Genomic DNA, 133,855 nt, shown 5'->3' with positions numbered 1-133,855 from the left:
ATTTAAAGTGTATTCTTGCATATAGTGTATGAAAATGGTCTTTTTGTTTTCATGCATCTGTCTATGGTTTCCAACACTATGGAAGAGACTGTCTTTCCCCCATTGTATATTCTTGCCTTCTTCATCATAGATTAATTGACCATATAGACATGGGTTTATTTCTGTGCCCTTTATTCTGTTCCATTGATCTATATATCTGTTTTTATGCCAGTACTGTGCTGTTTTTATTACTATAGCCTTGTATTATAGTATAGTTTGATATTGGGTACTGTGAAACCTCTAATTTTATTTTTCTTAAGATTGCTTTGGCTATTTGCAATTTTTTTTTTTGGTTTCATATACATTTTAGGATTATTCTAGTTCTGTGAAAAATGCCATTAGTATTTTAGTAGGGATTGCACTGAATCTGTAGATTGCTTTGGGTAGTATGGCTTCACTTATGAGGTGTTTTTTTTAAGTGAGAGGAGGAGAGATAGAGAGACAGACTCTCACATGTGCCCTGACCGGGATCCACCTGGCAACTCCATCTGGGGATGATGCTCGAATCAACCAAGCTTTTTTTTTTTTTTTTTTTTTTTTCCTGAAGCTGGAAACGGGGACAGTCAGACAGACTCCCGCATGCGCCCAGGGGTGACGCTCTGCCCACCAGGGGGCGATGCTCTGCCCCTCCGGGGGGTCGCTCTGCCGAGACCAGAGCACTCTAGTGCCTGGGGCAGAGGCCAAGGAGCCATCCCAGCACCCGGGCCATCTTTGCTCCAATGGAGCCTTGGCTGCGGGAGGAGAGGAGAGAGACAGAGAGGAAGGAGGGGGGGTGGAGAAGCAAATGGGCGCTTCTCCTATGTGCCCTGGCCGGGAATCGAACCCGGGTCCCCCGTACACCAGGCGGACGCTCTACCGCTGAGCCAACCGGCCAGGGCCAACCAAGCTTTTTTTAGCGCCTGAGGCTGATGTGCTTGGACCAACCAAATTATCCCTAGTGCCTCAGGCCACACTCAAACCAATCAGGCCATTGGCTGTGGGACTGGAAGAGGAACGGGGAGAAGCAGGTGGTTGCTTCTCTTGTGTGCCCTGACCTGGAATGTAACCTGGGATGTCCCTACATCAGGCCAACATTCTATCCACTGAGCCAACTGGCCAGGGCGAGATTTTTTTTTTATATATAATTGACTTTTAGTTTTATAGCATTGTGATCAAGAAGATGCTTGATATGATTTGGGGCCTTACAGTTAATCTGTCTTAGAAAATGTTCCCTGTGTGCTTGTGTATATTCTGTTGCTTTTGGGTAAAATGTTCTAAAAATATTAATTAAACCTATCTGGTCTAACGTGTCACTTAAGGTCACTGTTTCCTTGTTCATTTTCTGTCTGAGTGATCTATCCAATGATGTCAGTGGGATGTTAAAGTTCTCTACTATAATTGTATTACTGTTGATCTTTCCCTTTATGTCTGTCAGTATTTGCTTTATATATTTAGGTACTCCTACACTGGGTATGTAAATGTCTTTTTTTTTTTTAGAAATTAAACTTAATGGGATGACCTTGGTCCATAGGAACGCCTAGGTTTCAGGTGTACCTCTCCATAGCCTGTGAACTAACTATTCATTCCATTGTGTGCCCATCAGCAGAAGTCAAACCTCTTTCTATCATCGTATATTTAGCCCCTTGACCATCCCTGGTAGCCCCGCCCTCTGGTAACCACTTCACGTTTGTCTGTGTCCATGATTCTCAGTCTTATATCTCACCTATGTGTAGATTCACGTAGTTCTCAGCTTTTCCTGATTTACTTAATTTTGCTTAGCATAATGGAGGCGCATAAATGTTTACAAGAGTTATATCCTCTTGTTGGATTGATCACTTTATCATTATAAAATGCCCTGTTTTGTCTCTTGTTAGAGCCTTTGTTTTAACGTCTGTTTGGTCTGATAAGAGTATTGCTACCCCACCTGTTTTTCTGCTTTCATTTGCATGAATTATCTTTTTCCATCCCTTTCCGTCCGTGGGTGTGTCTTTAGGTCTGTCTCTTTTAGGCAGCATGTGTACAAGCTTTGTTTTTTATCTATTCAGCCACATTATGTTTTGTTTTGTGTTTTGTTTTTTATGTAGAACAATAAGCACATTACATGAGCTAAGATAGGAGGGAGGAGGATTTATTCACCTTTCTGGACCTTGATGTCCCTCAGCTAGAACTCCAGCTCCTTGCCCTCTTAGCACATAACCATCAGCATGGCCACACTGACCTGGTCTTGAAGCAGTGCAAGAAGCTTGCCCTGCTGGGACTGCCAGGGCCTTGATGTGGCTCTTCAGAGCTTTAGTTATAGGACTTCTGGTTGACTGGTCTTCAGATGGTTCTCAGGGATGCTGGTTCTATAATTTAGTTATAATTTTGATGTCGTCATGGGAGGAGGTAAGCACAGCATTTAGTCTGCCTTCTTGACCAGAAGTCATGGAAATGACTCTTTATTTAAAAAAAAAAATTCCCAGCTATCTAGAAATATATAGGCCAAATAAGTTTTAAGTCACTGAGACTGTCCCATTAGCACATTCTAGGGGAACTGATAAGACCATATCTTTCTGTGGTTTCCTCTCTCCTATGGAGAAGTCTTGTGAATAAACACACAGAAGGAACAGGTGTACTTTCTATGCCCTGTCTCCAAAATGCACTTGCTAGAGACAGCAAGACATGGTCTTTTGACCTCAAGAAGCTGACAGCAGGGAAGTTGACTTCCAATATAATGTGGTGATAGGGGACATTCACAAGCGAACAGGAGTGTCTGCCTGGGGAATTCAGGGCGACTATCCAGAGGGAAAGGACATACTTGAGCTGAGACTTGGAGGCATTTTCAGAAGAAAGGGCATCGTAGGCAGAAGGAATAGTGTTCACAAAGACACAAAGGAGTATGAGATTGTCAGGGACTTACATGCAGTTTAGAACTACCACAAATTGAGAGGCAAAGTGAACCAAGGTATCATGAGCTTTGAAGGCCATACTGGAGTCCTTAAAAGTCTGTCTGTACACAGGGGAGAGGCAGGAAGGACATAAAGTGTGGCTGAGGTAGGAAGGAAGGATCGTTCACAAGTCATCTCTGATGTTAAGGTTTCTCTGTCCCCGGGAATATATCATGTAAGCAGCCTTGGTCTGGTGGGAAATCTTAGACACCCCAAATTGCTGGTGTGAGTTCATAACTTCTGTGGAGCCTACTTTCTCAGGAGAACCACTCAGAGGGAATAGGACAATTCACAGTCCATTTTTATTTTCTGAGAAACAAGGTATGAGGTGGAAGGGAGCTTGAAGAGCGAGTAGGAGATGACATTGCAGTGGGTAGATTTCTTAATAAAAAAGGATTGTTATAATTTTTACTCCTGTTTCTATCTTTAAAATCTTTTAAACTTTAAACTGCCCAATTAAGTTAAGTGCCTCACAGAAACACTAGATAAGTTCAGTATCAACACATTTTCACGAAGTGCTGGTTACAGTGTCTCCTAATGCCCAAATGATCCTGGGGCAAGATGCAAGATATTTCCATTTTAATCAGGGACTTGAAACCCTTTAAGATTCGTCTCTTACAGTGCAGAAGGCCTTTATGAAGAAGTCGGCTAAGGCAGAATATAAGATCCTAAGGAGTTCTGGGGGCAGCAGCAGTATACAAAGCAACTAGGCTCATTTTGCAGAACTGGAGGAGGTGGTTTCTTGTGGGTCAGAACGATGAAACGGGGCTCAGCTCCTGTTGGCCCCACTGTGCTTCCCTGGGCTTGGAGCGCTTGCAGTACTTGTAGGACAGCAACGCCACACTGCAGGCTCCAAGGAGCGCCAGAGAGAAGAGTGCATACAACGCTCTCCGGGCGTCTGCCGGCCTGAGTGCCAGTCCCAGGAACTGAACTTCCTCTTCTCTCCTGGGGCTCGCGGTGGGTGCAGCATCTAGGAGAGGACAGTGGAGGGTGCTTTACACGCTAGTGCAGATGGAGTCATTGGGTTTATGTTACCCCGTCCTAAGCCAAGCTAGACCCTTGGAATAGAGTTCTCTACAGGTGCCCAGAGGAGCACCTTGCTTAGTGCACCTCCCCTTCACTGAGTCAGGAGCCTCTGCATGAAGTTATATAAATAGTTTTATTTTTTTAAAAAATCTCTATGTGATTAGAGTATAATCTAAATTGGATATTGTCTCATATTTTTATAGTAATTTATATTTTTTCAGCCATTCAACAAGTATTGGGCATATTGCATTTATGCCAGGCACTGTTGTTCAGTCATTGTGTTTGATCTTTGCCCAGAACAGTTACCGAGTTTCCTGCCTGAGGTCGCACAGCAGCTTAGTGGGAGTGCTGGGACAAGACAGACCTGCCGTTCCCAGACAGGCGCCTACTTTCTAGGTGTAACATTGACCCTAAGTTAGTTGTTTTGTTCAGTCCTAAGAACATTCAAAGAAATTAAATACTGGTTAAATGAAGGAAAAGAATGGAGAGGCCAAGAGAAGGGCATCAAACTCGGAGAAAATAGACTGGAAAAGGCTTCTCTCTCAGCCCTCACCCTCTGGCTTGTCTCTCCCAGACCTACAGCTCACCTTCTGGCTGGAGACAAGGGTGTGGTCCTGCCGCTGGGTCAGGGAAGCCATTGCACCGGGTTATAGAGGCGTAGAGCTTGGCTGACGCTCTGGGGATCCTTGGCAGAGAAGGGTCAGTGTAGTTCACAAAATGTAGACCAAACCTCTCCGTGAAGCCTGTGGCCCACTCAAAGTTGTCCATCACACTCCAAACAGTGTATCCTCGAAGGTCTACCTCATCTTGCACAGCTGTCCAAACACAGAGGCCCTGGCGTGAGCGTCCTCATCTTTCCACCAGGCCTGCGGAGGCCCTGCCTGCCCAGAGCTCTCCCAGTTCCCACTTGCAGGTCAAGGTGAGCTTTTTCCCCAGCTCTCTGAGAAATTGTCCACCCACTGCCTGCACTATTTGTTACCAAGCTCTCTGTGGATGATGTTGCAGACCCATCAGCACTTTTCTAGAAGGGCTCAGCCCTGGATGGGAATCAGGAACATGGGCAGACCAGTGCTCCTCTTTATAGAAATAAGTGGCCCTTGGAAAATATTTTAGCTGGAACAGACTTTTCTAATCATTTGTTTTTGCTGCTGCTGCATTGCTGTTCTCTTTTACCAGTATTACGGTTTCCTCGTCCTAGCCCCAGCCCAAGTTCTGCTAAGCTGAAGATCTCAAAGTTTTGCTTGGGGAACAAAAGACCCTACAGACCCTGCTTCCCCACCCAATAAAGCCAGTCCTCCTGGCCCTGCACAGCTGTACAGGGAGGTGAGGCATCGTGAGGATCAAGGAGAACACATGATTCAGGCCAGGAACACTGGTCTACCTGTATCAGGCACCTCAGTTTGCCTGCTGAGCTAAAATGTAGGAAGCAGAAAACTCAAAGTGCAGCTGAACCCCACAGGATTAAGAAACCTCATCTTCTCATTGTGGGGTTCACGGACCAACGCCAACCTAAATGCAGACGTCAGCAGGTGTTTCCACACTGAAAGGCGCATGGAGGATGGGGGGGCCTGTCATACCTTTGAGTGCCTCGTTGATGTAACTACGGAGGTAGTAGATCCTTGCAGTGTCATTGAGGTTTGCTTCTCCCCGATGCGACACCCCATTCTCTGTTACATAAATTGGAGGGTTGTTGTACTCCTCTTTTAACCAGTTCAGGATCCTCCTGAAACCAAAAGGTGTCATCTTCAGCCAGAAGGAGCCCGAGTCTGGCCAAGACCGGTCTGTGATGGAGGCAACTCCCCTGCCAGTTCAAACACAAGGTTAGGCCCTGTTTTGTAAGTCCCTAGAGGCTTACAAAAGACACAAAAGAAAAAATGGGATTCATACTAGGAAAAACCTTAAACTTTATCTAGACTTGGAGCCATAAGTAAACCCAGAATAGTCAAACTGCCTCGATTCTCATGCGCTCCAGCGGCGCCACCACTCAGCGCTGGTGCAGCTTTGGACGAGCCGCTCTAGCTCTCTGTTCTAGTTCTCCACATGCAGTGGAGTGGTCTTACTCGTGGCCTTCACCCCCACCGCTCTCTGTGGACACCTCCCACGCTGGGTGGAAAGGGCTCTGCGTTTCTCTAGCCTGTCTCCAGTGGGATGCAGTGCTGCGTGTTCAGAAAGTGGGCCTTGCTGCGGCTGGGCAGTGCCACAGGCAGCAACCCATGTGTGACGACAGGGAGCAGCAGGCTGGGACCTGCTTCAAGAGCCCAAGATCCTGCCTCTGCAGTGACAGAGGAGAGGGCAAGAGGTTGTGCAAAGGGGCACCTGCAGGGGGCGTGGTGGGGGGTGGGCAGGAAGGCACAGCAGCTCAAACGACTTGAGAGTCAGACATTTCAAGTCAAGACCAGTTATTTAGATACTTCTTATATCCACATTCTTTTTTTTATAAAAACCTATTTAGTTTTATCAATAACTGGATTTCTCTTGCTTAGTTGACCAAATGTGGGTATTTCATAAGCTTGAGCACAGGCCCCCAGGGTGGCAGTCCCAGGGCCCCGAGGCAGCAGGATTAAGTGGGTGCTCGGCTGGAGGCCAACAGGGGTCTAGGTCCCCTTCTCCAGGCCTGACTCTGCTGGTTTCGTGGTGCAGTTTGGGTGTAGGCATTTGTTTTCAAAGAAAGAACCTTGAGCCTGACCAGGCAGTGGCGCAGTGGATAGAGCGTCGGACTGGGATGCCGAGGACCCAGGTTCAAGACCCCGAGGTCTCCAGCTTGAGCGCGGGCTCATCTGGTGTGAGCAAGGCTCACCAGCTTGGACCCAAGGTCGCTGGCTCGAGCAAGGGGTCACTCAGTCTGCTGTAGCCCCACGGTCAAGGCACATATGAGAAAGCAATCAGTGAACAACTAAGGTGTCACAATGCGCAACGAAAAATTAATGATTGATGCTTCTCATCTCTCCGTTCCTGTCTGTCTGTCCCTGTCTATCCCTCTCTCTGACTCTCTCTCTGTCTCTGTAAAAAAAAGAAAAAAAAAAGAAAGAACCTTGACAAGATTCACACTACTCAGGTGAAGATGCTTGTTAGAAAAGGAATGAAATAGTGTATGTATGTAGAACATTATTTTTTGGTAATAATGTGTATAAATATATAAACTAGGTATAATATGAATATATATACACATATACTTCTGAAATTACACACACAAGAATTTCCTATTCTTTCTAATTTCCCACTGTGAACACATTAGCATAAATCAAAAATAATGGTTTGACCTTTACCCAGAAAAGGAAAAAAAAAATTCTTATTGTTATTTTAACTGAAATACACCTGATAAGTAAAACAAATTTGACAAGGAAAGGGAAGGAAAAAAAAACTTTTTTAAATGTTACTTAAAAACTCCAAGCATGTGTATCTCACTGGGAACCGTCTTGGAAATCCTAGCCTGTATTACTATCAGACCGATGGGGCGTGATTAAGTATCTTAGGAAATAGTGTTCATCTTACAAACGCCAGGATGGACAGCATCAGGGAGTTCTCTGAGGCCGTGGAGGCCTCTACGTCAGAGGTGGTCAAAGGGGCAACTTACCGTTTTTTTTCAAAGATTGTTTTAGGCGACCCTGTTGACAGTCTTACCTGTCTGCATCAAAGGAGGAGATCCAAGAATCATAGTCGAGATTGTAGGCCAGGACAGTGGTGTAGTGATTGAACCCGAAGAAGTCGTAGGTGCCATTGATCCTCCTCTTCTCACTCTCCGTGAACTCCGGGAGCCTGGGTGGAAGAAGCCATTAAGGGCGTGGGGCTTCAGGACCCGTCATGCTTTGGGAGGAGAGTGTCCTGGGGCGGGCGGGGGAGTGCTGCGCACTACCCGGGACTAGGCTGCTGACTAGGGCGCAGCTGGCCGGGAGCAGGGAGAAGCCCTTCCAGCTGCTGCTGAAAGTGCCCGAGGCTCCTGCCGGACTGTAACCCTCACTTCCCCCTGTGGTTGCAAGACGCTCTCTGTTCCTGTTGGCAAAATCGTACTACAAGTAACTCTTTTAAAAAAAGAGGACACACACACACACACACACACACATTATTTTTCATTTCCTTCAAAAATTAACATGCAAGTTCTGATATTTACCATCTCTGATAGATTTTGAAATCAAGAACAGGTGTGTGGGCCTGACCTGCGGTGGCGCAGTGGATAAAGCGTCGACCTGGAAATGCTGAGGTCGCCAGTTCGAAACCCTGGGCTTGCCTGGTCAAGGCACATATGAAAGTTGATGCTTCCAGCTCCTCCCCCCTGTCTCTCTCTTCTCTCTCTCTCTCTCTCTGTCTCTCTCTCTCCCTCTCTCTCTCCTCTCTAAAATGAATTTTAAAAAAAATTAAAAAAAAACAAACAAAACAAAACAGGTGTGTGGCACATCCCTTAAGACTAATCCTTAAGATTATAATATCTTTTATAGTCTGTACTTCCACTGTCTGCCCTTTACAAGTTCTTCTGCTTTTGCTGTGGTTTGTTTAGACTTGCCAAAGCCTATCCTTAGTAGTAGGGAGAAAAGTTTTTACAAATTAGATTTTTTTTTACAAGGACAGAGAGAGAGTCAGAGAGAGGGATAGATAGGGACAGACAGACAGGAACGGAGAGAGATGAGAAGCATCAATCATCAGTTTTTCGTTGCAAGACCTTAGTTGTTCATTGATTGCTCTCTCATATGTGCTTTGACTGGGGGACTACAGCAGACCGAGTAACCCCTTGCTCGAGCCAGCAACCTTGGGTCCAAGCTGGTGAGCTTTGCTCAAATCAGATGAGCCCACGCTCAAGGTGGCGACCTTGGGGTCTTGAACCTGGGTCCTCGGCATCCCAGTCCAATGCTCTATCCACTGCACCACCACCTGGTCAGGCTACAAATTAGATTTTATTGAACTGTTAAGATTTGAACTTTTCTGCTCACATGATTTCACAAGACCTCTAAAAAATAAACACTTGAGCCTGCCCTGTAGGGGTACAGTGGCTAGAGCGTCAGCCTGGAATGCTGAGGTCTCCAGTTCAAAACCCTGAGCTTGCCTGGTCAAGACACATACAAGAAGCAATCAATGAACAACTAAAGTGAAGCTACTATGAGTTGATACTTCTCGCTCCACCCCCCTCTCTGCAAAATCGATAAAATCTTTAAAAGAAAATAAATAACAAATAAACATTACGGGAGCCCTTTCCATGTCTCTAAGTGAGACTTCCTCACATAATTTGATTGCCATGCGCTTGCCCCGCACTTACAGGTTCCTCTCGGCGAGGAGACGGTGCTGCTAGTTTAGGGTTGCCCAGCGATTGCCCTGCTCAGTCACCTGACATCTTCATCGTGACGTTCCTGCCACCCCTAGCCCCAGGGTTGGAAACCTTACTTCTCTGAGGTTTCTGAAACTGTTGGGAGTATTAATACTAAAGCCCAGTCCTGTCCCACCCCTCACTCCTCAGCTGAGGAGCCAGCAGTGGCTCCTGGGGCGCATGGCATCAGAGCTGAGCCTCAGGCCCTTCACCTCACTCCCTCAACTGTCACCAGGCCAGTTCCCCGCCATCAGCTGCGCGTGCCCCATTCATCCTACTGCTAGTCCCCCCCATCAGCTGCACGTGCCCCATTCATCCTGCTGCTAGTCCCCCCCAATCAGCTGCACATGCCCCATTCATCCTGCTGCTAGTCCCCCCCATCATCTGCACGTGCCCCATTCATCCTGCTGCTAGTCCCCCCCATCAGCTGCACATGCTCCATTCATCCTGCTGCCAGTCCCCCCCATCAGCTGTGCGTGCCCCATTCATCCTGCTGCTAGTCCCCCCCATCAGCTGCACGTGCCCCATTCATCCTGCTGCCAGTCCCCCCCATCAGCTGCACGTGCCCCATTCATCCTGCTGCTAGTCCCCCCCATCAGCTGCACGTGCCCCATTCATCCTGCTGCCAGTCCCCCCCATCAGCTGCACGTGCCCCATTCATCCTGCTGCTAGTCCCCCCCATCAGCTGCACGTGCCCCATTCATCCTGCTGCTAGGCCTGTGCTCACACCCTTCCCCTTGGAATGTAGTACCCTCTGTTCTCCCAAATGCTATTCATTGTCAAGGCCCAGCTCAGCTGACGTCTTGCCACCTCATGAATTCCATGGGTCTATCCAGCCTGTCCTGATTTCATCTTCTGAGCTTTCTTTGAATGAAGAAATTGGGGAATAGAATTCCCAGGTGATGAGGGTCACTGTCTTCCCAGCTGGCTGTCGGCAGCTGGAGGAGCCAGACTTCAAGCTGGAGTCTGCCGGGCCAGGCAGGGCCGGACCTGACCGGGGCTCTCAGTTATGTTGATGGACTGGAGTGCTCAGTTGCGTGTGGGACACCAGAGTGGGCTGATCCGACTTTAGGCACAGCCTGCTCAGCAGGATTGCCCCAACCAGGCCCGGACGTGTGTTGTAAGGGTGGAGACTGGATTATTAACCTTCCAGCTGGGCTCTATGGGGTTGTGTGAGGGAAAGAGCCAAAGGCCTTTTGAGCTCTTATGGTACATGAGCTATCGGAGCATCTGGACATGTTTCCAGAAGGCCAGGTCATTGCGTCCTCACCACATACCACACCTCTAATCCTAGCTGGGTGACTCAAACCCAGCGTGGGCCTGGAATCTGACACCCTGCTTTCATATCCCAGCTCCATCATTTAATAGCTGGGTGATCGAGCTCTATCTAATACATGTGCTTCATCTTTAAATAGGAATAGAAGTACCAACAGAAGATGGATCATGTTAGCTGTTGTTGATGTTGCTATTACTTCCCTGACAGGAGGAAGGGTGGGTCAGGAAGTAGGACTGCTTTGTGCAGCCATTGCCACCCTCTGGCCCAATGACAGCACACACTGGCCATCACCGGTCCTATCCACATTCACTCAGCAGGTGATGGAATAGGACAGGATGAGCTGGGGAATCTGTCTTTGGAGTGAGGCAGCAGGTTGGTAAGAAGTAGGTGCCCTTGAAGTAGATTTCCAGGCTGTTCTGAAGAACGATAGCAACTGCCTTTGTCAAGCACACAGTGCCAGGTCCTGGGCTAAGAGCGTCACGTGCGTGATCATGCTTAATCTTCCCAGCAAGCAAGGAAGCATAGAGACAGAGAACCTTGCCTGCCTCAGACGTGCCTCTCTGACCCCTAAAGCCCGCTCTCACCACTCTTCTACCAGGAGGCTCAGTTGGGCCACACAGACCAGACTTCCTCCTGACCCTCCCCTGGCTGAGCATGTGGGCACTAGGACCTACCGAGACTTGCTGAGGCCTGCGGCCAAGCTCCTGTCACGAATCCGAGTCTTCATCACTTCGTTGTAATCTCCATTCTTGAAAATAGGATGCGCAAACCAGCCTCCCATAAACTGCAGGTGGAATTGGAGGACAGTCAGCCTCAGCATTAACATGCAGGCACACCTGGAGACGGCCCTGCTCAGAAGTCACTGACCCCAGACCACTCTGCTCCCCACCCCTCGCAGTCTTCCCAAATCCCTTTTTTTTTGGGTATTTTGTAGTTGCCTTTTTTTTTTTTTTTGCATTTTTCCGAAGCTGGAAACGGGGAGGCAGTCAGATTCTCGCATGTGCCCGACCGGGATCCACCCGGCACACCCACCAGGGGGCGACGCTCTGCCCATCTGGGGCGTCGCTCTGTTGCATCCAGAGCCATTCTAGCACCTGGGGCAGAGGCCACAGAGCCATCCTCAGCACTTGGGCCAACTTTGTTCCAATGGAGCCTTGGCTGCGGGAGGGGAAGAGAGAGACAGAGAGGAAGGAGAGGGGGAGGGGTGGAGAAGCAGATGGGCGCTTCTCCTGTGTGCCCTGGCCGGGAATTGAACCCTGGACTCCTGCACACCAGGCCGATGCTCTACCATTGAGCCAACCGGCCAGGGCCGCCATTTTATTTTTTAAAATATCTATTTTTAAATTAGTTGATGTACAATATTATATTAGTTTCAGATGTACAACCCTGTGATTACACATTATATAACTTACAAAGTGAGCACCCTGATAAATCTCATACACATCTGACACCATACATAGTTATTAAAATATTACTATCTCCCTCTGCTGACTTTACATCCCCATGACTATTCTCTAATTACTGATGTGTACTTCTCAATCCCTTCACCTTTTCGACCCATCCTCCAACACCCTCCATCACCCTCCATCTGGCATCCATCAAAGTCTTCTCGGAATCTATGAGTCGGTTTCTGTTCTGCTTATTTGTTCCAAATCCCATTCTTAAACTCATCTCCACCACTGTTCACATGTTGCAGCTTGAGTTCCCGGGAGGTCTTTCCACCTCCTCTGCTGTGCTTAGCTGCGCTCTGAGGGCAGCTTGAGGGGATGTGCACTGAATGAGCACTGGCTCAGGACTCGGTCAGCGCTGCTCTTAAAAGGGCCCGGTAGGGCCCTGGCCAGTTGGCTCAGTAGATAGAATGTAGGCCCAGTGTGTGGCCATCCCAGGTTTGATCCCCAGTCAGGGCACGCATAAGAAGCGACCGTCCTCTTCTCTTCCTCGCCCTGTCCCCCTTCTCTTTCTCTTCCCCTCTTGCAGCCAGCGGCTGGATTGGTCCAAGCGTTGCCCAGGGCCCTGAGGATAAGCTCAGCTGATTTTTTTTTTTTTTTTTTGCATTTTTCTGAAGCTGGAAACAGGGAGAGACAGTCAGACAGACTCCCGCATGCGCCCGACCGGGATCCACCTGGCACGCCCACCAGGGGCGACGCTCTGTCCACCAGGGGGCGATGCTCTGCCCATCCTGGGCGTCGCCATGTTGCGACCCTCCTGGGTGTCGCCATGTTGCGACCAGAGCCACTCTAGCGCCTGGGGCAGAGGCCACAGAGCCATCCCCAGCGCCCGGGCCATCTTTGCTCCAATGGAGCCTCCGCTGCGGGAGGGGAAGAGAGAGACAGAGAGGAAGGCGCGGCGGAGGGGTGGAGAAGCAAATGGGCGCTTCTCCTATGTGCCCTGGCCGGGAATCGAACCCGGGTCCTCCGCACGCTAGGCCGACGCTCTACCGCTGAGCCAACCGGCCAGGGCAAGCTCAGCTGATTTGAGCATCAGCAGCAGATGGAGTTACTGGGTGAATCCTGGTCAGGTGCATGTGGGAGTCTGTCAATCTCCCCTCTTCTCACTTAAAAAAAAAAGGAAAGAAAGAAAAGAAAAGAAAAAGAAAGGTCCTGCAGAAGAGGAAGCCCAGAGCCAGGCACTCCTAGTCATCATGCCTAAGGGTCACCCGGAACTTTCTGGGGAGGGCTGAGCTGCAAGGCTGTCCTGACATCCAGGCAAGGATGGTTTTTCATGGGCACTGGAGTCACAGTCCTAAAAGTCAGAATTTCCTATCTGTTTTCCTGAATGCGGCCTAAGCCACCCTACACTTAACGCAGCTAAATGCTGTGATGCTGGGGTCCTGAGAGGCATCTTCTGTGTCTCCACATCCTCCCCTCATCTGCTAGCTGATGCCCACACTAGGGGGCGGGGATAGCTCCTGTCTCAGTCAGAGATGAGGCGTGGGCACGCTCGGAAGTGACACAGTGTATCCTCCCACGGAGGCTGATTTACCAGGTGATGCAGGTGCCACAGTGCGGGCTGCAGGCTCACAGTCCACCAGCAAGGGTCCCCCTCTAATGGGACTACAGCCTCCCATCTCCCGAGATTTGGGGTTTTGAGTTCAGAAAACAAATTATTGCTCTAATTCAATATATTCTGTGAGTCTGAAATGAGGGAAGCAGTGATTTTTGTTCTAACACTTTTTCCCCAGCTGGCTAGGAAACAGGAAAATTAGGCTTTTATTTTCATTTATTAATTTGACTGCTTTTGTCAAGTTTTCTTATGAAGAGTTTGGCAAACCAAAGCCCTTGGAGTCCCCTCTGACTGCTGCAGTCTACAGGCTCCTCCACTGAGCCAAAAACAGGACCAATTTGGGGAGGCTCTTGCTTTATTTCTTGATGCTGAAACATGGGAGAAGGTGCCTTCTAACCCCTTTGGAGACATTAGCAGGCGCCAGGGAAAACTGTGCCATGAACAGACCGTTCTTTTCTCTCTTCTCAGGACCCAGATTAAAATAGTGGTGGGTCATGTTTTGACACCTGCTTTGGTATTCTGTTTCTTAGGAACAATATTCCATGTCCAAAGGATGCATGTTCTTATATTAAACTCATGGAATTGGAAAGTTAGGGGCAATAATGAGTTTCACAGAGTCTAAAGTTCTCAATTTAAAGAATCCTTAGGCTGGACGGCGGCAAGATGGCGATGGAGTAGGTGGATGTTCCAACTTCCACCTCCCAGAACCAAAGTGGATTACAACCTAATTTTAAGAACAGTCATCTAGAAAAACCAACTTTGGGCTCAACCAAGAGGAATCTATAACCAAAGATCACCGAAGAAGCTACACCGAGACTGGTAGGAAAAGTGGAAATGCTAAGAGGGCTGCCCAACCCCCAGGAGAGAGCAGCAGCTTGGAGGGACTTGTGTGGTAGGAGGGAAGTTTCCTGGAGAGGGGAGGGTCCTGGCCCCAGGACTGAAGCCCCAGCCTGCAGCCCCAGAGCCTATAAGAGGCGTATGGAGCCCTGGCCGGTTGGCTCAGTGGTAGAGCGTCGGCCTGGCGTGTGGAAGTCCCAGGTTCGATTCCCGGCCAGGGCACAAAGGAGAAGCGCCCATATGCTTCTCCACCCCTCCCCCTCTCCTTCCTCTCTGTCTCTCTCTTCCCCTCCTGCAGCCGAGGCTCCATTGGAGCAAAGATGGCCCGGGCACTGGGGATGGCTCCTTGGCCTCTGCCCCAGGTGCTAGAGTGGCTCTGGTCACAACAGAGTGATGCCCTGGATGGGCAGAGCATCGCCCCCTGGTGGGCGTGCCGGGTGGATCCCGGTCAGGCACATGCGGAAGTCTGTCTGACTGTCTCCCTGTTTCCAGCTTCGGAAAAATACAAAAAAAAAAAAAAAGAGGCGTATGGACAGTATTTAGCTGCAAAACAAGCCAGGATATTGTTTGCGAGAGACAGATTTCTCAGACCCAGGATTCTTCTTAAAGGGACCACGCAGTAAACCTCTTTCACAACCACTCACCCGGGGCTCCGGGGGACGAGAGAGCTGAGAGGACTGAAGTAGCAGGAAGAGAGTGTAATCTAGGAGGTACAGGGAGAAACACTTTGAGGGACAGCCACCCTAACCCCTGCGCTGAGTCACTCCCCAAATCTAAAGTGAATATTTTTCCTGGAAACAGCAATACCAGCAAAGGGAAGCAGGTCACCAGCCAAATGGAAGCTCTCCTGCTGCAGTCAGAACAGAGTCGCTTAGAAGCAGGGAGCCATCAGGGATATAGTATTGAGTGCTGAGGATTGAGCTACAATGCCACCCCCACACTGCTGAGTGCTCGCTGGAGGGCGGGCTGCGGCAGGATGCAAGAGTGTGGTCCTGTCTGCAGGGGCGAAAGCCAGGAGCCAGCCACGGCCCACCCGCATGAATGCAGTCCCTCCTGCTGGGGTGAGGTGGAGGTGGGCGCCAACCAAGGCCTGCAGCTTGGATGCATGAATGCAGTCCCGCCTGTGGGGGCAGGGTGGAGGCTGGGCCAGTCAGGGCTTGCAGACCGGGCATGTGGATGCAGTCCCACCCGTGGAGGCAAGGTGGAAGCCACAGCAACTGCAGCAGCGGGCCAGTGCCAGCAATGCTGGTGCCTGAACATGCAAGGCAGCAGCAGCGGTGGTGGCGGGCCTTCAGACAGGGCACCTCGGGAACACAAAGGCCACATCCTTGGTTGGATAGAATGACATCTGAGGCTAAGGGGCAAGTGACATCCAATACTTTACCTAACCCCTGATTTATAGTACTGAGCCCAACAAGTAGCCACCAATAAGAGACGGTGGAAAGCAGATCTCAGGGGAACCTGAACATTTAAATAAACATCCTCCAGGCCAAAAGTAGATAAAACCCAGCCTAAGTTGATATTAACAATGGCACCTGGGCTCAGCAGCGGCAGCCACAGAATCTGGATTGACTGTTGCTCCAAAAAGATAGATAAGGGCCAGTCATAGGCAGTGACCTCCACTGGTCTGCACCAGGCTCCAGCCAATAAGGTCCAGGGAGAGACATCCAGAGGTCAGATACAGAGAGCATCAGTTCAGGACCTAACAACCCTTGTTAGAGTAACATCTTAAGGAAGGGCTCCTCACACCTGACCCAGTTAAGATATAGAAAATGGAAAAGCAGCTCTACTAGTTTAGGAGACCACAACTCGAACAAGCCTGCAAACCACAAACAGAAACAATGGAAGACAGAGGGACATAGGCCATATGAATCACCAAGAAAAATCTCCAGAAAAAGATCTGGATGAAATGGAAGTAATCAAATTACTGGATGCAGAGTTTTAAATAATGATTGTTAGGGTGCTTAAGGATCTCAAAGCTACAATGGATGGACTTAATGAGCACCTAAATAAAGAAACTGTAAGCATCAAAAAGGACACTGAGCCTGACCTGTGGTGGCACAGTGGATAAAGTGTCGACCTGGAAATGCTGAGTTCACCAGTTTGAAACCCTGGGCTTGCCTGGTCAAGGCACATATGGGAGTTGATGCTTCCAGCTTCTCTCTCTGTCTCTCTCCCCCACTCTCCCTTTCTCTCTCCTCTCTAAAATGAATAAATAAAAATTAAAAAAAATTTTTTTATAAAAGAACACTGAAATCATAAAAAAGAACCAGACAGAAATGACAAACACAATATCAGAAATGAAGACTACACTAGAAGGAATTAAAAGCAGGCTGGATGAAGTAGAGGATGAAATCAGTGACTTAGGGGACAAGATAAGTGAAAGCCCAGAAGCAGAACAGTAAAAAGAAAAGAGGATCAAAAAGTCTGAAGAAACTCTAAGAGAGCTCTGTGACAACATGGAGAGAAACAATATCTGCATAATAGGAGTTCCTGAAGAAGAATAGAAAGAACAATAAATAGAGAACCTGATTGAAGAAATTATAGCTAAACATTTCCCTAAATTGAGCAGGAAAGAGTCATACAGGTTCCAGAAGCAGAGAGAACCCCATTAAAAACGGACCCAAAGAGACCTACACCAAGACACATCATAATCAAAATACCAAAGCTAAGAGATAAAGAAAGAATACTAAAAGTGGCAAGAGAAAAACAGTCAATCACCTACAAAGGAGCCCCCATAAGGATGACATCCAACTTCTCAATAGAAACACATGAGGCCAGAAGGGAATGACAAGAAATATTCAAAGTAATGCAGAACAAGAACCTACAACTGCCTGACCAGGCGGTGGCGCAGAGGATGGAGCATCAGACTGGGATGCGGAGGACCCAGGTTCGAGACCCAGAGGTTGCCAGCTTGAGCACGAGCTCATCTGGTTTGAGCAAAAGCTCACCGGCTTGGCCCCAAGGTTGCTGGCTTGAGCAAGGAGTTACTCAGTCTGCTGAAGGCCTATGGTCAGGGCACATATGAGAAAATAATCAATGAACAACTAGGGTGTTGCAACAAAAAACTAATGATTGATGCTTCTCATCTCTCTCTCTCTGTTCCTGTCTGTCCCTATCTATCTCTCTCTCTGTCTCTGGGGGAAAAAAAAAGAACTCCAACCAAGACTTCTTTATCCAGGAAGACTATTGTTCAGAATTGAAGGAGAAATAAAAAGCTTCCCAGACAAAAAAAAAAACACAACAACTCAAGGAATTCATCCCAACCAAACCAATGCTGCAAGAAATGTTAAGGGGCTTGGTATAGATAGAACAAAGTGGGGAAAAAATCTAGTAAAAGAGGAATGTAGATTTAAAGAAAACAATGGTAATAAACAACTACATATCAATAATAACCTTAAATGTAAATGGATTAAATGCTCCAATCAAAAGACATAGGGTAGCTGAATGGATAAGAAAACAGAACCCATACATATGCTGTCTACAGGAGACCCACCTCAAAACAAAAGATACACATAGACTGAAAGTAAAAGGATGGAAAAAAGTATTTCAAGCAAACGGAAATTAAAAAGAAGCTGGGGTAGCAATACTCATATCTGACAAAATAGACTTTAAAACAAAGACTATAGTAATGGATAAAGAAGGTCACTACATAATGATAAAGGGAGCAATCCAATAGGAAGAGATAACCATTAAAAATATATATGCACCTAATATGGGAGCACCTGAATATATAAAGCAGACTTTGATGGACATAAAGGGCGAGATCAATAGCAATATTATAATAGTAGGGGATTTCAATACCCCACTAACATCATTGGATAGATCCTCAAGAAAGAAAATTAACAAAGAAACAGCAGAATAAGGGACACACTAGATCAGGGGTCTCAAACTCAACTCAGCATGTGGGCCACAGAGCAAGATCACAGCTATTCGGCGGGCCGCACTAGGTCTACAAAAGGCAACTGTTATGCAACACTTTTCTCACTGTAGTTGAAAACAAAAAAAAAATCAGTACAACAAGCACAATCGTACATGCAGTTTACTCAGTGTCACAAAACGACCAGAAACTGTAGTTCGCATCACAACTGCTGTTAACTAAGCTAATATCTAGCTAGGATGCTAGAGAAATGAAAAATACAAGTAGGCCCCTAGGCTTACTTAATTTTATCCAAAATATTTTGAACTTCGTGGATTAGTCTGCGGGCCGCACAAAATTGTTCGGTGGGCCGCATGCGGCCCGTGGCCCGCGAGTTTGAGACCCCTGCACTAGATCAACTGGATTTAACAGATGTCTTCAGAACTTTTCACCCAAAAGCAGAAGAATATACATTATTTTCAAGCGCTCATGGTACATTCTCTAGGATAGACCATATGTTAGGGTATGAAATGAGCCTTAACAAATTTAAGAAGATTGAAATCATATCAAGCATCTTCTCTGACCACAATGGCATGAAACTAGAAATCAACTACAATAGAAAAACTGAAAAACACTCAAACACTTGGAAACTAAACAGCATATTATTAAATAATGAATGGGTCAACAATGAGATCAAGGAAGAAATAAAAAATTTCCTTGAAACAAATGAAAATAAGCATACAGCAACTCAAAATTTATGGGACACAGCAAAAGCAGTCCTGAGAGGGAAGTTCATAGCATTACAGACATACCTTAAGAAGCTAGGAAAAGCTCAAATAAACAAAGTAGCCCTGCAACTAAAAGAACTAGAAGAAAACAAGTAAAGCCCAGAAAAAGTAGAAGGAAGGAAATAATAAAGATCAGAGCAGAAATAAATTACATAGAGGCTAAAAGAACAATACAGAGGATCAATGAAACCAAGAGCTGGTTCTTTGAAAAGATAAACAAGATAGAAGAACCTTTAACCAGACTCACCAAGAAAAAAAGAGAGAGAACTCGAATAAATAAAATTAGAAATGAGAGTGGAGAAGTAACAACTGACACCGCAGAAATACAAAAGATTGTAAGAAAATACTATGAAGAACTGTATGCCAAAAAATTGGACAACCTAGGTGAAATGGACAAATTTCTTGAAAAATATAATCTTTCAAAAATCAATCTGGAAGAATTAGAAAACCTAAATAGACTGATTACAACAAATGAGATTGAAAAGTTATCAAAATACTCCCAACAAACAAAAGCCCGGGGCCAGATGGCTTCACAGGCAAATTCTACCAAACTGTCAAAGAACTAACTCCTATCTTCTCAAGCTATTTCAAAAAATTCAGGAGGAGGGAAGACTTCCAAGCTCCTTTTATGAGGCGAGCATAATTCTGATTCCAAAACCAAGCAAAGACAATACAAGGAAAGAAATGTATAGGCCAATATCCATGATGAATTTAGATGCTAAAATTCTCAACAAAATATTAGCAAACCAGATCCAGCAGTACATGAAAAAAATCATACACCATGATCAAGTGGGATTTATTCTGGGGAGGCAAGGCTGGTACAATATTTGCAAATCAATCAATGTGATTCATCACATAAACAAAAGGAAGGAGAAAAACCACATAATAATATTAATAGATATAGAAAAAGCTATTGATAAAATCCAGCATCTATTTATGATCAAAATTCTCAGCAAAGTGGAAATACAGGGAACATACCTCAACATAATAAATGTCTGCCATCCATGACAGACTTACAGCCAACATCATATTCAATGGACAAAAGTTAAAAGCAATCCGCTTAAGATCAGGAACAAGGCAAGGGTGCCCCCTTCCACCACTGTTATTCAACATAGTTCTGGAAGTTCTAGCCATAGCAATCAGACAAGAAGAAGAAATAAAAGGCATCCAAATTGAAAAAGAAGTAAAACTTTCATTATTTGTTGATGATATGATATTGTACATAGAAAATCCTAAAGTCGCAGTAGAAAACTACTGGACCTGATAAATGAATTCGGCAAGGTGGCAAGATATAAAATTAATACTCAGAAATCAGAGGCATTTTTATACACCAACAATGATCTGTCTGAAAGAGAAATTAAGAAAACAATCCCCTCATTATTGCAACAAAAAATAAATAAGTAAAGTACCTAGGAGTAAATTTAACCAAGGAGGTTAAAGACTTGACTCAGAAAATTATAAAACATTGATAAAAGAAATCAAGGAAGAAAAAACAAGTGGAAGCATATACCGTGTTCATGGTTAGGAAGAATAAACATCATTAAAATGTCTATAGTAACCAAAGCAATTTATAAATTCAATGCAATTCTTATTAAAATACCAATGACATACTTCAAAGATATAGAATACATATTCCAAAAATTTATATGGAACCAAAAAAGAACATGAATAGCCTCAGCAATCTTGAAAAGGAAGAATAAAGTGGGTGATATCACACTTCCTGATATCAAGTTATACTACAAGGCCATTGTACTCAAAACAGCTTGGTACTGGCATAAGAACACGCATATGGATCAATGGAACAGAACAGAGAATCCAGAAATAAACCCGCACCTTTATGGACAATTGATATTTGACAAAGGAAGTAATAGCATACAATGAAGTAAAGACAGTCTCTTTAACAAATGATGTTGGGAAAATTGGACAGCTACCTGCAAAAAAATGAAACTAGACCACCAACTTACACCATTCACAAAAATAAACTTAAAATGGATAAAAGACTTAAATGTTTAAGTCGTAAAACCGTAAGCATCCTAAAGAAAAAGATAGGCAATAAGCTCTCCGACATCACTTGCAGCAATATATTTGCTGACTTATCTCCATGGGCAAGTGATATAAAGGACAGGATGAACAAATGGGACTATATCAAACTAAAAAGCTTTTGCACAGCTAAAGACAATATGAACAAAATAAAAAGACAAACCACACAATGGGAGAACATATTCGACAATACGTCTGAGAAGGGGTTAATAACCAAAATTTATAAAGAACTTGTAAAACTCAACACCAGGAAGATAAACAATCCAATCAAAAAATGGGCAAAAGAAAGAAATAGACATTTCTCCAAAGAGGACATACAGATGGCCAACAGGCAGATGAAAAAATGCTCTACATCACTAATCACTAGAGAAATGCAAATTAAAATCACAATGAGATATCACCTCACACCAGTCAGAATGGCGCTCATTAACAAAACAACACACATGCCTGACCGGGCGGTGGCGCAGTGGATAGAGTCTCAGACTGGGATGCGGAAGACCCAGGTTCGAGACCCCAAGGTCACCAGCTTGAGTGTGGGCTCATCTGGTTTGAGCAAAAAAGTTCACCAGCTTGGACCCAAGGTCGCTAGCTCAAGCAAGGGGTTACTTGGTCTGCCGAAGGCCTACGGTCAAGGCACATATGAGAAAGCAATCAATGAACAACTAAAGTGTCACACGAAAAACTGATGATTGATGCTTCTCATCTCTCTCCGTTCCTGTCTGTCTGTCCCTATCTGTCCCTCTCTGTGACTCTCACTCTGTCTCTGTAAAAAACAAACAAACAAACAAAACAACACACAATAGGTGCTGGCGAGGATGTGGAGAAAAGGGAACCCTCCTGCACTGCTGGTGGGAATGCAGACTGGTGCAGCCACTGTGGAAAACAGTATGGAGATTCCTCAAAAAATTAAAAATGAAACTGCCTTTGACCCAGCCATCCCACTTTTAGGAATATATCCCAAGAACACCACATTAATGAAACAAAAGAAGAAATGCACCCCCATGTTTATGGCAGCATTGTTTACAATAGCCAAGGTTTGGAAACAGCCCAATGGTCTGTCAGTGAATGAGTGGATTAAAAAGCTATGTTACATACATACAGTGTGTCCATGAAGTCATGGTGCACTTTTGACCGGTCACAGGAAAGCAACAAAAGATGATAGAAATGTGAAATCTGCACCAAATAAAAGAAAAACTCTCCCAGTTTCATACCTATTCAGTGCAGTTTGATGTGGGCTCACACACAGATTTATTTAGGGCTCCTTAGGTAGCTATCCCGTATAGCCTCTACAGACTCATCACTGACTGATGGCCTACCAGAACGGGGTTTCTCCACCAAACTGCCGGTTTCCTTCAACTGCTTATCCCACCAAGTAATGTTATTCCTATGTGGTGGCACTTCGTTATAAACGTGCCGATATTCATGTTGCACTTTGGTCACGGATTCAAATTTAGTGAGCCACAGAACACACTGAACTTTCCTCTGTACCGTCCACATCTCAACTGGCATGGCCGTGGGCTGCTCCGCTATATACACAGTGTTACGTCATCATCTGTGCATGTGCACATGTTGCCACATCATCCTACAGAAACTGGGAGTGTTTTCCTTTTACTTGGTGCAGATTTCACATTTCTATTGTCTTTTGTTGTTTTCCTGTGACCAGTCAAAAGTGCACCATGACTTTACGGACACACTGTATATACAATGGAATACTATGTGGCCATAAAAAAGAAGAAAATCTTACCTTTTGCAACAACATGGATGGACCTGGAAACTATTATGTTAAGTGAAATAAGCCAGGCAGAGAAAGAAAAATATATGACCTCACTCATTTGAGGAATCCAATGAACAATATGAACTGAGGATGGAATAGAGGCAGAGGCGGGATCAAAGGGACCAGAGGGAAAGTGGTCAGAGAGAAAGTAGAAGAATAGATGGGCTCAGAGAAAGGAAAAAGATTAATAAAATTATATATACATAACACAGCATTATAGAGAGCAGAGAAGCTAATCCTGGAGGGAAGGGGGGAGGGCATTTTTGGGAAGGGGGAAAGGAGCATGTTGTATGGAACACGGGGATACATTCGGAGGGACACTAGAATCTATGTAAACACAAAAAATTAAAATTAAGAAAAGAAAAAAAGAATCCTTAGGCTGAGGAAATAAAATTAGATGGTGACATCGGTTAAGTGTGACATTGCAGCCCAGCTGTATTAACTACTGTAGTCAAACCAGACACTGCAGAGGTAGAATTTCTATTTGTTAGCTTCAAGCCAATGTTACACCAGCAAGGACTACATGCACAAATAATTTATTAATATGTAAAAGATAACCCCAAGCCTATGAAGTAAGTCATCTCCACTTCACAGACGAGAAAGTGAAGGTCCAAAAAGGTTAGGTAATTTCTATCAAGTTCACAATGTCAGATAATAACAAAACAAGGCCTAAATCATAAATTGTGGTTTGGTTTTCTAACTCTATTTCCATTAGATCATGACAAGAGGGGAAAACAGGGAAGAGTAAAACCAACGCCCAAGGGCAAACAGACCTGAACGTATCTCCTGGCTGCTTCCACGTCCTCCTGGCTGGAGGGGTCTCTGGGCTCAGCCCAGTCACTGCTGATGGTAATGGAGATTATGCCCCCTTGCCTGCTGCGGTACTTGTCATTGTACAGGTGCCAGGCCTCCGCATGAGCCTTTATGAGGTTGTGGCCAACGATGTAGGGGGCAGTGCCAGGCCTAAAGGAGATTCCTGGAAACATACACATGGCTGTCAGCGAAGAATGAATGCGGTCAAGAGTGTCACTCTGTGCTTGATGTGTTTGGGAGGAAGAATGCAGATTTCAGGTTCGGAAGAATGGAATTTTAATCCCAGCTCCACTTCTTACTAGTGGACAATGTAATTCGGGGTGAGCATTTCATTCTTTCAGTTTCTTCCTCGGCAAAACGAGCAAATGAGAGCCTTAGGAGAAGGAAGTGAAATAGTGTATGTGGGGCACCCAGAGCACTGTGTCTGCAAGGACGAGACACTTGAAAGGTTGGTTCCTGTACCCCTCCCCCAATGGGGCTCCTATGTCTCTGCAACGTACCCAGAGGAGCAGCGCGACTGGACATCCTGGCACCCTGGGGACATGCTGGGAAAGAAAAGGCTGGAGAATACGCCAATGGGAGCCGAGAGAGGATGTCTTTGAGAGGCAGTGTTGTGAGGCCACCCCCCCTGCAACGCTTTCCCGCTCTCACACGATGTGAAATCACCAGCGTAACAAACTGACTCTGGGGTCCGAACTAGGGAAAAGGAGAGCCGATGGTTGGTTCTAAAGGGACAGGGACAGGTTCACAATCCCTTATTCACAGCTTTTAGGGCCAGATGTGTTTTGTAACAAAAAGTTTTTGTGTCTTAGAAAGGTAATAAATATAGAACATATTTACATATCGCCCAGCAGGGCTCAGAACAGCTCTCTGTCATGAGGACGCTCACGTGTCTGTAGAACGGAAGTCGGGTAACTGCCACACGCAGCCTCAGCTTGCGTCAAGGCTGCTCAGGTCGGCCAAATCAATCAGCCAAAACTTTCGGATTTTGGAGTTGCAGAAAGCAGACTGTGGCCCTATACAGACTAATGAATAGGCCTTTCCTACATTAATTAGTCCACGTCCCTGGCTCAGGCAGCTTCCCATCTGAGGCATGTCAGAGTCTCAGTGCAGAGACGGAGCCCCTTGGAGGCACGGACACATGACATTCATGTTTAGCAAAGGTGCTGCTAGAAGGGAAACAGGGCTGCCTGTCAGGAGGCTCGAGCAGGAGGTGGGATTCTGAGTCCCCTCCCCAGGGCTCTCTCAGGATCCCCCTCCAGTGCTGCCCAATTTCACGTCTTACAGGTGCTAAGAATGCCACACTCCAACAAGCTGGCAGGTTGAGCCTGGGACCTTTACCTGGAGCTGCTGTCCCGTAGCCATAGCCCTGGTTAGCGATGACAAAGGGTTCATTCAGCGTAATCCAAAACTTCACCTTGTCGCCAAGCCTCTGGAAGAGCACATCGGCATACTCTTTAAAGCGCTGCACGATGGTCTCATTCTCCCAGCCACCAATGTCCTGGAGGGCCTGGGGCAGGTCCCAGTGGTAAATGGTCACCTGTGAGGAAGTAGGATCAGCAGTTCCATCCACCTGCTCTGCACAGGAAGCCAGGGGCTCTCTGCGCACCTGCAGAAGTGTGTGCTGCTCAAGCTGAGAATGAATGACCAGGTAAAAAGGCTCAAAGGTTCTTTGGTGGTGGTGGGAGGGCTGAGGTGCTGAAGTGTGAGACATTACACACCTGGACAGAGAAGCCTGGTTGAGTCCCTGCTCGGCATCAACCTTTCTGGGCTCAGGCACTAAGACCTCACTTCACCAAACCAAGCAAAGTTTAAAGTGTGAGGCCCCCTAACCACTCTGCAGTGTCAGCTATGGCTGTCCTCGGGCCAGAACCTGCCTGGACTGACTGCCCAGACTCAGACCCAGAGGGCCCAGAAAGATGGATCCACTTTCTTGTAAAGGGACACCCCCAAGGATATTGTCTACGTGTCTGGAGCTTCTCCCTGTGGAGCTGGTAATTCTCTGTGGGGAAGGGCCCTCTGGCCGTTTCTGTGGTGGCCTTTCCCCCTCTCAGCCGTCTCTTGATGCCCCTGATACGCCCATCTTGGCCAAGCTGTGGTCTCTACTGTCCTCAGCTTGCGTGGGCCACCAAGCCTCGCCAACCCAGGCCTGAGTCTTCCCACGGCCTGAGGTGACCACCCCTGCGCCCCCAGCCGTCCAAGTCTCTCTGGGTTTGAGACCTGCGCCTCCCCGATGCTCTCTGGCTGTGGGCTTTCCCTCTAGCAGTGTCTCGGTGCCCTCGGGGTAAAAGCTGGTGGGCTCTGAGTTGTGTGCTCTCTGATCTTGTTTCGAGTTGTTATATGTGGTGAATCGCATTGTCCACCCAGACCATGGGGTCCTGCAGGACAGCTACTCGAGTGGCCACCTTCTCCCCCATCACACCAGGGCTCACCATAACAAACGCTCTGTGACTGCTTTGTCCCTGCAGCGTTATCAGTGTGAGGAGAAGTCCAGAGATAAAGGTGGGGTGGGGACAGGGGGCTGCAACGTGGGGACTGGCCTGGCCGTGCTGCCTGATCTCCAGCCACGACAGCAGAGGAAGCGTCTAGCGCCCCAGCACAGCGCCCGCAGCGCTGTGTCAAAGATGGCCCGTGAAGGAAGGGTGTTCTCGGGCTCTCAAGTCAAGTTTAAAATTTCGGTGATAGTAAAATAAGCCCACAAATGAGTTCTGTATTATTCATAGTAACTCATGTCTTAAGAATACACATACTTTTGCCTGACCTGTGTGGCTCAGTGGATAAAGGGTTGACCTGGAATGCTTACGTTGCTGGTTCAAAACCCCATGCTTGCCTGGCCAAGGCACATATGAGAGTTGATGCTTCCTGCTCCTCTCTCTGCCTTTCTCTTTATCATCTTTTTTAAAATCAATAAAAAGCCTGACCAGGAGGTGGCATAGTGAATAGAGCACCGGACTGGGACACAGAGGACCCAGGTTCAAAATCCCGAGGCACCCGGCTGGAGCGCGGGCTCACCAGCTTGAGCTCAGGGTCACTGGCTTGAGCGTGGGATCATAGACATGACCCCATGGTCTCTGACTTGAGCGTAAGGTTGCTGGCTTGAGCAAGGGGTCACTGGCTCAACTGGAGCCCCCGCTTCCCCGTCAAGACACATATGAGAAAGCAATCAATGAACAATTAAGATGCTGCAATGAATTATTGATGTTTCTCATCTCTTTCCCTTCCTGTCTGTCCCTATCTGTCCTTCTCTCTATCTCTCTCTGTCTCTGTCACACACACACACAAATCAAAATCAAAATCAAAATCAATAAATAGGCCCTGGCCGGTTGACTCAGTGGTAGAGCGTCGGCCTGGCATGCAGAAGTCCCGGGTTCGATTCCCGGCCAGGGCACACAGGAGAGGCGCCCATCTGCTTCTCCACCCCTCCCCCTCTCCTTCCTTTCTGTCTCTCTCTTCCCCTCCCGCAGCGAGGCTCCATTGGAGCAAAGATGGCCCGGGGGCTGGAGATGGCTCCTTGGCCTCTGCCCCAGGCGCTAAAGTGGCTCTGGTCACAACAGAGCGACGCCCCGGAGGGGCAGAGCATCGCCCCCTGGTGGGCAGAGCATCGCCCCCTGGCGGGTGTGCCAGGTGGATCCCAGTCGGGCGCATGCGGGAGTCTGTCTGACTGTCTCTCCCCGTTTCCAGCTTCAGAAAAATACAAAAACAAAAACAAAACAAAATCAATAAATAAAATCTTTAAAAGAATAAGGAATATACACACTTTTGCCCCAACAGTTCTTCCGGGACCATATCCTACAGATAAAATAGCCGTGAGGATGGGTGAATGTCTATGGTCCCACATCGCAGTATTGGTGATAATGGCATGAATGGAAACGTCACAGGGAAGAGTGCCATTGACAGGGAAGTAATTAGAGAAGTAAGGTACAAACAGTTCCACATAACAAAAAATAAAAATGAGGAAACTATGTATAGATATGAAAATATCTGTAAGAAATATTGTTAAATTAAAGCAAGTATCTTACCATTACGAAAAAAGAGGGGAAGAGGAATAGACGTTCACACAAACACCTACCAGCTTCCACACACAGGCGGACATGAGAACCTAGTGCACTTGGCTGTCTGTAAAAAAGGGAACTGGATGACTGGGGGTCAGGGATGGAAGGACAATCTACACCACAGACTCTTATATTTTTAAATTCTTCCCTCCGTCGATTTGTTAACAATTGAAAAATTAAACTTGAGAGCAGCTTTTGTTTACATGATCAATGTGTCCCCTGGCCCAGCTGGCTCCCCCATGTGGACCTCACCTGGGGCTTGATGTTGGCGGCCAGCAGCCTGTCAATGAGCTGCACGTAGTAGTTCAGGCCCGCTTCATTGATGTACTTGGTGGTTCCATCTGGGAGGACACGTGACCAAGAGATGGAAAAGCGGTAGTGGGACACCCCCAGGTTCTGCAGGGCGACCACGTCCTCAGCAATCTTGTGATAACTGTCACAGGCCACATCTCCATTGTCGTTGTTCTCAATCTTCAGTGGGGTGTGAGAAAACGTGTCCCAAATACTGAGTCCTTTGCCATCTGCTCTCCAAGCACCTTCGATCTCAAGATGACAAGATATGGTCTAACTAAGTCATGCGGTCAGACCCTCACGAGTTCCCTTCTGTCAGCAGGGAAGTCCTGAGTCAGGAGGTGAGGCAGCATCACTTCCCCTGGGAGCCTTCAGTGCCTCCCTCTGATTCCCCAATTCCCACGGAATGCTGACTGCCTTCCCACAAGACCGGGAGGGCTGGGCACTGTGTCTTTCAAATCTGTGTCCCAGTAGTTAACGTAGCAGTGTCTGTTGTATGGTGGGTCCCCACTAAAAGTTTAAATGAACAATTCCACATGCCCCAACCCCAACCATGGCCAAACGGATCCCGGTGATGACATGTGTGGAGGTAGAATTTCTGATCAGGATGTGTCACTGTCTGTGCTTCCTACTGTCCTCCCACCTACCTTAAAGGGAAACTGATAGTAAGCCACTGAGCAAGCAACTACCGAGAGGCTTAGGTAGTCCGCCAGGTACAATTTCTGTAATTTACTTTAAAACACTTCAGCATACATGGTGCAATATTGTGTAACTGGAGGTAGGGTGGCATTTTGACCAAGAATGCACTCCTCACCTGATATGCAGCGGAAGCTGCACTCCAGAGGAAGCCCCCAGGAAACTGACCATAGAGAAAGTCATCTTCCCGGGCCAGTGGCATGCCGTTGTTGATGATGACCTCTGTGTAGTGCCTGGCAGAGGCCCGTGCGGTGCGAGGCCTGTTCACATGACTGAAGTCGACATGGTACAGTCCAAACTTGACTGTGTAGCCGTTCAGCCACTCAAAGCTATCCATCAGCGACCGTGCAGTGTACCCTCGAAGGTCCACACCGTCGAGCCTGCAGGCTGGGAACATTCCAAAGGGAAGAGAAGAGCTTTACTCCAGGGGGCAGGGACCCCAAAAAGCCTAGCCAAGTGCTGGCTCCTCAACTCAAGACATTAATTAGTCCATCAACTTGTACACACCAGGAAGGAACGCCCGATAGACAGAGGAGCTGTTTGTGCCAGCATGATGCCCCCAAACAAGTATTAATGACTGATCTTTGTCAAATAAAATGCTTTTGTTGAGGTAAAGGGATGTGTTTCAAATTCAAGAGCCTCAGCCCACTTTAGAAGTTAAACACAAATGTAATTGGAGAATAGTTTCTTGTTCTGGGGCTGCATGGAAGCCATTAGAATATAAGCTCCATGTCAGCAGAAAGCTACCTGTTTTGTTCACTGTGGTTTCCTCATCATTTAGAATAAAACTTGTCACATATTAGTTGCTCAGCAATAAATGAATAGACCCATGAAAATATTCTTCTAGGGACTATGTGTGTGTGTGTACATTTGAAGAGTTGACTATAGCTTTTTTCAGATTCTCAAGGGGATCTGTAACCCCAGATAGGGAAAGAATTATGAAGTTAGCACATAAGAGAGAGACTTGGTGGTTTGTAATCCACTCTGTCGAATTATTTTAGGCATATAACATATGGATGTTGGAAGGTCTTGGAAAGGGGGTATGAGCCCTCATATACCTTTCAAAGCTTCATTGATGTAGGTTTTATGGTAAAATATCCTACTGGTATCTTCCACCTTGGGATTTGCCAGCCCCACTCCATTTTCGGTGATGTAAATGGGGATGTCACCATACTCTTCCTTGACCCAGTTGAGCAGTCTTCGCATCCCCCAGGGTGCCGCTCTGTTCAGTGCTGAGGAAGGCCACGAAGGGTCCTCCTCCTCAATCATCTCCTGGTCATCTTTGTAGGAGGGTGGGTTTAACCTGGGTGTTGTTTGCTGCACAATTCTGGAGGAGTAGGTGTTGAGGCAGAACACGTCGGCCGTAGCCCTGATGTACCTCTTCTCTTCCTCAGTGAAACTTGGCAGGCGGGACGTGGCTAAGTGTTGTAGCTCACTCCTGTTCCCCACTTTCCACTTCATGGCATCGGGGTAGTCTCCATTTCGGAAGATGGGGTGGGCGAACCAGCCCAGGGAGAACTGTAGCACTCGGTCAGCCGCCTCCACGTCCTTAGGGATCTCTGGTGATTTGGGCTCTGCCCAGTGTGCACTGAGGCTCAAAGAGATAACTCCCTTCTGCTCTTGCCTGTACTTCTTATCATATGTGTGATAGACTCTGGCATGAGCTTTGATGAGTACATGGCCAATCCTGTAAGGTCCCCAGCCTGGATCCTTCACATTTGGGGGAAAATCCCCTGAGCCATAACCCAACCACACGTGGTATGTAGGCTCATTAAATGTCATCCAGAACTTGACTCTGTCACCAAAGGTCTGGAAACAAAAGTCTGCATAGCTGTTAAACAACTCAATCAAGGAAGAATTCTCCCAGCCTCCAATATCTTGGAGGGCCTGGGGCAGGTCCCAGTGGAACAGTGTCACCATGGGAAAGATGTTGTTTTCTACCAGGCCATTGATCAGTCTGTTGTAATAATCAACACCATGTCTGTTGATAGAACTGTTTCTTCCAGTTGGGAAAATCCGAGACCAGGAGATAGAGAAGCGATAGGCCTTTACTTTCAAAGCTCGGAGCATGTTCAGATCAGCGTTCAGTTGATTATAACTGTCACAGGCTATGTCTCCAGTGGCATTGCCTTTCACATTGCTGCCTGGTGTGTGGGTAAAGTTGTCCCAGATGCTGGGGCCTTTGCCGTCAGCATCCCAAGCTCCTTCAATCTGATAGGCTGAGGAGGACACGCCCCACAGAAAGTCATCCCTGAATGTGCCATGGTAGAACAAATCTCTTTCAAACTTGGGTTGGTTGGAGAACTTTTCCCAAACTACTTTAGCTTTGGAGGGTACCTCAGATGGAAAAGTGAAGGTTCTGATTTTAGGGGGGAAGTTTGCCGGACTGGGTGGGGGCAGTCTTTTTACTCTTTTGGTGAAGAAACCATTCTTTTCAATGATGCTGGTGAAAAAATAGGCAGATTTCCTAGGAATCCTTGGCTTGCTGCTGTCGCTGAAGTTGACGTGGTGCAGCCCAAACCTCTGGCTGTAACCAGAGGGCCCTTCGAAGCCATCGATGAGGGAACGAGCAATATAGGATCGAACATCCACTGAGTCCTCCTTGATAGCTGTGGGGAAAAACAAAAATAGTATTATTTTAAAGTCTGTTAGTTTGCTTTTTAAAGGTTTTCCTTTTGACGTGACAGTTTTGGAGGTGATTATAGTTACTCCAAAAACATTAACCCTTTTTCAACCTCAGAATGACTATGGAAAGTCCATAAGACCTCCACAAAATGTCAGACCACATCTATGGGCATAATTCAATCCAAAGAAACATCCTTGTCTGAAAATAAATAATGGAGAGAATGAGCTTATCTGCTACCATCAAGATTCCTTGCTTTTATATAGAATACATAAAACATGTAATCTTTAAAAATGTGCTTTTGTTTTTCCCAATTTATGTTTAGCAATATTTTTAATAGAAAATTTATTTCTAAACTTATTTTATTTAAACAAATGTTTATCTATTGACTTTAGATAAGGAGAGAGGAATAGATGAGAGAGAAACATTGATTTATTGTTTCACTTATTTGTGCATTCATTAGTTGATTTTTAAAAAATTTTTATAAAAGTTTATTTGAGCCAAACTAAGAACATGCTGGAGAACAAGATCTCAGGTGCTCTCCACTGGCTGAATCTTGTAAGTGGCCCAACCAGGGATTGAACTGGTAACCTTGGCCTGTCAGGACAATGCTCTAACCAACTGAGCAGAATAAGGGAAGAATAAGAGAGAGTGTCTGACCTTCCCGCAGTGGGATGTGAGCCTCCATTCCTCACTGCAGTGCCCAGGGCACGCATTACTTACCAACTCTTTCTCTGTGAATCTAGACAGCCCTTGAAATCTCATCAGAGCCCTCTAGGCAGACAACTAGCCACTGTCACCTGATTAGAACTGACATATGAGAGGAAACCACTTTGCCAATTCCTTCTTTCTTAGAATAAAAAAAGAAAAAGGACATAGATGTTAGGTATGTTAGGTAAGAAAGAGACTGTAGATATGGATTAATTGGATCAAAGTAAATAATATGGCATATATATATATATATATATATATATATATATATATGTAGCCAGTTAAAGGAGATGTGATCAATGTGGCTGGAGCAGTGAAGGAAGATTTAATGGGTTACAGTCCCATCTTAGGTGTCCCCCTGCTATCCTGCAATGCCATTATCGCCCTTTGCAATTTTCTGTCTGTGTCCCAACACAGACTGTGAGTACCCTACGGGAAAAGACAATCCTGTTCAATATCTTATCCTACTGTCTTACACAATGTTTGGCACATGATGGGTGGTTAATAACTATCTGTGAAATAAATGTATTGAAAGATGATTAGGCTTGATGAATAAACAGGACTCAGATGGGCAGAATTTAGAAGGGAGGCACTCTAGCGAATATGAATACAGGGGCAGACTTGAGGCCTTTGAGGGAGAGAGGAGGCTGATATGAAGGACTCATGCTCTTACTACCAATACTACTTTTTGGCTTCATTTACTTGGGAGACTGTCTTCGCCCTATAAAACAGAACTGTGAAGACTTGAGGAAGTACCACACACCTCCCAATCACCAGCATACCCACTGTCCTTACCCTTGAGCACCTCATTGATATATTGATTGAAGTAGTCTACTCTCAAGGAATCATCAAGGAGGTTTTCACTCTCCCCTATGGGCATGCCATTCCCAGCCAGGTAGATTGGCACTTTTCCTCTTGTGTATTCTAAGGATACAAACTGCAATAGCCTTCTTATACCCCAGGGCACCACACGAATCCAAGGGGATGAGGTCTGGGGCCAAGCAGGATCCACGTGCTCTTGGAAGCCTCCAATGGTGTCATAGCTGGGGATGCAGGTATCCTGCTGGGCCTTGCTGATGAGGCGGGAAGTGTAATGGGACAAGCCCAGAAAATCAGCAGAGCCTTTCAGGAGCTGCTTCTCTGCTGCAGTGAATTCAGGGAGCTGGGCCACAGGACTGGGGCACTGTTCGTTTATTTGTTGAATCCGGGACCTCAGGGCAGCAGGGTAGTCTCCATCCACAAAGACAGGGTGTGCAAACCAGCCCAGCATGAAGTGCAAGAAGCGCTCAGAGGCTCTCAGGTCCTCAGGCCGCTCTGGGGATAGGGGTTCTGCCCAGTCTGAGTTCAGTACGATGCCCAGTTGCCCCTGCTGCTGTGAGCGATGGTGGCTGTTGTAGAGGTGCCAAGCTCTGGCATGAGCCTTGAGGACCAAGTGAGCCACCTTGTGAAAAAAAGGAGATACAGTGCTTAGTAACAACAACGGTAATGTCAACAACAGCACCAAGAAGCCAGTAGCGAGTCAACAACAACAATGTCAACAAATTAACACTAAAGTCAATAATCAGTATGTTGATTCCTGACCCAATAGTGGATGTTAAGGACCCAGATTCAAAACCCTAAGGTTGCCAGCTTGAGCGCAGGCTCACTAGCTTGAGAGCATAGTCACCAGCTTGAGCATGGGATCATTGGCATATCCCCTAATTGCTGTCTTGAGCTCAAGGTCGCTGGCTTGAGCAAGGGCTCAGTGGTTTGGCTGTAGCCCCCCTACCTCCATTAAAGCACATGTGAGAAGCCATCAACGTACAACTAAAGTGACGCAACTACAAGTTGATGTTTCTCATTTCTCTCCCTTCCTGTCTGCTGTTTCTCTCTCACTCACTAAAGATAATAATAATAATAATAATAATAATTATCAACACATTAATAACATCAGCAACACTGAAAATGTCAACAATAATATCAACACTAATGTCAATACTGTCATTAAATCATCAACACGTTAACACCAATGTCAAAAACATCAACAAGTCAACAACATCAATAAGAAGTTAAGACTGATGCTAACAATGTCAACAAGTCAACAGTATGGACAGTGCTGACATCAACATCAACCAAGTACCCCAATATCAACAGTGTCAATAAGTCAACACCACTATTGAGAAGTTAATAGCAACAGCATCGAGAACTATATTAACAATAACAATTGTTAATGAATTCTCTCATGTAATCCTCACAACAACCTTATGTGGCAAGTACAGTTATTATTACCACTATACAGACGAGGCAAACAAGATCCAAGAGGCTAAAATGCAGTCAGTCTGACTCCAGGCCTGTATGGTCACCCACGTTATTCTGTCTTCATTCTCAATAAGCATTTATTGAATAATTAGTGAACAACTAATTATTCTAGATTACCTATTCTCTTTTCTACTTAATAAAATATTAAGAAGAAACATCACAACCAGGAATCTCTTTGTAGACTTAACTGAGAATCTTACAAAAATAAACAGCATCCTTGGTGGAAAGCTCATAGATACAGAGAACAAGCACCATGAGAACACAGGCAAAAACAGGGGCCGTGGGCTATAGCACACTTTGAATTTAAATCTTGACTCTGTCACTAACTAAACTAAATCTTCCCTTTTACCTTCAGCTTCCTAGTTGGCAGGAAGAGGTAATTCTGGGTCTGCAGAGGAGGATTAAATAGGACAGTACATATAAAGACCAAGCAGAAACTTGGGAGTGCAGAAGACAGCTTGCTACTGCTCAGCTCCCTGCCCCTGTTTTTATTTTTACTTTTTTATCATCTGAAGATGATGAGGCTTACTTCTAAAGAATTCCATATCAAAATATGTCCTAGGAAAATCCTGACTGCTTCTCATGTCCCAAATGTCAGACCTTGACTGAGTCCCAAGCTCCAACAGTAAACTGTGATCCTTTCCAAAAGGTGGGAACGCTTCCCTTCTAAACTAGTCAATGTCAGGCATGGTGCTCAGTGGAATGTCAGACAACCATCAGAAACAGTCACCGTGACTGTGTAGTAACATGGAAAGTGCTAACAACATGTCAAGTAAAAAACGGGCACTAGGGTGACTACAGTGCATCAGTGTAGGTGCGGTGATTTAAAAAAAAATTTTTTTTTATTCATTCATTTTAGAGAGGAGAGGGAGAGAGAGAGAGCGAGAGAGAGAGAGAGCGAGAGAGAGAGAGGAGAGACAGAGAGAGAGAAGGGGGGAGGAGCTGGAAGCATCAACTCCCATATGTGCCTTGACCAGGCAAGCCCAGGGTTTCGAACCAGCGACCTCAGCATTTCCATGTCGACACTTTATCCACTGCGCCACCACAGGTCAGGCAGTGCGATGATTTTTAACAAATGTGCCATGTTGATAATGGCAGAGGCTATGCATGTGTGGGGGTAGCAGGTATGTGAGAACTCTTTGTACTTTTCATTCAATTTTACTACTATGAACCTAAAAATACTCTAAAAATAAAGTCTATTTTATTTATTTATGACAGAGACAGAGAGAGAGGGACAGATAGGGACAGACAGGGAGAGAGATGAGAAGCATCAATTCTTCATTGTGGCACCTTAATTGTTCATTGATTGCTTTCTCATATGTGTCCTGACTGGGGGCTTACAGCAGAATGAGTGATTCCTTACCCAAGCCAGCCACCTTGAGCTTAAGCCAGCAACCATGGGGTCATGTGTATGATCCCACGCTCAAGCCAGTGACCCTGCGCTCCAGCTGGTGAGCCTATGCTCAAGATGGTTTCAAACCCGGGTTTTCTGTGTCCTAGTTTGATGCTCTATCCACTGTGCCACTGCCTGGTCAGGCATATTTTTAAAAACAGGTACTAAACTAAGTGTACATTGTGATGAATGCAAAGAAGCCAAGACCATCAGACTTATGAAAGAAACCTTTTCTTCGAAATTTGTCTCTAACTGTATTAAGAAGTTAACAAATAGCCTGACGAGGTGGTGGCGCAGTGGATAGAGCGTTGGACTGGGATGCGGAAGACCCAGGTTCGAGACCCCGATGTCGCCAGCTTGAGTGCGGGCTCATCTGGTTTGAGCAAAAAGTTCACCAGCTTGAGCCCAAGGTCGCTGGCTCCAGCAAGGGGTTACTCGGTCTGCTGAAGGCCCGCGGTCAAGGCACATATGAGAAAGCAATCAATGAACAACTAAGGTGTTGCAACGTGCAACAAAAAACTAATGATTGATGCTTCTCATCTCTCCGTTCCTGTCTGTCTATCCCACTCTCTGAATCTCTCTCTCTGTCTCTGTAAAAGAAAAAAAAAAAAGAAGTTAACAAATAATTGAAAGGGAAAAGTCAGGTGGACTTTCTCATTGAAGTCCCTGTAGAAAAATCTCAATCATAAGGATAAGAAACCTAAGGAGCACCCAACAAAGCTATCATTTGGAATGGAAGGAGAGATAGAGAGCTTCCCAGACAAGAAAAGGTTAACAGAGTTCACCACCCCCAAACCAGTATTACAAGAAAAGTTGAGTGTTCTTTCCGAGCTCCTGGGGCCACAGTGGCCGGGAGTACGTCCGTCCGGTGCACTCCTCGCTCCTTTGGTTCTGTGTGGGTTCCTGCCTGATTCATAAAACCTTACCATGAGTTGCCATCAACCCAGCGGGGACCCCCAACCTGATACTCAGTTGCTGGTACCTGAGAAAAGCACTCCACCAGACATGAAAGCGCCCCGAAGAAGAAGCAGCATAACAGCTGCCCAGACTGACGTGGGGCAGTTTGAAGACTCTGACCAACCAGGCTCAGACGATACTGCAGAACACCGGGACTCCTGCCACCCCAGAAACCCTCTTTCTATCTATGGTTTCGGTTATTACCCTTGAGTCCCAGGCAGCAAAGCTTTGAACATTGTTTGCCAACTTTTTCAGCGGACCCTTTGAGTGGAAGCCCTGCTTGCATTATACCTCCCACCCTTATCCCCCACCGTAGAAATCTCCTCCTATCCCAGTCCTCTCTCAAGATCTAATCCCTTGTTGACTCCCATAAAACAAAAAAGGGGGAAATGTAGGAAATGCAGTTGAGAATAGGCTAGTGGCCAGACTCGTTTGGGCAAAAGCCCAGCACTGGGACAAAAGTCTAGGAGCATCTCTAATGTTTGTGCTGAAAACAGTGGGTGCTGAAAACAGCAAATCAGGATGCAACAAGCACAAATTAACCTGAGGAGTCAACATGTTCCTTGCTTTTCCCTTCACCCTCCCCCACCCCAGAACCTCCTGTTGTTTGTTTTTACTAATAAATATCTGAACAAGAAAAAAAAAAGTTAAAGAAGGGGAAGGAGAAAGAGAAGGAGGAGGAAGAGAAAAATAGGAATAATAAAATGGCCATAACTATATACCCACAAATAATTACTTTAAATGCAAATGAATCAAATGTTCCAACCAAAAGACAAAAGGTGGCTGAATGGATAAGAAAACAAGATCCAAGTGTCCATCAATAGATGATTAGATAAGAAGATATGGTTAATATATACAATAAAATATTACTCGGTCATAAAAAAGAATTAAATCTTACCATTTGCAACAACATGGATAGACCTAGAGAGTATTATGCTCAGTGAAATAAGTCAGACAAAGACAAATACCCTAAAATAACAAAACTCATAGATCCAGAGAACAAACTGGATGGTTGCCAGGTGGGATGGAAGTTGCGGGTCTGGGTGAGAAAGGGGAAGAGTAAGAAGTCCAAGGGGCAGTTAGAAAACAGTCATGGGGATGTAAAGTACAGCATAGAGAATAGAGTTAATAATATTGTAATCACTATGTATGGTGTCAGGGGAGAACTAGACAATGGGGGAAACACTTGTAAATTATATAATGTCTAACCACCAATCTGTATACCTGAAACTAATGTAATACTGAATGTCAACTGTAATTGAATTTTTAAATAAAAAATAGAAGCCTAAGGAGAAAAGGGTTGGATGAGGTTCACAACAAGGAGACAAACAGAAAGGTTCAAACCTTCCATTTTCCGAAGTGTACTCACTTGCTGAATAAGAGCAGGGCAGAAACATTGACTTAAGTGCTATGATTTTTAGCATTTTATTGAGTCATTTATTCATAGTATTCCAGATCACCCTAATTATGGACATTTTGAATTGTTCTCCAATTTTCTTATGTGTATTATATCATTTTCCCCAAAAGGCTTTAACATCTTGAGGGCACGGGTTGTGTATTCGTCTTCGCACCTAGCATGGGGCACAGTCAACACCCCTTTCAGCACCAAGCCCAGAGAGTGGCAGGGGGAAGCCAGACCAACGTGCCTATCTTGAACAATGTTGCCAGCCAGGGAAAGCTGGTGGGTTTTCTGGGAAATTTTGAAGAAAGAGGAGAATGGTGGAAAGAAGCCTTATTAAGATATTTTATATTCTATCTCCATTAAATACATCTGATTGTTGAAATGATACCCTGATTGCTCTCTGGTAAGGTAACCCATTCCTTTCCTCACCTCCCCACCTCTCAACCAGTGTGCTGAGGGGCAGAGCTGGGACCTGAACCCAAACCAGTCAGTGCCCCCCACTCTGCTCGCCTAGACTGTGATTGGCTCACAGTAGACATGTGACCCACGCAGAGACACAGGGAGCCTCTTGGTGGGAATGACAGAACAGAGAGAGGCAAACTTTCTGTCCCACTGGGCTTAATATGAGCAGGGCTGCTGCCTTCTGGCGACCAGGCAGTCCAAGGATGAAGCTGACAAGGGGAGCGAGAGAAGCAGAAAAACTGTGTCCTGGTTAACATCATCTGTAGTTGGATCAAGCTCCGCTGTGATCACCTAAAACCAAGACTTTTCAATTTCCCGAACTCATAAATTCTCTTACCTACTTAATTAAATTTGGGTTGGGTTTTCTGTCACTTGCAACTAGGGGCCCTGGATGACACAGAAAACTTGCTTTGGAGTCAAGTAGACTTGGGCTCAAATTCTGGCCTCAAACTAACCCACTAGTGATGTCATCATGACTCAATTGTTTTTCCTGAGCCGCAATTTCATTCTGAGAATGTAATAGCTATTTTTAAAGTACCAGCACAGTGTTTGGACAAAATAAGGCGATTAACAATTTATGGCTCCTTCTTTTCCTCTGATTTCTTTTAAAAAAAACCAAAAAGTTAACACTTTCTGATGAGAAGATAAAATGGACTTTCTCCCGGCCAAATGTTCTATCTCTTTTAATGGGAGGGGCTGCAGAAATACCTTAAAAGAGGCTACTCCTGGGTCGGAGATGCCCGGTGCGTGTTGGCCAGTGCCATAGCCCGCGTAGCTCATCACCCATGGCTCGTGGAAGGTCACCCACAGCTTCACGCGGTCCCCGAAGGTGGAGAAGCAGAAGGCTGCGTAGTCCAGGAAGGCATGCACCACACTCTCATTCTGCCACCCACCGCCATCCTGCAGGGCCTGAGGCAGGTCCCAGTGGAACAGCGTGGCCATGGGCTCGATGTGCGAGTCCAGCAGGCTGTTGATCAGCTTGTTGTAGTAGGCGACGCCCTGGGGGTTGGGGCTGGGCCCGTGCCCAGTGGGGAAGATACGGGACCAGGAGATGGAGAACTTATAGACCCGAACCCGGAGGCCGCGGAGCAGGGAGACATCTGAGTCCACCTTGTGGTAACTGTCACTGGCCACCGCTGGTGTTGCTTGGCTGTTGGCAGCCTTCTGGAACCCGAGTCGGTCCCAGACACTGGCCCCTCTTCCGTCCTCAGCCCAGCCTCCTTCTACATTAAAGGCTCCTGTGGAGACGCCCCAGAGGAAGCCTTCAGGAAACACGTCTCGCAGGAAAACATCCCTTTCTGCCCGGGACTGGTTAGCAAACACTTCCCAGACGCTCCGGTAGGCAGAGCCAGGTGGCAAGGAACCTGCTGCCGTGGTGAAGCCCCGCGGGGCAGCCAGGGCTGGGCTGTCAGTCAGAGAGCGAGACCTGCACAGGAGTGAAGCGACATGAAAGAACGTAGTAAGTAATGACTCTGAGTTACAAATGCCCCTAGTCTGATGAACCGGGACAATGTGTTTAATCAGTAAGGGTTCCAGAAACACCAAGTGGAAAGCCATACCCAGTCATGGGCAGGACGTGACTGGTAGATGGGACAATTATTGTTATGACCCCTTCTCAGCTGGGTTATTGTTGCTCCTGCATGAGTACAAATACTGACCCAATGCCACTCTTCTCTGCATTAGCTCACCCCAGAATACTGTCTTCAGTTTTGACGACATACATTTTTCTTCTTATTTTATTGTTCATAAAACATAGCTGATAACAATGTTGACTTCAATTTACTGAGCCTTGATTCTGTGCTGGCCACTAGGATAAAAATATATGCAATTTATAAATAAATTTATGAGCTAGGTGCTATAACTATCTTTATCCTCCAGAGGCGGAAACAAACACATGAGTAACCTGGCATTGGGGCCAGCGGTGGGCACAGAGTACCTCGATAATTGAACCACCGGTGCAGCTCTGTTGCCGTGCACCCGTCACACACGAGCTCTGCTGCAGCCTGCTGCCTTCTTCACGCTGCCTGGATTATGAACACAATGTCAGTGGCTCAAGTATCCATGCTGCACCATGAGGTCGAAGCCTTGTTAGAGGTGACAAAGCAGCAAGGTAGGAGCCTGGATTCCTGGTGATTAGATCCACTGTAGACTGTCCATCTCCAGACTTTATATATGTAAATGAACTCAAATCTTGTGTTGTTGTTGTTGTTTTTAAATGAAAATTTCTGCCTGGCCTGTGGTGGTGTAGTGGATATAGAGTGTTAACCTGGAATGTTAAGGTTACCAGTTCAAAACCCTGGGCATGCCTGGTCAAGGCACATGACAAGCAAGCAGTGAGCAGCTAAAGTGAAGTAACTATGAGTTGACACTTCTCTCTCCCCCCTTTCTCTCTCTGTAAAATCAATAAATAAAATCTTTTAAAAAGTGAAAACTTCTGCCTGACTGGGTTGTGACGCAGTGGATATAACGTTGGACTGGGATGCAGAGGACCCAGGTTTGAAACCCTGATGTCGCTGGCTTAAGCAAGGGGTCACTTGGTCTGCTGTAGCCCCCCAGTCAAGGCACATATGAAAAGGCAATCAATGAACAACTAAGGTGCTACAACAAAGAACTGATGCTTCTCATCTCTCTCCCTTCCTGTCTGTCTCTCTCTGTCTCTGTCACTGAAAAAAAAAAAACTTTTCCTTGATCACATAGCTTGCATATTGCAGAGCACAGAATCTATACTTCCAAACACATATTACTAGGTATGTGTGTAGATGTATAAACATTTATGACCATATATTTGTTTTTTAGTTTTTTAAATTTACTTTTTAATTTATTGTGTTGACATAGTTTCTCTTTTTTTAGGTGAGAAAAGGGAAGATAGTGAGGCAGACTCCCACATGTGCCCCAACAGGGATCCACTCGGCTACCCAGTCTGAGGCTGATACTTCAATACCGAGCTATTTTCAGTGCCTGAGGCTGATGTGCTCAGACCAACTGAGCTTGTCCTCAGTGTCCAGGGCCACGCTCAAACCAATTGAGCCACTGGTTGTGGGAAGGGAAGAGAGAGGGAAGGGAGAGAGGACGGGGGAGTGAAGCAGATAATTGCTTCTCCTGTGTGCCCCGACTGGAAATCGAACCTGGGATGTCCATATGGCAGGCTGCTATCCACTGAGCCACCAGCCAGGGCCATGTTGACATGGTTTCAAGTGCATATATATTTATTATGTTTTTAGTTCAGAAATAAATATATCTGAACTAAAAACATAACATAAAAATACTCTATATGCAATGAAATATGATTCTTTCCTTCCCATTTTTTTAAAGCATTTGTTTTTTAATGTTTCAGATCCAACCTCTAAATTGATTTCTCAGTCTATGAGTCACGTCCCACAGCCTGGTGAGCATGCGCCATAACCCGCGGCAGTTTCACCAGCAGAGGGCAACCTTGAGGAAGGGTGGATGTAAGGGGTGTGTTTGGTCTGGAGAAGAGAACACGCTTGAGGAAAATGGGGTGGCATACAAGACCCTCTTCCTGTCCGAGGGCTGTCATGTGGGGAGGGGTGACACTTATACTGGGTGCTGCGGAAGGGCCTCCCTCCCATGGAAGGAAGCCGGCCTTCCCAACTGAGTGACTCCTGTGTTATGAAGCGTCACCTTGTCCGCATTTGCTAAGAAAGTGGCGAGGGGGAATGATGATCCACAGTTGTGACACTAAGGGACACAGGTGACACTCATTTAGTGCGCAGCCTTGACTGCTCTGACTCTGATTGCCCTGGCTTGGGTGAAAAGAAGTCTTGAAGTCATGGAAACTGCCCCTGGATAAGACAGGACGTGCCTGTGAACCTTGGAGCTGGGAGCCCTGGGTCTGTCCAGCTTGGGAAGCAGCACGCAAAGCCTCAGTCTCTGCCCAGGCCCTCGAGCTGTCCCTCCTCAGCCGACCTCCCTCTGCACGGCACCCCACATGCGAATCTTTCCTCCCTCTGGGGAGCAGTGCTGAGCTTCCTGCTGCACTCTGTGTTACAGTCATGTATGCGTCTCTCTGTCTCACTGCTGAGGGCTAAAATTTTCGAGTGAGAAAGCAGCTGGTCTGCCTGGAATCTCTCCCACCTGCCCCTGCACCAGCAGGCTCCCCACTGACCTGGGGAGGATGCCCCACTGGTGGTTTAACATTAGCCAGTGTTATCTTCACTTCAGGCAAAGCACCAAGAGATGAGGGGCTAGAGGACCTTGGAACTGGTGCCATGGCTCATCTGGTGGTTTTATAATCGTTAAGTGCCCAAGATACCCCTTTGATTATGACCTCTTTGAGTTTTACTTTCTGAAAAGACATAGCCCAGTGCTCCTCAGCTGCCTCCAAGTGTGCGCAGGGAGTGGTTCTCACCCATCTGCTCTGCACACTGTTCATACTGCCAGCTGCTCGGGGCTGTTGATCTGAACTGCAGGTGGGAAGCGAGCTGGAGACGCAGCACGGGACAGCCAGGAGTTGGGAGAGGAAAAGGACAAAGAGGTGACGGTGACTGAAGTTTATAACCATAGACAGAGTGTTGCTAGATCTGAGCTGAATGGCAAGGAGTGCTTAGCTAAAGGTCTGGGAGCCAAATGATTGCTTCGGGCCTTTGTCCTCCTTCAATGCACAGGGCCTGGGGCTCCCCCACATAAACACACCCCATGGAGCGCTGAGGGTTCTGGGGAACTCCCAGTGCTGGTTACCACACCGCCTTTTTATCGCTCACTCAAGAAGGTCATTAGGATACAAATGTGTGAGAGTCTTATTACTACAGGGATAACTTCAAATCTGCCTTTTTAAAAAATTTATGCTACTTACAAATTTTTGGTACTTTAGTCATTTGTTAAGAAATTATTTGCACCCACACCATAAGTTAAAATCTCTGTCCTGAGAACACCACTGGGTTAGGCTTCTGCCCCACGGCAAGAGCTGGCGTTCTTCTCTGCACTGTCCCCTGGGGAGATAGTCCACATTCTGCATGAGGACATGGATGCAGAGGCTTCACCTCACTTGCTCAGATCATGGAGCCTCAGTGGGATGGTCCGATCCACCTTTAACTTAGCCTGCTCTGCCACAAACTCAAGATTGTAAACAAGAAGGCAGGGGTTCAAATCCCAGCTCTGCTAGTTGTGTGCGCTTGTGTGAACTGCAAGGTGGCCGAGTGCCAGGTGGGCATGCCAGACCATGGTGGGTCCAGAGTAAGGGTCAATGAGAGGTGGGACTCTGCTTCCCCTTGAGCTCATCGCCCTTCTCTAGATTTTCCACATTAACTCACTGGCCCGAGAAGCAGATGACAACAGTCCCTTGAGACCACACATGTGAAAGGACAGCACCGTGTTCTGCAAATATCAGTTATTGGTAGTTTGACAAGAAATGTAGTATTACCTTTTTTTGGAATTTGATGAACAGTTCAAGAATATATTACTATCAGACCCAATGGTAAGCTCCTGGTCTTTATTGATGGCTGTAAGAGAAGAAACTTAGTTAACTCTCCTGACCCAACAAGGTGCATGACTGCAACCACTGGTGTTTCTCACTCACACAGCACTCCCAACCTCCAAGTGATGGTTCTGAGCCCCTTAGGAAAATCCCAGAAGCTAAGGATTTAAGGAGGTCAGAGCGGTTTCTGCCTACTTATGGCATTAGAACAGTGGTTCCCACCCCTCAGTGTGCGTCAGCGTCACTGCAGAGCTCATTGAGCACGGATTGCTGGGCCCGCTCCAAAGTTTCCGATCCATCGGTTCCTGGTCTGAGGCAGGCTTGAGAAAGGAAACGTCTAACAAGCCCCAGGTGGCGCCAATGCTGCTGGTCTGGAGACCACACAGGGAGGACAATTGATGCAGAAGTCAAATTTTGAATGGGGTGAATTAAAAACAAACAAACATATATATAGTAAGTTATACATTAAACATAAAATCAACCATTTTAATCATTTAGAAAGGGATGGAACTTAAGAACAGAATTTGTTATGCCATGAAGGGTGAGTTAGGGTAAGGGTTATTAGGTGGTGTCTGTGGACAAGTTTCATGAGGTCTGTGAAGCCTGCTCAGCCTTGGTTACAAGTTGTGGAAAGGGCGCTACTGACTTGTCCCATCTCTGACCTTACAGGCTGACTGGAATATCAAGGCACCAAGATCGTGCTTCTGGGCCCCTTCCTGCAAAGTGTCTAGTGGCCGTCAGTCCCTGATGCTTTCATAGATCTCACCTTTCCTTTGATCTGATTGGGCCAGGAGCAATTTCCTGAACCACGCCAACCAATCAGATTCACTTTCAAGAATCAGTGATATGGAGGACATGAAGTAAGCTGTGGGTCCTACACCTGACGATTTTGGTCAGGTACACACCAGAGCCAAGAGCAAGTTGAGCCTGACCTGTGGTGGCACAGTGGATAAAGCATTGACCTGGAATGCTGAGGTTGCTGGTTCAAAACCCTGGGCTTGCCTGGTCAAGGCACATATGGGAGTTGAAGCTTCCTGCTCCTCCCCCCCCTTCTCTCTCTCTCTCTCTCTCCCCCCTCTAAAAAAATGAATAAATAAATAAAAATAATTTAAAAAAAAAAGAGCAAGTTGAGGTAACGAGGAAATGAACAAGGATAAGCAGAAGGGGTGGGCTGGGGGGAGAAAGGGGTCCTGCCGAGGGGTGCAGAGATGAGAAAGCTTGGAGGGAGGGGCAATGGAAGGGGACAGAGCAGTTCTCAAGTTTGCACCTGACATCTGAGGCCTGGGGTCTTTATTTCTAATAAGACCAAGGTATCCTTGACATCCTTGTACAGAACCTGTCATCTTTCTTGGGTCAATGGTAGCTAAGGGACCAATAGGAAGTCAAGGGACACTAAACCCATCTGGGATGGGCTCTCAGACCAACTGTCCTTGGGTCCCTCCGCCTAGTAGAACTCCAGATTTTCAAGACCACTCCCCTAAAATCAGTGCATCAAATGTCACTCAAAACCTCTCCAAGTGATGGTCTACTCACCTTTAAAAAGTCTGAAGAGCAGCCCAGCTGGGTCTTTCCTGGTGAAAGGGCAGTCCTGTAGTTTTAGACGGAAGATGAAGACTTTCACTTTTGACTCAATAGTCTGAAAAAAGATAAATGCCAGCAAGTGAACCAAAACTGCTGAAAATAAGTCTTTTGCTAACAAGGACAGGTACTTCGAGATGAGAATCTGTCAATACTCAATCGTGATAGGGAAATAGCCTCTGGCCATCTTAGTTAATAAAGGGAGCTGACTGTAGACCCTGAGGGAGAAAGAGCTATACATTTCAATGACATAGGCCACCCTTCCCACTGACCCTCTCCAACAAGACAGGCTCATCTGTACCTTTACTTCGGGCCTGCAAGGCATCTCCTGGAATCAGGCACTGTGTTAGGACCAGGAACAAGGTGGAGCACTCCTGTCAGGGGGCTGTGTTACTACAAGAAGCTGAATCAGGGACCACCATCACAGTGTTTATGGATGTCTGGGTTTGCTTCAAAACAGTCAGGTTTGGAGGGGAAAGATAGGGTAGATAAGAGAAGAAACCAAATTGTCCAGGGAACGTTTTTACTATTTGGCCGGCAGGCTGTGAGCTGGGGGCTCGCAGCTTTATCCAGATACTGGTGGGGGCAGGTCTTCTGGGGAAGGTTTTGATGTAGAAAGGAAAACTGTAACCCGTATCCTTGGGCAGCAATGGAGCCAGGGCTCTGTGGACTGCCTCCCTAAGTACCTTATCTGCCTAGCCCGGGTGTTTCCAAATGTCAGCATGCCCCAGCCCACCGGCTGAGCAGCAAGCTCTGGTTGAAGTCCCTGAGGGAGACAAAGGGCAGAGGTAGCTCACGGGCCTCCGCAGGTGTGCCACCCACAGTGCTGTCTGAGGCCCAGAAATTGGCAGCAAGCCCACAAGTGCAGGCTCTGGGTTCAGGTGAGAAAGTGTTCACAAAACAACTAAAATCACTTGTGATTTTCAAAAATGCCACCCTAATTAGAATGTCCCCAGCACCTTGCACTTATTTTGTTGTAGAGAGGCAGTGTGGTGTCATAAGAAAGCCCTGCCGGGTCCCACTCTCCCCCAACTGCTCGCTACCTAGTGTCTAGCGTTGGTTAATTGTCTGGGTCTTGGATGCTTGGGTGAGGTAGAGATAATGTGAGGATAAAGTGCCCATACACTGCCTGGGGTAGAGTAGGCTCCAAAATCCTAGCAGATGTCTTATGAAGCAGATGTCTTGTCTCTATGTTTGATGAGATTGTCTTATTATTTGTGGATAACAAAAGCAACAGAATCCATATGGGCCCGCTGGAAACTTGGATGTGGGGATGGGACCGATGCTCGCTTGTCTGTTTCGAGCCTCCTACCTCAGGAAAAATGGTGGTTCCGCTCAGCGGTAGCACTGAGGGTTTGACATCACACCCTCAGTTTTTCCAGCTTGGCCTGGAAATGGGAATTCCTCTGTCAATGCAACCTCCTTGGTGGTGGAGGTGGTGGAATCAGAACTAGGAGGCACAGGCTGAAAGATGAGGTGAGTGGCTTTGTGCCCCAACAGGCAGAGGCCAGAATAAGGCCCGGGTAAATTCTGGGGGCAGCTGTGAAGAGGCCTGCAAGAGGCCGCTCTTCAGGGGTAAGTATAGGACCCGGGAGGTACAGAAAAGCCACTACTGGGTGTATGTCAGGAGATGGGGTGGAGGCATGGGAGGGAGGGATGGGTAGTTGGGACTCCAGGGAATTAAGCAAGCAAGTTGTACAACAGTAACCAAGCATAAGAGAGACTATTAATAGCTGGGTAGGAGACACCTGGCACCCTTTCTCAAAGGAGCCAAAATCGTTAGGCTGGAGACAAACGACACTGGATGCAGTGTCCCAGAAGGGCCCTGAGGTCACAGGGCAGTCCCACGAGCTGCCAGCTGCTTTAGTAGACCTCGGTGTGAAATGTCTTTTTAAAAATATTTGTGGTAAAATACACAGATAACATAAAGTTTACCACCTTAACTATTTTATTTTTTTACAGAGACAGAGAGAGTCGGAGAGAGGGATAGACAGGGACAGACAGACAGGAACGGAGAGATGAGAAGTTAGTTTTTCGTTGCGCATTGCGACACCTTAGTTGTTCATTGATTGCTTTCTCATATGTGCCTTGACCATGGGCCTTCAGCAGTCTGAGTAACCCCTTCCTCGAGCCAGCAATCTTAGATCCAAGTTGGTCAGCTTTTGCTCAAACCAGATGAGCCCACGTTCAAGCTGGCAACCTTGGGGTCTCGAACCTGGCTCCTCGGCATCCCAGACTGACACTCTGTCCACTGCGCCAACGCCTGGTCAGGCCCACCTTAACTATTTTTAAGTGTACAGTTCAGAGGAATTAAGCATATGCACATTGCTGTGCAGCCATGACCAAAATCCATAAAGTGTCCTTTTTAATCTAGAATTTTGATCCTCAGTAGATTTCTACACAAGCAAGCAGGGGATGCATGTGAATATTTACTGTAACAAGCCACCCTCCCCACCCTTTCCGGGGAACACTGGTTCTAGAGATCCCCCAACACTCTCTAGCAGCGCTTTCGATGGAAACCCCGGCACAGTCCTGCAGGTCTGCGATGCTGCTGGCCGCGCAGGGTAGACAGCAGCCCGCGCGTGGCGTGCCTGCCATGCTCCCAGGAAGCCTGTTCATCGCCAATACGGAAACGGCTCAACTCACCTGCAACTCACTCAGCTTCTGCAGCAAACCTGCCTCACTCTGGCCTTCATGGGACAAATCAAGAGAAAGGAAGTCGACTGCGTCCTAGAAATAAGGGAACAGGGTCACCAGAGCATAAGCGATTTCAAGATGAAGAACTGCTCAGAAGTGTTCTTTTTTGTTTCTTCCCCATTGCTGAACTGAATACTCCAAAGTAAGCTTTTCCAAGGGCAAAGCATGCGGCACAGAGGCTGGGGACATAGGTAGAATGAGTGTGTGTGCGGGGGCGGGAGGAGCAGCGTGTTGTTGGGGATCCACCATCTATGTACTCATAACTGCATACGTGTAAGTGAATGAGGGGATGAATGAAGCACTGTGTGCCAGGAAAGCAGAGGAGGGAGTCGAGGCCAGGGCTTCCTTGGGCAGCACCCTCCTCAAAGGGGCCCTCCCCCATTGCCAGCACGGAGGCAGTGGGGCCCTCTGCCACCCACAGCCTCTCTGTGATGTCTTCATGGTAGGCTGTAGCCACTGGTTACTTTCAGGCCACAGTTTAAAGTCCGCCCCACTGGCCCTAGCCTGGCCCATACTATTATCTGCAAACACAGCTCTCATGATGGTCCGGGTCATTTTTTTTTTAAAGATTTTATTTATTGATTTTACAGAGAGAGGATGGGGGAAGCAAGGAGCATCAACTCATAATTGCTTCACTTTGGTTGTTCATTGTTTGCTTGTTGTATGTACCTTGACCAGGCAAGCTCAGGGTTTTGAACTGTTGACCTCAGCAACCCCAGAGCTCCAGGTCGATGCCATATCCACTGCACCACCACAGGCCAGGCAATGGCCCCGGTCCCGTGAAGGACATAGCCCTCCCTTGTCTCTGGCCTGCATAGACCCTAAGAACTCCAGATTCACAGAATGTAAACACATCAACATAGCACTGCGACTCCCTCCTTGCCCTTCTCAGCAACCCACTGGAAGTCATGACTAGATCACGGCCTGTCACCTCCCTGTCACAGATCATCTGTTCCCTGGATAATGGCCTCTTGTGACAGCCATACGTGCTGCAGGCCTCAGATAACTGACTCACCACTGGAGCCCCATGGCTTTCCCAAGTTACCATAAGCATTTTCTAAACACTGCACACGAGCAATGTTTAGTGGGCGAGGACCACTCAGACCCCTGCTTCCGCCCTCCCAGCCCTTGCTTTTGTCAGGTCCATACAACATGTAGTCACTGAGTTTCTGCTCTCGAGAATCACCGTGCTGGGGACAGTGGGCGAGGACTCGCGTTTGAAGCTGAGTGAGACCTGCAAAAGTGGACAACTTAATAGAGAGTGTTAGCAAATGCGCTGATCACATAAAGAAAGGGCGAAAATTTACAAGTGCTACCAGCAAAGTCCACACCAGGTGTCCTCACAGACCTCGGTGGGGATTAGAGTCACCAGAAAACTTGGGACACCTATGAAGGCCCAGGACTGTCCTACATTCAGTCTTGGCCTCCACTCAGCTTATGGACCCTCCAGGTGATTCTGATCAGCACTGGAATTTGGGAACTGCTGGTCTGAACCAGGCCGAGGGTTCTCCAAGGGGAGAGACCACAGCAGGCTGAGCAGGGGTGTATTATCCAGCGAGGCCTCCTATGAGCAGCACACGCACGGGGGCCTGCCAAGTGGGCAGGGTTCTGTGGAAGAGACTTTGGAGGAAGGCTAGAAGGATAAGAAGGCCACGCAGGAGAGCAGGAAGAAAGCAGAGTGTGCGCTGGGGAAATGAGAGGTGAGGGCAGAGAGAACAGAGGACCTGTGCTTGGGTGGGCCCTGAGGAACTGACACCCATTCAGGGCAGCGTAACTTACAAACGGAAAACTGGGTAAAACTGTGCTTGATCTTTCCGAGCACTACGTGGCATGGGTTAGGGCAGAGAGACCAGTTCAAAGGCTATTGCTCCACAAGCACTTTCTGATCAGCACTTTGGTCTCCAGGGTTTATAACTGATAGCTGCTATTGCCCCTTGTAAATTAATTTAGATGGCATTCTGGCCATACAATCAGTCTCGGAGCAGGTTATTACAGCTTATCACGTCTGGATTTTAAGTTTCTGAGCTAATAAGTCTGAAGACCAGACTGTGACATAGGGCCAGACTGCCCATACCACAGATAACAGTACCTGTCACACCACAGCTCGGTGTCTGTGCAGCACCCCCGTCAACGCCACGAAACTGCAGAAATCAGCTGTTTTTACCAAGGCCTTGCCACACTGCCCAGCGGCTGACGCAACAAGGGCCAAAACTGTTTCATTCTTGGGTGTTTTAACTTCTCTTATGATTTTAAAATCATAGGTAAAAAGTTATATTTAGAGGAGGTAGAAACCAGGATGGGTACTCTCGGGAGGGAGCACATTATTTATAAAAACAAACAAACCCTTTAGGGTACCTGTTTTGCTATAAACTGAGCCCTCTTTTAATATGCTGTTTTGGACTCAATAAAAAACCAGAGCAGCCTGACCAGGTGGTGGCGTAGTGTATAGAACATTAGATTGGGATGTTCGAGACCCTGAGGTCGCCAGCTTGAACGTGGGCTCATCTGGTTTGAGCAAAAACTCACCAACTTGGACCCAAGGTCTCTGGCTCGAGCAAGGGGTTACTCAGTCTGCTGAAGGCCCACGGTCAAGGCACATATGAGAAAGCAATCAATGAACAACTAAGGTGTCGCAATGCGCAACGAAAAACTAATGATTGATGCTTCTTATCTCTCCGTTCCTGTCTGTCTGTCCCTGTCTATCCCTCTCTCCAACTCTCTCTCTGTCTCTGTTAAAAAACAAAACAAAACAACAACCAGAGCAAGCAGAGGCACTTGGCTTCTCCTTGTGTCAGCGAAGGCTGACACCTGACCAAGCAAGAGCCAAGGGTATAACACAGCGGTTCTCAACCTGTGGGTTGCGACCCGGCGGGGTCACCTAAAGCCATCAGAAAATACATAATGCATATCAAGTATTTACATTCCGAATCATAACTGTAGCAAAATTACAGTTATGAAGTAGCCACCAAAGTTATTTTTTGGTTTGGGGTCACCGCAACATGAGGAACTGTATTGCGGGGTCACGGCATTAGAAAGGTTGAGAACCACTGCTATAACAAATGAGATTGTGTCTTAATTATGCATCTAGAGAATGCATATCACTCAGAAGAGGCATTTATAAAAATGCCAAGCCAACAGACAAAACATCTCTTGTTTTTTTTAAAATTAAAATCGCAAATTTTCTCAGAAGTTCCAGATGCTGTTTCTTTGGGGTGTCCTCACCTTGGCAAGCGACGACGTGGATGGTTCGAGCAGGAGCGCGGGGAATGTTTCAGCTCGTAGGACCACGGAGAGCCTTCCTCCTGAAACAGGGCGGGGCGGGGCAGGTGAGCAGGCGGGAAGCCGGGCGGGAGCCGCCTGGGCACGCATTTCCCATTGAACTTCCTATTTCCTGCTCACTCACTGACTTAAAAGTAATTTCTAAAGAAATCACTCCCATGACTTACCCTAGCTGAAAACTTTTAGAAAACAAGGTGGCTTACAGACTGTTCCTTTAAGACAGGGGTCTCAAACTCAACTCAGCATGTGGGCCGCAGAGCAAGATCACAGCTGTTCGGCTGGCCGCACTAGGTCTACAAAAGGCAACTGTTACGCAACACTTTTCTCACTGCAGTTGAAAACAAAAAAAAATCAGTACAACAAGCACAATTGTACATGCAGTTTACTCAGTGTCACAAAACGACCAGAAACTGTAGTTCGCATCACAACTGCTGTTAACTAAGCTAATATCTAGCTAGGATGCTAGAGAAATGAAAAATACAAGTAGGCCCCTAGGCTTACTTAATTTTATCCAAAATATTTTGAACTTCATGGATTAGTCTGCGGGCCGCACAAAATTGTTCGGCGGGCCGCGAGTTTGAGACCCCTGCTTTAAGAGAATATTTACTGGCCCTGGCCGGTTGGCTCAGCAGTAGAGCGTCGGCCTAGCGTGCGGAGGACCCAGGTTCGATTCCCGGCCAGGGCACACAGGAGAAGCGCCCATTTGCTTCTCCACCCCTCCGCCACGCTTTCCTCTCTGTCTCTCTCTTCCCCTCCCGCAGCCAAGGCTCCATTGGAGCAGAGATGGCCCGGGCGCTGGAGATGGCTCTGTGGCCTCTGCCTCAGGCACTAGAGTGGCTCGGGTCGCAATATGGCGACGCCCAGGATGGGCAGAGCATCGCCCCCTGGTGGGCAGAGCATCGCCCCTGGTGGGCGTGCCGGGTGGATCCCGGTTGGGCGCATGCGGGAATCTGTCTGACTGTCTCTCCCTGTTTCCAGCTTCAGAAAAATGAAAAAAAAAAAAAAAAAAAAAGAGAATATTTACTGTAAATCAGGACTCAGAACACAGGACACGCATACAGTCTCTTAAAGGCATAAAAGCAGTGACGCGGCCCTGCTTCCTCCGCTTCTTACCAAAGGCAGGTGCTCTCAGGGAGCTGCTGGTCCCTGCCCTCGCTCCCATACCAACACTGGTTCAGCCCCTGCTGTGCGATGAGCGGAGAACAAGGGAACAAGCACATGCAGCCTATACTCACCTGGTTTGACACTTGATCACCTAACCGTCATGCTCAAATGTGGCCATCAGAACCATCTGCCTGCTTGTCAGCACACTGGGCAGGGCCCAGGAGCCAGTGCGCTTTAACAGGCGTCCTGGGTGCTCCAGAGGCAGGGCCCTCAGACCGCGGGAAACAGCTGTGGGCTGGGACCCCTCTGTTGTTCACACTGTTGTCTTCTGTACACAGAAGGCTTTAATCTCTCTCTGGACTGTGTGCTCCTTGGGAAGCAAAACTTCCACCTTTCTTTAGTTACTCCAAAAATAAAGCTCAGGACTGGGTGCATGGCAGGAGCTCAGACTTATAATTTGAAAACAGGAAACAAAAATTGAATAGAATTGAGACTTATACTCTAAGACTATATGCCCTGACTTCTCTCCTTCATCCCAATGCTATGCAGATCTCCAGCCAATGACCCTGCCACTATCAACCACTGCCAAATGCTTATTTTGATAAGCATAATCGATTTTGAAATCCTCTGAGCAGGGAATCTCACCCAGACACATTCAGTCCTCATTCCGATAAGATAGCGCTTTTTCCGGTTATTTGATGACTGTGCCAATGGCTCTACTTTACCCTCTACTGACTTCCATCAGTCTGTCATCCAGTCTATCAGTGGGTCAGCACATAGAAACTATGGTCTCCACTCTGTTGGACACTTTATTTTTATTCATTTATTTATTTATTTTGATGAGAAGCAACAACTCATAGTTGATTCACTTTAGTTGTTTATTGATTGCTTCTTATACATGCCTTGACTGGAAGGGCCAAGACAAGCCTGTGACCCCTTATGCAGGCCAGCAACCTTGGGCTCAAGCCAGGGACCTTGGGCTTCAAACCAGCGACTTTCCAGCTCAAGCCAGTGACCTTCACATGATCCCATGCTCAAGCTGGCAACTTCAGGGTTTCAAACCAGGGCCCTCAGCTTCGCAGGTTGATGCTTTATCCACTGCACCACCATTGATCAGGTGGAACACTTTAAAATGCCCAATTTAGTACCATCTCTAGACCAATGAAATGAAACCAGTGTCCAGTTAATCCCTAAGCACAATTAACCCACGCATCATTTCCATTTGACTTTGTGAACTGTTTTTAGAATTTAGGCTAAACAAATGTCTCTAAAGTTCCAGAAAATCTTTTTCTTTTTTGTGACAGAGACAGGGAGAGACAGAGAGAGAGAGAGAGACAGAGACAGAAAGACAGAAAGGGAGAGAGATGAGAAGCACCAATTCTTTGTTGTGGCACCTTAGTTGTTCATTGATTGCTTTCTCATATGTGCCTTGACCAGGGGGCTACAGCAGACCGAGTGATCCCTTGCTCAAGCCAGCAAACTTGGCCTTCAAGCTAGAGACCTTTGGGCTCAAGCCAGCAACCATGGGGTCATGTCTATGATCCCATACTCAAGCCAGCTACTCTGCGCTCAAGCTGGTGATCCTGTGCTCAAGCTGGAGACTTTGGGGTTTCAAACCTGGGTCCTCTGCATCCCAGTCTTATGCTCTATCCACTGCACCACCACCTGGTAAGACCAGAAATTCTTATATTATACAAAATGATCAACCTGTTCCCAGTGCAAGCACAAATTCAACTTTTTAAAATAATGTAATATGCAGATTACTCAAAACTAGATTCCCACGCTACACTTGCAGTTCATATTTTCTGTGGCACTGAAAGGGGGGTAGTTTCTCTGGTTTAATATAATTTATCTTGTAATTTTTTGCTAAATGTAATTAAAGACAGGTATTCATGTCTACAGTACTCAAAATCAGTATTTGCTGTGGGCTGAGAATGAACTGTGGTAAGCCTGGGTAGAAACCCACTGCAGAGCACAGAGAACTGTCCCTCAGAGGTGTGCTAGACCTCACTGAAGGGTCAGCTCAACTCTGCTTGCTCCCACAAAGGGAGGTCATTTCTCGCAAACCATTGCTGTCCTTTACACAAAATAGCCCTTTTCCATTGGCTCCTCTCCCTTTCGGACCAAATGCTTCAATAAAAGGAACCTCCTGGTCAATATTAAACTACCAATATCAATGCTTCAAGTCACTCCTACCAGGGTGGGGCAAGGTGACTAGCATTATCCCGACTGTGTCCCAGAATTGTGTAGCCCATGAACAAGGACCGTGTTTCCATTTATTTTTGCTTTCTTTAATTCAGCAATGTATTATAGTTTTTAGTGTACAAATCTTTTAGCTTCTTGGTTAAGTTTAGAAAAAAAAACTTTAAAAATGTATTTATAAGTCTGACCAGGCAGTGGCGCAGTGGATAGAGCGTCGGACTGGGGATGCAGAGAACCCAGGTTCGAGACCCCATGGTTGCTAGCTTGAGCGCGGGCTCATCTTGCTTGAGCAAAAAAAAAAAAAAAAGTTCACCAGCTTGGACCCAAGGTCTCTGGCTCGAGCAAGGGGTTACTCAGTCTGCTGAAAGCCCGCGGTCAAGGCACATATGAGAAAGCAATCAATGAACAACTAAGGTGTCACAACGAAAAACTGATGATTGATGCTTCTCATTTCTCTCCGTTCCTGTCTGTCCCTGTCTATCCCTCTCTCTGACTCTCTGTCCCTGAAAAAAAGAAACAAAAACAAACAAATAAAAAAATGTATTTATAAGAGGGAACATGCCTCCCCACATATTTAGTGTGGGCTGTGTATAGTGACTTCCTCTGAAGAGTACAGTATGGGGTGGAGGAAAAAGAGAATTTATCTGCCTGACCAGGTGGAGGTGCAGTGGATAGAGCAGCGACCTGGGACTCTGAGGACTCAGGTTCAAAATCCTGAGGTCACCAGCTTGAGTGTGGGCTCACCAGCTTGAGTGCACAGTCGCTGGCGTGAGTCTAAGATCATAGACATGACCTAGTGGTCATGTGTTTGAGCCCAAAATTACTGGCTTAAACAAGGGGTCACTGGCTCAGCTTGTGTCCTCCACCCCACCCCAGTCAAGGCATGTATAAAAAGCAATCAATAAACAATTAAAGTGAAGCAAATATGAGATGATGCTTCTCATCTTTCTCCCTACCTGTCTCTCATCTCCTTCCTTCTCTCAACAAACAAAAGAGTAAAAAGAAAAGACATGAACTGGAAAAATATCAAAAAAAGATATGAACTGGAAAAACATTATCACATATAATCAATGAGATTAGATTTAAGAATAAATAAAGAGGCCCTGACCGGTTTGCTTAGTGGATAGAGTGCCAGCTAGGCGTGCAGATGTCCCAGGTTTGATCCCTGGGCAGGGCACACATGAGAAGCGACCATCTGCTTCTCTTCCTCTCCTTCTCCCCCTGCTCTTTGAGCACTGGCCCTAGACAGGGGTTGCCAAGTGGATCCCAGTTGGGGTGCATGCAGGAGTTTGTCTCCCTATCTTCCCTCTTCTCACTTAAAAAAAAAAAAAGTAAAAAAATAAAATAAAATAGATGTTTCTTTATTTGAGATGATCCGAGTTCAGTCTTGCTTTCTTCTGAAGTTCATTTTACTCCGAGCTTCTTCAGCAGAGTTACAGCCAACAAACATTTATTTGCTCATCTACCCCAAGATATCCAGTTTCAAATCCGGCATCTCCTTGTCTGCGAAGGACCCTCTATTCGCAGTTCCCTAAGACAGCTGGCTCCTCACTGGTCCCCCCGCAGGGGTCTCACACACCCGTGGCCTGGAGTCCTCCTCCCTTGGGCAGAAGAAGGCTAGCTCCCTTCTTCCGTTCCAGTCTGCTCAAAAGGTGGCTGGAGGCCGGCCTTCCTCACAACCTTTACAACAGCTCCTTCCACACTCACACGCCTTTTATTTCCCACAGAGGAAATGGTCAAATACATGCAAATGAAGAATATGAGATAATATCAATATTTTTTAACTGTCAAATTACCAATAATGAAAATAATTACATCATTGAAAGCAGCCTGAGTAAGGTCAGAAGAACAATTTTATAACTGTTGATATAAACTATTACAAGTTTCCTGAAAAATAATTTAGCAACATGTTTTAAGGCAGTGGTCCCCAACCTTTTTTGGGCCACGGACCGGTTTAATGTCAGAAAATATTTTCACGGACCGGCCTTTAGGGTAGGACGGATAAATATATCACGTGACTGAGACAAGCGTCAAGAGTGAGTCTTAGATGGATGTAATAGAGGGAATCTGGTCATTTTTTAAAAATAAAACATCGTTCAGACTTAAATATAAATAAAACAGAAATAATGTAAGTTATTTATTCTTTTTCAGTGGACTGGTACCAAATGGCCCACGGACCGGTACCAGTCCGCAGCCTGGGGGTGGGGACCACTGTTTTAAGGTCTTAAAGAATCGCATATCTTGCCTGACCTGTGGTGGCGCAGTGGATAAAGCATAGACCTGGAACGCTGAGGTTGCCGGTTTGAGACCCTGGCTTTCCTGGTCAAGACACATGTGGGAGTTGATGCTTCCTGCTCCCCCCCCCTTCTTTCTCTCTCCTCCCTTTCTAAAATGAATAAATAAAAATCTAAAAAAAAACCTGACCAGGCGGTGGTGCAGTGGATAGAACATTGGACTGGGATGCGGAAGATCAAGTTCGAGACCCTGAGGTCGCCAGCTTGAGTGCGGACTCATCTGGTTTGAGCAAAGCTCACCAGCTTGGACCCAAGGTCGCTGGCTCGAGCAAGGGGTTATTCGGTTTGCTGAAGGCCCACGGTCAAGGCACATATGAGAAAGCAATCAATGAACACTAAGGTGTCGCAATGATTGATGCTTCTCATCTCTCTCCATTCCTGTCTGCCCTATCTGACTCTCTCTCTGTCTCTGTAAAAATAAAAAAATAAAAAAAAATAAAATAAATAAATAATTAAAAATCTAAAAAAAAAATTAAAGAACTGCACATTTTGCTCTGGCAGGGGAGCTCAGCTTGATAGAGCATCATCCAGATATGTCAAGGTTGTGGGTTCAACTCCCGGTCAGGGCACATATAAGAATCAACAAATGAATGCATAAAAAAGTGGAACAACAAATTGATTTTTCTCTCTCTTTCCTGTCTTCTTTCTCTAAAATTAATTTTTTTTATTTTTTCATTTTTCTGAAGCTGGAAACAGGGAGAGACAGTCAGACAGACTCCCGCATGCGCCCGACCGGGATCCACCCGGCACGCCCACCAGGGGCGACGCTCTGCCCACCAGGGGGCGATGCTCTGCCCATCCTGGGTGTCGCCATGTTGCGACCAGAGCCACTGTAGTGCCTGAGGCAGAGGCCACAGAGCCATCCCCAGTGCCCGGGCCATCTTTGCTCCAATGGAGCCTTGGCTGCGGGAGGGGAAGAGAGAGACAGAGAGGAAAGCACATTGGAGGGGTGGAGAAGCAAATGGGCGCTTCTCCTGTGTGCCCTGGCCGGGAATCGAACCCGGGTCCTCCGCACGCTAGGCCGACGCTCTACCGCTGAGCCAACCGGCCAGGGCCTCTAAAATTAATTTTTAAAAATTGAGAAGAAGCCTGACCTGTGGTGGCGCAATGGGATAAAGCATCGACCTGGAAGTGCTGAGGTCACCGGTTCGAAACCCTGGGCTTGCCTGGTCAAGGCACATATGAGAGTTGATGCTTCCAGCTCCTCCCCCCTGTCTCTCTCTCCTCTCTAAAATGAATAAATAAAAATGAAAAAAAAAAAAGATTTAAAAAAAAATTGAGAAGAAAAGAATGCACATCTCTGATTCAGTAATTTCAATTCTAAAAATCTATCAGAATTTGTCAGAAGGTAGCCAAGCAGTTATATAGGCACGTTACGTTTATAATTTGTAATAATAAAAATTAAATAGACTTCTATATTAAAATGAGGGCAGTTCTGGCCCTGGCCAGTTGGCTCAGTGGTAGAGCATCAGCCTGGCATGTGGATGTCCCGGGTTTGATTCCCAGTCAGGGCACACAGGAGAAGCAACCATCTGCTTCTGCACTCCTCCCCTCTTTCTCTCTCTCTTCACCTCCCACAGCCAGGGCTCCACTGATTCCAGCATATTGGCCCTGGGTACTGAGGATGGCTTTGGAGAGCCTCTTCTTCAGGTGCTAAAAAAAGCTCAGCAGTGAGCATGGCCCTAGATGGGCAGAGCATTGGCCATAGACAGGGTTGCCAGGTGGATCCTGGTCAGGGGTCATGAGAGAGTCTGTTTCTTTATCTCCCCTTATCTCACTTGGAAAAGGAAAAAAAAACTGAGGGCAGCCCTGGCTGATAGCTCAGATGGTTAGAGCGTTGTCCCAAAGTGCAGCGGTTACCAGTTCAATCCCTGGTCAGGGCACATACAGGAGCAGCTCGATGTTCTTGTCTCTGTTTCTCTCCCTTCTTCTCTCACTTAAACCAATAAATAAAAATTAAAAAAGAATTTTAAATGAGAGCAATATTTTAAACTTTATGATTCAGTCATATTTTGAGAATCTATAAGACCATTGAAAATCATGCCTTCTAAGAGGTTTTAATAAAATGATTATGCCTGACCTGTGGTGGCACAGTGGATAAAGCGTCGACCTGGAATGCTGAGGTCGCCGGTTCGAAACCCTGGGCTTGCCCAGTCAAGGCACATATGGGAGTTGAAGCTTCCTGCTCCTCCCCTCCCTCTCTACCCCCTTCTCTAAAATAAATAAATAAAATCTTTAAAAAAAAAATGATTATAGCCCTGGCCGGTTGGCTCAGCGGTAGAGCGTCAGCCTAGCGTGCGGAGGACCCGGGTTCGATTCCCGGCCAGGGCACACAGGAGAAGCGCCCATTTGCTTCTCCACCCCTCCGCCGCGCTTTCCTCTCTGTCTCTCTCTTCCCCTCCCGCAGCCAAGGCTCCATTGGAGCAGAGATGGCCCGGGCGCTGGGGATGGCTCTGTGGCCTCTGCCTCAGGCGCTAGAGTGGCTCTGGTCGCAACATGGCGACGCCCAGGATGGGCAGAGCATCGCCCCCTGGTGGGCAGAGCATCGCCCCTGGTGGGCGTGCCGGGTGGATCCCGGTCGGGCGCATGCGGGAGTCTGTCTGACTGTCTCTCCCTGTTTCCAACTTCAGAAAAAAAAAAAAAATGATTATATACTCATAAAGTAGAATATACAGTTATGCATATATTATATACTATATGTATATAATAAAAACAAGAAAGCATATTGTATGGCCAGTAGTCACGGCTGTCACAGCTGCCTGGCCCGTGCAGGTTTGCATTTGATTCGGATCGATCCTAATGAAACAACAGAGCCAAGAACTGGTGAGCCATTACCTTTATTCCTAGCTCGCACTCGGCAAGCGAGTAAACACAAACACACCGGGCTCCAAAGCCCACTCATCCAGCGCTCACAAAGCTACTGACACATCAGTTTCGTAGAATCAAAGGCCCCACTGCCTCACTCAGACCCCCTGCATGCTGCCATCTTGCTGCCTGCCCCTCTGCACCCGCCAGGTGGCCTTTCTTTCTGCAACAACGTGGTCTTCCCCCAAAATGGCCTCCCAGCTCCTCCTTTTAAAACTTTTCAGCAGGAAAGCCCTCCTCCAGCACACATTAGCATAATGAAGCCCTTCACAAGCAGGAAGGTAACTAGCTGTATCATCTGGGCGGCAGCCATTCACGTGGGCACCATTTTTAACAATAAAAGTGAGCAAAAACAGAAAATACAGATTTTACAAACTCATTTGCCCAACACATATATCATATAATCCAGAATTGGTCCTCAAAATTGGTGTACCTCGGATTCACCTAGAGAATTTATTAAAATCACAAATGCTTGGTCCTGCCCAGATCTGCTGAGTCAGAACTTCACATTAGGTTCGAAGCAAAAATACAGACAGTTGAAATTACGCTCTTCTCACCCCAATCTGCATATCATTACTTTATCTTTTATCGGTCTGTCTCCCCCCTGGAATGAAAGCTTCAACTACAATGTGAAGTTGCTTTGCATAAGAAAAGGGGAAGCAGAGGTAGGTGAGAGTCTGGAGCCTTGGAAGCATCAAGGAGGCAGGACTAGAGAGGGAAGGACAGAAAGATAACCCTCTGGGGGCAGCACAGACTCAGGGCTGAGCAGGGGCTGCTCCACGCTGCCTTTCAGAGGGTGTGCTGGGCACCTGCAGGACAAGCTGCCGCCCGTCTCCGTGGGAAATCCTCAATACAGTATGAATTTCTCACTATTGAATCCGAGCGAGAGGACTCTTGATTAGGGGAAGAAACGCTGAGTCCTGCTTTAAGGAGGATACGGGTCGGTGGATCATAAAGGCTGCTGGTGGGTCAGCCATCGGGTCATGCGTACTCACCTTGAGAAGTGAATTTTTTGTGGTAAATCTCATAGGCTTTTCTGTGGGCATCAGTGAGGGTCTGGAGACGTGAAGATCTTGATTTCTGGTGAGGAAGTTCAGCTATCACCTCCTCCAAGTCACTAAAAGTGAACCAGATTTCGACCAAGTCCCCAAAGGAGTGGAAGGCGAATGTGGCGTAGTCAGCAAAGAGGTCAGGAAAGGCTTTGCTGCTCTGGCTGGCGCTGGCTGGCAGGGTCTGGTGGTGCAGGATGACCAGGGGCTGCAGGCCCGCCATCCTGACGGCCTTCAGGAGTTGCCGGTAGCACTGGACTGCTGTCTCGTCTGGGTTCTTGGAGTTTCCTACTGGGAGAAGTTGTGCCCACGACAGGAATACTTTATAATGAGTGATCTTACTTGCACGAGTACTGCGAAAGTACTCTGGCAGGAAAGCGGGCAGTGGCAGGTGACAGACATAAATGTCTTTGTCCCCTGCCACAAAGTTAGACCCCTGGTTTCCCAGGGGACCGCTCAGGTTGTGCAGCAAGTCATTGGTTAGAGGACCAGCAGCTGAGATGAAATTTCTATCCGGTTTCCAGTCAAACCCCCAGCATGCAGAACTCAGGAAAACAATAAAGACTAGATTCCAAGTCAGCACCATTTTCAGGAGCCTGTTAGGAGGAGTTTGGAATCCTTACTTTATAACTGCAGCTGAAGCTGTAAAATACTCAGTGGTAATTAACACAATATTTAACTAGGTTATCTGTGATAATGAAATCAGTAACATGGTTCACCAATATAATATCAAAAAATATAAAGACCATAAAGAGATAGCAAAGCCCAAGTGTCTCTCACAGTTTAAGCAGAGGAACTTGGAAAATGTCTGAAGGAAAAAAGTTCTCTACTTTTTGTCTTACTTACAAATTATTTTAAAATTTGTTTACATAACAGAGCAAAAATGTCCCTAACCAAACTTTTTTTCTCCTTTAAAAATGTCAGTAACGATGAGGACATTTTGTAAAAGATTCAAACAATACAGAAACATATGAAATATCAGTAAGTGCCCCTTCCTCACTCCCCCCCTTCCTAGTGTTAGCAGCTCCAACAGCGCTTCCTCCCCCTCTGGGTTTCTCTCTGTGTAGCTTAATGGTAATTCAAGGCTTTGAGTACCTGGGTTTAAACTTTATCTGGAGAAAGACACTTCATTTCTCTGTGCCTGTTTGTTCATCTTAGAACAGAAGTAGATAGTGAGCATTCAATGAGGTCATTCTTTAGCATGTTTAGAACAATGCAACTCAATGATAGCTATTATTGTATAATGTAGTGCAAACATATGTAGGTGTATAGCATTTTCTAACATTTGTAATATAATTTAACACGTGGGTTTATGGTTGCTCCTCAGCTTTCTTATTTTCACTAAATAACTGTTGGAGTTCTGTCTATATTAGAATATATAGACGCACTTCTTCTTATCAGTGCACAGCATTCATTCTATGTGGTAAGGAGGTGCCATAATTTAACCTCGTATATCTTAATTTTATTTATTTTATTAAAAAATTTTATTTACTGATTTACTGATTTTTTTTTTTTTACAGAGACAGAGAGTGAGTCAGAGAGATGAAAAGCATCAATCATCAGTTTTTCGTTGCGATACCTTAGTTGTTCATTGATTGCTTTCTCATATGTGCCTTGACCGTGGGCCTTCAGCAGACCGAGTAACCCCTTGCTCGAGCCAGCGACCTTGGGTCCAAGCTGGTGAGCTTTGCTCAAATCAGATGAGCCCACGCTCAAGCTGGCGACCTCAGGGTCTCATACCTGGGTCCTCGGCATCTGAGTCTGATGCTCTATCTACTGTGCCACTTGCCTGGTCAGGCAAAAAAAAATTTTTTTTAAATACTTTATTGGTTCTACAGAGACAGGAGAGAAAGGGGAGCATGGAATGGGAAGTTTGCTTCATGTTAGTTGTTCAGTGCTTGCTTGTTGTATGTGCCTTGACCAGGGAAGCCCAGGGTTTCGAACCGGGAACCTTGGCATTCCAGGCCGAAGGTTTATCCACTGTGCCACCCCAGGCCAGGCAGGCAAAAATTTTTATTTACTGATTTCAACAAGAGGTATATAGCTCCTTATGTTAATTGGCCACTTGCTTTTCTTTTGAAATTTATGTTTATGTCCTTTGTACATTTTTATTAACATTACTGAAATAGAAACTTTTCTTTTTGAGAGAGAGAGAGAGAGGATGGGAGAGAGATGAGAAGCGTCAACTCATAGTTTGGCATGTTAGCTGTTCACTGATTGATTCTCATATGTGCCTTGACCAAGGGCTCCAGCTGAGCTAATGACCCCTTCCTCGAGCCAGTGACCTTGGGCTTCATGCCAGCGACAATGGGGTCATGTCTATGATCCCATGCTCAAGCTGGTGACCTCACACTCAAGCTGGGGAGCCTGTGCTTAAGCTAGTGACATTGGGGTTTTGAACCTGGGACCTTAGTGTCCTACATCAATGCTCTATCCACTGTGCTACCACCAGTCAGACAGAACCCCAGTCTTTAAGCAAAGTAATAGGTAAAAATAGCCAGTGTCCTACAGGAGCAATAAGTCATGGATGAAACAAACAAACAAACCCCAAGAATGCCTGACCTGAGGTGGTGCAGTGGAATGCTGAGATCGCCGGTTTGAAAACCCAAGCTTGGCCTGACCTGTGGTGGCACAGTGGATAAAGCGTCGACCTGGAAATGCTGAGGTCGCCGGTTCAAAACCCTGGGCTTGCCTGGTCAAGGCACATATGGGAGTTGATGCTTCCAGCTCCTCCCCCCCTTCTCTCTCTCCTCTCTCTCCCTCTCTGTCTCTCTCTCTCCCTCTCTCTGTCCTCTCTAAAAATGAATAAATAAAATTAAAAAATAAAAATAAATAAATTAAAAAAAAAAAAAGAAAACCCAAGCTTGCTCAGTCAAGGCACATACAAACAGCAACTATGAGTTGGTACTTCCCACTCCCCCCACTCCTTCTCTCTCTCCTCTCTAAAAGCAATAAATAAAGTCTTTTTTAAAAAGTCATGGGTGACCCAGTAATTCCTTTCCAAGTGAGAGGAGGGGAGATAGAGAGACAGACTCCCACATGTGCTCTGACCAGGCTCCACCAGGCAAGCCCCCTCTGGGGCCGATGCTGTGCCCATCTGTGGCCATGCTCACAACAAACCTATTTTTTTTTTTTTTTTTTTGACTTTTCTGAAGCTGGAAATAGGGAGAGACAGTCAGACAGACTCCCGCATGCGCCCGACCGGGATCCACCCGGCACGCCCACCAGGGGCGATGCTCTGCCCATCCTGGGCGTCGCCATGTTGCGACCAGAGCCACTCTAGCGCCTGAGGCAGAGGCCACAGAGCCATCCCCAGCGCCCGGGCCATCTTTGCTCCATTGGAGCCTTGGCTGCGGGAGGGGAAGAGAGAGACAGAGAGGAAAGCGCAGCGGAGGGGTGGAGAAGCAAATGGGCGCTTCTCCTGTGTGCCCTGGCCGGGAATCGAACCCGGGTCCTCCGCACGCTAGGCTGACGCTCTACCGCTGAGCCAACCGGCCAGGGCAACAAACCTATTTTTAGTGCCTGAGGTGGAGGCACAGAGCCATCCTCAGTACCTGGGGCCAATGCACTTGAACCAATCAAGCCATGGCTATAGACGGAGGAAAGAGAGAGAGAAGGGGAGAATAGTGGAGAAGCAGATGGTCACTTCTCCTATGTGCCCTGACTGGGAATCAAACCCAGGATATCCATAGACTGGGCCGACACTCTACCACTGAGCCAGTTGACCAGGGCCAACTCAGCAATTCCAAGATACCTTCCTGAATTGCTAAGCCAGAAAAATGGAGAAGTACTGTTTGGGAAATAATAAATCTTCCAAGGTATTACCTGATGTTGATAAGGAGGAAGGCGGGGCAGGCCCCTTCTTCCCTGAGAAGGAAGAAACAAAAAAGATACAAGGGAAAGGAGCCAGCAGGGGTAACCGAGTCAGCCAGTGATAAATTAACTACATCCGTAGTTCTCTAAATGGGTGTTTTAGTCACAATACAAAGCAAGAAGAGCAGGATCTGTATGTAACTATGACCAGTGGTCTGGAAACCCCTTCCCCTTGCAGACCCCACAGAAACTTTCCCTCCTCTCTCCTTGAGTCCTGGGAAACCTTAAACAAAGAAATCACATGCGCCTGACCTGTGGTGGCGCAGTGAATAAAGTGTCGACCTGGAAATGCTGAGGTCGCCGGTTCAAAACCCTGGGCTTGCCTGGTCCAGGCACATATGGGAGTTGATGCTTCCAGCTCCTCCCCCCTTCTCTCTCTCTGTCTCTCTCTGTCTCTCTCTCTCTCCTCTCTAAAAATGAATAAATAAAATTTTAAAAAATTAAAAAAAAAATTTAGAAATCACATGCTCATTGCTTAGCTACTGTAAAGGTATATACATAACCTGTAAGAAAATCAACTTCAGAGAGCACGTGTCTTTGGAGCTACTAGCCTCACTTGCTCCACTGACTTCTAATAAATTATTTTTTCCTTTAATAAAGTTATCTGCCCATCCTCCGTTGGGCCGCCTCCTGCTACAATACTACTCCTAAACATCCTCTTTTTATTGGTGATCTGCATCACAACATCAAAGTGGTGTTTCTTTCTCCAAAAACATCTTTGATCTCATCAATGGGTAAAGTAGTTACAGCAGCTTTTTAGGCCTAATGCCCCAGCTGCAGCTGCAGCTGCAGCTGAGGACGACAGTGAGCAGACACTGCTGCAGTTCTGGAAGGATCACATCTACGACAGCATCAGGAACCTTGCTTGGGCTTGGGGTGATGTCACCAAGAAGTGTATGAATGGCATCTGCAAGGAAACATGCAAGAGGTGTGTTCATGACTTCAAACGATTTGCCAAGGTGAGGAGGTTGCAAAAATCAAGGCTGTGGCTGAGATGCCAAAGAACTTTATTCTGGGTTCGGATGAAGATGACATGGAGGAGCTCTTGGAGGTGGCTCCTGTGGAATTGACTACTGAACAACTGTTAAAACTGGAACAGAAACACATAGCTGAAGAAGAGACAAGAGGAAAGTGTAAGAGAAGAAAAAGACCTCTCAAAAAATTCATAGTGAAAGGTTTAGCAGAAGATTTTTCAGATCTCAACAAGATCCTTAAAGAGTTTGAAACCATGGACTTCAGCACTTGAAAGTTTTCATTAATAGAGAGAAATGTTGATGGTACTTTATCTTCATATATTAAAGTCTGTGCCTGACCGGGCAGTGGTGCAGTGAATAGAGCATTGGATTAGGACGCAGAGGACCCAGGTTCAAAACCTTGAGATAGCCGGCTTGAGTGTGGGCTCACCAACTTGAGCACAGGGTCAGCGGCTTGAGCGTGGGATCATAGACATGATCCTATCATCACTGGCTTGAGCCCAAAGGTCCCTGGCTTGAGCAAGGGGTCACTTGCTCTGCTGTAGCCCTTCCCCACCTGTCAAGGCACATATGAGAAAGCAATTAATGAACAACTAAGGTGTCACAACAGATAATTGATGCTTTTCATCTCTCTCTTCCTGTCTGTCTCTCTCTTTGTAACTTAAAAAAAGAAAAAAGAAAAAGAAAATCTGTGATGGAAAAAAAAGAGAAATCAGGCAAACCACCATGGGCATATGTTCTGAAAAGAACAACACTTCCACAAGAAGAGCCTCAGGCAGGTCCTTCAATGCATATTCCAGAAGGCATTGTTATCATAGGAGATGACCCCTCTGTGGCTGTTGCTGTCCCTGGAGACCTTCTGGTGGGACAAGATATGGAGGTGGAAAGTAGTGATATTTATGATCTGACCCTGTGTAGGCCTAGGCTAATGTGTGTGTCTTAGTTTTTACAATAGCCAAGATCTGGAAACAGCCCAAGTGTCTGTCAGTGGACGAGTGGATTAAAAACTGTGGTACATATACACAATGGAATACTACACAGCCGTGAGGAAGAAGGAAACCTTACCTTTTGTGACAACATGGATGGACCTGGAAACTATTATGTTAAGTGAAATAAGCCAGGCAGAGAAAGAAAAATAGCATATGACCTCACTCATTTGAGGAATCCAGTGAACAGTGTGAACTGAGCAAAGGAACAGAGGCAGAGGGGGGATCAAAGGGACCAGAGGGAAAGTGGTCAGAGGGAAAGTAGAAGAATAGATGGGATCAGAGAAGAGAAAGAGATTAATGAAATTATCTTTATTATCTGCGGTTTAAGTGTCTGTTGGTCGCCGATAGCTTATTGGTTGCTTGCGTAACTGTACTAGCCAATGGGGTGAAGTTGCCACGGCTGAACGCAAATTGAGCGGGTCAGGGGGAAGGTGAACATTTGTTTGCATTGGCAATTATCTGCTTTTGAAACAATTTAAGGCTAAACGCAAATTGAGCATGTCCGGGGAAGGTGAACATTTGTTTCCATTGGCAATCATCTGTTTTACATAAAAACTATGTCTTAACGTAATTTCTTTTAAGAATACCTCCTAGGAAATACAGCACTGAAGAGGAGAGAAAAGGAGCTAAAGCTGCACAAAAACGGCTTTCTCGACAAAAAGAAACTACTGAGCAGAGAAAGACAAGGCTTGCTTCAGTCGCAGAGCAAATGCGTCTTTCTCGGCAAAATGAGACTGATGAGCATAGAGAAAAAAGGCTTGCCTCAGATGCAAGACAAAAAAGCCTGTCTCGACAAAATGAGTCCCTTGAACAAAGGCCGGAGAGAAATGCAAAAAAACGACAGAGTAATGCTGACCGAAACGCAAAAAGGATTAAAACAGTTTCAAATGGAGAAACTTTAATTTTTGAGCATTCCTCTGGTGACATGAATATTAAATGTGAACACTGTCGTCTTTAAACTTCAAGTTAGAAACTAATCGATTTGACTGTGGCAAGAAAGGATTTTCTCAATGTTGCAAGTACAGAAACATTGTAAAAAATGATGGAAAGATCTACACAAGAAATGTTGTGTACAAAGAGATCTTTGACATGTGAATTAACATTTATTTAAATCACCTTTATTTATTGAGCTAGTGGTGGCTCTTAAGAAATGTACTGCCAGTGGTTTCCTTCATTGCACTCTAAGCAATTAAGCAAGTAGAAGGGGGAAACCCCATGGGGCACTAAGCAAAGGGGCGTCCTCGCCGCCTGCCCTGGGTAATTCAGTTTTAATTAGCAGACACCTCTGCACAAATCATTTTAATTACAATTTATAATATCTAGAACAGCGGTCATTTCGTATGACCACCAGGCTTTCTAGTATATACATAACACAGCATTATAGAGAACAGGACAGCAAATCCTGGAGGGAAGGGGGAAAGGCATTGGGGGGAGGGGACATGGGGGGGCCAAAGGGGAATAAGGGGGTGGGGGAGATATATCAGGTGGGACACTTGCATCTATGTAAACACAAATTAAAATAATAAAAAAGCTAAAAAAAAAATAAAAGCAGCTTGCCATTGCTGGTTGGCTCAGTGATAAGAGTGTTGGCCTGGCGTGCAGGAGTCCCGGGTTCGATTCCCGGCCAGGGCACACAGGAGAAGCACCCATCTGCTTCTCCGTCCCTCCCCCTCTCCTTCCTCTCTGTCTCTCTCTTCCCCTCCCGCAGCCGAGGCTCCGTTGGAGCAAAGTTAGCCTGGGCGCTGGGGATGGCTCCATGGCCTCCACCTCAGGCCCTAGAATGGCTCGGTTGCAACAGAGCAACGCCTCAGATGGGCAGAACATCGCCCCCTGGTGGGTTTTCCAGGTGGGTCCTGGTCAGGTGCATGCGGGAGTCTCTCTGCCTCCCCACTTCTCACTTCACAAAAAATACAACAAAAATAAATAAATAAAATCAGCTTATAGAATAAGGATGTAAGAAAGTTTTGTATAGCTATACAATGTGTTTGTGTTTGAAGCTATTATTACAAAACAGCTGAAAAGTTTTATTTATTTTATTTATTGACAGAGACAGAGAGAGTCAGTGAGAGGGACAGATAGGGACAGACAGGAAGGGAGATGAGAAGCATCAGCTATTCATTGTGGTTCCTTAGTTGTTCAGTGATTGCTTTCTTATATATGCCTTGACCGTGGGACTACAGCGGAGCGAATGACCCCTTGCTCAAGCCAGTGTCCTTGGGCTCAAGCTGGTGACCCTGGGGTTTTGAATCTGGGTCCTCTGCATCCCAGTCCAATGCTCTACCACTGCACCACCACCTAGTCAGGTAACAGTTGAAAAGTTTTAAAAATTAAGTTTATAAAGTAAAAGTTACAATAAGCTATGATTAATTTACTATTGAATGAAATTATTTTAAAATAAATTTAGTGTAGCCTAAGGGTACAATGTTCATAAAGTCTACAGTAGTGTGCAGTACTGACCTTGGTCTTCACATTCACTCACCACTCACTGCCTCACCCAGAGCAAGTTCTAATCTTGCAGGCTTCATTTGTGGTAAATGTCCTGCACAGGTGTACATATTTTTTTAAATCTTTTATGGTGTTTTTATGTTTAAATATGCTCAGATACAAAATACTTGCTATGTTATTACAGTTGCCTACCGTATTCAGCACAGTAACATGCTCTGCAGGTTTGTAGCCTAGGAGCAATAGGCTAGACCACATAGTGTGTAGTAGGCTACATTATCTAGGTGTGTGTGTTATTCTATGATGTTTGCATGACAAAATTGTCTGATGATGCATTTCTCAAAATATATTCCTGTCAATAAATAATGTATGAATGTATGGCCCTATTTTGAAATAGTTTCCTTCTATAGCCACTTTGTTGAGTGTTTGTTTTTTTTTTTATCATAAATGGGTGTTGAATTTTGTCAAATATTTTTTTTCTGCATCTATTATGATGAATGACCATGATTTTTATCCTTTATTTTCTTTTCAATTACAGTTTACATTCAATATTATGTTGTATTAGTTTTAGGTATACAGCATCATGATTAAACAGTCATATACTTTACAAAGTGGTCCCCCCAATATTTCAAGTACCTACCTGGCCCATCCAGAGTTCTTACAATAGTATTGAATACTTCCTCTACCGTACTTTTACATCAACTTGACTATTTTGTGACTACCGATATTTACTGAATCCCTTTAGCTTTTTCCACCCAGCCCCAACCTCCAGCCTCTGGCAAACATCAGTCTGATCTCTGTATCTATGAGTCTGTTTCTATTTTGCTTGTTCATTAATTTTGTTCTTTAGATTCCACATGAGTAAAATCATACAATCTTTTGTCTTTCTGATTTTTTCACTTTGCATAATACCCTCCAGGTCCATACATGTTGTTACAAGTGGTAAAATTTTATTCCTTTTAATAGCTGTGTAATATTTCACTGTACTTATGTACCACAGCTTTTTTACCCACTTGTCTACTCATGGGCACTTAGGTTGCTTCCATATCTTGGCTACTGTAAATAATGTTGCAATGAAGATAGGATGCATATAGTCTTTCAAAATAGTGTTACGAGTCTCAGATATATACTCAGAAGTAGAATCTCTGGATCATAAGCCATCATTTATTGTTAATGTGGAGTATCACATTGGTTGATTTGCGGACATTGAACTAACCTTATATCCCTGGAATAAATCCCTTTTGATCATGGTGTATGATCCCTTTAACATATTGAATTGAGTTTGCTAATAATTGTTGAGCATTTTTGCATCTGTTATCAGAGATATTGGCCTACCATTTTCTTTTCTTGTGGTGACCTTCTTTAGTTTTGGCATCAGGGTAATTATGGCCTGGCAAACTGAGTTTGGAAAAGTTCCCACCTCTTCAATTTTTAAAGTTTGATAAAGATTGCTATTAAACCTTAAATGTTTGGTGTAATTCACCATTCAAGTCATCTGGTCCTGGACTTTTGTTTGTTGAGAGGTTTTTGATTATTGACTCAAACTCCTTAATCTGTTCAGATTTCCTATTGTTTTTTTTATTTTAAAAAATTTATTGAGGTTTAGATAGGATGGGAGAGACAGAATCATTGATCTGTTCCTGTATGTGCCCTGACCGGGAATTGAACTGGCAACCTCTGTGCATCAGGACAATGCTCTAACCAACTGAGCTATCCAGCCAGGGCCAGACTTTATGATTAAATCTTGTTTTTAAAATTTTATGCATTTCTTCTAGGTTGTCAAATTTGCTGGTGTATTTAATTGTTCATAGTAGTCTCTTATGATCTGCATTTCTGTGGTATTAGTTGTAATGTCTCCCTTTCTGATTTTGAGCCCTCTTTTTTCTTAAGTCTAGCTAAATGTTCCATCACTTCTTGTTTCTTTCCTCCCTCTTTCTAGGATCATTTTTATTTAAAGCCATGTACCCTGGGCTAGGTAGGTGACAGTCGCCTCACCAGTCTTGTAGTCCAGCACTGTAATTTATATTTACTAGCTCTGTAAGTCCCACATAACAAAAGGGTTGAAATGGATCTGAGGTTGATCAAAAGAAGGATTTAGAATTCTTCAATTAAACTAAAGTTTTAAACTTAAAAAATGTTTTCCTGGCCTGACCAGGTGGTGGCGCAGTGGATAGAGCGTCGGACTGGAATGCCGAGGACCCAGGTTCGAGACCCCGAGGTTGCCAGCTTGAGAGTGGGCTCATCTGGTTTGAGCAAAGCTCATCAGCTTGGACCCAAAGTCACTGACTCGAGCAAGGGGTTACTTAGTCTGCTGTAGCCCCACGGTCAAGGCACATGAGAAAGCAATCAATGAACTAAGATGTCGCAACGAAAAACTGATGATTGATGCTTCTCATCTCTCTCCATTCCTGTCTATCCCTATCTATCCCTCTCTCTGTAAAACAAACAAACAAACAAAAAAGTTTTCCTGGGTGAGTGGTTTTTGAGGTCCAATAGATAGGCTTTTCTCTTTTGTCCTGTTAGAATGAGAACATTTTTTTTTCTAATTTTATTTATTTTTTACAGAGACAGAGAGTGAGTCAGAGAGAGGGATAGACAGGGACAGACAGGAACAGAGAGAGATGAGAAGCATCAATCATTAGTTTTTCATTGCGCGTTGCAACACCTTAGTTGTTCATTGATTGCTTTCTCATATGTGCCTTGACTGCGGGCCTTCAGCAGACGGAATAACTCCTTGCTCGAGCCAGCGACCTTGGGTTCAAGCTGGTGAGCTTTTGCTCAAACCAGATGAGCCTGCGCTCAAGCTGGTGACCTTGGGGTCTCAAACCTGGGTCCTCTGCATCCCAGTCTGACGCTTTATCCATTGCGCCACTGCCTGGTCAGACAGAATGAGAACATTTTGATTGTGGTCCATGACCAGTGCCATAGACACAGGTTGATAGTTTTAAACTTACTACTTGGTTTGAACTTTACCTGTTTTTCTTGTCAAACCTGAGTACTTGTTAGTTTCTCATTTGATTCCAGAGTACTGTCCTCTACTCTCCACAGCTTTACTTTCAAGTGTGCTATGAAGGCAATTTTTAAAGGATATGACCAGTTAGGCCCTGGCCGGTTGGCTCAGCAGTAGAGCGTCGGCCTGGCGTGTGGGGGACCCGGGTTCGATTCCCGGCCAGGGCACATGGGAGAAGCGCCCATTTGCTTCTCCATCCCCCCCCCCCCCTTCCTCTCTGTCTCTCTCTTCCCCTCCCGCAGCCAAGGCTCCATTGGAGCAAGGATGGCCCGGGTGCTGGGGATGGCTCCTTGGCCTCTGCCCCAGGTGCTAGAGTGGTTCTGGTCGCGGCAGAGCGATGCCCCGGAGGGGCAGAGCATAGCCCCCTGATGGGCAGAGCGTCACCCCTGGTGGGCGTGCTGGGTGGATCCTGGTAGGGTGCATGCGGGAGTCTGTCTGACTGTCTCTCCCGGTTTCCAGCTTCAGAAAAGTAAAAAAAAAAAAAAAGATATGACCAGCTAAAACAACTCCAATTTTACTTGCAGGTAGCTGATGGCTCTAAGGGGACATTTCTAGATACCGGTTCAGAGGCCCTTTCCCCCTCTTGTCATCCAGAGCTCCGAGACTAGACCTGGCTAACATAGGAGACGAAGTAGGAAATGTTCATAAGAACTTTGTACAGAGCTTTGTACATTTGTGTAATAGGCCTTTTCACATTTTATGTGTAGTTTTTTACCTGTAACCTTTATTATACTGAAATTAAACATAACTTTAGTCAAATATCTTTAAAAAAAGAAAAACCCAGCTTAGTTTCATTGATCTTCTTTTTTAGGTTTTTTCCCCCCCATTTTTTGGAGACAGGAGAGAGAGAAAGGGGGAGGAGCAGGAAGCACCAATTCCCATATGTGCCTTGACCGAGCAAGCCCAGGGTTTTGAACCAGCGACCTCAGCATTTCAGGTCTATGCTTTATCCACTGTGCCATCACAGGTCAGGCGATCTTTTCTTTTTTAAAGATTTTTATTTATAGATATTATGAAGGGGGTGGGGAACAAGAAGTATCAACTCGTAGCTGCTTCACTTTAATTGTTCATTGATTGTCATATGTGCTTTGACTGGGCAAACCCAGAGTTCCGAACCAACAACCCTAGCATTCCAGGTCAACGCTTTATCCACTTCACCAACACAGGCTGCCATCGATCTTTTCTATTGTCTTCTAAACGTCTATTTATTTCCACTCTGATCTTTATTTCCTTTAACTAGTTTTGGAGCTTCGTCTGTTCTTTTTCTAGTTCCTGTGATGTCAGGTTAGGTCATTTGAGATCTTGTTTATACGTGCACACTCCCCTCTCAGAGCTGCTTCAGCAGCCTTCCAAATGTTTGGTATGCTTTTTTCCATTTTCATCTGTCTCATTTTATTTTTTTCTGACCCATTCAGTAGCATGCTTAATGTCCATGTATTGGTGAATTTTCCAGTTTTCTTCTTGTAATTAATTTCTAGTTTCATTATGATTACAAAATATGCTTGATATTTCAATCTTCTTGAATTTACTGACTTGTGGCCTCACATATGACCTATTCTGGAGAATATTCCATGTGTGCTTGAGAAAGAATGTGTCCTGTTTCTTTTGGATGAATTGCCCTGTACATATGTTAAGTCCATCTGGTCTAACGTCTTTTAAGGTCGATGTTTTCTTACCGATATTGTGTGGAAGACCTATGCATTGATCAAAGTGGGGGGTATTAAAGTCTCCTATTACTGCATCGCTTGCTCTCCCTTTAAGGTGCGCCATTTGCTTATATTTAGATGCCTCTGTGGCTATATTTGTATATTTTCCTTTTTCATGTGTCCTGGAGGTATTTCCATTTCAGACATAGATATGTTTGTATATCCCACAGCATGGCTGTCACAATTTATGTAGTAATTTCCTTATTGATGGGTATTTGTTGGGATTAGGTTGAAGATACATTAAATTTATGGATTTGCTAACACTTTCAACATCCAAGTAATGTCACGCAGGAACATATTATGTCTACTCACTTATGAAACACTTGTCTAATTTTCTTCCTCAAGATTATCTGTGTTTCATCATTCATTATCTACTTCACCTTCCTGACAAGTAACATGTAGAGGAAATGCAAGTACACTTATTCAGATGTACAAAAACTGACTGCTCTAGAGACTGCACTACCACTAATGGCAGAATTGGGAAGGGGAAGATGGATTCACCAAAAAAGAGCTCATGTTTTCTGAGCTTCAAATTTTCCTTTGGGCAAATATTTGGTCAAATTGAAGTTAAAATTCCTGTGCGGCTATTACTCTTCTTTCAGAGCCTCCTGACCCCGTTTTCCTTATCAGGTTGGGAGTCGGTCTAGGGAGGGCTCCTTCCTGCTATCTCCTAGCTGTGTCCTCGAATGTCTTTCCTAACACCTGTGATCGAATTTCCTGCCTAATGTTTGTCCATTCTTTATTCTAGCGTCTCTTAACAGCCTCAATCAAGTTTGAGATCCTGAACCCCAAGGTTTGTTTCCTCAACCCAACAGTCTTTTATACCCTCATTCATTAGGAACATACTTTTGTTGAAGCAGCTTGTAATCCTGCATTTAAGCAAACTGTGCAACTTTTCTATCCACATCCAGCGCCCCTCTTAGGACAGAACTTTAATTATGAAAGAACAATAAAAAGGTAAAATAAACTTCTAAAAAACAAACTATTAAAAAACCCCACAAAACTGGAATTAATCTTAGAAAATCATCTCCAAGGCCGTCTTGGCCTTACACTAATTCAAATAAGACTTCCTCCTCCCCGGAACCTAATCCCGAAGGTTTACCATAATGCCATCCTTACAGACCTTTGTTCCAGGTTAATCAAAGAGTAAAAGACTCAGCATAGGGACGTATAATACAGTCTAGTGCCAGGTGGGTACTAGAATTAGCAAGGGGACCACTTTGTAAATTATGTAATTGTTTAACAACTATGCTGCACACCTGAAACTGATGTAAAATAAAAAAAGTGACTCAGTCACAAATATATGAAAACAATAATCCAACACATACAAAACATGTTATTTTATTTTGATGCAAAAAAAGCAGTAGCTAGCAATTGAAAAGTTATTTCCCCAATAAAATACCACATACTATAAAGGTAATGGGCCTTTTTCCTACACATGAAAGTAAAGGTCTTAGTTATAGAAACCAGGCATTATTGAGTTCCAACTTCACTTAGATAAGAAGCACAGTAAACAAAGTGCTAACAAGCCCATGCTGGCACAGAAGTGTGTAACAGAAATGTGACACACAGGACCCTCAACTGGGTTCCTGTTATTCAAAAACAAATCCCTGAAGCACTGGCCCCAGAAACATTTTTCTCACTGGTACTGCTCCACTCAGACCCCAGGCTCTGGGGTCAGGAGGCAGAGGGCCACAGTTCTGGTTGGTTGCTTTCAATACCTCAATCTTCAAGCAAATAATTGGGGTTAACGACCACATAGGGATCTTCTTCATAGCTCTTACTTCCTTCTGTGGAGCCCTTCAATCCAGCCTGGGTGAGCTCAATCAGAACATGGTCCTGGGAAACACAAACACCCGACCTCAGGTCTCCGCAGTATCAGAACAATGCCAGACACACAGCTCCTAGCCTTGCCCCTTAGTGTTTGCTGCTAGCACTTGCTTTCACTTCCCTTCCAGAAACTCTCAGAAAAAGGACTATACCTTAAAGTCATTGGTAAGGTACTAAACCCTGTTCCTAGGAGGATAGAGACCACCCCCTTTTTTTTGGGGGGAGGGTATTTTTCTGAAGTTGGAAATGGGGAGGCAGTCAGACAGACTCCTGCATGCACCCGACCGGGATCCACCTGGCACGCCCACCAGGGGGCGATGCTCTGCCCATCTGGGGCGTTGCTCTGTTGCAACCAAAGCCATTCTAGTGTCTGAGGCAGAGGCCACAGAGCCATCCTCAGTGCCCGGGCCAACTTTGCTCCAATGAAGCCTTGGCTGCAGGAGGGGAAGAGAGAGACAGAGAGGAAGGAGAGGGGGAAGGGTGGAGAAGCAGATGGGTGTTTCTCCTGTGTGCCCTGGCTGGGAATCGAACCTGGGACTCTTGCACCCAGGCCGACGCTCTACCACTGAGCCAAACGGCTAGGGCTGAGACCTTTTTATAACATAAACCTTTAAATGTATGTTAGCTTAACAAGCATTGTGATTTTAGTAAGTCTTCCTGGAATATTATATCATGTACTTATAAATACAATTTCAAAAACAAGACATAATGTATGAATTTAAAGATTATGCAATTGTGTAAAATCCTTTGATAAATATGTTTAGTTTAATTTAATGCTTTGCTAATTTTTTTTAATATTTTGCTCATTTTAATTATTGGTCACTGAAATGTTTCATATACTACCTATTAATAACTGTTAGAAGTAGAATCTGAAGATAACATAAAACCTTTTAACTTTGTTCTATGAGCTAGTAAAAAAGGAACATGCCATGTGGCTTAAAAAATACTGATGACAGGTTTCAAATCTATGAGGTACCTATACATCAATCTAAAATACTTACAAATGAGAAGGACTCCTAGCCAAGCCCATTTACAGGAACTCGGGGAATAGTGATTTAATTCTAAGAAGGTGGTTCAGTACCACAGAATGAACACTAATGTCACTAAGAGGGACTGGACACTTAAGCACGCTATGTACTAACCACCTCACATGAAGAATATCTGATCAGCAGAGTACAAGTTCTCTAGTCTTTTGCAGTGAATGTGAATTAAACTTTTCAGTTTAGATCAGTCAATTTCCCAATGTGGATTTCTTGTGTGGACCATTTTATTGTACACTGACCTAGGAGGCTCTTGGGAGGGAAGGGCTGGCCTGGTGTAAACACAATTTCCACTGGAAAGATAATTCTGAGCATGCATCACCCTAAGTTCAGCTTTATTTATATATATATTATTTATTAAATTCTGATCTGAATAGCTGTTCTCATCCATCCCTCCAAAATCATACACTCATCTGCTCTCACAGGTAAAGAGTTTGTCAGAAAAGACAACCCTCAATGTGACACCTGCGATATTTATTCAGTGAGCACTAAAGTGAACTGCAGGACAGTTGAATCTCTGCCACTTGAATAGAAAAATTTAATCCCTCAACAAATATTTGATCTCTCTACATGCCAGGCAACACTGTGGAACCTGAGAACACAGTGGTTAAAAGACAAAGTCCCTGTCTTCATGGTGCTTGCATTCTAGTGAGAGAGACAAACCAAACACCTATATAAAGAACAGCGCGAGGGACTACACCGAGGAAACGAAAAGCAGGGGCAGGGGATGACAGCAAGGAGGAGGCCGCTGTCTCAACAAGGTAAGCAATGAAAACCTCTCAGAATGGAGAAGAGAATCTGGGGAAAGAGACAAAGGCAAGTTCAGAAGCCTTCATGTGTGGTGTATCTAAGGAATAGTGACAAGGCCAATATCACTGACTGGAACGGGCACAGTAAGGAGGACAATAAAACGAGGTGAACAAGACAGAGGCTTGCCTGCGGAGGTTCTGCAAGCCATCGTGTTGGCGGCTAGTTTTTGTGCTAAATGTAAGGGAAGAACTAGGAGGGAGGGCATTAAATAATCTGACTTGTTAAAAGACGTCTGGTTACTGGGCAGAAAGCCAGTATAAAGGGGGACAGATATTAGGTGACAACAGAAAATGTACAGGCTGAAGGCAGGACTCAGAGTATCCATTGCTGACAGGAGAGAGTGTGAGGCAAAGCAGAATCAAGAGCAAGTCTAAGGTGTCTTGGCCTAAAGCGACTGAGTAAATGGGAACAAGGGGAGAAAAGAACTGTTTAAACACATGAAATTGAGATGCCTACTATTTTGCAAATAGACAGCTGGCTGCTTACATCTGGAATACAGAGGAGCAGTGAGAGCTGGAAGTTTAAATCTGGGAGCCATCAGCAGCCAGTTTAAACTCACAGAACCAATGAGATCATTTAGGTAGTGAATGTAAAGAGAAAAGAGGGCTGGAGACTGAGCACAGTGCTCCATGTATAAAGTGACAAGAGAAAAAGATTCAGAAAAGGAGACCAAGGAGAAGTAACCAGTGAGGCAGGAGAAGACCCAGCAGAATCTGGTGACTGAGAAGCTGAGGGAACGAAGTATTTCTGGAAGGAGTGATCAACTGTGACACAGGCTACTGACAGGCTGAGTGCTGGGAATGGCCAACTGGTCTGAGCAGAGATGTGTGTGTGCTGGCTCTTTAAGAGTGGGAAAGGGACCTGACCAGGGAAGAGAGACAGCACTGGGCAGTGTGTCAGGGAAGCTGGAAGAGAGAGAATTATCCACTTGAGGTTTGTGGCCATGAATTTAAATAAGAATAAGCACATGGCCGCATGCTATCCTCCAGACAGTATTAACTGTGGACATCTAGGTACAGAAAAGGATTAGATTTAACTAAGACTGGGGTTTTGCCAAGCAAGTAAAACAAAGAGAGAATGAAGCTGAAAGTAAAAGAAAAGAGTGATTATTAGAATGTAAGCTGGGTAATGAAGGTAAGGACCTTAGGAAGATGAAATGTTAAAACTCAGTAACGATGGTAGATGCTTGAAGGTTTACAGTAATGAGAACAGAAAACGAAGGTTAAAAGCACTCAGATAGTAAGGCCCTACTTATGTTCTGTGTGTTTTAGTAGAGGAAGTAAGTCAATTAACTATTAACTCTCTTTTATAATTCATAGATCTGACTAAACCCCAGTGATTCAAAATACACGAACATCTAACAAACCTACACACAAATGAAGCAGGAGCCCCTCCTCTCTTTAATGCCCGAGCACAGTTCTGTACGTACATAGTGGGTGAGTCGATAAATGACTTTCTCTATGATCCTCTTTTTATTGATAAGTTCCTCTTCAGAATCTATTTCTGATTCAATTTCCTTCAAGTACCAGTTAACAAGTTCACTCCTCTTTAATGCCGACTCATCCTCTTCTGCAATAAAAAATACATTTTAAAAGAATTAAATTATATTTCTAGCAAATTATATTATTTTATTATTATTACTATTTTCTTTTAAAGAAAGGGGGAGGGAAGAAGGAAAGGGAAATTTTAAAAAAAATATATTTTATTTATTCAATTTTCAGAGAGGAGAGAGAGAGAGAGAGAGAAAGAGAGAGAAAGGGGAGGAGCAGGAAGCATCAACTCCCATATGTGCCTTGACCAGGCAAGCCCAGGGTATCGAACAGGCGACCTCAGTGTTCCAGGTCCATGCTTTATCCCACTGTGCCACCACACAGGTCAGGCGCAAATTGTATTATTAATCTGTGAGGTTTGTATACACAAAGTATGTACAGATTAGAAAACCATCATTCAGTCAGAAAGTACATCTGCTGAAATAAGATTTGCAACGTTCCAGCATAAGCCTGAAATAACTGGTCATAGTAATTCTATTAAAGTACACTTGACTTTATCCTGAAGAGAAAAATCAAATGGAGATTTTAAGAAACAAAGTTTCTTAAAACTACTAAGATTTCACAGTATGAGGTGCTTCCTTCACTGTCTTATGCTTCATCATCTATGCCCGAGAATGTTTGCCAACAGCAACTGAAGGCATAAATTAGGAATGAAACAGCAGCAATCAAAACTTCCTAAATATAACGTATCCTTTCTGGAAAAAGCAATTTCATGGAATTGAAGTCAACTGAAAAGTAAAAACCATGGCAATTTACTCAAAAAATTAATTTATTCCTGTAAGGTCTGTTCATACTGATTGAACTGTTGTCTGCTTCTTAAAGAGTCCAGAGTAGAACTCTAAATTCACAAGAAAAGTTGGAACCTAAATAATATTAAAATGCAAAATCAAAATAGGAAAATTCTAGCTTTACTGATAACTACCTTTAAAAAGTTTTACTATGGCTGTACAGTTAGTACTCACTTAACACTGTCAACAGGTTCTGCAATTTTAAGCAAAACAATGTATAATGAAACCAAACTTACAGTAGGTGAATTGACAGAAGAAATATAAGTGCCTATGGCATCTCGCCTGATCAGGCGGTGGCACAGTGGATAGAGCGTTGGACTGGGTTGCGGAGGACCCAGGTTCGAGACCCCGAGGTCACCAGCTTGAGTGCAGGCTCATCTGGTTTGAGCAAGGCTCACCAGCTTGGACTCAAGGTTGCTGGCTCAAGCAAGGGGTTACTCAGTCTGCTGTAGTCCCATGGTCAAGGCGCATATGAGAAAGCAATCAATTAACAACTAAGGTATTGCAATGAAAAATTGATACTTCTCATCTCTCTCTGTTCCTGTCTGTCTGTCCCTATCTATCCCTCTCTCTGTCTCTGTAAAAAAAATAAAAATAAAAAAAAAGTTCCTATGGCATCTCATCAGTGTATCAGTGTTATAACTAAACAGCATTATTCGAGGACCAAATGTTCTTGGTAAGTGACCTTGGTTTCAAATTTTGCTCCCTGTGCTGTCTACCTGAAGACTGAGAATAACTTACTTGGCTGGGTGAACAGCGCCTTTTTTCTTTTTAAGAAAGGAATAAGCCTGACCAGGCGGTGGCGCAGTGGATAGAGTGTCGGACTGGGATGCCGAGGACCCAGGTTTGAGACCCCAAGGTCGCCAGCTTGAGCGCGGGCTCATCTGGTTGGAGCAAAAGCTCACCAGCTAGGACCCAAGGTCACTGGCTCGAGCAAGGGGTTACTCGGTCTGCTGTAGCCCCACAGTCAAGGCACATATGAGAAAGCAATCAATGAACAACTAAGGTGTCACAACGAAAAACTAATGATTGATGCTTCTCATCTCTCCGTTCCTGTCTGTCCCTGTCTATCCATCTCTCTTGACTCTCTGTCTCTGTGGAAAAAAAAGAAGAAAGGTGTAAGATCTAGTCGAATTTATCTATAGGACGCAGACAGTATCTGGGTGCTAATAACTTTGCCCCATCAGTGGTCTGCCATGTTTAAAACTTAAATGTCTGAGTTAGATAGAATACCGAGGTACACTGTGAACACAAGGACATGAGAGCTTCCAAACTGCTTTACGTAAGAGAGTAGGGCTGAAACCTGTCTGTCCTGGTGGCTTCTTTACTGTTTTCTCTCCTCCCTCCCTCGGGTCCACAATTATGAGGGCAAAGGGCAAAATTACAGGGCTCAAATTTTTAGTAAACCAAGACAATCTCCAGTGTTCTTTTAGTCCGTCTCAGAGATGACACTGTGATGACAGAATCTGTCTGTAGATCAGCATACTGAAACTTATAAATAAGGCTCACCTGAATGACCAGGCGGTGGCACAGTGGCTAGAGTGTCAGAGTGGGATACAAAGGACCCAGGTTTAAAACCCCAAGGTTGCCAGCTTGAGTACGGGATAATAAACATGACCCCATGTTCGCTGGCTTGAGCCTAAGGTTGCTGCCTTCAGCAAGGGGTCACTTGCTCTGTTGCAGCCCCCGAGTTAAGGCACATATGAGAACAATCAATGAACAACTAAGGAGACTAAGGAGCCACAATGAAGAATTGATGATTCTCATCTCTCTCCCTTCCTGTCTGTCCGTATCTGTCCCTCTGTCTGTTTCTGTCACACACACACAGAAAAAAGACTCACCTGATGGTTAACCACCAAATTAAAGTTTAAATTTGACTTCTTGATTTCATCATTTTTCCTTGTACCTTGTGACTAATTATATAATAGTTTGATAGAACTTGAAACAGCATGATGAGCAGTTAAGGATAGGAAATGAACCAGTGTCCATATACCACACTTTACCTATGAAGAAATGAGGGTTCTACTTCATTTCTAGTCTAGAATGTACTTGTGCTGGTAGTCTTTTGAGTTCAATTACTTGCCTAAGAAATTTATAAAGTGCTTCTTTATGTATTATCAAATCCCAAATTCTGCTTCAAAACCATTAAAATCGGCCAACATTAACAAGAATAATCCATAAATCTTTGTCTCACAATGAATTTGTGGGGAAATGTCCAAGCTGGCAGATATGCTGATACTCTGCAGTTTCTCTGCCAGAGTGAGCTTGTCCAACAATTTATGGTCTCTGCTGACAGAACACCATTGTTAGCAATCAGAAGTGGTCAGTGTGAATACAGCTTCTGTATATGACTGCGCATGAGCAGCACTAGCTAGGCACAGCCTCACCTTCCTCCATCTTTCTGAGGTGAAGCACAATAAGGTTAGAGATTCGGCAGTATTCGGAGAAGCCCAGCCTTAAGGAGGCTTTTGGAGCAGGATCTTGGTTTGTGTCTTCACTGTGGCCGTTGATTCCATTCACAGGAGCAGGGCTGTCAGCATGACCTAAGTGAAATAAATACCAACCATCAGAATCTCCTTGTGGCTCTCGCTGGTTGGCTCAGTGGTAGAGCATCAGCCCTGTGTATGGATGTCCTGGGTTCAATTTCTGGTCAGGGCACATAGGAGAAGCACCCATTTGCTTCTCCACCCCTCCCTGCTGCCCCCAGCTCCCCTGCAGCAGTTGCTGGAATGGTTTGAACAAAGTCGGCCCTGGGTGCTGAGGATGGTTCCATGGCCTCGCCTCAGGCACTAAAATAGCTCGGTTGCCAAGCAACGGAGCAGCAGCCCCATTTAGGTAGAGTATTGATTGCTCTGTAGGGGGCTTGCTGGTGGATCCCCATTGGGGCGCATGTGGGAGTCTGTCTCTGCCTCCCCTCTTCTCACTGAATAAATTTAAAAAATTTTCTTGCCTGACCCATGTGATAAAGTGACCTGGAGCACTGATGTTGCTGGTTCGAGGCTCCCAGCTTGCCCCTCAAAGCATATGAGAGAAGCAACTATGTGTTGATACTTCCTGCTCTTTCTCAACCCTCCACGTTTCTCTCTCCCCCCTTTCTAAAAATCAATAAATAAAACCTTTAAAAAACAAAAGAATCTCCTTTCTGTTCCTCCAAAACTCCAAGTGCTTAAAATTTATTAATTATATTTTAATACTAATTTCAAATCAAGCAAAAAGGCACACTCAGTATTTAGTAATTTTATAAATAAAAATTAAAAGCAAATTTGTAAGTGCTATTAGTGAAGACAAACTAGGTTAGAAGAAATGGGAAGGACAAGAGATATAAAAATTTTATGATCTCAAAGTACATTTGTAATATTATATGTAAAATTTTATTTTTTTGTATGCAAAATTATAAATTCTGATTTTGTTTAAATGTACACAAGAAAATGTTTTTAATCCAAAAGCAAAATATTAATACATGGTGGCACAAAAGAAGGTTTATAATTATTAATATAGAATATAATACAATAATTAATAAATAATTCAAGAATAAACTGTTTCATGTACTCACAACTATAAACCTACTTTTGCCAGACTGTGTAAATAAGGCTGGGGAATTAAGCCCACCATCTTCATTTTGGTGTATTTTGATGTTTAAGCCCATATATTTTTATGTTAATTACTTAATAGAATTTTAACTTGTAAACAGTTACTTACAATTCAATATCTATTTTTACTCTTTTGCTATATAGACTTCAAAACCCTCAACAAATGTGCTTTTACTTTGACATCAGAGAACTCAGAACAGTCATATAAACAAGCATCTCACCATTGATGTCATCTGGGCCCTCATCTACCTCCATTTGGGCTTCTTCGTCTTGATCTAGATTTACATCAGGTGTTTCTACGCGGATGATTGATTTGTTCAGCAACCTGAAAGCCTCCTTCACATGTTTAGGCTGGACCTAAACCAATCGAGATAAGGTAAATCAGTAAGTCAATCTTCTCGATATACAAACAGACTCTCCACAAAAAAATCACAGTGGTATTTTGGTTTTCTCACACTCTCCCTCTCACACACACATAAAATACAAGATAATAGCATAAAAACTACCAGCATGACTAAAAAGACCAACATTGAGTGTTAGAAAAATGTAGAACAACTTTCATTCTCTGCTGGCAGAAACAGAAATTGATACGATTATGGAAAACTATTTTGGCGATCTTGACTGAACTGAACACACGTACAACCTATGACCTGAGTATGTCTATCCAACAGAAATGTGCACATATGTACATCATATAGACCAAAAGGTATGTGTATATCCCATAAGAACCCAAACTGGAAACTTTCAAGTGTCCATTAACAGAAGAATGGGTGAACCACTGTGATATATTCATTGAGAGACTATCACAAAGCAATGAAAATAGAACTACAGCTACACAAAACATGAATGATGTTAATAAGTATACAGTGTTAATAAGTATGAAGAAGCCAGACATCAAGGAGAACATATTCTTTTGACTGTACTTATAAAAAGTGTAAAAGTAGAAAAAAAATAACTTAAGGTACTAGAAATCAGAATAATAGTTATCCTTAAATCCTTACATATGTGGTCAGATAATCTTTGACAAGGGTGCCAAGACCACCCACTGGGGAAAGGACAGTCTCTTCAACAAATGGTGCTCAGAAAACTGGGTATTACATACAAAAGAATGAAGTTGTACCTTTGCCTTATCAACTCAAAATAAATGAAAGACCAAAAACTATAAAACAATCTATAAGGAAACAGGGAAAAGCTTCATGATGTTGAATTTGGTAATGATTTATTAGATGTGACATCAAAGGCACAGACAACAAAAAATAAAAATGAAAAACAAGACTACATCCAATTCAAAATTTGTGAAATCAAAGGAAACAACAGTAAAAGAGGCAAACTACAGAATGGGAAAAAAGTATTTGCAAATTATATATATGATAGCAGTTAATATCTAAAATATAATGGATACCCATGTTCACTGCAACATTATTCAAAATAGCCACTGCCAGATGAATAGATAAACAAAATGTGGTATATACATACAATGGAATGTTATATTTAAAAAAGGAAATTAAGCCTGGCTAGATGGTGGTGCAGTGAATACAGCATTGACCTGGGATGCTGAGGACCCAGGTTTGAAACTACTCTGAGGTTGCTGGCTTAAGCACGAGCTCATCTGGCTTCAGCACAGGCTCACCAGCTTGAGCAAGGGGTCTCTGGCTTGGCTGGAGCACTCCAGGCAAGGCACAGATGAAAAGCAATCAATGAACAACTAAGAGTACTGCAACTACAAGTTGATGCTTCTCATCTCTCTCCCTTCCTGTCTCTTGCTTTAAAAAAAAGAAGAAAAAACAATACAAAATCTGGTCACATGCTAGCATTGATAAACCTTGAGGACATTATGCTAAGTGAAATGTGAAATTAACTAGTTATCCCTCACCATACTGCATTCACTCTTCAAGGTCTCACTGTATCGTAGATTTTTAAATTGTATATATCTAATTTTATATTGCGAATTTTTCGCTATGTCGCAAAATTTTGCAGCATATAGGTATTTTTATATATTTATTTTAATTATTTTTGCAATAAAACAGCATTTCCTAGCCTAAAAAATAAAAAATATAAAGAATATTAACTAAAAAATACTAAAAGAATATTAAGTCAAAATAAAGTATGTAGTGTACAGTAGACGAGTAGACAAAGACTTACATGTATGGAAAACACAGCTACAGCTCCTTTGCTTGAGCTAATTTACCCACGTTGAGACTGTACACGCACACTACTGGATGATGGATAGGAGGTGACCAACCAGAGGTACCTTCATCAGTACTGCACAGCTAATTCATCATCATCTTCATCATTCAAGTTGTAGTATTTTCACTGGTGAGTACCCATATAGAATTTTATATGTTGTTAAAATTACGTAGGTTTTTTTTTTTTAATTTTATTTATTCATTTTTAGAGAGGAGAGAGAGAGAGAGAAACAGAGAGAGAGAAGGGGGAGAAACAGGAAGCATCAACTCCCATATGTGCCTTGACCAGGCAAGCCCAGGGTTTCAAACCGGCGACCTCAGCATTTCCAGGTCGATGCTTTATCCACTGCACCACCACAGGTCAGGCAAAAATTACGTAGGTTTAAGTGTAGAAAGTGTTTAAGAGCATAGGAAGTGTTTGTAAGAGTATAGGAGAGGTTCATAGCAGTGTGGGCAGAATTTATAAAGCATTAAAATAGGTATAAATAATAAAATAAATATAAGGCGCTATATCACAGATTTTTGCCTGTCGTAGGGGGTTCTGGAACCTGACTCTCATGATGGATGAGGACCACTGTATTACAAAAAGACAAATACTATGATTCCATTCACATTACTATTTAGAGGTATCTAAAGTAGAAAGTAGATGGTTGAAAATAACCTAAATAACTATCAGTAGAAGAATGATTTGAGTACTATGTACAATAGTTGTTAGAAACAGAAAAAAATGTTATTCTCAGAGGAGGGCAATAGTGATTATAAGGGAAGTACAAAGGAAGGTTTTGGAGTTGCTTGTAATTAATGTCTTACTTCCTGATCTGGGTTTAGGTTACATAGGTATGTTCACTGGAAGTTAAATGAGTTGTACACTTGTAATATTTTTGCACTTTTCTGCATGTAAGTTTTCTTCAATAAAAAAGCTTACTTAAAATAAAAATGACATGTCCATGTTTTGGGGGGTGTTTGATTTAAGGCTCTTTATAAATAACCAACAGTCTCTCTAAATATCCTTCCCTAACTAGCTGAGCCCCAACAAGATAAACCCTCTTAAATATATTAACAAGGAAACCTTAAGTCATTTAAGAATATTCAGTATCAAGACATACCCTAGTAAACATAATGGTCTATAAAAACAAAAACAAAATACTTTGAGAAAAAGATCAAGTTAGTTATGGGAGTGAAATTAATAATCAAGGACTGGCCTCAGATTTTCCCATGGCAACAGTTAATGTCAGGATATCGTAGAAAATTGACACAAAAACAAAGTATGAATCAGAAGTTGTATAGGTCATGGGAAGCTGACATTCAGGTAAAGGCTACAAATAAATCTGTTGAATGTAACACTAAAGAGAATATTATTCTCATGAACATGTTTTTTTTAATGGAACTCTTCTTAGCCAAATATCAATCAGTCAAGTGATAGATTAAAAAATGACAGTAAGACTAAAACAAATATAGGAATTAAGAGTGGCAGAACACAATGCAAATGATTTGTGCTGTGAAGATAGAGAAATCGTATAACTAATAAAAAAGGGAAGGGAACAGAGGAGAACAGAAAGACCTGAGAGATAAACTTGGTGATTGCCTCTCATTTGTACCAAGGTCAAAATATGAAAAGTCAAGTGACAGATAAGCATATTTGACTGCACAAAGGTAAATAATAAGATACTATTTACTAAAATCAGGTGGTTGAGAGGTAGGGGAGTAGGAAATATAAAACATGCTAGTTTTATCACTGTTCATAGTTGGGAACAATAGATAACTAAGGGCATAAAATAGAGCTATAATAATAAAAGTTATCACATAAATAAAATACAAACTTTCTGAGTATCAGAACGGCATATACAAGCAAGAGCAAAGAGGTCACATAAAGAAAAACCTTTTCAGCCTGACCAGACAGTGGCGCAGTAGATGGGGTGTCAGACTGGGAAGCGGAGGACCCAGGTTCGAAACCCCGAGGTCACCAGTTTGAGCACGGGGTCGCTGGCTTGAGCAGGGGTCATTCACTCTGCTGTAGCCCCCCCTCGTGGTCAAGGCACATATGAGAAAGCAATCAATGAACAAATTAAGGTGCCACAATGAAGAATTGATGCTTCTCATCTCTCTCCCTTCTTGTCTTTCTGTCCCTCTCTCTCTGTCAAACAAATAAACAAACAAACAAACAACCTTTCTAACTATAAAAAGAAAAACAAAAGAAACCTCTCACACCAATATAAATGGGTTTAATTTATGTACTAAAAGCAAAATAAAAGAACAGACTTATAGATACAGAGAGCAGCGTGACGGCTGCCAAAGGGGAGGGGGTTGGTGGGGCTGGAAGAAAAAGTGAAGGGATTGAGACGTGCGTTGGTATTTAAGGAACAGTCCTAGGGATGTAAAGTACAGCACAGGAAATAGCATCGATAATATTGTATTAATATGGATGGTGCCAGCTGGGTACTGGAAACACTGAGAGGAATACTTTGTAAGGTGTATGCTTGTCTCACCACTATGCTGCACACCTGATATTAATACAAAACAACATTGAATGTAAATTAAAAAAAATAATAAAGCCAGTAAAATTGGGGAAAAGAAAAGCAAAAAAGATTTTACATTTGAATCACAAAACCCAAATGTCATACATATATGTATGACGCACTTACAAACTTAATTTGGAAATGTTAAAAAAACAAAAAGCAAGGTATACCAGACAAAGAAAGCGCAAGGTGGAGGTCAGGCCAGAAAGCATAAATGAGACAAAGGCATACTACTAAAGTTAGAGGATAGAAAATCACAATGGGCCCTCAGTGGTAGAGCGTCGGCCTGGTGTGCAGGAGTCCCAGGTTTGATTTCTGGCCAGGGCACACAGGAGAAGCGCCCATCTGCTTCTCCACCCCACCCCTCTCCTTCCTCTCTGTCTCTCTCTTCCCCTCCCGCAGCCAGGGCTCCATTAGAGCAAAGCTGGCCCGGGCGCTGAGGATGGCTCTATGGCCTCTGCCTCAGGCGCTAGAATGGCTCTGGTTGCAACAGAACAACGCCCCAGATAGGCAGAGCATCGCCCCCTGGTGGATCCCGGTCGGGCGCATGCAGGAGTCTGACTGCCTGCCTCCTCGTTTCCAACTTCAGAAAAATACAAAAAAAAAAAAAAAAAAAAAAAAAAAAGAAAAAAAAGAAATCACAATGAAAATCAGATAAAAGAAGAAATGCACCCCCATGTTTATGGCAGCATTGTTCACAATAGCAAAGATCTGGAAACAGCCCAAGAGTCCATCAGAGGACGAGTGGATAAAAAAGCTTTGGTAGATATACACTATGGAATACTACTCAGCCATAAGAAATGATGACATCAGATCATTTACAATAACATGGATGGACATTGATAACATTATACGGAGTGAAATAAGTAAATCAGAAAAAAACTAAGAACTATATGAATCCATACATAGATGGGACATAAAAATGAGACTCAGAGACATGGACAAGAATGTGATGGCAACGGGGGTGGGACAGTTGGGGGAGGGGGGATGGGGCGAGGAAGGAGAGAGGGGTTGGGGGAGGGGTGGGGCACAAAGAAAACCAGATAGAAGGTGACAGAAGACAATTTGACTTTGGGGGAGGGGTATACAGCACAATCAAATGTCAAAATAATCTGGAGATGTTTTCTCTCAATATATGTACCCTGATTTATCAATGTCACTGCATTAAATTTAAATAAATTAAAAAATATCAGATAAGAGAGCACTAATATTAATAATGCAGAAATTATAGGAGATAAAAGGATAAATGGAGAGACAATAATTAAATTATTGGTAGAGAAATAAATAGGACACTTCATTTTTAATCTAGAGACGATTGATATGACAAACAAAATCTACAAAAATGATCTATATTAACATAATAAGGCACTCTACACAGATTCACATACATACACGTATAGTTTTATATAATTGTGTACATTGTAATCCAAGACTAGGCCTTCCTTTAAAATGCCCATTGAGCATTTATGAAAACTGACATTAGGCTACAAAGCCAGCACCCATAAGTAATAAAAACAAACAAATTAAACTAAATTAGAAACACAGACATGATTTTCTAATCAAAATGTAATAAAATCAAAACAAGCAAACAAAAAAATCTACACAAACATTCTAACTGAATATTAATAAACTACTAAACAACTCTTAGAAGTGGATAATTTTTTTAAGGAAAATACAGCTACCAAAACTAACCCAAGAAGAGATAGAAAATCTAAGCAAGACTAATTTTTTCATGGCAGAAATTAAGAACCATGCATCAAAATTACACCAGACTCAGATGGTTTTACTTGAGAATTATTATAAAAGAGTAGGTAGTTTTAATGGAGTAAAAAAGTGTCTTAGAATAAAGAACAAGGGGAAAAGCTTACAAACGTTTTCATAAAATAATAACCACGGTACCAAAACAAAGAAAAATATCTAGAGACCAATTTCACTTATGACTATTGCTTAAAAACTCCTAAATAACAGCAAATAAAAGCCAGCTGCATTAAAAGACCAAGTAGAATTTATTTTGGGAATTCAAGGATGGTTTGATATTAGAACGTCTATTAATTTATTTTTTCACATTCATAGGTTATGGAGAAAAAAATTCATGATTAACTCTATAGTCACTGAAAAGACATCTGGTAAAGTAATCTTCTTGCTGAAACCATTCAAGAGAGAATTAATTGCCTGGCCTGTGGTGGCACCAGCGGATAAAGCATAGACCTGGAATGCTGAGGTTGCCAGTTCAAAAACCCAGGCTTGCGCAGTCAAGGCACATACAAGAGGCAACTATTATGAGCTGATATTTCCTGTTCCTCTCACCCTTTCTCTCTCTCTCTCTCTGCCACCTCTCTAAAAAAAAAATCAATAAACAAAACCTTTAAATATATATATATATATACACACACACACACACACACACACACACACACACCCTGTACTGATAAAACTCAGCCATAGAGCTTTCCTCTAAAAAGAAAGGGGGTCCCTGGGTTACTGCAGTCTCGACATCCGACATTTAGTTTATGACTCACTCCATAAACTTAAAAAAATGGAGACTTGAGTGTTTCGGCTTACATTGTCAGTGTCATACTTACAGACTACGTGGGCACACTAGTTTGGTTGCACACAGTGGAAGAATATGCAGTACAGTGTACAGTACAGTATATTTATATCCTTTTCCTTTTCCTGTAGCTTAGTTGTGTTTTTACGTTCTAGGTTATGATTTTACAACTGTGTTAGGATAGGTAAGTGACTTAGGCTAGGGTGTGTTTCGACTTACACCAAAATTTGGGTTATGTCACTGTGGTAGAAATGGAACTGTGTTGTAAACCGAGGACCCCCTTGTACTAGTATTACACATTGTACTGCATCAACTGCAAGAGCCAAATTGATGGAGGAAATGGGAAAAGATAAAAATAAAAGTTTATTTTTCATTAAGACTGGAAAAGATAGATGTACATATGCCATTACAGCATTTGCAGATAAAAATCAGTATCTGGAAAATCAAGAGATTCAACTGAACAACTACTAAAGAAATAAAATATCTCAGTAAGGCACAAAACTAGCATACAAAAATCAATATATACAAACAATGGTTATCAGTTAAAAGATAAAAATAGAAAAAAAAAAAGTCTACCACCATACTTCAAGAAAGAGCCTTCACATTGGCCTGAATCTGAGTGACATGAAGAAAGCCTCTTTTTTTTTTAATTTTTTATTTATTTATTTATTTTTATTTATTCATTTTAGAGAGGAGAGGGAGAGAGAGAGAGAGAGAGAGAGAGAGAGAGAGAGACAGAGAGAGAGAAGGGGGGGAGGAGCTGGAAGCATCAACTCCCATATGTGCCTTGACCAGGCAAACCCAGGGCTTCGAACCGGCGACCTCAGCATTTCCAGGTCGACGCTTTATCCACTGCGTCACCACAGGTCAGGCCAAGAAAGCCTCTTTTTGACATAAACAAATATGTAACTTGAGCAAAAAATAAATGTTTCCGTTTAAAATGGCTGAGATTGTTTTAGCAGCATAACCTGGATTTTCTAACTGTTGTAATGTTTTCTTGGATAGAAAAAACCATCATAAAGATGTCAATTCTCCTGACCAGGCGGTGGCGCAGTGGATAGAGCATCGGACTGGGATGTAGAGGACCCAGTTTCGAGATCCCAAGGTCACCAGCTTGAGCGCGGGCTCATCTGGTTTGAGCAAAGCTCATCAGCTTGGACCCAAGGTCGCTAGCTTGAGCAAGGGGTTACTCAGTCTGCTGTAGCCCCACGGTCAAGGCACATACGAGAAAGCAATCTATGAACAACTGAGGTGTCGCAAAGAACAACTAATGATTGATGCTTCTCATCTCTCTCCGTTCCTGTCTATCTGTCCCTATCTATCTCTCTCTTTGACTGTCTCTGTAAAAAAAAAAAAAAAAAAAGAAAAAAAGAAAAAAAGTCAGTTCTCTATATTAATACGTAAATTCAATGTGTTCTCAATGAAAATACTGGTAAATATTTTTTGTGTGAGAAAGAGACAGGGACAGACAGGAAGGGAGAGAGATGAGCAGCATCAACTCAGTTGCCGCACCTTAGTTGTTCATTGATTGCTTTCTCATATGTGCCTTGACCGGGGGGGGGGGTGAGGGGGGGGCCCCTCCAGCTGAGCCAGTGACCCCTTGTTCAAGCCAGCAACCCTGGGCTACAAGCCAGTGATCATGGGGTCATGTCTGTGATCCCATGCTCAAGTTGATGACCTCGTGCTTAAGCTGTTGAGCCAGCACTCAAGCCAGAGACCTCTGAGTTTTAAACCTGGGTCCTCAGGGTGCCAGGCCAACGCACTATCCACTGCATGACCACCCGGTCAAGCTTGATAAATATTTTTAAAAAACTAAGCCAGAAATTTAAGTTTACAACAGCCAAAAGAGAACAATGCAATGCTACCAGCTGTATTATTAACAATGAAAGGCAAGGGCTCCTATTAATCTCTTATTCTACAAAGATGCCCATTAAATGTCAGGTTAAGTATAAAATGATGCTTCTCATCTCTCTTCCTTCCTGTCTTTTCCCTCCACTTGCTAAAAAATTAAAAAGGCTGCCCTGGCCGGTTGGCTCAGTGGTAGAGCGTCGGTCTGGTGTGCAGGAGCCCTGGGTTCGATTCCCGGCCAGGGCACACAGGAGAAGCGCCCATCTGCTTCTCCACCCCTTTCCCTCCCTCAGCCAAGGCTCCATTGGAGCAAAGTTGGCCCGGGCGCTGAGGAGGGCTCTGTGGCCTCTGCCTCAGGTGCTAGAATGGCTCTGGTTGTAACAGAGCAACACCCCATATGGGCAGAGCATCGCCCCCTGGTGGGCATGCCAGGTGGATCCCTGTCGGGTGCATGTGGGAGTCTGACTGCCTCCCCGTTTCCAACTTCAGAAAAAAAAAAAAAAGGCTAATGGCAACTTTCTGTTATAGAATTGTTCTTTATCTTGAGCAGGGTGGTCACAAGGATATATATATATATATTTCTCTCTCTCTCTCTCTCAAAGTTGTACATTTTCCTTTATATAAATTTAAAAAATAGCCAAACCAAAGTCTTTTTCAAACAAAGCTTACATTGTCTAATACATAAAATGAGGTATAATCAGGGCAGCTTTGCTTGAAGCAGATGAGGGTTTGAATGCCCTTCTATACTACTCCCCATTTACCCTCAATACCCAATGTCACGTACCTGTAGAAGCCAGGCCTCAAAGAACAGTTTAATAACTATCCATTATACAAACCTAAGGAGATTTCCCTCGAGAGGCCATGGGCCACATTATTATACTTGTATCCCCAGCCCGAAGGTCTAGTACCATATTTCCCCATGTATAAATGTACTCTTTTAAAAAAAAATTTGGGGTCTAAAAACTGAGTGCATCTTAGACAGTGGTTGTGGCATTTCAAATGCCATAGATGGAACTGAGGACAGGCAGTATATGAAGACAGTGTTTCGTCATCAGATACAGATGAGGACAAACTAATGGATGGGAGTTTTGACAGTGATGAGAAGTTGTATGAATTTTATGATGAATAAAACTTGAGTCCAATAATTTTATGTAATACATTTACCCCCCAAATTTCAGGGCCCAGAATTATGGTACGTCTTATACATGGGAGCATCTTATACATGGGAGTGTTTTATACAGGGGGAATTACAGTATATTGTAGGTTTTAAACAAATGTTTCTTTTTTTTAAAATTTTTTTTACAGGACAGAGAGAGAGTCAGATAGAGGGATAGATAGGGATAGACAGGAACGGAGAGAGATGAGAAGCATCAAGCATCAGTTTTTCGTTGCAACACTGTAGTTGTTCATTGATTGCTTTCTCATATGTGCCATGACCGCGGGCCTTCAGCAGACTGAGCAACCCCCTGCTCGAGCCAGTGACCTTGGGTCCATGCTAGTGAGCTTTCTGCTCAAGCCAGATGAGCCTGTGCTCAAGCTGGCAACCCCGGGGTCTCGAACCTAGGTCCTTCCTCATCCCAGTCCGACGCTTTATCCACTGCGCCACCGCCTGGTCAGGCATCAACAAATGTTTCTTGAATAATGGTATTGGCAGTAACTCACCTTTATATGTATTCTATAATCTATGACATGATTACCTCACCACTATTAATTTATACTCAACTAATACTTGAAAACAACCTTCTTCAAGGGAGAAATCCCAAGATCATGTATCCCATGAGCACTCAACAGTTATTAAAAATAAATCTGCAGCAAATACTAATGCCCCAAACCAAAGATAAAAACATAAACCAACAAGTCAGTTTCTCTTCCCACCCATGTGTGAAGGTGACTGATACCTCATCGCAGCAGTGCATTCGAGCCATTGCTTCTGAGAGACGGATCATGCTCTCCAGCTGTCGCACCGTTATCCTCCATGAAGACTTGGTTCCTCCAGAGCCATCCCTCTGGCGGAGACGCTTATACTGTTCCACAATGAAGTCCTCCGACTCTCTGGAAATCTGTTTCAGAACATAACTGAAGTCAGAGCATTTCCACTTAATGGGGGCTGCATTAAACATAGGTTTAAGAACCTTCCAGGTGGACCCTGGCCAGCCAGCTCAGCTGGCTACAGTGTCATCTGGATGTGCCAAGGTTGTGGGTACCTGGTTTGGGTACATACAAGAAGCAATCAATGAATGCGTAAGTAAGGGAACAACAAATTGCATTTTTCTCTCTCTAAAATCAAAGAATTTTTAAAAAAGAGCCTTCTAGATGGAGATACTTTCGGAAACTGAGAAAGTCAAACCTTTGAAGTCATTAACAAGAAATTAACACTGAAATATCTTTTAACAGAAACTAATTCTAAGTAGAGGCCTATGAATTCCATGTACTAATTTTATGAACAGGAAGGCAGTAGGGTTAGTATTTAAGCAAATAGCCATTTCAGAAAGATATGTAACAAGCTGTAGCAAAGGGATAAGATGCCGAGCTCAGTAAAAAAATTAATGCTCAGGCTATTCCTGAGGCTCAAGTAATTAATTTATGCTATTTCTAAGAAAGAGGTCAATACATATATGTATATTAAACATGAGCTATTTCAGTAAACCTTATTATTTGTTGAACAGTAACAAGGTGCGGCATACTAAAGAGCAAGGACCTCAGCATGCCAAGGTCACAGTGACCAGCACTCAGTCATGCAGAACAGACTCCTCTTTACACAAAGGTGACCCATGACCCTTATGGGGTCACTAAGCTTCTCTTGGGACAGTCAGAGTCAATCTCAATATTATAAATAATTAAATGAAAGTGATAAAAAATTAAAATCTAAGAATTACTCCCAAAAGTCAAGCCCAGACAATATGTGTGTAAATTCAAGGTGTGTAAAAACCTAGAATCAATCAGAAACAAGCAATTTTTTTTCATTCTATTTTAGGAAAATGCCAGTGAAAACAGATGCATTATGGAGGTTTATTTTACTTATTTATGTATTTTTTTTAATGTGTGTGTGTGTGTGTTTGACAGAGACAGAGAGAGACAGAAAGAGACAGAGAGAGGGACAGATCGGAAGGGAGAGAGATGAGAAGCATCAATTCTTTGTTGTAGCACCTTAGTTGTTCATTGATTGCTATCTCATATGTGCCTTGACTGGGGGGCTACAGCAAAACGAGTGACCCCTTGCTCAAGCTAGTGATCTTGGATTCAAGCTGGTGAGACTTGCTCAAACCAGATGAGCCATGCGCAAGGTGGCGACCTCGGGGTTTTGAACCTGAGTCCTCCATGTCCCAATCCAACGCTCTATCTACTGCACCACTGCTTGGTCAGGCATTTTATGCATTTTTTTTAATGGAGGTTTATTCTAAAAATAAATGTCCAAGTGAGTATCCTGGGTCCAGTGCAGATTCAATCCAGCGAACTATATCAATTACTGTAAAACAGCAATCATGTTGATTCACAATTACATAGAAGAATCCAAGTTTTTCCTCAAAGATCTGAGAGCATTCAGTAGCCTACTGATTTAAATGGTAGAAATACAAGGATGTTCTACTTTATTTGCTTATTCAAAACTCTTCACCCATAGAAAATTTGTTAGCACCTAACAAGGAAAAATAATGGAATTGTTCAGATATTTAAAAAATGTCCCTTTCTTGCCTGACCAGGCGGTGGTGCAGTGGATAGAGCATCAGACTGGGATGCCAAGGATCCAGGTTCGAGACCCTGAGGTCGCCAGCTTGAACGCTGGCTCATCTGGTTTGAGCAAAAGCTCACCAAGGTCACTGGCTCGAGCAAGGGTTTACTCAGTCTGCTGAAGGCCCGCAGTCAAGGCACATATGAGAAAGCAATCAATGAACAGCTAAGTGTCGGAATGTGCAATGAAAAACTAATGACTGATGCTTCTCATCTCTCTGTTCCTGTCTGTCTGTACCTATCTATCCCTCTCTCTGACTCTGTCTCTGTAAAAAAAAAAGAAAAAAAAAGTCCCTTTCTCAACTCTCTGAAGAGACAAACTGTTCTATAAAACTCCCCCTCATAACCAAGTACAAACAAAAATACCTTAGATTCCATTTTCTCCACATAATCCTTTCATCTACATGCCACTTTAATATACCCACTATGCTCTATTCCAGTACAGAAAGGGCAGGTTACCTTTGGTTTAAACTGTCTTGCAAAGAGAAGATACCTCCTGATATCATCAAGGGAATAGACACGATCAATTGAATCCTCAATTCTTGAATGCAAGTCTACTATACGCCTGGCAATAGCATAATCTGTAACCTAATTCAAAACAAAACAAAAAATCACTTTGATCAGTCACAGCAATATACATTCCAAAGTATACCCTAGGCATTCAGGAATTATTTATAGCTAAAAATAAGCTGTTTTATGACACTGAAAGATGTATTTATAGGTACAAAGTTTCTGAGGAAAGTTTGGTATCAATTTCATTTAAAACCAAGTTTAAATGTTTCCTTGCCCCACTGCAAGAATATTCCTGAAGGAACTAACTGACTTTAATAACAACAGCAAAACTAAAACTTCTATGACCCTCAGTACATGCTAAGCATTATTACCTTAGCATGTTCAGAAACATTAACTAATGCAACCTTCACAAAAAACTAATTAAGAAGGACATTATTGCCTGACCTGTGGTGGCACAGTGGATAAAGCGTCGACCTAGAAATGCTGAGGTTGCCGGCTAGAAACCCTGGGCTTGCCTGGTCAAGGCACATATGGGAGTTGATGCTTCCAGCTCCTCCCCCCCGTCTCTCCTCTCTCTCTCTGTCTCTCTCTCTCTCTGTCTCTCTCTCCCCCTCTTTCTCCTCTCTAAAATGAATAAATAAAATAAAATAAATAAAAAAAAGGAAGGACATTATTATCCCTATTTTATAGATGAGTAAATTAAGAGGTTAAATCACTGGAGCCAGGTTCAAACATTTCAGCTTCAGAGCCTGTGCACTAGCCTGTACATATCCCTACTTGTTAGTCTATGAAGATAACACCAAATTATTAAGACTGAGAAAACAAATCCTACAAAAATAAGCAATTTACTTCAAATGGTACAGAAAAGAACCACCTAGATGTAAAAAGATCCAATAATAAAACAAATGGGGCAAAATGTTAATATGTGAATAAAATAAAAGGTATTTGGGTGTCATATGCACTATTCTATTTCTTACAACTTTTCTGTAAATTTGAAATAATTTCCCATTAAACAGTGAAAACACTAATTGAATGTATTATGTACAAACAGAAATATATAAAGTCAGGCCCTGGCCAGTAGTTCAATTGCTTAGAATATCGTCCTGATAATGCCAAGGTTTGTGGGTTTGAACCTCGTCAGGACATATACAAAAATCAACTAATGAATGCATAAATAAGTGGAACAACAAATTGATGCTTCTCTCTCTCTTAAAAAAAAATTCAGTAAGTTAAAAATATGCATTTATGAAATCAGTTAACTCCCAACTATGGGTAGAGATGGGTGAAATATTTATATAAATTTCTGAAGGAAAAAAAAAACAAACTAAAACATAAAAAGCTAAAATCCTTATAATCACATAATGGAAAGCAGCTTTTAGATAATACTTAAAGTTTACACTAAGCAAGAGGCATGCATTGTGTCTAAAGTGATACAGGACTTCCATGCTCAGCAATTAACAGCACAGCCTAGAATATTAGCTTCTACAAACGTCATTTTGTAGTTCTGTGCACATTTGAGCTGTGCAATATTTTTAAATATTTAAGTATAAATAACTCTAATAACATGTTAGATTACAAATAAATATACAAGTTTATACTCAATCTTCAAACTGTTCCATCTTAGGGAAAAAAGTGATACTCAACATCATGAGAAGATATAAAAGACTAATGACTACTGATTTGGAGAGGAAACAATAAATTTCTTTGGTATTCTAATTTTTTTTCAAGCTTACTAACAAAAAAATCTCAACAGAAAAAATTCCTACAACAATTCTAAATGAGTAAGTTGGGAATTAATTATAATGTTTCCTTTTTTCTTTTGAAAATTAAAAAACAGTAACATAAACAAAAAGCTTAATATTCCCTTAACACAATTATGTGGAACCAGGAATTCAAGTGACATTGTTCTGAACTGCTTAATAAACCCTCACCCCATCCTGCCTCTCTGAGAAATGAAAGGTCAGTAGAAACGTGCACAGCAGTTCTAGAGTCCATATTTAAGCCCGTCCTCACTCAATTACACAACCTGGAATAATAAAGGAATTGAAGAGTGACAGCCTATGGTGGTTACCTCATTACATTCATCCACGAGTATAAAGAAAAGATCAAATCGGGACATGATGGGAGCAGACAAATTTATATTCTGTTTCAATGACTTTGATCTGTCATAGTGTCCACCAACTGGGTTTGCTGCTGCCAAAATGGATGTCCTGGCATTCAGAGTAGCCTGACCACAAAAGAAAGAATGAATTGTGATGGGTTTAAAAGACATCTTCAATGACCAATAAACACACAACAAAATGCTTACTTCCTCCCTTAAGTAACTAAACACAAAGCAAAATAGTAAGATACTATTTTTCACTTACTGGGCCTTAAAATTAAAGTTTGATTATTTACAGCACACAGGCACTGTCATATGACAATGGAAAGAAGTTGTGCACACCCTTTAAGCCAGCAATTTCTTGTTAGGAATTTATCTTGCAGCTAGGTACAGGAAGATGTGTGTTCAAATGCTTACAATATTGTTTGTAATCCAAAGGCTGGAAATCACCCAAATGTCACTCTGTAGGAGTCTAACTGGGATATATACAATTGAAATCCATGCAGTACTAAAAACCAAAGTGAATCTAAATATGGGCTGGGACAGAAAAATTGCTAAAATAAAAGTATGATGTTAAATGAGCGAGGAACAAACTATATGTATTTGTATAAATATTCCTAAAAGGGGCATGAACTCAGTGTTTGAGTATTTATTAGTCCTGGGAGTTAAAGGGGAAGAATTTTTTCCATATGTTTCAGTGTACTGCTTAAATTTTCTTTAACAAATATCATAGAGTGTACTACACAAACCTAGATAGTATAGCCTATTACACACCTAAACTACATGGTACCCACCATCCTAGGCTCTATACAAGGACAGCATGTCACTGTACAAAACAACACAAGATTCAATCAAGTACAAGAGAAAACGATGCAATCAGATTTGGTGAACACAAGATGTATGAATGAGGCAGCTGCCTGCACAACATGGTACACTGTTTCACAGCAAACTTCTTTTTATTGTATTTTTCAAAAGTTAGAAGCGGGGAGGCAGTCAGTCAGATTCCCGCATGCGCCCGACTGGGATCCACCCAGCATGCCCATGAGAGGGCATTGCTCCGTTGTGGCCAGAGCCATTCTAGCGCCTGAGGCGGAGGCCATGGAGCCGTCCCCAGCTTCTGGGCCAAATTTGCTCCAATGGAGCCTTGGCTGCAGGAGAGGAAGAGAGAGATAAAGGAGAGAGGGAAGGGTGGAGAAGCACATGGGTGCTTCTCTAGTGTGCCCTGGCTGGGAATTGAACCCAGGACTTCCACAAGTCGGGCTGATGCTCTACCGCTGAACCAACCAGCCAGGGCCCACAGCAAATTTCTTTTTAAGTAGAAAGAGAACATTCTAAATATCAATAGAAAGTATAGTATAATAAATGCAAAAATCAGTAACATAGTCATTTATTTTCATTACCAAGTATTATAAACACTATACATAATAGTATGTTAGCCTGACCTGTGGTGGTACAGTGGATAAAGCATTGACCTGAACACTGAGGTTGCCAGTTCGAAACCCTGGGCTTGCCTGGTCAAGGCACATATGGGAGTTGATGCTTCCTGCTCCTCCCCCCCTCCCTCTCTCTCCTCTCTAAAATGAATAAATAAAAAAAATCTAAATAAAAGAAAAAGATTAAAAAATTGTAAAAAAAAAAAAAAAAAGGTTTGTTATATTTTATCTGACTGGTAGCACAGATCTGTTTACACCAGCATCACCACAAATGTAATTGTGCTAAGATACTACAACAACTAAGACGTCACTAGGTGATAGGAAATTTTCAGCTCCATTATAATCTCACAGGACCACCATCATATATGCAGTACATCCTTGACAGAAAGATTATATGGCACATGACATATTTATTATTTTATTTAATTAGTCTGTAGATTATTTTTGTTATATCATACTTCCCCATGTATAAGATGCACCTTTTTTTGAAAAATGTGGGGTCTAGAAACTGGGTGCGTCTTATACAGCGGTTGTAGATTTTTTTTTACTTGCATTTCCCGCTTTTTCGTGCTTGCTTTTGTGCTCATTGTTGAAGATAGTGATTTGTCATCAGACACAGATGAGGACAAGCTAATGGATGGCAGTTTGGACAGTGATGAGAAGTTGTATGAATTTTATGATGAATAAAACGAGTTCAATGACTTTATGTAATACACTTTTTTTCTCAAATTTTGGGTCCCAAAATTAAGGTGTGTCTTGTACATGGGAGTGTCTTATACATGGGGAAATACGGTAATTGGAAACATGCTTTATCAAAAAATATAGAAACTTTGTAAAAATTCTGAGAAGTGAAATGCTAAAAATTTCATCAGTACCCTCCACTTCTGTCACAGCAACACATTGACAGCACCTATAATTTGGATTAATAATCCTCATGGCTGTTTTCCATCTCAAAGAACAGCATTTCATGTTGAAACAATGCATTTTATGCAGGTGAATGTCTAGAGCCATCTATGTCTACGAAGTGTGGTGCAGTAGAACAGATGTGGACACGTACCTTCACTCCCGCTTTAGTGATGGAGATGGTCTGCTGCTCCATAGCTTCGTGAATAGCAACTTGATCCCGCACATCCATCTTATCAAACTCATCAATACAACACACACCCTAGAACCAAACAAATCTAGCATAAGAAACTGCCGTTTAGGTCTCAAATGGCAAATAAACTCCAAGTTGGCACCGGAGGCCTTTCCATATGCTAAACAACTGAAAGATAGGTAAATAAGCAACCCTAATTCTCTCTAATAAAGTAAGACAGTATAATAGATCAGAGAGCTAGAAGGAACCATATGCTTCTGACTCATTTTAAACTAAGAGTAAGACTAAAAACATACATTTATTGCTCTTTTACTCAATATAAAGACCTTGTATAAATCTCAGAGTCAGAATTTCTGGGTCACTTCAGCATTGATTTTGGCCACAAAAAGTGAAAGGTAAAATTCATAAACAATGTTTATAAGCATGTATAACTACAACTTAGGCCTTCACAGATCTAATCAATGTGAAATATAGATTATTTACTAAAAATGTCTTTTTTTAAAGAACACCTTTTTAATGGAAACGTATTGGCCTTTGCTGTTAGGGTAAAGGCCTATAAAGGCCTATAAGTTACTGATTTCTTTATATCCAAGAATATAAAATGTTCTTACATTATCAGCCAGCATCAAAGCTCCAGCTTCAATGACAAACTCATGAGATTCTTCATCTCTCACCACAGCTGCTGTTAAGCCAGCGGCACTGGAGGCTTTGCCACTGGTGTAGACAGCTCGGGGGCTGAACTCCTCCACGTGCCTGTTCAAGATTATCACACTCATTAATATGTGACTACAAAGCATTCTTTCCTGGAATATCACCTGACAGTATTTCTGTCAATAAAGAATTTAAATCTCTTTTAAAAAATTTGAGAAAGACATTAAGTATAAGCAATGCGTAAATACATGCTATAGACTATAAGGCCATAGACAGAATATAAAGCCCTTCTTTTTTTTTTGGTGACAGAGACAGAGAGATAGAGAGTGGGACAGATAGGGACAGACAGGAAGGGAGAGATGAAAAGCATCAATTCTTTGTTGTGGCACTTTAGTTGTTCATTGATTGCTTTCTCATATGTGCCTTGACTAGGAGGCTTCAGTAGACCGAGTGATCCCTTGCTCAAGCCAGTGACCTTGGGCTTAGGCTGGTGAGCTTGGCTCAAACCATATGAGCCTGCACTCAAGCCGGTGACCTCAGGGTTTTGAACCTGGGTCCTCTGTATCCCAGTCTGACGCTCTATCCACTGCGCCACCGTCTGGTCAGGCTTCTTTGGCCTTTTAAATAGACTTAAATCCATTCCTGTCAAATATAAGATAAAGTTCATCCATGACAAAAACAACTTTAAAAGTGGTTATTAATAAATAGTTTGGCGCCCTGGCCGGTTGGCTCAGCGGTAGAGCGTCGGCCTAGCGTGTGGAGGACCCGGGTTCGATTCCCGGCCAGGGCACATAGGAGAAGCGCCCATTTGCTTCTCCACCCCTCCGCCGCGCCTTCCTCTCTGTCTCTCTCTTCCCTTCCCGCAGCCAAGGCTCCATTGGAGCAAAGATGGCCCGGGCGCTGGGGATGGCTCTGTGGCCTCGGCCCCAGGCGCTAGAGTGGCTCTGGTCGCAACATGGCGACACCCAGGAGGGTCGCAACATGGCGACGCCCAGGATGGGCAGAGCATCGCCCCCTGGTGGGCGTGCCGGGTGGATCCCGGTCGGGCGCATGCGGGAGTCTGTCGGACTGTCTCTCCCTGTTTCCAGCTTCAGAAAAGTGAAAAAAAAAAAAAAAAAGTTTGGCAATCATAATTAGAAGGCTTTGCACTTAAAAAATAAGACAAAACTAGATGTGAGATTTATTCTATAAATGCAAGGTTGTTTAACAGCTAAAAAATCAGCAATATGCCATATTAATAAGGGGTAAAAACCATCTCAAGAGATGCAGAGAAAAATGTGACAAAATTTTCACGATAAAAATTCAGCAACCTAGGAACATAAGAGACTTTCCTCCAACCTCACAAAGGGCATCTGTAAAACCCACAGCTAACATCATCCTTAAAGCCTAAATGCTTTCGCCCTAAGATTAGATCAGGACAAGAAGACACAGATGTCCACTCTACCACTTCTATTCAACATTATATTCAAAGTCTCGTCAGGGCAATTAGACAAGAAAAAGGCACCCAGATTTGAAAGAACAACTATCACTATTTGCAGATAACATGATCTTATAAGACAGAAAATTCTATGGAATCCACTAAAATGTCAGAACTAATGAGTTCTTGCCTGACTAGGCGGTAGCACAGTGGATAGAGCGTCAGACTGGGACGCAGAGGACACAGGTTTGAAACCCCAAGGTCACCGGCTTAAGCGAGGGCTCATCCAGCTTTAGTGCAGGGTCGTTGGCTTGAGCGTGGGATCATAGACATGACCCTATGGTCACTGGCTTGAGCCCAAAGGTATGGCTTGAAGCCCAAGGTTGCTGGATTGAGCAAGGGATCACTTGCTCTGCTGTAGGCACCCCCCCCCCCCCGCCATCAAGGCACATATGAGAAAGCAATCCACAAACAACTAAGATGCTACAACAAAGACTTGATGGTTTTCATCTCCCCCTTCTTGCCTGTCCCTCTCTCTGTCACACAAAATAGAACTAATGAGTTCTTGCAAGACAAAAGATCATGAACCTTATTTCTATGCAAGTGTAATAAACAACCCAAAAATGAAAATAAGAAAATAGTTCTATTTACAATAGCATCAAAAAGATTAAAATACTTAGGAATAAGTTTAACAAAAGAAATGGAAGCTCATACCCTGAAAAACTATAAAATGTTGTTCAAAGAAATTAAAGAAGGCTGAAATAAATGGAAAGTGTTCCATATTCATGGGTCAGAACACTTAATATTGTTAAAAAGCCAATACACCTCAAACTGATCTACAGATTTGGTGCAATCCGTATTAGTATCACAACTGGCTTCTTTGTAGAAACTGAGAAGCTGATCCTAAAATTCATGTGGAAACTTAAGGGACCCAGAATAACCAAAACAACCTAAAAAAGAAGAGTCGAACAACTCACATTTTCTGATTTTGAAACTTACTATAAAGCTATAGTAATAAGGATAGTGTGGTGCTGCCCCAAGGATAAACACAGAGATTAATATAATTTAGAGTTCAGAAGTAAACCATCACGTTTATGATCAAATGATTTCTTACAAGGGTACCAAAACAATTCAATGGGTCAAAAAAAATCATCTTGATGTTGGGACAACTGGCCATCTACATGCAAAAGAATAAAATTAGACCCTTACTTGATACCATATATAAAAATTAACTCAAAATAAATCAAGAATCTGCCTGACCAGGCAGTGGCGCAGTGGATAGAGCATCGGACTGGAATGCAGAGGACCCAGGTTCGAAACCCCAAGGTCGCCAGCTTGAGCTGAAGTTCGCTGGCTTGAGCAAGAGGTCACTCAGTTTGCTGTAGCCCCCCAGTCAAGGCACATATGAGAAAGCAATTAATGAACAACTAAGGTGCCGCAACAAAGAATTGATGCTTCTCATCTCTCTCCCTTCTTGTCTGTCCCTATCTCTCTAAAAAAAAAAAAAAAAAAAGACTCAAGGATCTAAATTTAAGAGCTAAAATTATCCCAAAGAATCAAAAGCAGGGACTTAAACAGACACTTGCACACCAATGTTCATAGCAGCACTAGTCACAATAGCCCAAAGATAGAAACAACCCAAAATGTCCATTGATGGGTGAATGGATAAACAAAATATGATAAATACATACAATTCAGTCTTAAAAAGAAAGGAAATTTGGAGAAATTATACAACATGAATGGTTCTTTAATATACTATGCTGAGTAAAATGAACCAGTCACATGAGGGACTTAGAATAATCAAATTCAGCAACAGAACTGGTAGAATGGTGGTTGCTAGGGGCTGGGGAGAGAGGGAATAAAGGGTTACTGTTTAATGGGAGCAGAGTTTCAGTTTGGGAAGATGAAATATTTCTGGAGCTAGGTGGTGGTAATGGCCGCACAACTTTAATGTACTCAATGCCACTGAACTGTACTTGTAAAAATGTTTAAAATGGTGTAAATTTTACCACACACAAAAAAATGGTAAAAACTTATACACGAATGTTTATAAGCATCATTGCTTATAAAAGAAGCCAAAGCAGAGACATCCAAATGTCTGTTAACCGATGAATGACTAAGTGTGGTATAATGTATGATAGCATATTAGGCAATAAATAAAAGTACTGACGCATGTTCCAAAATGGCTGGACCTTGAAAACATTATGTGAAGTGGAAGACGCCAGTTAGTCCCAAAGGACTACACAGCATCTCATTCCATTTATATGAACTATCCAGATAGAGACAATGAAGTAGATTAGAGGTCCCCTATGGGCAGGGGAGAGAATGAAGAGACATGGCTAGTTGGATACATTATTTCTTTCTAGGTGACAAAAATGTTCTAAACTTCCTTCAATTATGGTTGTACAACTCTGGGAATATACTAAAACTACTGAGTTGTACCCTTTAAAGAGGAAAATTCTGATACATAAATTATATTGCAAAAATGATGGTAAAAACCTGCTAACTAAAAGGCTATTTCTAAGACAGTCACGTATAATACAATGCTGTTATCAGAGGCAACACTGTAGTACATCTTTCTCAGGAGGCGGAAGTATTGATGGGGGGAGAGGCGGGATCTGGGAGCAGAGAAAACGAAGAGAAAAAAGAATTCATTTTAAGACAGGAATATTATCTTCAAATCTAGAACTAATCCCCAATATAGTTTAAAAAATTTCATTATAACACTTCAAACCAACTAAAAATGTTCTGTTTTAGAACAGTGCCACATTATGAATTTCCCAAACAAATACAGGAAAGGCATCTGGACATACAGGGTGAGGCAAAAGTAGGTTTACAGGTGTGAGTGCGTGAAAGAGTTTATTCTTGTATTATTACTTATTAATTATTGTATTACTCTCTATACAGATAACTGTAAACCTATCTTTGACCCACCCTGTAATAGGAAAATCACACACTTTGCTGTCAAATATATCTTAGTTCTAACTCATGGCTTGGTGTCACTTGTCAGCTCTGAGAAAATAGGCAAGTTACTGAGGCTCAGAGAAGTTTCATTTGCATCCCTGAAAAAAAGAGGCATAGCCTGTCTGGGTGCTGCTGAGGTAAGACGTAACTACACAGGAAATGCTCAAAACCAGGGTGCTATCACTGTGACTTCTAAGTTTCTTAAAAAGTTAAAAGTAAGCAAGTACTTGTAATACACATGTTGATGAGGTTAGCAAAAAATGTCTCATGCTTATAGCACTGCTTTAGAAAGTGTGTCCTGTTTATGAACCTTAAAGTTGTTTGTATTCTTAATCTCAGCAATTCTATAGTTGTAATTTACCCAAAGAAAACAAAAAAATAAAGTTGGATACATCACGGTGCTCACTATAATCATTAAAAATAAACTAGGAGAGGCTGAGGAAATGACTTTTTAAGTAATGCACACCAACAAAAACAATTGTGAAACTAAAGAATGGAAAACTATTTAGGGCATATTAAAATTAAATATATCTATGCTGTGATTTACAACCAATAAAATACATATTTGAATATTCAAAGGTTATACAAAGATATTATACAAAGATGAAGAGAGTTCTATGTAGGTATGGGATTATAGGCAATTTCCCCTATTCCAAAAAATGGTAAAATATTACATTCTACTAAACAAAGGAAGGTAGAATTATACATTCAACAGTCATAACTTAGTCTCTTGCTCCAGTAAAGGCACGCTGACTGCACTCTTGGCAGCACAGACAGCTGGGACTGTGCACACTGTTTCACTTGCTGTACTGTCTCACTTACTTGAGAAACTGGCTCTTAGCTGTACTTGGGTCACCAACAATACAAACATTTATGTCCCCTCGAAGAGAGGTTCCTTCCCCCGTTGTCTTTGGAACACCACCAAAGAGCATCAGTAGGACACCCCGTTTTACTTCATCATTGCCTGAAACAGAAACCCAAGGTATTTTCAACTGGAGATTTAACAATATCACAGGAAACTACAAAAGCATGTTTACCAACCAAAAGAGCAGATAAAGCTGCAGCAAGGCCTAACACTGAAATAAAAACATCTGTCTTCTAATCTTGGTTCTTGCTCTGTGGACTTGAGTCCCCTTATCCCAATGTCTTCACCTATACTGCAGGTGTTACAGATGCCAATCCTCATCCTTCTAAGAGCCCTGCCTTGTTCACAAGTCCTACTGCCTTATACACAGCTTTTCTCTATGTGGTCGTTCTCAAATATCTCTCCCAGTAAATAAACTATGCTCACCACAGCTTTTCATATTTGCTAGTTCTTTCTGATGTCATGTTTTGCGGTTCTAGCAACAGTTTGAGAAATGGTCCATGACATATCTTTTGTATTATCAACCGTGACCAGTGCTGAATATAAACACATGCTAACTGAACTGATAGGGATTAGACAAAACACTCTATGTGATTTATAGCTGCTTCTAAGAACTATTTATAAATCCAATAAGAAGGAAATGCAAAATTAAAAAACATTGGATCTTTAGAAATGTGCTATTGAAAGAAATATTTTTCTGGCTCATTATTATGACTTTCTGTGAATTCCATCAACAAAGTGCTAGGCATATTTACAAAACCACTTCTTAAAAGTAGAAAATTAAAAACCCCATTCCACAAACCAACTTCTCTGACTCATTACCTATGAAAGAAATGTATTAGAGGTCTGAAAGTTTTTAAATAGTCCACAAATTCTTTGATACTCATTTCAAGAAGGAACTTAATCCTCTTATTTCTCACAGCATTTGGTACAAGTGAAGGTATGTAACTTCAGCTAAGCTGTGTAAGTCCCCCCGTGAGTGGATCCCCTATCCCTAGCAAAGCCTTCAGATGACTGAAGCCCTGGCTGATCTCCTGGCTGCAACCTCATGAAGGACTGAGCAGAATGACCAGCCATGCCTCTCAATTCCTGACCCACAGACTGTATGAGTAATGTTTGCTCTTTTAAACCACTAAGTTTTGGGGTAATTTATTATGCAGCAATAACTTATGGCAATAGTGAAGCAGTATAAAAAGAGGACACCCTAAAATCTATAAGTAATTATTAATATAAATCTCAGTTTAATTTTATTTACCAAATATTTAGATAGGAATAAAAAGGTACTTGTAAATCATTAAAAAGTATATACCTAAGAGAAAACCCTTGTTGAGTTCTTGCCATAACTCCAATTGAATATGGAAGAATAAAAAAATGGTAAAGCATGGCCTGACCTGTGGTGGTGCAGTGGGATAAAGCATCGACCTGGAACACTGAGGTTGCCGGTTCAAAACCCTGGGCTTGCCTGGTTAAGGCACATATGGGAGTTGATGCTTCCTGCTCCTCCCCTTTCTCTCTCTCTCTCTCTCTCTCTCTCTCTCTCTCTCTCTCTCTCTCTCTCCCCTCTCTCTAAAAATCAATAAATAAAAGCCCTGGCCGGTTGGCTCAACGGTAGAGCGTCGGCCTAGCGTGCGGAGGACCCGGGTTCGATTCCCGGCCAGGGCACACAGGAGAAGCGCCCATTTGCTTCTCCACCCCTCCGCCGCGCCTTCCTCTCTGTCTCTCTCTTCCCCTCCCGCAGCCAAGGCTCCATTGGAGCAAAAATGGCCCGGGCGCTGGGGTTGGCTCTGTGGCCTCTGCCTCAGGCGCTAGAGTGGCTCTGGTCGCAACATGGCGACGCCCCGGAGGGGCAGAGCATCGCCCCCTGGTGGGCAGAGCGCCGCCCCATGGTGGGCGTGCCGGGTGGATCCCGGTTGGGCGCATGCGGGAGTCTGTCTGACTGTCTTTCCCTGTTTCCAACTTCAGAAAAATGCAAAAAAAAAAAAAAAAAAAAAAAAAAAAAAAAAAAAATCAATAAATAAAATATTAAAAAAAAAAAAAAAAGGTAAAGCATGACCTGAAAATTTAGTTATATAGCCTCCAAAGAATAGCTTGCAACCAAGGGCCAAGAAAAGTGAAAGAGAAACCACCAAAGTACAGACATGTACATGTAACCAAGAAATAGCAAGAAATCTCCAGCTTTGAAAATTAAAAGATACTAAAGTAGCATACTGTAATTGCAAAACTATAATTTTGCAGTTTTGTACTAAAGTCAAGAAAAGACGACTAAATGACCTTTGTTTCTTTTTTAAAAAAATTGTGGTAATATACATATAAGATAAAATTTATCATTTCAACTACGTTTAACTGTATATTTCAATGGAATTAAGTACATTCACTATGTTTTATAACCACCATCCCTATCAATTTCTAGAGCTTTTCATCATCCCAAACAGAAACCCTACCTTTCAATGGTAACCCCCCAGGCCCGCCCCAACCCCGGTACTCTCTTTACTTGTAGTCTCTACAAATATGCCTATTCTAGGTACCTCATTTTATGTGGAATGATATATTTGTCTTTTAAAAAATGACTTAAAGACCCCTTCTAAACCTACTAAAAAACTTTCATGATCTGATTTGTGCGCTTTAAGCAATCATGTCTTGACTGATGTCTTCGTCATTCTATAATAATTCTCTTGGATTTCAAGTCTATGCCACAGACGGATGGAAGCCTTACCGTGTATAGTAGGGAACAGGCTGGTGCAGAGATTGTGGTACAGGTTTTTATCCTGGCTCATCTCAAACACTTTCTCCCACTCCTTCACGGTCATTTGGTTCTTAATGCTCTCAGCTGTCTGCTCCTCATCTCGGAGCTCTTTCCCTCCAAACTGAGGGAATGGAGAAAGGAGAAATATTAGTATAGAAATGGTCAAAATAATGCAAAAGAGAAGAAACTTCACCACAAAATACAGTCTGGAAGGTCAACTTCAGAAACACGCTGACTACAAAGGTTTTTTTAAAAAAATTCTCCAAAGTAAGGCCTAAGTTAATCAAAATCCTGAAGACTTTGTCAGTTATCCTATGAATTAAAAACAACATGAGAGCTACCATCACTGTTTTTGTACTGCTATCTAAATAAATTTGAACAGTCACGAGGTGAGCTATAATGAAATGTTAGCCAAAGACACAAAGATGAACATCAAGTGACAGAACAGTATTTTGTGTACTTCTCTTGTTCCAAAGCTGGACTATTTTCCAGACTCTTCCTACCTGCTTTCCCATTCAGGACACAGAATCAAATTCTGGACAACCATCACACCAAGGGTCTACACCCTCAGAAAGCGATTTACTTTACTTCCAAATGAATAAATCTTTCTATTTGTACTTCCTCCAGGAGCATGAGATACAAATTGTGATGATTAAAAATAAAAAACTGCCTGACCAGGTGGTGGCGCAATGGATAGAGCATCGTACTGGGATGTGGAGGACCCAGGTTCGAGACCCCGAGGTCGCCAGCTTGAGCACAGGCTCATCTGGTTTGAGCAAAGGCCCGCCAGTTTGGACCCAAGGTCGCTGGCTCGAGCAAGGGGTTACTCAGTCTGCTGAAGGCCCACGGTCAAGGCACATATGAGAAAGCAATCAATGAACAACTAAGGTGTCGCAACGAAAAACTGATGATTGATGCTTCTCATCTCTCTCCATCCCTGTCTGTCCCTATCATCCCTCTCTCTGACTGTCTCTGTGAAAAAATAAATAAATAAAATAAATAAAAAACTCCTTCGGGGATAATTTGTACCAATGCTCTTAAAGCAATGAGCTCTTACATGAAAACAAGACTTTCCCTGTCAGGAAGACAGACATGAGAAGATTTAATTTTAAAACTAAAAGAAAAAAAAAACACATCTCAACAAGCCCCTACCTTGACTAGATAACTAGGTGGTTCAGAAACCGGTAACTGTGGCAGCCTTGGGGGAGGGGGCCGTTCTTTCTCAAGCTTTGCCATTCTATTAAGACTCACCCTTGGGTTGGTTGGTGCCACACAACAGGCAAGAAAGACCAGCCTGTATGAAAGGTCCCTAACACCAAGGGCCCGAAGTCCTCGAATGCCTTCTGTCTCATATCCATCAACACCACTGACACGAGAATTACTTTCTGCACGTGCTCCTGAAAGATTAAGTGATAAGTTGGTTCACAGGTCAAATACTGAAGGTACTGTACTGCGAGTCAAAATTGCTCAAATAAAACCTAGAAATCCAAAGATTTAATTTAGGATAAATTTTTGTAGCAAAATTAATTTCCCTTTGTTCTCATCATAGCTCCTTATTTTTCCTCTGATTGGCAGCCAAAAATAAGATAAGGAAGATACAAGAAGATAGATATTCTGCAGTGCAGGTAACAGAATTTCTTAAATTTGAGCCTTGTATCACCAACCTGGTGTGCTAAGCTTAGATACATCAGGCACAACAATTAGTGTCCCTGTAAAGTCACACTTGTCACCAGCCTGAGCAGATTCCACAGCTTCAGCCCTCAAGATCACTTCTAAACTGCGTGGGATACTTCCTCGAGGAAGCTCAGCTTGAGTCTCTTGAATACGAACCTATAACAAAGACAAACAGCCAAGTATAAGAGCTCTTATTCAAATGCCATATAATCTAAATTAAATGCCACAAATATTGACATGTTCTAAACTACCTTACCGTTTGTAGACTTTTGACATATTCCATCATTTATTGTAAAAATTCTCTACCCTAAAACATATCAATTTGATAAAAGATTATACCTATTTAAAATCTTCACTTTTACTCTTATTAATATAGAACAGTTTCTCTTTTCTCTCTTTGTCCAAATTGACTATGTAGTTAAATATCTGTTCTGTGTTCCAGCTTCCTCTTAACTTTTCAGGGAAATTTTGTGAAAAAAATCATGTAATTTATGCCATTTCAATGCAACTGTTAATACTACCTAAACACACACATCACACATATTTTACTGTATTTGAAAAAATAAAGAGTAAATATCAAGATATTTCATCCCTAACTAAGCACCCATCAACTATGAATAAAGACAATTTCCTGTGTAACCACAATGCCATCATCACACTAAGAGAATTAAATATTTTATTACATGTCTATTACTAGTCCAGCTTCAAATTTCCCCAATTGTCAAAATGTCTTGTATTACAGATGTTATCTGTTTTTCTCAAACCAAGACCCAATCTATTCATCGTTTATATTGGATTGTTGTATCATGTTCTTTTTTAATATAAAGTATTTCCTACCCAAAGTTGTAAGTACAGTATATACTTGTTAAAAATTAAGTGTCAGATAAATATAGGAAACTTGAACAAGGACAAAAAAACAAATTAACTATTATTTTAAGCTGGTAACCATTCCTACATGCTTTAATGCTTCAACTGCTGCAGCTCTTCTTTTCCCTTTGCGTATCCTACAGAGATGTGAGGCCTCCACCTCTTTCACTCTTACTGCTATCATCAAACTATTGTCCAGGGAACTACAACTGTACCTATTAGCTTCTTGTGAAATACTACAAACCACTGTCCCATTTATCTTCCTTTAAAAAAGAAAAATTCGTATCTCCTAAAAATCAATAGGTCCAAACTTCTCAATCTGAGAGTTAAAGCTACAAGTACCTCCATGTCTCATACCAAATCATCTCTCAGGTAATCTCCAATCTGGCTGTCTGGCTTGCTTATTTCTTTCCCTTTCCCTCTCCCTCCCTCCCTCCCTCCCTCCCTCCCTCCCTCCCTCCCTCCCTCCCTCCTTCCTTCCTTCTCTCTCTCTCTCTCTTTCTTCTTTTTTCATTAAGTGAGAGGCGAGGTAGCAGAGACAGACTCCTGTATGCGCCCCGACTGGGATCCACCCGGCAAGCCCCCTACCAGCCAATGCTCTGCCTGTCTGGGCTGCTGCTCCATTGCTCAGCAACCAAGTTATTTTAGTGCCTGAGGCGAAGCCACGGAGCCATCCTCAGTGCCCAGGGCCAACTTTGCTTGAACCATTTGTGCCATGGCTGTGGGAGGGGAAGAGAAGAGTGAGAAAGAATGAGAGAAAGGGAGAGGGGGGTGTGGAGAAGCAGATGGTCACTTCTCCTGTCTGCCCTGACCAGGAATCAAACCTGGGACTTCCACATACAAGGCCAATGCTCTACCACTGAGCCAACCGACCAGGGCTGGCTCCTCTATTTAAATCACGGTAATCTCATTGCTACTGACAAACATGTCCATTTGTACCTGTCTTATTATTCATGCCTTATCGCTTGGAGCCACCTACCTGAAGTCTTTTACACCAGTAAGTCCCTAGTTCTCCAAAGTTTTCTGTCTTTTTTTTTTTTAGTGAGAGGAGGGGAGGCAGAGACAGACTCCTGCATGTACCCCAACCGGGATCCACCAAGCCAGCCCACTAGAGGGTGATGCTCTGCTCATTTGGGGCCCTTGGTCCATTGCAACCGGAGCCATTTCTTTAGTGCATGAGGTGAAGGCCATGGAGCCATCCTCAGCACCCAGGGCCAAATTGCTGTAATCCAGCCCTGGCTGTAGGAGGGGAGGAGGGGAGGAGGGGAAAGGGGGAGAGAGAGAAAGAGAGAGAGGGGAGGGGTGGAGAAACAGACGGTCTCTTCTCTTGTGTGCCCTGACCAGGACTTGAACCCAGGACATCCACAGACCAGGCTGACACTCTACTGCTGAGCCAATGGGCCATGGCCGAAAGTTTTCTTAACTCTACTTAATAATAATAATTGTTATTTATTTATTTATTTGTATTTTTCTGAAGCTGGAAACGGGGAGAGACAGTCAGACAGACTCCCGCATGCGCCCGACCGAGATCCACCCGGCACGCCCACCAGGGGCGACGCTCTGCCCACCAGGGGGCGATGCTCTGCCCCTCCGGGGCGTCGCTCTGTTGCGACCAGAGCCACTCCAGCGCCTGGGGCAGAGGCCAAGGAGCCATCCCCAGCGCCTGGGCCATCTTTGCTCCAATGGAGCCTTGGCTGCAGGAGGGGAAGAGAGAGACAGAGAGGAAGGAGAGGGGGAGGGGTGGAGAAGCAGATGGGCGCCTCTCCTGTGTGCCCTGGCCGGGAATCGAACCTGGGACTTCTGCACGCCAGGCTGACGCTCTACCACTGAGGCAACAGGCCAGGGCCTATTATTTATTCTTTAACAAATACATTTTGTCACAGTCTGAAGGAGCTTCCAAGTTATTAAAGGTTAAAACACATATACATACTGAAATTTGCACTGAGTTTTTGGCTTAAATCTATAACCTCATTTGATGATCTCTGATTTAAATGAAAACTAAATTTAATGTTGTCTAAATACCATTAACAATACTTACAGGTGCCTAGAAGTGAATTATTAGCATAGGCTGAATCTGACCTAAACAGAAGTTAATAAATACCTTTTGAAAATCAACAAATCTTGATTTATTTGTGTCTAGCAGAAATCTCCTTCTGTTGGCACAAACTGGATTTCGGCAGATGTTTGGCTGTGTGTATTTGAATTGCTGTTCTACATCCTTGATCACCATCTGACAGTCCAAGCACAGGAAAGTTCCATTCACAAGCTCTGGGTGGACTGGGTGAGTCCGTACCACCTGCCCACTAATGCGAGTGAGCAAACCAATTCTGGATGAGGTGAGTTCTCGAATTCTGTTGAAAGACACATGCTCCATAGGTAAATAAAGGCTACCAAAGAAATAATTACGTAACAGTATGAACCCATTTTTGTTTTATATGCAAATATATTTTTTCTCATCTACAATTTCTAAATAAGCATATATTATTTTCATAGTAAAGTTATGGGAAAAATATTTTAGACTCACAAGTTCAGAAACATTTCCTTTAGTTTACAAACCCATTTACTATTAAACAACTTGGTAACTTTAAAAGTAATCTCAGTAGTTTAAGTTTTCAAAATGTCACTTCAGTTCCTTCCAGTAAATTAGTTCTTTAAATAACGACTAAGTGAGAAAACTGTTTAAAAGTTATACCACCTGACCTGTGGTGGTGCAGTGGATAAAGTGTTGACCTGGAATGCTGAGGTCACCAGTTTGAAACCCTGGGCTTGCCTGGTCAAGGCACATACAAGAAAAAACTACTATGAGTTGTTGTTCCCTGCTCCTCTCCCATTCTCTTTCTCTTTTTCTTACTAATAAACCAATAAGTAATATCTTAAAAAAAGTTATGCCATTTAAGGAGATGATGTCAGAGTAATGGTACTGTGAGAGATAACCTTCATCTCTCCCCTTTAAATTTCAACAACTGAACAGCTATAATGCAGGGAAGGAAGCTCAGCTAGGCTTGCAGGCTTGCCTGAGAAGATCTGCTCATCTAACTGACTAAAGGTGGGAAGGGTGGAGAAGTGGGTGGAAGATAAGAGGCACTTGCAGTAGAGACTGGAAAGGGGAGAAACCTGGAGTGACTAGGTTTTCTTTTGCCAGGAGGAGCGGAGATTGGAGGGTACCTAGAGAGATACTGAACCAAAGCAGCAGCAGAGTGAAGGGGTCACAGTCTGTCGGCAGCTAGCACTTGGGACAGAGACAGAGAAATATAATACAAAAGTGCGGCCCCCCAACCTCCAAGATCTCGCTTCCCTTCCCTCTTGGGGTGTGAAGAGTGGCAGAGACATACTAAAGAACGGAGGTGCTCTAGGTCTGGCCCCTGGCCTGTTGAGATGTGGAGAGGAGTGCCCAGAGGCCTGAAACTGCCACTGCTAAAGCTGTACACATCACAGCACACCCCACCCCATCACCATACTACAGCTGTCTCCATCATGGTGACAGCAACATCTCAGCCAAGGCCAGCCTGGGAACTGGGGATTTCACAGAGCTAACACCTGCAATCCAGTGCCACCTACTGGAAAAAACAGAAAACCTCTTGGAAGTGAAACATAACCCCCTTTTTATTCTCTTGGGGTTTTTTTTTAAATCTTTTAAAAAAAATTTTTATTTTTATTTTTATTTATTCATTTTAGAGAGGAGAGAGAGACAGAGAGAGAGAGAGAGGAGAGAGAGACAGGGGGGAGGAGCTGGAAGCATCAACTCCCATATGTGCCTTGACCAGGCAAGCCCAGGGTTTCGAACTGGTGACCTCAGCATTTCCAGGTGATGCTTTATCCACTGCACCACCACAGGTCAGGCTAAAATTATTTTTATTTATTCATTTTTTAGAGAATAGAGAGAGAGAGAGAGAGAGAGAGAGAAGTGGGGGAGGAGGAGGAAGCATCAACTCTCATATGTGCCTTGACCAGGCAAGCCCAGGGTTTTGAACCGGCGACCTCAGCATTCCAGGTTGATGCTTTATCCACTGCGCCACCACAGGTCTCTCTTGGGTTTTTTACTTTATTTCTCTTTTTTTTATGTGGGTGACTGCTTTGTTTTTTTGTGTGGGGTTTTCCTCTTTCATTTTTTATTTTGTTGTTTTTGTTTGATTTCTTAACAATACCATTCTCAAATGCCATCAATGCAGAAAACACCAAATACTATGGCTAACTGAGAAAGAGATACAGTTCAGAAAGAAAATGAAAAATCACCAGAAAGTAATCTCAATCACATGAAAACTTTGGAGTTAAATGATAAGAGAATTCAAAATTGAAGTTCTGAAAATACTCAATGAGATGTGAGGAAACACCAATAGGCAAGTTAATATGCTCAGAAAACAAATTAATGAACAAAATGAGTATTTCACTAAGGAGAATTTACCACAGAATTATAGATAGAATACTATCAAAGATTATATGACACCAACAATCTAGAAGAAATGGATAAGCTCCTAGAACTATACAGTCTTCCTAGACTGAGTCACAAAGAAGTGGAAAACCTAAATTAACTCAGAGGCAGGGAAGAAATAGAAACAACTATCAAAAACCTGCTAAAAACTAAAAGCTCAGGACCAGATGGATACACTATTGAATTCTACCAAACAGTCAAAGAAGATTTGGTACCTAGCCTTCTCAAAGTTTTTCAAAAATAGAAGAAGCAATACTCTCTAACACATTTTATGAGGCCAACATAACCCTGAAACCAAAACTTGGCAAGGATAACACAAGAAAACTCCAGACCAGTATCTCTAATGAATACAGATGCAAAAATCCTAAACAAAGTACTAGCAAGTCAAATATAAAGATACATTAAAAAAATAAGCCTGACCAGGCGGTGGTGCAGTGGATAGAGTGTCGGACTGGGATGCAGAGGACCCAGATTCGAGACCTCGAGGTCGCCAGCTTGAGTGCGGGCTCATCTAGTTTGAGGAAAAGCCCACCAGCTTGAACCCAAGGTCGCTGGCTCCAGCAAGGGTTTACTCGGTCTGCTGAAGGCCCGCGGTCAAGGCACATATGAGAAAGCAATCAATGAACAACTAAGGTGTTGCAACGCGCAATGAAAAACTAATGATTGATGCTTCTCATTTCTCTCCATTTCTGTCCGTCCCTGTGTATCCTTCTCTCTGACTCACTCTCTGTCTCTGTAAAAAATAAAAATAAATAAATAAAAATTAAAAAAAATATATAATATACCATGATCAAGTGGGATTCATTCCAGGAACACAAGGATGGTTCAACATACACAAATCAAACAGTATAATATACCACATCAACAAAACAAAGGACAAAAATCATATGACTTTATCAATAGATGTAGAAAAGGCATTCAGTAAGATTTAACACTCATTTATGTTTGAAATACTCAATAAAAGGGGCATAGAGGGAAAGAATATCAACATAATAAAAGCCATATATGACAAACCATCAGCCAATACCATACTAAATGGTGAAAAACTGAAGGCTTTTCCTCTAAAACCAGGAACAAGACAAGGCTGCCCACTCTCCACTCTTTCTCAACATAGTGCTGAAAATCTTAGCCAGAGCAATCAGGCACGGGCAAGAAATAAAAGGCAGCCATATTGGGAAAGAAGTAGAAGTAAGGGTATCACTTTTTACAGATGATATGATCCTGTATATGGAAAACCCCAAAGATTACACTGAGAAACTATTAGACATAGTAAACAAATACAGTAAAGTTACAAGATACAAAAAATCTACTGCTTTCCTATAAGCCAACAATGACACTTCAGCAAATAAATTGAAAAAAGCAATTCCTTTCACCAATGCAACAAAAAAATAAAATACCTAGGAATAAACTTAACCCTTTGAGTAGTATGAACGTTCATGTACGTCCTTGTGTGTCCTGACCATCCAGAGCATAATCGTATATGTAACATCTTTAAACTTTGAGCTGGAGCAGTAAACATGTGTTCTTCTTGTTTCCATATTGGTCATCAAACAAACATGATTTTAAGTGAATAAAACTGTAACTGTAACTAATTTCATTTTTTGGAAAAAACCTCACTCCTGGGGGTCAGCAAGCATGAAAAAAACTCACTACTCAAAGGGTTAACAAAGAATGTGAAGGACCTATATACTAAAAACCACAAAGCATTATTTATTTTTGTGATAGAGACAAAGAGAGGAACAGATAGGGACAGACAGACAGGAAGGGAGAGAGATGAGAAGCATCAATTCTTTGTTGCAACACCTTAGTTCATTGATTGTTTTCTCATATGTGCCTTGACGGGTGGGGGAGAGGCTACAGCAGAGCAAGTGACCCCTTGCTCAAGCCAGCGACATCGTGCTCAAGCCGGCAATCTTGGGGTTTCGAACCTGGGTCCTCTGTGTCTCAGTCCAACGCTCTATCCCCTGTGCCCTGGCCTGGTCAGGCAAAAAGCACAAAGCATTATTAAAAGAAACTGAAAAAGATACAATGAAGTGGAAAAATATTCCATGTTCATGAATCAGAAGAATCAACATAGTTAAAAGGCCACACTGCCCAAAGTAATAAACAAATTTAATGCAATCCCCATTAAAATTCCAATGTCATTTTTTAAAGAAATAGAACAAAAAAACACTAGATTTCTATGGAACTATAAAAGATTCTAAACAACCAAAGCAATCCTGAGAAAAAAGAATAAAGCCGAAGGTATCACACTATCTGACTTCAAAATATACTACAGAGCCACGATAGTCAAATCAGCATGGTACTGGGCAGAAAAATCAATGTTCAGACCAATGGAACAGAACTGAGAACCCAGAAACAAAACCACATATTTATGGACAAATAATCTTCAACAAAGGAGCCAAAAACATACAATGGAGAAAAGAAAGCCTCTTTAATAAATGGGGCTGGGAAAGTTGGAAAGCTACATGCAAATGAATGAAACTTGATTGCACCTTGTCCCCTTGCACAAAAATTAACTCAAGCCCTGGCCGGTTGGCTCAGCGGTAGAGCGTCGGCCTGGCGTGCGGGGGACCCGGGTTCGATTCCCGGCCAGGGCACATAGGAGAAGCGCCCATTTGCTTCTCCACCCCCCCCCTTCCTCTCTGTCTCTCTCTTCCCTTCCCGCAGCCAAGGCTCCATTGGAGCAAAGATGGCCCGGGCGCTGGGGATGGCTCCTTGGCCTCTGCCCCAGGCGCTAGAGTGGCTCTGGTCGCAACAGAGCGACACCCCAGAGGGGCAGAGCGTCGCCCCCCAGTGGGCATGCCGGGTGGATCCCGGTCGGGCGCATGCGGGATGACTGTCTTTCCCTGTTTCCAGCTTCAGGGAAAAAAAAAGAAAAAAAAAAAAATTAACTCAAAAATGGAGCAAAGCCTGGTCTGTGGTGGTGCAGTGGATAAAGTGATGACCTGGAATGCTGAGGTCGCCAATTCAAAACCCTGGGCTTCTTGCCTGGTCAAGGCACATATGGGAGTTGATGCTTCCTGCTCCCACTCCCCTCCTCTCTAAAAAATGAATGAAGACTTAAATAAAAAATACTTTAAAAAAAAATGGAGCGAAGACCTAAATATAAGCTCTGAAACAATAAATTACATAGAAGAAAACATTAGGTACCAAACTGATGAACCTTGGGGCTGTAGAGAATATTTTATGAATATGGCTCCAAACACAAGGGAACTAAAGGCAAAAATAAATGAATGGGACTACATTAAACTCAAGTTTCTGCACAGTAAAAGAAATTGACAACAAAACAAAATGGCAGCCAACCAAATGGGAGATGATATTCAAAACTAACAGCTCTAATAAGGGGTCAATACCCAAAATATATAAAGAACACACAAAGCTTAGCAACAAACAAGCAAACAATCCAATTAAAAAATGAGGAGGCCTGACCGGGCAGTGGTGCAGTGGATAGAGCATCAGGCTGGGATGCGGAAAACCCAGGTTCGAGACCCCGAGGTCACCAGCTTGAGTGAGGGCTCATCTAGTTTGAGTAAAAAGCTCACCAGCTTGAGCCCAAGCTTGCTGGATCAAGCAAGGGGTTACTCGGTCTGCTGAAGGCCCACGGTCAAGGCACATATGAGAAAGCAATCAATGAACAACTAAGGTGTTGCAATGTGCAACAAAAAACTAATGATTGATGCTTCTCATCTCTCTGTCCCTGTCTGTCTGTCCCTGTCTATCCCTCTCTCTGTAAAAAAAAAAAAAAAAAATGAGGAGGACCTGAACAGACACTTCTCCCATGAAGATGTTCAAACAACAAATAGCTATATGAAAAAATGCTCATCTTCACTAGCTATTAAGAGAAATACAAATCAAAACTACAATGAGATACCAACTCACACCTGTTATCAACAAGACAGGTAACAACAGTGTTGGAGAGGCTGTGGAGAAAAAGGAACCCTCATTCACTACTGGTGGGAATGTAAACTGGTACAGCCATTATGGAAGACAGTATGATGGTTCCTCAAAAAATTAAGAATGGATCTACCATATGACCCAGCAATCCTCTACTGGGTATCTATCTAAAAACTCGAAAACATTGGTACATAGAGGCACTGCACCCCCATGTTCATCGGAGAATTATTCATGGTGACCAAGACATGGAAACCAAAGTGTCCCTCTAAATAGATGATTGGATAAAGAAGATGTGGTACATATATACAATGGAATATTACTCAGCCATAAGAAATGATAATATTATCTACGACAATGTGGTCCATTTATGACAACGTAGATGGACCTTGAGAACATAATACTAAGTGAAATAAGTAAGTCAGAAAAAGCTAAGAACTATATGATTTTAACATAAGTGGGTTATAAAACTCTGACTCATGCAGAGAGATAAAAGAAAAGTGATTACCAGGAGGAGGGTGGAGGGAGGGGAGTTAGGAGGGACAAATATTTGGTGAAGGAAAATGATTTGACTTTGGGTGATGGGCACACAACGCAATCAACAGTTCAAATGCTATAGAAATGTTTACCTGAAACCTATGTACTCTTATTGATCAATGACACCACACCATTAAGTTTAATTTCTAAAAAAAAGTTATGCCATTTAAGCTCTGACAAAATTTTCCACCAATTCATGAAACTGTGACTGTTCTGTTTTCAAACTTCCTAATTTTTTCCCAATTGTTCCCTTAAAAGGTATCCTAAAATATGACAATACTCAGAAATTGCTTCACTTAACTTACTTCCTGTTGGTCAAATGGGTTTGTAAATATGATATATATGTTTGCTCGCTTGTGATTTGTATTGGGTGTGGGGGAGGGGCTGTAGGCAGGCAGGGTCATTGTAGCCTAAGGTTTAGTTTTAAGACTAAGCTTTTCCCCACACCCTTGACTGATTGTATGATCTGGGTGGTGCACTCTCATGAGGAATCCAATTATGCCTCAGATAAGTGACTCTGTATCAGAGACTTCCTTGTTTGTATATTGGATTAAGGGTTTTTGGTTCTCTACACTATAAAGTGGGATAGACCAGGAGCTTGCTCTCTCCGTTCCTGCTATCACGATTGCAGGGGCTTCCCTGATCCCTTGCCCTTCATGGGAAAAGATGGTTTTCTGTGTTTCCTTGTCTTCTTTTGTGGTTTGCCTGTATTGGTGAGACACCAATAAATAGGATGGCCCACCATCCTCCGACTCTGCCATTTCTTTACCGTCTGCCTGAATCCAATGGGAACCTGCATGTGAATGGCCACGATGGTGGCTCCTGGCCTTACACTTCCCATCGTATCTCCCTAGAAAAATATATTTCTCTCCAAAACTAAACTTTTTGGATAACTGGGCATAACTTTACAAATCGAAGACTACAACCTCCTGGGTTTTCTGACAATTAAGTGATGCCTATACTATTTGGTAAATTTCTTTTCTTCCAGAAAAAGGTTTCTTACTTGTGTCTAGTAGGTAGATCTTGGAACGCCACATAAAAATCCTTGGCAGGAGGAATCTCTTTACGGTCCTTGACGAAGGTTTTTAAGGCCCGACATAAGTAAGGATAAACTCTGAGAAGCAAACAAAAAAAGATCAATCTACATCTTCAAGAGATTTATTACCAAGGCTTCCTTCCCCCTTCATGCTTGACAATAGCTGAGACTAAGTAATTTCATCTGGTTGCAACCAAGCGTTAGAATTTAACTATGCAGGATTCTTATTATTATCTAGTCCAGCTTTAGGAGTTTCTTTTAATCCTCCCTATCCCAAACACAAATAAGAGTTAAGACAGCGGAAACACCAAAGATGAAATGCCGTTGCCAAATATCCATTATCTTTAAATAATCATTTGGCAACCACACTGTAGGCCACTGCTCTGTCCAAGACTCTACCTAAACAATATGGGCGGGTAGGCTTACAATCTAACAAGATCCGCCTTTCATTTGCTGTTAAGGACAAGATATTTTTCTAGGTTTAATTCCTGAATAAGAAATGAATGAGGTTGGCCCTGGCCGGTTGGCTCAGTGGTAGAGCGTTGGCCTGGCGTGCAGAAGACCCAGGTTCGATTCCCGGCCAGGGCACACAGGAGAAGCACCCATCTGCTTCTCCACCCCTTCCCCTCTCCTTCCTCTCTGTCTCTCTCTTCCCCTCCCACAGCGAGGCTCCGGTGGAGCAAAGATGGCCCAGGCGCTGGGGATGGCTCCTTGGCCTCTGCCCCAGGCGCTAGAGTGGCTCTGGTTGCAGCAGAGCAACGCCCCGGAGGGGCAGAGCATTGCCCCCTGGTGGGCGTGCAGGGTGGATCCCGGTTGGGCACATGCAGGAGTCTGTCTGACTGTCTATCCCCGTTTCCAGCTTCAGAAAAATACAAAAAAAAAAAAAGAAATGAATGAGGTCATGCCCTGGCCCGATAGCTCAGTTGGTTAGCATTGCCCTAAAGTGCCCAGTTTGAGCCCTTGTCAGGGCACATATAGGAATAGATCAATGTTCCTGTCTCTCTCTCTCTCTCTCTCTCTCTCTCAAATCAATAAAATGAACATTTAAAATAAGTAAATAAATAAATGGTGCTGGGAAAATAAAAAAGCTACATGCAAAAGAATGAAACTAGATTACAGTTTGTACTCATGTACAAAAATTTATTCAAAATGGATCAAAGACATATATATAAGTTCAGACACAATAAATTATATAGAAGAAAACAGATGAGGTCAGGGGAGAAATGTGTGTATATCAGAAATTGGCCGGAACATCCCATTTGAGAGCGTAGACTGAAGCGGCCCATGTCCTCCTGATAGAAGTTCTCAATAGCTGCTGCAGCTTGTTTTAAGCAGTGGACTCTGAAGTCCTCTGATAAATCAGCTATTTTCACAAGACAGAACTGCTGCACGGCCTGTGCATGAGGTATGGGCATAGGTTTCTACCACCAGTCCTGATTTTCTATCTCCCTCTTACTTGTCAGTACTTTTACTGATGCATTTTTTCGCAATAAACTCTGCTATTCATCTCTCCAATCACAGTCAGGTAAGACTAGAAACATGAAGACAGTCCTCCAGCTCCTAGTCCACCAGGTAAAATACAGGACTATGTCTCCTTACTCTTGGGTCTCTGTTTCTTTCACCATTGTCCACAATGTTTATTTTAACCTAATTTTATTTATACAGATTGTCACATTTATTTAATGCAAATACAAAGATCTGTGTAAGAAAATGTTTCGTGCTTTATATAGTAATTAAAAACAAAATTAAACCTTAAATTATTAAATATAATGATTAATTTCTGCCAAAAAAATACCAATCAGCTATTAAAATATTTTCAAGGAATTTTATACAGCATGAAAAATGTGTTATACTATTCAGTGAAAAGGGCAGGATGTGCTACCTACAGTATGATTCCAATAATTAGATATGCAGAAGTATATTAAATGTGTGAGGAAACGGCCCTGGCCTGGTAGCTCAGTTGGTCAGAGCAGTGTCCTGATACACCAAGGTTGTGGGTTCGATCCCTGGTCAGAGCACACACAAGAATCAACCAATAAATACATAAATAAGTGGAATCTCAAAGCAATGTTTCCCTCTCTCTCCTTTCCTTTCTCTAATCAATCAATAAAAAAATTAAAAAAAAAAAAATTTGTCAGGAGATCCTTAGGAAAACTGCACTTGCAGACCTAGAAGGCTCTTGGAACTTGGTTGCTACCAACCTGATAATGATGGTATCTATGGGTGGTGGGATTACAACTATACAGATGATTTATTCTCACCACTTCTCTCTACTCTCCAAATATTCTACAATATACACATTACTTTTATAATCAGAAAAAAATTATAAACCTTAGAACAACATCACCGCTGTAGAGACATCCCTGACTAAGAACAGAACCACATACTTTCTCAAACAGGGTGGGTGGGAATGGGAATTCAAATGAATGACAGCAATAACACTGAATGCCTGACTCAAAGTAAATGATCTTCTTAAAACTTAGGAAAACTACATAGAAAGCAGAGGTCTTCAACATTCTCATATGAAAAATATTCACCTCTAGAAAGGCCTAAATTAGTTCAGGGCAATGCTAAAAAGACCACTGGCTCTATCAAAGGGCCTCTGTGACAGCTGCCCTTCTGCCTCACAAATGAACCTTTTCAGCCCAAAATGAGCTGGCCTCCCAGGCTCCACGCCTAGTTAAAGTAAAGAAGATTACTATACCATACCTGTAGAACTCCTCTTGAATAGTGGTGGCAAGTTGCTGGTTAAATTGCTCCAAGTCCACAAAACTCACAACCAGTGTGTTTCTCTCAGGACGGATCAGCTCTTCTGCTAACTGCAAATACTTAGCTTCTCCATCACTGTTCTGAAACCTGCAGAGACACAGGCAAGTCAAATTAAACTGAAGAACTAGGCAGTAAAAGCAAGAAAGAATCTAAATGCCTGATACTTCAGTGTATTGGTTAAAGATCTTCAGCTTTAGAGTCAGACAGGCCCATTTAGTAGTTGTATAGTATGGGGCAACTCCTTATCCTTTCTAAACCTGCCCTTCTCCTTAAGGAAAAAAATCAAAATGAAACAAATCAGAGTAGGACATCACTTTTTCTCATAAGATCACTGTGAATAATAAATGAGGGAAGTCTGTAAAACGTTTTATGCACAGCTCGGAACATAGAAAAACTGGGTTTTCAGATTTTAACCTGCATTTCTTGATTCAATATTTTCTTTCTTTTTTTGATGCAGAGACAGAGAGAGTCAGAGAGAGGGACAGATAGGGACAGACAGACAGGAAGGGAGAGATGAGATACATCAATTTTTCGTTGCAGCTCCTTAGTTGTTCATTGATTGATTTCTCATATGTGCCTTGACTGTGGGGCTACAGCAGACCTTGGATCCAAGCTGGTGAGCCTTGCTCAAACCAGATGAGCCCGCAGTCAAGCTGGCGACCTCGGGGTCTCGAACCTGGGTCTTCCACATCCCAGTCCGACGCTCTATGCACTGCGCCACCACCTGGTCAGGATCAATATTTTCTAATCAACAAATGCTTACTACTCTTTTATTATTGTTATGTATAACTAATCTTGGGAAATGTTAAAGCAAGAAATGCAGGTAAAAATTTAAAGACTCAATTTCTACAGGGAATACTGACAGATTACTTTTTGGTTTAAAAACCAGAATAAAAATAAATAAATAGCCCTGGCCTGATAGCTCAGCTGGTTAGAGAATCGTTCTAAAGTGCAAAGGTTGCTGGTTCTATCCTTGGTCAGGGCACATCCAGAAACAGATGAATGTTCCTCTCTCTCTCACTAAAATAAAAAAAAGAAAAAAAAATACATTGTCATAAAAAAATACATAAACACACAAAATAAAGTTGGTGTTTTTTTCCCAAAAGGAATACCATACAAACATATTTGCTTTTGTTCTTTTTAACATGATATGAAGATTAGTTTTGAAGCAAAATCAACTCCTCCTTCAAATACAGTTCTAGTTACTGAACATCTACCTGCAAAGCACTCTACTGGAGATAACTGCTGTTCCTACCACAGGGTTGGCACTCTCGCGGGATACAGACTCCTACTAAAGAGAGGGACAGAACAACCTAAATGTCCACCACAAATGATTAAAAAATGTGACATACACATACAATGGAATACTAGTCAGCCTTAAAAAAGGAAATTCTGCAATACATGTCAAGAGGACATTAGGCTAAGCAAAGTAAGGCAATCATAGAGAGATACTGCGTGAGTCTATGAGATATCTAAAATAGTCAAATTCATAATCAAAAAGTGGAACGGTGGTTGCCAGGGGCTGAAGGGGAAAATGCTATTCAACAGGTATAAAGTTTCAGTCAAGTAAGAATAAGAATCCCTAACAACACTGTACCTATACTGAGTAAGATATTGTCCAGTTAAAAATGAGCTGAGTAGATCTGATGTAAGTGCTCTTTCCACAATAAAATTTTTAAAAAAGGAAAAAAGAACAAAAAGGATAAAGTATAAGAAATGTGATAAGGGGATATTAACTAACTCTAACATCTAGAAAGTCTTTATGCATATAAAAGGTGGCACTGGAATTCAGCCTTGAAAGACTTGAAACTTGAAAGGAAAGTAAGTGGTAGGTAGATTAGCTAGAGGTGTTTGCAAGTCAGAAAAGGTATGAGAGGAGTATGGATAACAGGCTGGTTGTGGAAGATGGAAATGAAAAGGAAAGTTGTGAAGAATGTGAACTTTTCCCGTAAACAATAGCAAATCAATGTTGGTTTTTGAAAGAGAATAACATTTCCCCCCCCAATGAAGTACAGGGATTGTCTTGTTCACCACAATCCCAGCATCTAGGTGTAAGGTAACTGAGGTTATGAAGGCGATTATATTATTTGTTGAAACAAAGCATGAATTGAAGACCTTTGTAGTGCGGTGTGGTAGCTAGGGGAGGAGTTAAGGATGGGATTTACACTGAAGATGAAGTGGCGGATAGGTACAGATACAAGAAGTTATTATATTATCAGATGTAATAAAAATGGCAACTTGGGAGTGTAAAGGAAGAAAGAACTGGTTCTGCTTGAAAGCTTTATACTATTTCACAAAGGAGGTATGAGTCCTTAGCTAAGTTTTGAAGAATAAATACCTGTTAGGCACAGACTAAAAAACACTGAAGATAGGGAATATAAGTAAAATTATGGTTCTAAGAATATCAGAATGTCATAAAACAGCAGAAATATTCACAAATGTGAAAGTGTGGAAACAACCCAAGTGTCCATGGACAGATGAGAGAACACACACAATATAGTATATACATACAATGGAGTATTACTCAGTTTTAAAAAGAAAATTCTGGCACATACCACACCATGGATGAACCTTGAAGTCCTTATGCTAAGTGAAATAAACTGGTCACAAAAGGACAAATGCTGCCTGACCAGGCAGTGGCGCAGTGGATAGTGTTGGACTGCGATGCGGAGGACCCAGGTTTGAGACCCCGAGGGCGCCAGCTTGAGTGCAGGCTCATCTGGTTGGAGCAAAGCTCACCAGCTTGGACCCAAGGTCGCTGGCTCCAGCAAGGGGTTACTCGGTCTGCTGAAGGCCCACAGTCAAGGCACATATGAGAAAGCAATCAATGAACAACTAAGGTGTCACAACGAAAAACTGATGATACTTCTCATCTCTCTCTGTTCCTGTCTGTCTGTCCCTATTTATGCTGCACGACTCCAAGTACATGAGGCACTGTCAAATTCACAGGCAGAAAGTAGCACGGAGGGTGACAGATATTGGGGGTGGGGGAGAAAGGGCGTTATAACGTTTTACAGGTGCAGAGTTTGACTTTGGGAAGAGGAAGAGCTCTGGAAATGAATGATCATCGTAGCAGGAATAACAAGGTGAATCCCACTGAACTCTATGCTTACAAATGGTTCAAGTGGTCAGTTTTTGCTACTTATATTTTACTACACACAAAAAAAAATTTCACAGGACATTCAAAAGTGTTCAAACTCCATTCTGAAGACAGTAGAGTCCACATTCTAAAAGTGAGTATCTGCACTATCTCTAAGAAAAAATAAGGGGGGGGGGGTGAAGGGCGGAAGGAAAGGCAGGAAGGGGTGCAGGGAGCACGTAGTTACTTTTAAGCAGGACAGGGCGCACCCGAGCCTTTGTCAAACCACAGGGTCCTCTAGAGTACTTTTATCTCTACCGGCTCCAAGGGCTGCCAGGGCCCAGGTGCCCCCAATCCCATGCCATGGTCCTGGCTGTCCGGTCCCATCGGCCTCTGCCGGGACGCCAATGCCAGTTCGGCCGCCCTCTGGAAGCTGCCAGCTGTGGCCTCGCTGGGCAAGTTCCTTGCCTGATGGCGCCTCCTTCTCTGCACAGGTAACCAGAGGCTACACGACCACCGAGGCTGTGAAGAATGGATGGCGGGAGTAAAGCGCTCCATGCTAAGCGGAAGGGCACGCCGTGGATCTCATCCCTAGAAACCAGCCCAGCCCGCCCCAGGCGCACCGCGGCGGCCCAAAGACCTCCCAAGTGGGGAGTGGGCTGCTCTCCACGGCGCCCGCCCCACGGTCCCCGGACTACGGAAGCGAGGGGGAGCTTGGCAAGTTCGGTGAGGAAGGGCAGCCCGCGACTTACTCCTCCAAGAAATCCAGGAACAGTTTCTGGCACTTCTCAGCCACCTCGTCGCGGACTTCCGGGTGCTGGCTGCCAGCGCCCGGCTCCGCTGACGCCGCGAGGTCCATCGCTGCCTAGCGCTCGGGGGTCACAGCAGAAACATACGACCGCCACGACTCGCGGAGCTCCCGGCGCTGCTGCTTTGCGCGCGCCGCTGCAGCCGTCTCAGCCCCGCCCCCTTGTCCGGCCAAAACCAATCGTGGCGCAGGAGTTCAGAGATTTCGCGCCAAGCCTGCCCAATGAACGCGGCTTCTCTCTCAGCTCCGCCCACGAAGCGGAAATTTCGCGCCAAATGTAAAAACCTTGAGGAAGCCCGGGTTCTGCTTAGGCGCCTGCGTAGTGTGGTCGGGTTCTGGGGACTGGTTTCTGGAGCAAGGCCGGATCTTTGGGCCGTCATTTAAATGTTCTTCAAATCGTTCCACTGATGTTAATTGAACAGTAGGCGTCGGACTTTTGTAAGATAAAAACGAGTAAGATTTAGACTTCCTACTTGAGCCGTCTAAGTGGACGACGTAAGCTGTAAACCATCTTGTAAAACTAGAAGAGAAAACTGATGAATAAACAACAGTATCGGAGGTGGGGGAGAAGGGAATTGGTATAGCTATTTTATTAGTGCTGACCCGGGAAAATATTTGACACTGTTACTTTCCTAACCACTAGACCACCAGGGAACGCCGACACTGTTACTTTCTCTCTTAAACGCACTCTTGGCTTGCGACCTCCTTCCCTTCTCTTTGACCCTCTTTCTTCGACTTCTTTCACTTGATTTTCCTCCTATCCCTTTAGCTACTCCTGTTTAGTTAGCCTCCTTTGTAGGCGTCTCTTCTTCAGCTAGTCCCTTAAAGGTTCTGGTTCCAGAGCCCTCCTTTCCCATAAAGGTGCTCCCTTGGATGGCCCTCTTCAGTCCCTTGGCTTCAATCAACATCTAGGTGCTGATGACTACTAAATATGTATCACCAGCCAGTACTCTTTCTTGGGCCACTTCCATTTTTTGAGGCTTCCAGGACATTAAAAGAAATTTTTTTTAGGCCTGACCTGTGGTGGCGCAGTGGATAAAGCGTCGACCTGGAAATGCTGAGGTCGCCGGTTTGAAACTCTGGGCTTGCCTGGTCAAGGCACATATGCGAGTTGATGCTTCCAGCTCCTCCCCTCTTCTCTCTCTCTGTCTCTCCTCTCTCTCTCTCTCTCTGTCTCTCCCTCTCCTCTCTAAAATGAATAAATAAAAAATAAAATAAATTTAAAAGAAATTTTTTTAAATGCCAAACAGGCTGAGAGAAGTTACAGTAATTCTTTAACACAAAAATACACTTTTCACAAGATATTTACAATGCTTAACAAAAATGCTGTGGACTGTAGTGTATCTGAGATTATATGTACAGTCTTACCTTTTTTGAAAGGGATGGGAACAGTGGAGGCTCTGTATCCCTCAGACCTTCACCAGCTCCAGCATCTGCTTGGCTACTGGACGGACATCACTGAAATACATGCATGTATTTCAGGAAACCTCAAACTCAGTATGCTTCCTGATAACTCACAACCCTCCTGCACTAAGAACGGATCCAGAAGATAAATATCTAGGAGTAGTTTGCTGACTGGATTTTGCCTAATATTCTCTATACTCTCAAAAACCCTCATTATTTTCTCTCATATTTCCTTTCCTCCCTTTTCTTCCTCTACTATCCTCAGGGTAAATTTTTCAGAACTAAAGTCCCACATATGGAAGAAAGACAGCGAACAACAAGTGCTGAGTTCCAGGCTGATTTGCAGCTATGCCCTCTGAGAAACTTGGGGCTTGCTCTTCCCAACCCTTCACACCTCATAGGTCCCCCCTTCCTCCTTGAGGCATGAACTTCTGGACCAGAATAGTAGATGAGGTCTGCAAGTGAGGGTTGTAGGGATATCTTCCATAGCAGGAGGAAAGTGTGAATTATGAAACATTTCAGTGCTATATCTCAGAGAGTTGTATGCCTCTGTGTGTAGGCCTGAGATTGCTATCTTTCAAAGGACCTGCTTACAAGATTGACCTTTGGCCGGTGTTTGGGAACTGGACTGGTAAAGAGTTCCCTACACTGATATGATGATATCACACTTTTTCTAAATAGTAAGGATGGCTCACTATGCCTAAAATGTTTGTACAATGTGGTTTATGCTGAATATCTTCTAATAGTTTGTAAGTTTGACATGTTCTAGGTAGAGAGTGCCTATAAGACCAGCTCCAGTAAAAAACTCTGGGCTTCTCTAATGAGCTTCCCTGGTAGAAAATGTGATGAGTGTATTGTCATAGTTTGATGATGCTGGGGAGGAATTAGTGCATTCTGTATGACTCCATAGGGGAGAGCTCTAGGATGCTGTGCTTGGTCTCTTCTCCGGACTTTGCTCCATGTGCCTTTCCCTTCGCTGATTTTATTTGTTGTCTGAAAGGTCTGGGACCTGGCAGGGGTCGCATCAACCACACAGAGTCCAAAATGGAGAAAAGAGGATTTATTGCAAACACCTGAATGCAGGTGGGCTGAGTCTGATAAGAGTCAGCCCGGAGCAGGGGTGAGAGGGTTAGTTTTATACTCTGCTGCCTCCTTCAGCAGTTTCTATTGGTGCTGGTTACCAGGCCTCCGGCCTGGGCTTACAGTATTCTTCTGTTTCAGTTCCTGCCTCCATTGGTAATAGGTTCCTTCTGTGTTTTGCCTCCTGCCTCCACTGGTAATGGGCTCCTGTTTGATCAACTTAAAGGTTAAGTACTGTTCTTCAAGTACTGAGTGAAGAAGGGTTGGGAGGGAGCAGTTTTGAGCCCTGAGGATACATTTTGCCCTAACATTTCTGTCTTGTTGGTTAAAAGAAAGAAAGAAAAGAAGGAACAAAGGGAGGGAGGGAAAGAGGAAGGGATAGAGGAAGGGAGGGAGGAAGGGAGGAAGGGAGGAAGGGAGGAAGGAAGGAAGGAAGGAAGGAAGGAAGGAAGGAAGGAAGGAAAGAAAAGAAAAGAAAAAAGAAATAAAAAAAAGAAAAGAAAAGGGGGAAGAGGGTTGCGGTTTCTCTTTTGCTACTTCCTGCGGGACATCAAGAGTCATGGGCAACCTGGAAGAAAAGAGCTCTAAACCTATTGTAACACTGGCTGGTATCCTCCTTGGGTCTGCATGAGGACAAACTGGCCTATGGTTTGACTCATTAGGCCTCTTATCCTATATGTAGGAGTCGTGTAAGTAACTGTAGGATGCAGGGTCCAAAGAGGAGAAGCAGGAGAACACAGAATATGGGACCTATTAGGGGTAGAAACTAAGTGAGCTTGGGTAGTGCTGCTTGTAGGAATCTAGAGAGCCAATCTGCCCTGGAACACCTGCGGCTCTGGCTCGGGGCCAGCAGGTACGAGGGAGGGCAGGAGCAAGAAGTGGGCTGAAGACAGTGGGGATAATTGAAGGTCTATACCTGGAACTGTGCTGGTTGGCACTCTCATCTGCTTCCCGCACCCCCACAGAGATCACGGGCCACCTGGCATTATTCCTCAGTCAAAAATCCAGACAGCTGAAGGAACAAAAGACCTGGGGAAAGCCAAGGCTTCTAGTGGGAGCAGTCTTCCCAGAGGAAGACACTCCTCTGGGAAAGGGCACCCAGGCCCAAGCACAGGCTCACCCTAGAGCCAGCCAGCCAGCCAGCCAGCCAGCCAAGGCACCTGCACTACACAGAGGCTCAGTCAGCCATCCACTCAGGTGAGAGATTTAAGGGAAGAGACCACCTTTTAAAATAGCAGAGGAAATCCACACCAGCTCCGCTGTCCTCTCTAAAATATAAACAGACCAAGGATTACTAGGCACGTAGGGAAATCAGCAGCAAGAAAAAGAAGAGCTAAGAAAAACATATAGAAAAAGAAAGCAGTAAGGTTAAGGGTTTCTCCCTTTTACAGCTAGTGGTGTTAAGAGTTGTCCCCCGATGAGGGATGTTCACAGTAGCATCATAACTGCAGCGACAAATGGGATACCTTAGGGAATTTATGTAATAAATGTTTGGGGGGAAGGCATCTGAGGAAGTCTTCGGGTTGGACGTAAGGATGGAGGAGATAAGTATGAATCACAGTCAGTGGAACGTGAATGCATACAGCAGGGCTAGTAGAGAGCTTCACTGTTACAGGCAGGGAGGGGGAGGTGGTGTCCCAAACAAACAGGTTTACAAGTTCAGGGGATACCGGGAGGGAATCTTTCCCGTGACTGGCTCTTGTAAGAGACAGAGTAAGTGAGAGAACTGTCTGATGCTGAGTTAGAATTAATTAATGGGGTGAAAGACAAGGTGGCTTGCACCTTGGACAAGATATCTTGGCCCAGCAGAGAAGTTGGACAAGTAGGAAGTACTAAAAAGGCATGTACAAAGGTGTGGGCACCAAGGGTTTAAGCTAGAGGACGGGTGACCTGGGGTTGGGGAATGCGGCCGTCAATCCCCACAACTGAGATCCCTGATGACTGGAGCAGACCCCAATATTTGGGAAGGGCAGAGTAGGAATATTCCTTATTGACACCTCGTCCCTGTGTCAATAAGGAATGAAACTG

At 43.7% G+C, this 133,855-nt stretch overlaps 2 protein-coding genes and 1 non-coding gene across 3 annotated transcripts; all 3 read right to left on the bottom strand.

Moving 5' to 3' along the window:
- Window positions 1-3,228: 3,228 nt before the first annotated feature.
- On the bottom strand, window positions 3,229-61,627 carry LCT (lactase). The gene is made up of 17 exons (XM_066281267.1): window positions 60,988-61,627; window positions 51,471-51,550; window positions 48,198-48,281; window positions 45,507-45,609; window positions 43,920-43,998; window positions 39,248-39,965; window positions 32,823-33,468; window positions 29,752-31,302; window positions 28,812-29,080; window positions 27,959-28,249; window positions 24,996-25,194; window positions 23,615-23,817; window positions 11,215-11,324; window positions 7,593-7,727; window positions 5,549-5,772; window positions 4,559-4,786; window positions 3,229-3,915 (listed from the first exon to the last, which is right to left on the bottom strand). Exons 1-17 carry the CDS (start codon window positions 61,625-61,627, stop codon window positions 3,695-3,697), a joined length of 5,781 nt encoding a protein of 1,926 aa, XP_066137364.1. The 3' UTR covers window positions 3,229-3,694.
- Window positions 61,628-75,376: 13,749 nt separating this feature from the next.
- On the bottom strand, window positions 75,377-129,468 carry MCM6 (minichromosome maintenance complex component 6). The gene is made up of 17 exons (XM_066232557.1): window positions 129,288-129,468; window positions 125,397-125,543; window positions 122,655-122,765; window positions 114,893-115,142; window positions 111,915-112,080; window positions 111,502-111,647; window positions 110,221-110,371; window positions 107,465-107,606; window positions 102,222-102,363; window positions 101,572-101,679; window positions 99,052-99,207; window positions 96,927-97,055; window positions 94,640-94,801; window positions 83,865-84,000; window positions 82,441-82,596; window positions 79,145-79,284; window positions 75,377-75,874 (listed from the first exon to the last, which is right to left on the bottom strand). The coding sequence occupies exons 1-17, from the start codon at window positions 129,392-129,394 to the stop codon at window positions 75,758-75,760; spliced, it is 2,466 nt and encodes an 821-aa protein (XP_066088654.1). The 5' UTR covers window positions 129,395-129,468; the 3' UTR covers window positions 75,377-75,757.
- TRNAT-UGU (transfer RNA threonine (anticodon UGU)) lies at window positions 113,595-113,670 on the bottom strand. The gene has a single exon. It is a non-coding gene; the product is annotated as a tRNA-Thr (tRNA).
- Window positions 129,469-133,855: the final 4,387 nt, after the last annotated feature.

This window comes from Saccopteryx bilineata, chromosome 5 (genome assembly GCF_036850765.1).
Source record: "Saccopteryx bilineata isolate mSacBil1 chromosome 5, mSacBil1_pri_phased_curated, whole genome shotgun sequence".
Classification (NCBI taxonomy): domain Eukaryota; kingdom Metazoa; phylum Chordata; class Mammalia; order Chiroptera; family Emballonuridae; genus Saccopteryx; species Saccopteryx bilineata.
Note: the sequence above shows the minus strand (reverse complement) of the source record. Positions and strands in the feature narration are given on the sequence as shown.

What these genes read in the sequence shown, in the direction of transcription:
- MCM6 (XM_066232557.1), bottom strand. Translation starts at nt 129,394, where the DNA reads ATGGACCTCGCGGCGTCAGCGGAGCCGGGCGCTGGCAGCCAGCACCCG. An exon ending in GCTAAGAGCCAGTTTCTCAA is followed by an intron (nt 102,364 to 107,464) that starts GTAAGTGAGACA and finishes AATCTTGAACAG; the next exon opens with GCACGTGGAGGAGTTCAGCC. An exon ending in GGGCCCAGATGACATCAATG is followed by an intron (nt 82,597 to 83,864) that starts GTGAGATGCTTG and finishes TATTTCACTTAG; the next exon opens with GTCATGCTGACAGCCCTGCT.
- LCT (XM_066281267.1), bottom strand. Translation starts at nt 61,627, where the DNA reads ATGGTGCTGACTTGGAATCTAGTCTTTATTGTTTTCCTGAGTTCTGCA. An exon ending in CAAAAAATTCACTTCTCAAG is followed by an intron (nt 51,551 to 60,987) that starts GTGAGTACGCAT and finishes GCCCTGTTTCAG; the next exon opens with GAGGAAGGCTCTCCGTGGTC. An exon ending in TCCTCCTTTGATGCAGACAG is followed by an intron (nt 5,773 to 7,592) that starts GTAAGACTGTCA and finishes TTGAACTGGCAG; the next exon opens with GGGAGTTGCCTCCATCACAG.